Source organism: Trachypithecus francoisi, unplaced genomic scaffold, assembly GCF_009764315.1.
Source record: "Trachypithecus francoisi isolate TF-2019V2 unplaced genomic scaffold, Tfra_2.0 Lachesis_group3, whole genome shotgun sequence".
Taxonomy (NCBI): Eukaryota; Metazoa; Chordata; class Mammalia; order Primates; family Cercopithecidae; genus Trachypithecus; species Trachypithecus francoisi.
Window position 1 is genome coordinate 35,540,402 of NW_022681468.1, and position 127,306 is coordinate 35,667,707.

At 48.1% G+C, this 127,306-nt stretch overlaps 1 protein-coding gene across 2 annotated transcripts; it reads right to left on the reverse strand.

The window, feature by feature from the left end:
• Positions 1-14,745: 14,745 nt before the first annotated feature.
• On the reverse strand, positions 14,746-110,262 carry GALNT16 (polypeptide N-acetylgalactosaminyltransferase 16). Of its 2 annotated transcripts, XM_033187615.1 has the most exons (16): positions 109,564-110,262; positions 48,905-49,062; positions 45,016-45,114; positions 44,402-44,469; positions 43,781-43,846; positions 41,247-41,368; positions 38,264-38,351; positions 36,659-36,743; positions 36,234-36,337; positions 31,038-31,164; positions 30,200-30,292; positions 27,981-28,064; positions 22,002-22,143; positions 21,189-21,314; positions 20,779-20,820; positions 17,081-17,140 (listed from the first exon to the last, which is right to left on the reverse strand). In XM_033187615.1, the coding sequence occupies exons 1-15, from the start codon at positions 109,738-109,740 to the stop codon at positions 20,779-20,781; spliced, it is 1,581 nt and encodes a 526-aa protein (XP_033043506.1). In that variant the 5' UTR covers positions 109,741-110,262; the 3' UTR covers positions 17,081-17,140. The 2 variants fall into 2 exon arrangements, with proteins under 2 accessions (XP_033043505.1, XP_033043506.1); XM_033187614.1 differs by lacking the exon at positions 20,779-20,820 and having other exon boundaries at positions 14,746-17,140.
• Between the last annotated feature and the right edge of the window lie 17,044 nt (positions 110,263-127,306).

Below are 127,306 nucleotides of genomic sequence, written 5' to 3' on the forward strand. Positions count from 1 at the left end.
GAGTCTGAGTCAGAACCCTCAGCTAAGCCACTCCTGGATTCCTGACCCATGGAAACTGTGAGATAATAAATGTTCATTGTTTCCAGCCACTAAATTGTGGGGTAATTTGTTACACAGCAATAGGTAGCTAATAGAGTCTATAATAAAATGGAAGCTTCTATTCAACCTACAAGAGAAAGAGCTTTTCTCAGAAAAAGGAGGCAGGCGGTTTTGGCTGTTAAAGAGTAGACATCCATTACTACCCTCTCATAGTCTGTCCTCTTCCGTGCTATGGAAGGGGACGTTTTTCGTAATGAAAACTGATTATGTCACTTTCTTGCCATTCTTCCTCTTTTCTTTTTCTTCTTCTTTTCTTTATTTAGAGATTGGATCCTGTTCTGTTGCCCAGGATGGAGGGCACTGGCACAATCACATCACTGTAGCCTCGAACTCCTGGGCTCAAGCGATCCTCACACCTCAGTCTCCCAAGTAGCTAGGACTAAAGCTGTGCACCACCATGCCTGGCTAATATTTGATTTTTTATTTGGTAGAAACAGGGTCTCCCTATGTTGCCCAAATTGGTCTGAAGCTCCCGGCCTCAAGCAATTCCCCCCACATCCTGCCCTGCCTCTGCTTCCCAAAGCACTAGGATTATAAGTGTGAGCTGCCATGCCTGGCCTTCCTGCATGGAATTATTTTTTCTTTTTTTTTTGCCCTGCACAGCCCCTGCTTGGAATTCTTGAAACTCTCTATCACTCTTAGTTTGTTCGTGCTGTTACAACAGAGTACCATAGACTGGGTGGCTTATAAACAACAGAAATGTATTGCTCCAGATCTGCAGGCTGTAAGTCCAAGATCAGGTGCCAGGATGGCTAGGCTCTGGTGAGGGGAGTCATCCTGGTTGCAGATGGCCACCTTCTTGTTGTACCCTCACAAGGAGGAAGGACAGTGAGAGAGTTCTCTAGGGTGTCTTTTATAAGGGCATTAATCCCATTCATGAGGGCTGTCACCCTCATGACTTAATCACCTCCCGGCCGGGCGCAGTGGCTCAAGCCTGTAATCCCAGCACTTTGGGAGGCCGAGACGGGCGGATCACGAGGTCGGAAGATCGAGACCATCCTGGCTAACACGGTGAAACCCCGTCTCTACTAAAAAATACAGAAAACTAGCCGGGCGAGGTGGCGGGCACCTGTAGTCCTAGCTACTCGGGAGGCTGAGGCAGGAGAATGGCGTGAACCCTGAAGGCGGAGCTTGCAGTGAGCTGAAATCTTGCCACTGCACTCCAGCCCGGGCGACAGAGCGAGACTCCGTCTCAAAAAAAAAAAAAAAAACCACCTCCTAAGAGCCCCCACTTTCTAATACCATCACTTTGGGGTTTAGGTTTCACATATGAGCTTGCAGGGGTGGAGCATAAACATTCAGTCCATTGCACATTCTTAAAATAAAATCCAAATTTCTTAGCTTGCCACCCAAGGCCCTTCATGATCAGCACCTGCCTACCAGTCAAAAATCAGCCTCCACAAATCCCACTCCCTGTTCCCTGTACAGACCGTACTTCTTGTGGTTCCACTAGTACACCCCACACTCTCTCCATGCCTCTTATATGTTCTCCCTTTTAGGGGCACATCTGATTCCTCAAAGCTCATACACTTTAATCCTTAATCATAGGTTAAGGATCCATTCAGGCATCACCACGTCCAGGAAGCCTTCCCTGATAACCTAATCCCTCCACCCCGCCATGTTCTGTCATGGCTTATATCGCACTGTGTGGGATTGTTGGTGTGATTGTCTGCTTCCCTCAATCATTTCTGCTCTTTGAAGAGTGAACCACATATTTCACATTGGAATCCCCAGTGCCTTCTAAATAATAGGTTCTCAACATATGTGTGTGATTAATCAATTAGCTAGTTAACTGATTTATGGTATCAGGGAATTACTCTCACTTGTGTCTGCCTATTCATACCGGTTCCATTATAAGGGAGTATGGGGCAGGGAGGGAGGTCAGCTTTCATTTTTATTAACTAAGGTTCATAAACAAATAAAGTACACATGACCCTTGATCCATGATGCCCTCAGAGAGCTTCACAGCAAAAACTATAAGCTAATTTGGTTGTTGTTATGAAGGAAATCATCAGGGTTTTATGAGAGAGAATAATATTTTGAGCTGCTTGAACACGGATGAGCAGAGGCCCCTGTAAGGCCCGACATTTAAGCTGAGACCTGAAAGATGAAAAGGAGCCCCCCAGGCAGAGTTGAGGAAGCACTCTACAGGCAGAGGATCTGCTGTGGGAAAGCACTAAGCAGAGAAGAGCTTGGTGCCTTTGAAGGATTCAAAGAACACTGGCACAGTGAATGAGAGGGAGGCTGGATAGGTAGGCAGGGGGCATCATGGGTTGAGGTGGCGGATAGCCAAGGGACTGGAGCTTACTACATGGGAAACCCCCATGGGCATGCATCCACTCTACCCATGCTGCTCATTCATTCATGTCATTCATTCATTCCTCTATGAGACCTTGCGTGCACTACTTTCTCTGCCCAGAAAGCTCTTCCTTAGTCTCTCTGACTCCTATTACCCAAGTCTTGCATCAAATGCCAACTCCTGCCCCATCTGAAGTTAGCCCTTACCCCTCCACACCATCTTCCTAGTGACTTTCCATTGTCCCATTTTATTTTGTACATAACATCTATTACTATCTTGGAATAAACTTGTGCATTTTTTGGTTTACTTTTTTCTCTGTCTCTCTAGACTGTATGTGCTACGGGGTCATGGACCTTACGTATATTGTCTGCTGCTGTGTCGCCTGTGCCTAAACGCTGCTTGGTATGTAGTAATGATAAGTATTTATTGCATTATTTCATTCAAATAGCCAGCAGTGTTTTCTTTTTCTTTCTTTTAAGCTTGGGGGTACCTGTGTAGGATGTGCAGGGTTGTTACATAAGTAAACGTGTAGCATGGTGGTTTGCTGCACAGATCATCCCATCGCCTAGGTATTAAGCTCTGCATTCATTAACTATTCTTCCTGATGCTCTCCCTCCTCTCCCTGAGCCCTCCAACAAGCTGCAGTGTGTGTTGTTCCCCACCAATGTGTCCATGTGTTCTCATAATTCAGTTCCACTTGTAAGTGAGAACATGTGGTATTCAGTTTTTTGTTCCTGCATTAGTTTGCTGAGAGTGATGACCTCCAGCTCAATCTATGTCCCTGCAAACGACATAATCTCGTTCCTTTATATCAATTAGCCAGTAGCTTTTAATGTCTACCATGTGCCAGACCCAATGCCAGGTACCAAGACAAAATAGACATATATTCCACCCAGAACCCTGACTCAGCGCCAGTTTCATTGGCATGCAACTTGCGCGCTTGTACAGGGCTCTGAGCTTAAAAGAGCCCCACACTTGGTTTAATACTCTGCTGTCATCATTTTGAAATTATTAATTATTTATTAATTAGATGACCCATATTTTCATTTTTCACTAAAGCCTCCAAAGTATGTAGCTGATCCTACCCCCACTTTAACTCCAAAAAGCTCCTAGTACATTCGCATTTGACAACAGTTTAGGGACAAGTCGGTAGACTTGGCATACTATTGTTAATAATTTTAATAGAATTGCCTAATATATTTAAAGAGACATAAAGAGTAAGTGGTTTACAGAAATAGCATAGGTTAAGACTCAATTCTGGGAATCAGACATCGTTGGATTCCAGGCTCTGCCATTCCTAGCTGTGTGACTTTGAGAGATTCACATAACATCTCTGAACCTTGATTTCCTCATTATAAATGAGTATCATGATAGTGTCTACCCCGAAGAGCTGGCTTGATAATTAAATGAAATAATACTTAAAACACTTAGGTTCTGGGTGTCCTGAAAAATGGGTTCCATCACTTAGCCACCCGCTCCCCTTCCTTTGGCTCCTTCCACTCTCCTGCACACTCCCAGGGTGGGAAATCTGGGTCAATGTGAGTGGCTCCTAAGTGCGAAGAATATTGAAGAGAAAAAGCAAGGAATTATGACCTTCAGGGAAGCAATAACATTTTGCTTAAAAATTGCTTGAGCAAAGAGTTTGTAGATATTTGCAATTTGTATGCAAATAAGCTGAAGACTCCTATATCCTGAGCTGAGACATGGCCCTGGGCAAAACCTTGCAGAAGACGACTGTTGGACCACAGAGAAGCCTGCATCAGTTTCTCTTTGCTGCCAGTTTAAATGAAAACCTTAGATAATTTCAAAGCTGCAGTTTCCACTGCCTTAGCCTCTCAACAAATCCATTAGTATGGAAGGCAGCTTTCTAACAAGATAGGTGCATCCCCATCCATATGTACTGCATCATCTCTGCTGTATAATCTTTATTCTCACATTCATTGTCTGTTTAATCAAGCACTGATTTGGCATCCACTTGCAAATGCTGCATCTCCTATGCCTCATGAAAAAGAATTTTCAGTGGGTCAAACCTCACCTAATTTCATGAAAACGCAAGTCAACAGCCAAATTAAAAGACAAAACCATGAACAAACTGACAAAGAACAAACCCCCAAGACTCTCAGAACTGAGGGAGAACAGTAGGTTTATTGTACTGATCGCCACTTGTTCATTCATTTAAGAAACACTTACTGCAAGCACCCACTATGCGCAGGGTACTATACTAAGTGCAACAGACAAGTCTTCGTCTTCATGAAGTCTGCAACCCAATTGGAGTACAGAAAAGCACAGGCCATTCCAATGCAACCCTGATTCAAGGTAAAAGCAGGAAGTACAGGCACTCAGGGAACCTCTAAGGGGCCCCTCGCCCAGTGGCTAGGGATATGGGTGGAGAATCTCAAGGAAGCTCCTGGCATTCTTTCCCTTGAATTGCATCCCTTTGTCCAATCCATCCCTGACAGGATTCCTCTATCTGCAAGGTTAACAAGCTCGTCATGCCTCTGTCTCGAATGTGTGCCCCCTTTTAGAGCCCGGGAACCAGGGCTAGGACTGGGGTTGGAGTCAGCGCCTTCCAGGAGAGGCTCATCTTGCCTCAACAGAGCCTCATTAATTAATTAATTCATTCATTCATTAGCAAACACTTACTGACCACGTCTTCTGTACCAAGCTCTGGCAGTCCAGCCGTGAGCAGGACAAATACTTCTTCCTCAAGGAGCTGGGGCACTCTTTTGGGCCCAGCCTCTTTTTCTTTATTTACTTCAGCTCATTGAAAAATGTTATTTAAATCTCACAGCACCCCTAAGAAGTAGTTATTATTATCGCTGCTTTGCTGGTGAGGGGACCAAGTTTCAGAAAGTTCAAGTAACTAGCTACAGGTTGCCCAACTAGGAAGAGAAAGGCTACAACTCTAGGTTAGACTCCCAGCCTCTTCTCTTTCTCCTCTGCTGGGCAGACAGAATCCTGGGCTGGGAAGGGGCCTTCTGACAGCAGCTTTCTCTGTGTTGTTGATAAATATCTGTGGGTCCTTCTCGGCAGCATGACTGCCATCCTCCCTCAGGCCTGGTGATGGCAGCAAGGCCATGCGCTGTATGGCCCCTACAAGCAGAGGGCACCGGCTGAGGACTGTCTCCACAGCCTGCATCTTTTCTGCTCCATGAGGCAGGCCCAGGGAGCCCTAAATCATGTCAGGCAGGGATGCAGACAAGGGTGGGACAACTGTGCTCTGAAGACCCCAAACAGAACCACTCTTCCTGCCTCATAACCTTCCTTCCCGGCCCCAATATTCAGAAGGTTTTCAAAGCCTTGTTGGAACATCAAGTCCCCTGTGGAACTCACTTTCCTTTCTTCACAAGGTAAAAGCAAGTGCCATGAAACAAGGTTTCAGAGCCAGACCAGCAGTCTTCCACTCAAGAACTAAGTGGGTGCCGGGACTCCCCAGCCTCCTCTCTCTGGTTAACTTCCCACCATTTTAGGCCACCATGTCTGAGCTGAAAAGTCTTGCCCTGATGGCTGGAGAAAGTCCTGACCAGCTGGAAAATTCAAAACTTTAGGGTCTAGCAACTCTGGCCTGCCCAGGGTGGCATAAACATATCCCGAGGATTCCCAGACTCTGTTTCCAGTGTACAAGGCCTGACGACGGGAGTTTTCCCTTTTGGTCTGCCCCCACATCATACCCATTTTTCAGCTGAGAACAGTGAGGCTCAGGATGCCTAAGTGGTTGGCTGAAAGTCTCCCAGCTCAGAAATAGCTGGGCCAGGCCGGGCGTGGTGGCTCAAGCCTGTAATCCCAGCACTTTGGGAGGCCGAGGCAGGCGGATCACGAAGTCAGGAGATCGAGACCATCCTGGCTAACACGGTGAAACCCCGTCTCTACTGAAAAATACAAAAAATTAGCCGGGCGTGGTGGCGGGCGCCTGTAGTCCCAGCTACTCGAGGCTGAGGCAAGAGAATGGCGTGAACCCGGGAGGCGGAGCTTGCAGTGAGCTGAGATCATGCCACTGCAGTCCAACCTGGGTGACAGAGCGAGACTCCGTCTCTAAAGAAAGAAAGAAAAGAAAAGAAAAGAAATAGCTGGGCCAGAGCTACAGCAATTGTTCTCTTATTGTAAGGCTGAACTCTCCTCTCCATCCCTGCTGTCCAACACAGAAAAGCAGCCAAGAAATAACTGAGATGGACACATGTGGTTATAATAATTTTAAATAAGCCTCACTGCTTAATGAGCATGCAGAGATCCAGGCACTTGGTGGAAGCTGTGGGGTTCCACAAAGCACCCTGGAGCCTCCACCTCAAGTGGACAAAGCCACAGGGCAGGGTACACATGGGTCTGAACAAGCACAAGAAGATGTCTGAGGACAAATAAGGCACAGCAGAGAACCTTGAGGCCAGGGGGACGTTGGGAACAAATAGTCCTGGCCAGGAGGCAGGGAGAAAACAGGCCATGCTGGCCATAGCCCTGGGCCCTGAGCCAGCTCAGTCAGGGGCTCACCCTCCCCAGCCCCAGAGAAGATGCCTGGCCCCAGGCAGACCATTCGCAATCGCCTCCAGAGCTGCGCCATGGGACATTGTATTCACGGCTCTACCATGTCCTGTACTCCCAATTTCCTGCCCTATGACTATTATTTATTTATTTATGTTGAGCTGGAGTCTCCTTCTGTCACCCAGGCTGGAGTGCAGTGGCGTGATTTCAGTTCACTGCAATCTCCGCCTCTCGGGTTCAAGTGATTTTCCTGCCTCAGCCTCCTGAGTAGCTGGGATTATAGGCATGCACCACCGTGCCTGGCTAATTATTGTTTTTTTAGTAGAGACAGGGTTTTGCCATCCATGCCAGGCTGGTCTTGAACTCCTGACCTCAGGTGATCCACCTGTCTCAGCCTCCCAAAGTGCTGGGATTACACGCATGAGCCACTGCACCACGCCCCCTGTGACTTTAGGTGCTTCGGCCTCTCATCCTGTTTCTACATCTGCAAAATGATGACTGTGGAAACAACCTTGGCCCACTCTACCTCTGTTCTCAGAATCAGCCATGTAAGGATATGGGATGTGGGGACAAGAGCTCTCAGCCTGTTAGAGCTTTGCACAGGGCCTCAGTGTCCTCAAGTGTAACATGGGGATAACAGCGCATACATGTCAATGTTCTATGAATATACAAACTGATGCATGAAAGGCAATAAGGAGCAGCAAGCAGCATGGACCCTGGATCAGACTTCATGATTTTAAATCCTGGCCCTCCATCCTGCTACATGGGCAATCTTGGGCAGACAGTTAACTTCTCTGGGCTTTAATATCTAGTCTGTAAATGGGGTGGTATTGAAAATACCTGTCTGATAGAGTTGTAAAGATCAAAGAAGATAAAATGTATGTCTCAGTGTTTGGTCAGTGACTGACAGGACCAGTTATACATGTCATTGAATGGAGTGCTCATAGAAAAGACTTTGCCATGTAACTCATGGTAAAATGTATGCCTGTCCTGCAGGCTGGAGGATGCAGCACCGATTCCTTGATTAATCGATCTTCTGAGGCAGATGCTCTTCTAGAATGAAGTCAGCCATATGTGGCTGGTATTGGGAAAGAAATTCATAAATCATGCAAAGCGAGGCTGGCATGTGGCAGCTGGTTCAGCGGCAACTCTCAGCCCAGCCCAGTGCCCACTCTCCCTCCACCTCAGAGGGATCCATCACTGTCCAGAGCTCTGTGGCAGGCATTTTTGCTTAGCAGAGGCAAGGCCCACAGCACCCAGCTCTCTAAGCCTTCTGCACCACGTGGTGACACGTGGCCCCCATCAGGGGACCAGAACCCATCTCAGTCACCAAAACAGTGGCTCTCAAACCTGAGCATGCATCGGAATCCCCGGGAGGCTTGTTAAACTCAGAGGGCTGGCCTCACCCCCAGAGTTTCTGATTCAGTAGGTCTGGGTGGGGCCCAACGGTTTGCATTTCATTTCTTTCCTTTTCTATTTTTTTCTTTTCTTTTTCTCTTCTCTCCTCTCCTCTCCTCCTCCTCCTCCTCCTCCTCCTCCTCCTTCTTCTCTTCTTCTTCTTCTTCTTCTTCTTCTTCTCTTCTTCTTCTTCTTTCTTCTTCTTCTTCTTGTTCTTCTTCTTCTTCTTCTTCTTCTTCTTCTTCTTCTTCTTCTTCTTCTTCCTTCTCCTTCTCCTTCTCCTTCCTCTTCCTCCTCCTCCTCCTCCTCTTCTTCTTCTTCCTTTTTTGAGACAGAGTCTCACTCTGTCACCCAGGCTGGAGTGCAGTGGCACAATCTCGGCTCACTGCAACCTCCACCTCCTGGGTTCAAGGGATTCTCCTGCCTCAACCTCCCAAATAGCTGGGACTACAGGCACTTGGCACCACGCCTGGCTAATTTGTGTATTTTTAGTAGAGACGTGGTTTCATCATGTTGGCCAGGCTGCTCTTGAACTCCTGGCCCCAAATGATCCACCTGCCTCAGTCTCCCAACCGGCCTCTTCTTTTTCTTTTCTTTTCGAGATAGGGTCTCGCTCTGCTGCCCAGGCTGGAAGTGCAGTGCTGTAATTAGAACTCACTGCAGCCTCAATCTTCTGGGATCAAGTGATCCTCTTGCCTCAGCCTTTTGAGTAGCTGGGACTACAGGCATGCACCACCACACCTGGCTAATTTTTAAATTTATAGTATAGATGAGGTCTCACTATTTTGCCCAGGCTGGTTTCAAACTTCTGAGCTCAAGTGGTCCTCCCACCTTGGCCTCCCAAAGTGCTGGATTATAGGCAGGAATCACTGTGCCTGCTGGCCAAGAGTTTGCACTTCTTTCTTTCTTTTCTCTTTTTTTTTTTTTTTTGAGACGGAGTCTCACTCTGTCGCCTGGGCTGGAGTGCAATGGCACAATCTCAGCTCACTGCAACCTCTGCCTCCTGGGTTCAACTGATTCTCCTGCCTCAGCCTCCTGAGTAGCTGGGACTACAGGTATGTGCCACTACACTCGGATAATTTTTTGTATTTTTAGTAGAGACGAGGTTTCACCGTGTTAGCCAGGAAGGTCTTGATCTCCTGACCTTGTGATTGCCTGCCTCGGCCTCCCAAAGTGCTGGGATTACAGGCGTGAGCCATCGCGCAAGGCCAAGAGTTTGCATTTCTCATAAGCTCCCAGCTGAAGAGGCTGGTCTGTGGGACCATTGACAGATGCTCCTGCGGGAGTGAGTTTAAACCTAGCTGTTTATCCTTGGGCAAATTTCTTCTCTCAACTGAGCCTCCCCTCCTCATCCATAAAGTGAGTGTATCAGAACCTACCTTGTTGGGGTGCCTATGGTAGCCTTACTAAGATTCTGGGTACCCAAAAAGTGCTCAATCTGTGTCAGTCCTCAGCACCACCAACACATTGTTGTTGAGACAACTAATGAATAGGGAGGGTGGAGTTGTGACGATATCAAACTTGTAAGAAGTGAGAGGAAAAATGGACAAATGTATATTGCGTGCTTTCTGTATGCAATGTACTAATTCCTAAATGCCAAAATGCTTTATCATTAAAAGACAAAACAAAAACAAACCCAGTTAGAATGCTTTATCTTTAATTAATTCATTCAGGAAACAAACATTTGCTGTAAGTCTGAGAAGCAGGCTCCGTGCTCTAGCAGTGGGAGGTATGAAGCTGGAGCAGGCATGGTTCCTATCAGCAAGGAGCTACAATCTAGCAGAAAAAAGAGGATGAGACTAGAGAAGACAGGAACATGCCACTGCATACGGAGGAAGGTGATGACAGGCTGGGAAGGAACACTCAGCACCCTGAAGAAGCAAGCTGGAGAGGTTCTTTGCAGACAGGTGGGGGATCAGGAAGGGTTTCCTTGCAGAAGCAGCATTTATTTGTCTGGGAAAATGGGTGGCATTAACCCATGGAGTTAACAAAGTATGAGGCAGAAGAAACAGCAAAAGCACAAACAAGAGAAAGCAGAAAGCAACTTCACACTACACGACTCAGGTCAGTTTGGCTGATTGTAGGGTGAGGAAGAGAGAGCGGGAGCTGAGGTTGGCCTGGCTGTCTGCTGCCAGGCATTGGATAGTTGTGACCATCAGTGGTTCACGGGCTCCTCTGAGAGCATTCCACGTCCTTGTGGGGCAGGTGTTCAGCACACCACTGTGGGCTTGATGATGGGCGTGATGATGATGCACAGGTGTGAGAGCTTGCATGGTCTAGGAGGGGGAACCCCCAGGAGCTCTAAGCACTGCCAAAGCCAGTTCACCTTCCCAGCATCCTTCAGAAGGAGAAGTCAGTCCCAAGCCCCCACCTGATGGCTGCAGGACCAAGGCCACACCGCACACCCAAGAGAAAGCCCCCAGTGCCACTCTGCTGCTCCACCTGCTGTCCCCACAACTTACTGTGACCTGATTTAACCTTAGCATCGCCCCACTCTCCCACCCCCATGGGGACCAAGGCTCTGCAAGGCAGAGTCATCCTGGGCGAGGGGCAGCCCCTGCCCTTGTGAGCAAAGAAACCTGGAGCTCTGCAGCTGCCGGACAGAGTTGTGGGACTTGAAGTCCACCCATGGGGAGAGCAGCAAGCCTCCTGCCATGCTGAGAGCGGTCTCTGACTCAAAATGTGGGGAGGGGCCCAGAGACCCCATTGAGGTGGCCCTACGGTAACTGTCTCCAGAGACTCTTACCTCCTGGTTCTCCTGCCAGAGAGTCCCTCAGACTCTATCGCCATCCCTGGTTTCCCATCCAATTGAGGGTCTCCCAGCTGGGGACTTTCTCCACCACTGCTGGGCTCAGACCTTCAGGTCCAAGATGTGGTCCCTACATTCTTCTGGCTCCTGGGGAATTACAGTAAGGAGTACAAGGGTAGCCTTCTTTCCTCTTGACTTCTCCCTCTTGTGGTGAGTCCAGTGCTGAGTGTCAGGGTACTCAATCCGGGCCCAGCTCATCTTGACTCTCTCCTGCAAAGCTGCCCCTCCCTGGGCCTCCAGCTCTCCTTCCTGGTGCATGGGAGTTGAAGACTTAAATGTGCAAATGCATCACTTGGGCTACTCAATACAAACACAGGAATTTTAAGCCTCCCAGTCTTGGTCACACCCAGGAGCATACAGGTCTACAATCCCTCCAGGGATACTGAGCAGGTTATCTGGACCACATCTTGAGACACATATTTGCAAGACAAATCGTTGAAAGACAGGCTTTGTTTTCAGATGGCTTGAGGGGATCAGAAGCAACCTGAGAGCATGGCAAAAACAAGTCTTTCCTGGAACACCTCCACTGTGAGTATCTTTCTCTTCAGACAAGGGTCACTCATTCCCATGACTAGTCCCACCTTCCTAAGGAAGAATACCAAGCCCTGGAGGAATGGTCCCTAGCTCAGGAAGCACAGGCTGTGTCTGTTGGGGTTGAAATGGCTTCCTTCTAGAATTCCTTCTAGAATTCTCCTGTTGTAAAGGCTGGTCTACATCACCACGATGCTGCCTGCAGGGTAAAAAGCCCAGGCCACCCAGCAAGGTGCCAGCTGAACTGCCAACTCTGCTAGTGTGGCCAGTGGACTTACCGGACCTTATCCAGCCCAACCTTTATCCAGCCCTGAGGCAGGTATTGCCTGGAATGTCATTTCAAGCTGCCTGGAAGCATTGTCTTCTGGGAAGAGAGCACCAGCTCACTGACACCCTGGGTGAGAGCTCCCTCTCCTTGCTCCCATAGCTCCTGCCTTCCCCTGTAGCTTTTATCATGTGCTATCACAGTTGCTGCTGATTAGTCCATCTCTTCTGCTAGAATATTCGTTCTCGAGGGCAGGGACCATTTCTGTCTTTACATTTGTGTCATCCCCCCTAGCAAAGTGTTGGCATGTAGCAGGCACTCAGAAAATGTTTATTGATAATAGTAATAACATATTGATTAAGCATTTGGAAAGGGCCAGAAGCTTTGCGATCAGGCTTCACAAAAAAAAAAAAAATCCTTTAGGGCTATGAGTACCCCATTTAACAGGTAAAGAAATCAAGGCTGAGAGATGAAATAACTTATTCAGGAGCTTGGCCGGGCGCGGTGGCTCACGCCTGTAATCCCAGCACTTTGGGAGGCCGAGGTGGGCGGATCACAAGGTCAGGAGATCGAGACCATCCTGGCTAACACGGTGAAACCCCGTCTCTACTAAAAATACAAAAAAATTAGCCAGATGTGGTGGTGGGTGCCTGTAGTCCCAGCTACTCGGGAGACTGAGGCAGGAGAATGGCGTGAACCTGGGAGGTGGAGCTTGCAGTGAGTGGAGATTGTGCCACTGCACTCCAGCCTGGCCGACAGAGCGAGACTCCCTCTCAAAAAAAAAAAAAAAAAAGAGCTCACAGCTGACAAATGGCAGAGTAGTGAGGGATCCAGCTGACTGGGTTTTTTTTAATTAATTGAATTTTTATTTATTTGTAGAGATAGAGTCTCACTATGTTGCCCAGGCTGGTCTTGAACTCCGGGGTTCAAAGGACTCTCCCAACTCAGCCTCCTGAATAGCTGGGACTATAGGTGTGAGCCTCTGCATCTGGCTTGAATGGGTCTTTAGAGTCCACGCCCCTAGTACACTCTTCTCCACGCTTCACAGGGCTGAATTCAGCAGGAGAAGGTGTCCTCAGATGACTCTGGAGCCTCGGTCCAGGTCAGCTACTCAGACAGCCCAGCTGCCAGGCCAGGAGAGAGTAGGCCCTCCCCTGCTCCATCTCCAGGTCTTTCCTAAGTGCCTGGCAGTGAAGACCTCTTCCCATTAGAGAAGCTGGCTGGGTCGCGCCCTCCTTCTGGAGGAGCACTGACTCAGACCATCACAGGGACACACAAATACCAAACACGCTGAGAACATTGTTGGCAATGAAATTACAGACGTTATAAACGCCGGCCTTTCCCTTCCAGGTTTCCTTTCCTGTTCCCTGGTGGGAGAGGACCACACCCCATGCAGTGCTGGGAGACACCCCCTGCAGGCCTTGGGGTGCTGGAACCCTGGGAGGACAGTCATATTGTCCAGGTTGTTTCTCCCAACTGCAAATGGAGACAGCCTTCCTGAGGGGCCAGGGGGAAGAGCCCTTATAAAAACTGCAGCCAAGTCACAGAGGCCCAGGGATCCAGGAACTGCTCCCTACTGTACAAATGGGGGTCTGGCCCCGGTGCAGAAGTCCCTCCTGCCACCCCGTCCATAGGCTCTCGGGGGACTCTCTTGCCAGTGACTCAACTGTTAATACCGAGCCTGGGGCTTTTGCTGATTCCTCCAGGGGCTGGCTAAAGGCTGACAGCCTTAGCTCCCAGGAAAATAACTGGGTGGCACAGAAAATGGGCTTTGGGATAGGTAGGTTTGGAGGAGAGAAAGCAAGAGGAGAGAGCCTGACTCAGGAGGAACAGGAACCAGAGCCCTCCAAGGCTGAGAGTGAAAATAGATGGAGAGTGGAAATGGGGCTCAGTGCGCCAGGAGGGAGCCCTGAGTAAGCGGTGGGTGGTGGGCTGTGCTCCCTGAGAAGATGGAGGGATGGATGGGGGGATGGAGACTGCAGCCAGGGTCTTTTACAGTGACTTGCCTCCCAAGCCCAGACCAAGCTGGACATTGTAGCCAAGGTGTATTCTTTGCAGCCAGCGAGGGCTTTGCTCCAGGCTCTTCAGGCCCAGGGGTCAGAAGTTCTGGGTAACTCCAGATCAGCAGCCCTACGGCAAAGTGGGGCTGAGGGCAGAAATGGCTGTGTCCAGGAGAAGCTAGTGGTGTGCTGGCCTGCCGACCGCAGTTCACATGTGTGTTGAAGCAGCGTTTATTTTTACCTGGGTAGGTTCAGCTTCTGATCACAGACATGGTGGGGGTTTTCCATTGGTTTCCATGGGAACATTAGGCAGAGCATCTGCTACCCAATCAAGCAAAGCTGGTCTGGTAAGACTCTATTCAGAATTATTTTGCTGTTTTTACCCAGGAAGTGTGTCCTGCCTGAATTTGTCCACTGCCTTCTTGTGTGGTAGAGCAGAGGAGGGCAGCTCCAAGGGGACAGGGCTGGCTCTCAGGGAAGGAGAGAGGGCTGGCTAAAGGCAAGCATGGCGGCAGGCCATACCTATTTGGAGAAGCAATTTGCTTTCCATTTCTAAGCCCCAAACAGGATCCTGTGATGAGGCCACAGGAGCCTGGACTCCGCCCGACCTGAGCTGGTTCCTGGTTTTGGTCCAAGGCCTGCCCTTGCAGTACGGCCACCTGTTGGCCCCCACCAACAGGAGCAGTCAGGAGTTCCTGGGGCACCACAGGGCATGGAGGCCAACGAGCAAGCTGCCAGGTGCAGCAGAGGGCTAGACTTGAGCATGTACAGTTTCACTTTTACAGAAAGGAGGTCCTGACTTCCCCCACGAGGCGGGGGAGGGTGGTGCCAAAGGGCTAGGCCTGGAGGCAGAAAGGAAGGCACTGGTGCGTGTGGACATGTAAGAAGTGGTTTTATTCCAGGGGTGTGTTTCATAAAGACGAGGTCCTCAAGGACAGCTAGTGGCACATGCTTTGGTCAAGAAGAGGAAAAGCAAAAACAGAATAGGGCTGAGTCGCCACGAAGGACTGGCTGATAAGTGCAGAGCCTGATCTGACCACAGCAAAGGAGAGACCCTTTTGAAGGCCCCCTGGCCAGCAGTCCTCTTACATTCAAGAGGAGAAGCCCCCGCTCCCCAGCCCCAAAGGTCCATGCCCGAGTGTGGCCCAGGCCTTCTAGTCCATCCTCTGGGGAGAGGCCTTTGTCCTGGGCCCGGTTCTGTCCTAAGCTGTGGCTGGAGGCTTCCCAGATGAACAGGGGATCTGAGGCTGCACCTGGCTGTGGAAGAAACACCACGACAGAAGACGGGCAAAGTGTGGCCCTGGGGGCAAAGGGCCCTGTGCTGGCAAGTCCAGGGGTGTGCACTCGGGCATGGGAGCGCTGCCGAGAGGACGCTGGTGAGAGTCAGGAGGCGAAACTGCTGGAGGGCCCTCCAGAGCAGGTGCTGTGGACCACAGACACTCGGCTGCCGATCCCAAGGGCCGTGTGGAGGGAGCAGGCGATGGCAGTTTGAGCACACCAGGGAGGAAGATTAGGGGGTGGGTGGCAGCTTGGGCAGGCAGTGGCTTCAATCCAGAGCAGAGGTTCAGGCCCTTTGGGGATCAGGGACCTCTTTTAGAAGCCATGGACTCTTTCCCCAGGAAAATGCATGTATGCACACACATGCAGTATTTTAGGGACAATTTCAGGAGATTCCTAGACCTTCTGGAATCCATGAACTCTACAGGTGTGTGGATCCTTGGCCTATGAAAGACAGGGGGCTCCTGTGGTAGGTATATCTGCCCCAGGCTGGTCTGCTTTGTAGGGGAGACCCCCAGGGTCCTGGTACCAACAATCCTTTGCCCAAGAGCCAGTGGGGCAAGGGAAGCAGGGCGCAGGGATAGCAGGAGCAGTTCCAAGACTAGGCCATGGGGTAGATGTGCGAATGTGTTCTCAGCAGCTGTGAAAAGGAACTGGGAGTTCTCTACACAAACAGGAGCCACAGCCAGCCTCCCAGCCCAGTGCAATAGCTGACACTTCAAGAAAATCCCTCCTGTAGTGGGGAGGGGAATAAGGGTGACGTTGAGCCCTAATGACTTAGGGGCTGTTCATGGTCCAGAAAGGAGGTTCCCTTCTTTCCAGCCACCCTGACCCATGATGCTGTATTGACAGAGGCCAAAACCTTTGAGAAAGTAGGAGTTAAAAATGACAAACAAGGCTGGGGGTACTCGGGGGTGTGTGTGGCTACCCGTCCTTTCAGTGGGTCCTGGCCGCAGGGACAGGGCACTAGCTATTCATTAATGCCCGAGAGAGAGGTCTCAGCCTGACACATGGCCAAACAGAAGTGAGTCTGTTTAATAAACTATGCCCGAATCTTCCCCTAGAGATCCCTCTGCAGCCTTTTGCTAAGAATGTGGGCACCCTCAGGCACAGGACTAGAGGCACAGTGTCGGGCTCAGACCCTGGGGCTGGTAAAGTGTGGAAGGGACTGCGTCCTGGGTAAGAGACCTTGTTCTTTTGGTGCTTTGCTGCTCTTCTATCCACGTTCATTTGCAAATTACCCATCCTTTGCTGCCAAGATACCATCCGTCCCCACCCAACCCAGTGCCACCCTGGGCTTGGCATCTCTGACAGGTCACCAGACTTCTCACCTCCTTCCTGTTCTTTACCTGCTCCTGCAGGCTGCCCCTCTCCCTTTCTTCCCTCTTTTCCCAGCCTTCAGCCTCTCCATCCACACTGCCCAATTCCCCCGGCCCTGCCTGCCCACACAGCTGGGCCTCATGACCCAACAGACCCCTGTGTGGGCTTCTGTCCTTGCTCTCTCCAGGCAACAAGGGGAGAGACCACACACTACTGTCCCGGCCCCAAGAAGCGCCAAGGGAGAGGACAAAGAGCCAGGGGCACCTACTCAGTCTCTACCCAGCAACAGTCCAGCACCCTGACCATCTCCTCTCCCAGGGCAAGGCCAGGACAGCGCTGAGGGCATTGGGGCGTGCCCGCCTGCACCCTCCTGGAACAAGCTTTGGAGAACGTGTGTTGTGGTGGGTATTTGCTGATGGTCCTGGCGGAAATGTGGGAGATGGGAACAGCCCGCTTTGCACTCCCCCACCCTAACCCCCTTCCGGTCCCAAAGTCTCATGCAAAAGGTACAGGAGGCCCCGGGGCTACCGTCATGTGTGTGGCAACAGCTGCCACTGCTGGGCCTGGGCGTCAGCCTGACACTTGCTGGTCACCAGCTGGGCAGGCTTCGTCTCCAGGCAGAGGCCACTGACTGAATGCTGGATGAAAGATCCTTTTCTCCTCCATTTCTAGGAGGAACGGAGATGGGTTAAGAGAGGAAGGAAAAAACAATGATTTAAAAAAATAATGTTGTATTTTCATTTCACATGCATGTACTCAACCCTTGTATATAACTAGGACACATCCCCCTCCTTTTTTTTTTAGGCATGATCTTGTTCTTGCAGTGGTGCCACCATAGCTCACTGCAGCCTCGAACTCCTGGGCTCAAGCAATCCTCTTGCCTCAGCCTCTGAGTAGCTAGGACGATACATGCACACCACCATACCCAGCTAATTTTTAATTTTTTGCAGAGACCGGGTCTCGCTATGTTGCCCAGGCTGGTCTAGATAGAACTTCTCACCTCAAGCGATCCACCTGTCTTGGCCTTCCAAAGCACTGGGATTACAGGCATGAGCTACCATGCCCAGTCATGCCCCTCATTTAAATCAGGCTGTGTATTCCTACGTAAGAGGCTGCCCCCATCCTATCCTAACACCAGCTTTAAGCCCTGCCCTTCCCAGCAGGGGTCTTGCTTCTGTAGTTTGCAGAAGTTCCTGTCCAGATCAGAGGAGGCAAAGCAGAAGTCCCCTGGGTTTATTTACAATTTAGCTTGGTTGCCACGTGCAAATCTGCATTTCTAGCTTCTGTTTAGTTATTGGGCCCAGTTTCTTACATGGCATCACTTGCTGGGGCTGAGGATTTGCCCTCTGCTTTAGATAGGCTCTTGTTCTTCAGGTCACCATAGATCCAGTCAGATCCTGCCACCATGGTCCTGACTTTTCTCCTATTGGGGTTTTCCCACCAGCTCCCTGTAGGCATTCGAGCTTGTCAGTCCTGGCCTAGGTAAATCTTTTACTTCTGCAAACATGATTTCTTCTTCCTACAGTCCTAAGCTTCTGACCTGTGAGGCCAGTTATCTACACCCCTTAGTGGGAAGCTGCCTTCTTTGTAGGGATGAAGTGTGGGGCCAGCAGGGTGGTGGGAGACTGGAGGTCTCGCATCAGAGTCATGCAGGGGCTCCTGGTCAGTGCCTTCACCTCCTGGTGCCTCCCCGTCCCCGGGTTTGACAAGGGGAAGAAGAGTTGCTTCTGTAGAACATTAGGGAAGTGCCTGGGTGGAGGACGGAGTGTTGCTTGGAACATTTGTGAGAAGGGATGAGAGGCAGAGACCTAGGTTTCAAGGCTCAGGGAAAAATAATAGTAAGATAGGTCTATTTTGGGTTTCTCTCCTATTTGCCTCCCATGCAACCACCTCCCCTCTTCCTTCTCCTCTCATTCACCGTGTCTTTGATTAGAGGCAGGAGTGCTCGTGACCATGTGGAGGGAGCCCAGAGGGCTCTGAGGGCAGTGGGTGGACAGGGAGCAGCTCGGGGGAGAGAGATGAGCCCACCTGGCTGCAGGGATAGGGCTAGGGCTGCAGGGGGTTGTGCACACACGGTGGAAGGCAGGTGCGGAGCCTGGGGTCCCAGTGGGAATGAAGGGATGTGAAGGGTAGGGCCAAGACTCAGCCTCTCTGGGCCCACATGGTCCCCACAGGAAGCCTAAAGGTCAAGGGCCTTTGGGCCCCCCTCCTATTTCTTCATGCTCTTCTAGTCCTTGACATTTACCTCACGTAGGCCAAACCTCCAGCAACGCCCAGCTGGAGAGAGTATGGCCATCCTCACCCCAGGGAGTCTTGGTGCTTAGTGCCACCTCAGCATCTAGCCCTCTGTAATATAGTGGCTCACTCCCTTCTTTCTCTTCCACTAAAGTGCAAATTCCCTGGGGGTCAAGGACCATGTCCTTTCATCCTTGTGGCCAACATGATCTGTACATTCTCTGGTACAAGGTAGGCACCCAACGTCATTTTGGTTTTGTTTGTTTGTTTGAGACCAAGTCTCGCTCTGTCGCCCAGGCTGGAGTGCAGTGGCACGATCTCGGCTCACTGCAAGCTCCACCTCCTGGGTTCAAGCGATTCTCCTGCCTCAGCCTCCTGAGTAGCTGGGATTACAGATGCGTGCTACCACGCCCCGCTAATTTTTGTGTTTTTAGTAGAGACGGGGTTTCACCATTTTGGTCAGGCTGGTCTAGAACTCCTGACCTCATGATCTGCCCACCTCAGCCTTCCAAAGTGCTGGGATTACAGGTGTGAGCCACCGTGCCTGGCTGTCATTTTGTTTTAAGATGAATGAATGACTGAATCACCCAGTCATTGGGAAGTGCTCCCTAAACAGCAGGATTCTCGTTCTCACTCACTATCAGTGCTATTAGGTACAATCTCAGGGTTTCCTGACTCTCCAGGCCACTCAATTCTGGGCTTGTCTGAGAAACAGTATCACATCGCCCACTGGCCCATCTCCACTTCTTGGTTCTTGTGGATTCCTTGTGAGGTAGGCAGCGGAGGGAGCCTCTTATTTTGTAAGTGAGGAGACTGAGTGAAGGGAGGGGGAGGGAAGACTGAGCTGGGGCCTGCTGACTCCATCACACCAGGTCTGAGGTACAGGAGCCTCTCGGATACAGGAAACCCAGCTAGCCTTGGAAACAGGACCAGCAGGGGACCAAGAAGGACAGCTGGATTCCAGAAGGCATTGGCAGTGGGATAGCTGCTCATCCTGTCCTCCTGGGAGAAGAGGGGCACAGGCACCCAGAGTGCCATCAGGAGCCTAGCAGGACTTGCAGGGGCAGAATGAATGGGGCCAGGGAGATTCCTACACACCCCGTAGGCTGCGTCAGCACAAAGGGGGAAATGGGTGATTCAGCCCCAGAGGGGCAAGTGAGTGGAGGTTTGCTCGGAGATAATTCCTCAGTGGGAGAGGGTGGGCTTGGGCTCAAGGATTTGCCCTCAGAGAGGTGGGTGCTCTAGATGCAGGGGACACTGCAACAGCCCCACTGCAGGGCAGGGCCGAGGGTGGACTGCATCCCCCTACCATCCAAATGTGCTTAAAGTGTCCCACAGGTCCAGCAAGTGGGCTAGGCACACAGATCCCTCAGACACACACAGGCTGGAGGGAGAGGATGTGGCTGCTTTCCAGAATGGCACAGCAAACTGCTGTTCATCCTTTAAAAAACGTGCCGACTCAAGCAAAGAACAGGGGGGTAGGTGGAAAACCGTACAGGCCAAATCAGAGAGGGAGCACCCTCCTCGCTGCTTGCACCGACGGAGGCAGGCACAGGGAAGGCTTCCGAGGAGGGTGAGCAGGGGAAGCGCTGGAGCGGCCTCTGAGCCTTAGGTCCCATTCCCTGGGCGGCAAGGGAGCCCTCCAAGACAGGAAGGGAGCAGCACAGAAGGGAGCTGGCTGGCTCTGGAAATCCAGCCTTTGGTTCCACTGTCACTGGTTGCTGTGTACCCTAAGCAAGTGACTTCACCTCTCTGTACATCAGTTTCTTCCCTGACCCTGACCTGTCTCCCAGGATTAGTGGTGACAGTGTGGGTGAGAGTGTCGGACGAATGGAAAAGGCAGTGCTCATGTGAGGCTGGTTATGCCAGCTTGGACATCACTGTGTCTGGATCTCAGTTTCCCTAATCTGCCAGCAGTCAAGAAATACTTATTTGAACATCTACTATGTGCTGGGTTAAGACTGTGTGCCTAGAAGTCACACTGACCTGGGTTTGAATCCCAGCTCCACCCCTTCTCAGCTATGTGATCTGACTTATATTCTTTAGATTCAGTGAGCCTCAGCTTACTCACCTATAAAATGGAGGTAGTACTAGAATCCACGTCACTGGGTGGCTGGGAGGATTAGATGAGATGATCTATTTCAAATTTCTAGCATATGCTGTCAGTAAAAGCTAACACTTATTTGAACTGTGGTGGTTGTCAGGAGCCAAGCATACAGTGTTAACAAGACAAGTGGTCCCTGCCTTCATGGAGCTCACAGCCTGACAGGATGGCATTAAACGAATAATTACCCAAAGAAGTATTTCCTCATGGGCAGAATAATTGGCTTGACCTAGATGCTGACTTTGCTCCCCTCCCCCCAGATCCTCCTCTGAAGGGCTTATTTGAGTCAACCAGGGGCTCCCCTGCCAAGGTCTGCCACCCTGAAGCACGGTCCCCTGGGGCTGCTGGGCCTCTGTGCTGGAGGCAAGGAGACTCACCTGCTTGCCTTCTCTAGGGTTGCACATCTGCAGTATGACCGGGGATCCGGGGGAAGACATTAAGGTGGAGGTGGCAGCCAGGCACTTCCCCTGCTGCTGGATGAGGTGGTCACTGAACAGCCATGCCTGCAAGGCAGGGAGCAGAAAGGCCAAGTCAAAAAGTACAGCGATGGGTGGGGAGATGGGTAGATAGGGAATAAATCAAACACATGGCATATTTTTGTAAGATTTCTACAAATAATTGTAGGAGCTAGGGTGGTTGTATGGGTATTCACTGTACAATTCTTATTATTTTTCTATATGTTTGAATTTTTTGATAAAATATTGGGTTGAGCTTAGCTGGAGCTGGCCAGAGGGCAATCAGGGCTGTGCCAAGGGACTGTGGGGAATGAGAGAGAATGACAAGACATGGAACCAGGGCAGCCGAGAGCTGCTCCTCACTGGAGTCTCCATGACCTGCTTTAGTTTCGATGTGGGTGCAATATTCATATGTTGGACCCATGTGTGCACCGGAGTCTTGAACATTGCCTGTCTCATGAGCTTAACCCAGCTGGATCTCAGGAGAGAACTGGGCACTATCTGGGCAGCACTTCTCCCTCGGCAAGCACAAAGCAGGTGGTGCACATGAGTGACAGGCTGGAAAGGGGATACGAATGTGTAGGACCAGAGTCTAGGGGCGCCTGGCAAAGTGGGTTTGTGTAAGGTGTAGACAGAGGAGGAGAATGAGTAGGGGGAAGTCCCTCACCCCACTCCTGAGCAATGTCCCCAGCTCTCTCCCACTCCCATTCCTACCTGAGGTCCTAAGCAGCTTACCTGGGCGGGCTGGGGGTTCTTGGCAGACCCTCTGCAGATCCCCATTCCAAGCAGGAAGTCACCAGCTGTGTTCTGGCCCTGAGATTCTAAGCAGTTCACCCCCTGCTTAATGATGCCAGGGAGTACTTCCTTCACAGGGATCCTGAGAGAAAAGAGAGCAGTCAGGCTTGTTCTCTGCCCCCCAGAGGCTTACCTACACCCTCTGCCAGACATCAGCATCCCATCAGCTCTGGGAGCGCCGAGGTGTCTGTGGGAAGGGGCCTGGGAGCAGCCTGGCCAGCAGGGGAGGTGAGGAGCAGGAGAGGCCTCTGGGAAGACTGGGCCTGGGCCCCAGGAAATCTTCCAAGTGGCTCTGGGAGCCTCTGCCCTGGAGGCTGGGCCTGAGACATAGAGGATAGGGGAGCCAGGGTGGAGCTCAGGCTAGAAAAACAGAGCCCCTCAGTCCAGAAAGAGGAAAGCCTCAGGAGAGCCTGGGGCCAAAATGTATGCTCAATAATCAATCCCAAAATGACAGGGAAGGGGGCGCTTTGAAGAGGCAAATTAAACACAAATATGAAAATGTGTTTAATCTCAGTAATGATTAAAGAGCTACATATCAGAGTCACTGATGTTTATTTACCATGCATGTACATTTGTACACGCGCACACACACACACACACACACACACACACACACACTCTTAATGACAATGCCCAGTGTTGGAAACAGCTGTGAGACTGAATCTTCTCACACCTTCCTGGTGAGAGCATTGATTAGCACAGCTTCTCAGGAGGGCAGAGTGCTATTACGTCTCAAAGCCCTTAAAAATGCAAAGACCTTTGACCAATATTGCCCCTTGTAGAAACATATCCTACAGAAATAATTATAAATGTTGTAAAAGATATTCATCTCAGAGTGGTTGATAGTATTGAAAACACAAGAAATTTCTCGATATCTAACAACAGGAGCTGGGCTAAATAAATTTGGATTCATCCATAGGATGAAAAACCCTGTAGCCATCAAAAATGACTTATGGCTGGGCATGGTGGCTCACACCCATAATCCCAGCACTTTGGAAGGCCAAAGCAGGAGGATCACTTGAGGCCAGGAGTTCAAGACCAACCTGGGCAACACAGAAAGACCCCATCTCTACAAAAGTAAAAAAAACAGTATCCAGGCACAGTGGCACATGCCTGTAGTCCCAAGTACTTGTGAGGCTAAGGTTGGAGGATCACTTGAGCACAGGTGGTTGACGCTGCAGTGAGCCATAATGCCACCACTGCACTTCAGTCTGGGCTTCAGAGTGAGACCCTGTCTCAAAGTACATAAATAAAATAAAATTGTAAAAAATGACTTTGTGAAATAATACTTGCTAGTATGGAAAAATGTTCACAGCACACTATTAAGTAAAACAGGCAAGTTTGAAAATATTATATTATTATTATTATTTTATTTATATATTTTTTAGACGGAGTCTTGCTCTGTCGCCCAGGCTGGAGTGCAGTGGTGCGATCTCAGCTCACTGCAAGCTCCGCCTTCTGGGTTCACACCATTCTCCTGCCTCAGCCTCCTGAGTAGCTGGGACTACAGGTGCCCACCAACATGCCTGGCTAATTTTTTTTTGTATTTTTAGTAGAGACGGGGTTTCACTGTGTTAGCTGGGATGGTCTCAATCTCCTGACCTTGTGATCCACCCGCCTCCGCCTCCCAAAGTGCTGGGATTACAGGCATGAGCCACTGCACCTGGCCAAAATATTATATTACTAAAACACTGGTTTTAATAATATAAATCCGGCTGTCCTTCTTGGTCCCCTGCTGGTCCTGTTTCCAAGGCAAGCTGAGTTTCCTGTATCCAAGAGGCTCCTGTGTCTCAGACCTGGTGTGATGGAGTCAGCAGGCCCCAGCTCAGTCTTTCCTCCCTCTCCCTTCACTCAGTCTCCTCACTTATAAAATAAGGGGCTCCCTCCCCTGCCTACCTCACATATGCACAGGAAAATATGCTTACACACACACACACACCCCTTATAGGTAATAAACCTGAGGAAGCTGCTGGCCCCAGCTGCTGCAGGCTTGCATACCTGAGTTCAGGTTATGTTCATTCTTGGATTAAGGACTCACCAGGCCCGGGAGTTACGGGGAAGAAGGAGGGGTTACAGTCTAACTGTATGCCTTCTCTGCCTCCTGTTACCTCTGTCGGTGAAATAATCTGGGCCTGGGGGGTTGGGCCATTATAATATGTTTGGCATTCTTTGATGTGGACATCTGTAGGATCTAGACCGAACCAGGTCTTCCTTCCTCAGGGCTGGCTAGAAGCCACAAAGTTCCAGAACTGATCTGCTCACAAGAGGCTTAGAGAGACCCTTTCAATTCCTCTCCCACACCCCTGGCAGCAGCCTGTGCCTCTCCAGACTCCCTTTGGGAGGCCGTGCAAGTTTCTAGCAGAGGTGGCAAACCACCGAGTGTCAAGCTGAACCTGGACCCTGGACATGGTCTGGCCTGCATAGCGTGGTGGTTGTTGCTTTTAATTAGTTGGCAATATTGAATGATTTTAAGGTTACATAGAAACCTTCAAATCTGAATCTAGCTTCTCTTGAAAAAACCGGAAGATCGGGCCACAAGGAGCTTGCATTCCAGCATGGCACTAATCTGCCGCAGTGAGTAGCCGCTGCCCCTCTGAGTGGGGCTTTTGCATCACAGTTTGTCATAGTCCCCACAACTCTCTATTGTCTCATCCTTACCCATTTGACTTATTGACATCACCTGTAAGAATTTGAGTTCGCAAACCCTGCCACGTACAAGCATGTTGAAGGGCAGGAGCTCCACACTCTCGGCCTCATCTAGCAGCAATGTGTTACATTTCCCTTCTCTGTAGAGACAAGATGGGTACTGAGACCTCTTTTATAACTGCTCAGGGGGAATACAGCACAAGGGCCAGGGGTTGTTCCAGACCCTGCTACTCCCCTGTTGCTTAGGGTGTTGTGCAAGCTGATCAGCTTACAGAGGTGAGGTGGACACTGACCAAGGTTGGTAATGCCCAGTGATGCTTACGGAAGAAACCCTAGGCTTGGGAACAATCTCAAGATCAGACGCAGCTCCTAAGCTGTCACTGTGGCAGCAGTTGTGGAACAGCTGGGACAGCAGTCATCGCCACCCTTCCCCAGCTCCCCGGCAGTGCCAGGCTAAGCTGTCCTGTTTGTCAGCAGCCCTCTAAAGTCTGCATCCACTTTCTTCTCTATGGGTCTCTTCCGTGTACACAGGCTGCCATTAGGTCCATTCCCCAAGACACTACTTCTTTCTGTTAGAAAATTGACATACTGGTTTTGTTAGAAGAAGAATGCTTACTGCCATTTGCTTGGAATTACTGTCATGGACGTGCCATGTCTACTATGCAACTAGCACCCTCACGAACATGATGTGCTTGTGCAATGCACAGCCTGAACAACAGTTCCTGACAGTCCTAATGCAAGTAATAAATTAGCAGTTGCTGAGGCCAGCTGCAGAGCTCTAACCTGGAGAAGGGGCAGAGCCATGGCAGGCGTTGGAGAGCAGAAGCCTCTTCTTTCAGCCTCCTCAGTCTCCCCACTGACCATTTGCAAGTGTAGGCAACTATTTAGGGACCCCTTGTTTGGAGGAAAATTGGTATCACTCAGGCCTATGGGTCCCGTTTCTAATCAACAAGTTGATCCACTCCTGGCCCCTCATCCTGGGAACTGGGGGTGAGTAATCCAGATAGGAATGAGGTCTGGGGTTTCCATTTTAGCGACAAAAATTTATTTTAACTTTCACACAGTGGCAGAACAAACAGAAGAAGACTTCTGCTCCTCATCGGCGTAGCTGGTTCATCTACTCTCCTGCCTTGTGATTGAGCCAGGTTTCTGATAGTTATGAGACATTTCTTCCCCTTGGTCCTTGGAGGTGTCATCAGACCCTGTGGCAGGGCACTGGGGATGGAGAGGAACGGCATTCCTAGGCCTCCCCCACTCTTCCCACAGGCTGCTCAGCTCGCGCCTTAGGACTGGAACTAGTGGGTTTCACCCAACTGTATGAACGCTGACACAGCATAAAGAAGTGACTGCTCTTTTTTCTTCAGCGCCTCAGAAATGATGCATCTGAATGAGCACTGTCCCCTACAAGTGATCACTTCAGGAAGTTGCATTTTCATAAATTAATGTTCTTCCCATCACAGCTAGTGTCCAAGGAACTGGGGTTATTTAGGCCACTGACCTTCTCCCAGTGACACTGCCGTTGCTCACATTGTTCTGGAACTTCTTGGAAATTGCTCTCAGGGTCAGTTTAATCTCGTTCCTTTACAGTCATGCTGTGTTTGGGACCTGGGATTATAATTATCTGGGTTAATCATCTAGCTTATTCACTGCACTTGGCTACAACTTAATGGTGGCTGTTGGCCAAAAATCAAACCTGTCCTCAAAGGGACAAAGATTTGCCTCTTTCAAGGATATGCAAGCTCCGAGGGGTGAAGTGTTCCGGAAAGCCATGGCAGCGTCCTTGAGAGAAAGCTGGCAATGGTGGGAAACGTGTTCCCCAAGGTGACAGCTATAGAGGGAGCATGTGGCTTTTATACATGATTGAGGTGTACAGACTATGCAATTTATTCCATTAAAAATATTTACTGAGTGCCCATTTTATGACAGGCACCGTTCCAGGTGCTGGAGATAAAGCAGTGAACAAGCAGATCAAAGCCTCCACCCTCACGGAACTTACAGTCAAGTTCAGGGAGATACAACAAAATTAATTGACCAGATAATGCCGATGATAATAACGGCTACAAGGAACATGAAGAAGATGATGCTGGGGAGGGAGGTGGAGCTGCAAACTCAGAGTGTTCAGGGAAAGTCTCCCTGGGAAGAGGACACTTGAGTCAAGACCTGAGGAAGGTGAGAAAATGAACCACGTGGATGTAACCAAGACACTGAAAAGGCCATTGTAGCTTATTGCCCACAGTCCTGTGAGAGTGGACACATATTCCTGGGTAAGTACAGCCTGAGTGCACATACCATTTGCATTTTGTTTTCTCATTTGCCAGAGCAACCATTTCCCTGTGTTTTCTTCACAGTTTCTATGATTATGATATGAATGGGTGCATAACATTTGTTTAAATCTATGTACGGTGACTCACGGAACCCATCCCCTATTGTTGATTCTCTCTTTCTTTTCTTTTCCCTTCCCTTCCCTTCCCTTCCCTCCCCTCCTCTCTCTTTCCCTCTCCTCCTCTCTCCTTCCTTCCTTCCTTCCTTCCTTCCTTCTTCCTTCCTTCCTTCTTCCTTCCTTCCTTCCTTCTTCCCTCCCTCCCTCCCCTCACCTCCCCTCACCTCCCTGCACCTTTCCTCTTCCTCACTCTAACACAGGCTGGAGTGCAGTGGCATAATCAGGGTTCACTGCAGCCCTACCTTTCGGGCTCAAGTGATCCTCCCAGTCACAAGTGTGTCCCACCATGCCTAGCTAATTTTTTTATTTTTAGTAGAGACAAAGTCTCATTATGTTGCCCAGGCTGGTCTCAAACTCCTGGACTCAAGCAATCCTCCTGCCTTGGCCTCCAAAAGTGCTGGAATTACAGGTATAACCCACTGTGTCTGGCGATTTCTCATTTTTTCGCTGCAGCTGTTGATCTACTGGTCAACAGCTTCTGCTTTGGTTGCTTTATTTCCTTAGGATAAACTCCCAGAAGGGAGAGAACAGGGCTAAAGGGGACGAATGTCCTGCAGCCTTTGCTATGTAATGCAATGTTGTTTCCTAAGGGGATAATGTCCATTTCTAGGTCTGAGACCATTAAAAATTTGGTTCCCACCACACCTAATTTATAACTCCTAGTAATGCCCTCTCAGTTCCCCCAGAGCCTTCACATGAAGATAAAACCTGGCAACTAGAAAGAGCCAGATCACCGGTGTTGAGGAGATCTAAGAGTGGGGTGGGGCCCAGGCTGCTGGCCCCAACCACCCGCTATCCGCCTGGGGGATGCACAAGATGAGGGCTGCACTTACGTGAGCTCTGGGTAGACGTTCTCCAGGTACCAGCGGAAGGACTTGCAGTTCATCTTCTTCCTCTGCTCTATTCGCGTCGCTACACTGTAGGAGGAGGCAGGTCTTGGGATTTGGCCTGCCAGTGTGGAAGGCAGCCCCAGCGAGGACACCAGAGGCCCGTCTCCCAACCCCAGGAGTCAGCCCCCTCTTCCCATCTGTCTCAGGCAGGCAAGGACGAGGAGCCTTCCAGCCCGCCATGTCCAGCCTGCCATGTCCAGCCTGCCATGTCCAGCCTGCCATGTCCAGCCCTCGCCGCTTGTCTGATGTCATTCTCTGACCTGCAAGCTCAAGTCAGGTCTCCTGGCTATTCCTCACTCCTTAAATTCCTGCCTGGAGCTCACCTTTCAGCGTGAGCACAGACCATACGGGACTACATCTTTCTTTCAGCTTCTCACTCCTTGAGACCTCAGTTAGCAGACCAAGAACTGGTCTTTATCTTTGCAGAGTTAACGAGAAGTACAGGAGAAAGGTCTAACAGCAGGAAGAGCAAGCTTTAAACATCTTTCAGGTGTGCTGGCACATAAAACCATTAGATGTGTCCTTGGGACACCGCCATCCTCACCTTCCTCAGGTACACCCACCACAATGGCCACTGGTTGACGCCCTCATCACCAGCTATCTGAGCCTCAGTGTCCTCTACATTCATCTGGGGACACAGTCACTCGTCTGAGAAGGCTTTTGTGAGAATCAAGCAAATTAAGGGGACATGAAGCACTTAGCACAGGCCAGGTGCTAAGTAAATGTTAGTTCCCCATTACAAGAAAGATTTAATGACATAACTTTTTTTTTCAAAAAAAGGTAGATAGATATGAATAAATAGGGGGATGATTCCTTGATGATCATTAATTGTGTTTTCAAACTGTTCTGACCACAAGTTTAAGTAGGAGATAAATACCTTACATTGTAATCTAATACGCCCCATGCACAGTCAGCCCTCGGTATCTGTGGGTTCCGCATCCATGGATTCAACCAAACTTGGATGAAAATTACTCAGGAAAAAATTCCAGGCCAGGTACAGTGGCTCACACCTGTAATTGCAGTACTTTGGGAGGCCAAGGTAGGCAGATTGCTTGAGATCAGGAGTTCAAGACCAGCCTGGCCAACATGGTGAAACCCCATCTCTATTAAAAACACAAAAAATCAGCTGGGCATGGTGGTACATGCCTGTAATCCCAGCTACTCTAGAGGATGAGGCAGGAGAATTGCTTGAACCCAGGAGGTGGAGGCTGCAGTGAGCCTAGATTGTGCCACTGCACTCTAGCCTGGGTGACAGAATGAGACTCCATCTAAAAAAAAAAAAAAAAAAAAAAAAAAATTCCACAAGGTTCCAAAGTCAAACTTGAATTCACCATGCATCGAGTAGTACATTGAATCCACGCAAATGAGGTGATGTGTAGGCATTGTATTAGGTACTATAAGTAATCTAGAGATGATTTAAAATATTCAGGAGGTTGTGCATAGGGTATCCAAATACTACACTATTTTATATCAGGGACTTGAGCATCTGTGGATTCTGGTATCCGTGGGGGGGTCCCGGAACCAATCCCTTGTGGATGCAGAGGGGCGACTGTACATGTGTAGGCACATGCATGCACACACATGCACCCACAACTGAAATAAGAGTTTCATAAGGACAATACTAACCCTTAATTGCAATCAACTCTCATTTTCTATCCTGCTCTGTACTAATCTAATCTATAATGTTCTACTTCTCTCTCTCTCTTTTTAAATGCTGGTCACAACCCACTAAATTGATTTCACAACCCAGCTGCATTTTGAAAATGCTTAACTAGACTGTAGTCATAACAGTCCATGACAGGAAAATAGGCTAACAGATCTCAATTTTGAACAGGGGGTGGAGGCAGAACACCAAATGCTTTCTGCAGGCAGCTCCTTCCTAAGCACTCCCACAGATGCCTGTTTTCCTGCAGGCAGCTGTGGACAGGCAGCTCTTTTTCATAAGTGAGCCTTCTCTCCCCATGCGATTTCATGCTCCTCAAAGCCTAAGTCTTGTCTCTGCATTGCATTCCCTCCCAGGACCCAAAGAAGCCCATTAGAGTGGGAGCTCAGTGGCTGGGGAGGTTGTGGGCGGTTCCCTGGCGTACACACCACTTTGTATTTTGCTGGGGGTGTGCTAATGTGGGTAGAGAGAGTCAGACAGTGGAGTTGGAGGGGCCTACCTGCCGAAAGCCTTCCCGATGGCCGAGGGCCGGGCCTCATAGTAGTATTGCTTGTATTCATCCATCCACACTTCTGCAGTGCGCTTGGTGTTCCTAAAAGGAGAGGAAAGAGCAAAATAAGGTCACCAGGGAAGCCACAGCATTAGCCGTCAGGGTCAAGATGAATTGATCCATGAATACAGGGCAATGAGAATCTCAGGAGCAAGGTGATACTTGGATGGTATAGATTAGCACAATCCTTTTGGAAGACAGTCTGTCAATACCCATCGACTTTGTAGGTATGCAGCTAGACTTGGGCAGCTGCTGCTCCAAACCCTGTACAAATAAGCATGAGCTCGACAAGGTGAAGAACCATCCACATGTAAGAGGGTGCTCATGACAAGCCCTTCATCCTCCCCTGCCAACCTCCTCAGGACAGCAGACCATGGAGTGGTCTTCTAGGACACTATCCACTCTCCCTTGAGACTAGTGCACCCTGTAGCTGAGGATAGGGATGGACAGATGGTTGATCAAGTCAGGGTTGGGACACTGGCATCCAAGACCAGCACCGGGGCTCAATGAGTGGAGAGCATGGCTTAGTTGGGGATTTGGCCAATTTTCCGAGACTCATATGGACAAAGGAAGTCAAGGTAAGAGAGACCTGGTGGCAACTCCCATAACTTCATCCCTCCACTCCAGAAGGTACCTGCAATCCCAGGAGGTTACCAGAGGGTGCAAATGGGGAAACAGGCCCAAGAAGTGAGGTGGCTGCCCAGTCACATAGCGATAACTGGCAGGGCTGGGGGCTTGGGCTTCGGTGTCCTGCGCCGAGTCCCGTGCTCCTTCCTTGGTGACCTACCTGATGTAGGTGAGGGCATTACCCTCAGGGAAGTTGTAGGGGTGCCGTTTCCTGAAGACATGGCCCACCCGGCTGCAGGGGACGATCTCCAGACTGCCACCACACATCCACACCCTGAAGGAGAGCTCTGCAGGAAATGGTAGCAGTCAGGAGGAGGAAGGGGCTCCTTGGCAAGTGAGGGTGGGAAGGGGCTGACTTCCCTTCCCTTTGGTGTCTCACTGGAGGTACATGCTGGGGTCGGGGCTCCTGGGCCTGCTCAAATGGAGTGCTTCCACTTCTTGCCAATGTTCCTGACTGCCCACTCTACGTGTGTACGTGCACACGCACACACACATATACACAGGATCCCTGTGGCCCATTCCGGGAAGAGCAGTGGAAAAAGCTTGAAGGAACAGCAAGAACATCAATAGGAGGAAAACAACCGAACAGCAGCATCATTTCCAGGCTCTGTCTAGAAAGCCCCGGCCAGACATGAGCTAAGGAAAAACACATCTGCTCATCAGCCAGCTCTGTGCACCCGCGAGGTCGGAAAACCAGCCGCCAACCAAACCACAGGCTGCTCCAGCTGGCACCTCTTGGGCTGGCCCCAACCTCCCTCTTGGCCCAGCTGGTCTCCTTGTACAGGCTCTCACTGGCCCTCTTGAGCCATGCCTCCTTTTGATGGTGGCGGTGGAGCTGAACCAGCTTTTGTGGATGACTGTGGTCCCCAGTGGTGTTGGGAGAGCAGTGGCCATCCTGCTGCCCAGAAGGGGACCTCAAAAATTACCACTCTGATCTCCACTCACCAGCTGCCATTTATGGTAAGGACCCACCTTGACAGCTGGCTGAATCTCACATAATCTCTTGATTTCCTACCTTCCTTCATAGTAACCCTATAGTCTCTTCCCACTCCTCAGTTGGCTGTAAGGATACTCATGGTCTCCAGCCAGGCCTAGGGGCTCTCACCTGGTGTAGCTGGTCAGGACCCTCCCAGTGACTAGCAAAGAGCAGATTGGAGGAAGCAGGACTAAAGCCCACCTCTGGCCAGCCTATGTGCACCAAGCAACATCCAGATGTGGTTCAGGGCCAGAACTGGACACTTGGTATACCTGGACCCGCATGTAAGGATGGCTGTATCAATGGGCTTCCCTAGGTCTGCCTATAAACTGCCAGGCATCCGTCCCTTCTCCTGGTCAGAGCTCTGTGTTGGCCTCAGCAACTAAGGTTTAGAACTGGGGACAGTCCTGGGGGACAGAAGATCTGCATTCTGGTTCCATTTCTGCCATCCCAACTTTGTTATGCTAGTTAAGTCACTTCATCCCACTCAGCCCATATTGTCTATAATACTATTAACTGTTGTTATTATTATCAACAATGGCCATAACAATAGCAGTAACCATCCATTTATTGAGTACTTACTACACACCATGCTCTTTCTATCCAATGTCTAATTCTCACTGCAACCATGTGAAGTCAGGACTACTACCCTTATTGTTTTAAATGAGAACTTTGAAGCTCAAAGATGTTAAATAACCTCTCCAAGGTCGCTCAAATATTCAGTTGCAGAAATGCAGCATCAAGTTCACACTGTGTCCAGCAAGCCACACGGCCAGATTCTTTAGTTCACTCAGTAAATTTTCATTATATGTCAGACACTGCTCTAGATTCCCTTGTACTCTAGCAGTGAAGCAGGGAGAAAGGAACTCCGTAAAATAAGGAGCAAAAAAATACAAGTAAACAAGAAAATGCATAAAAATGTAGCATATCGGCTAGATGCCGTAGTTCACGTCTGTAATCTTAGCACTTTGGGAGGCTGAGGGCGGTGGATTGCCCAAGCTCAGGAGTTCGAGACCAGCCTGGGCAACATGGTGAAATCCCGTCTCTACTAAAATACAAAAGAAACTATCCAGGTGTGGCAGCATGCGCCTATAGTTCCAGCCACTCGGGAGGCTGAGGCAGGAGAATTGTTTGGACCCAGGAAGCAGAGGTTTCAGTAAGCTGAGATCACGCCACTGCACTCCAGCCTGGGCGACAGAGCGAGACTCCGTCTCTAAAAATAAATAAATAATAAATAAATAAAATGAAAAAATAAAATAAAATAAATAGAGCATATCAGATGGTAGTTAGGGCCATGGAGAAAAGTGACCCAGGCTGGGAACTGAAGAGGGCCAGTGGATGGTGCTGGGGGAGGACTATGATTGCATTTTAAATTCGGCTGATAAGGAGAGTTGTCACTGTAAAAGGGACATTTGAGCAAAGACCTGAAACAGGTGAGGGAGCAAGTCCTGTGGCTGGCAGGAGAAGAGCACTCCAGGCAGAGGAGCCGGCAAGGGCAGGTCCCTAGTGGTAAGAGCATAGCTGGCAGGTTCAAGGAGGCCATGCTGGGCGGGGGAGGGGGGCGGTTGCTCACACCTATAACCCCAGCACTTTGGGAGGCCGAGGCGGGCGGATCACTTGAGAGGTCAGGGGTTCGAGAGAAGCCTGGCCAACATGATGAAACCCTGTCTCTACTACTAATACAAAAATTAGCCAGGCCTGGTGGTGTGTGCCTGTAATCCCAGCTACTCAGGAGGCTGAGGCAGGAGAACCGCTTGATTCTGGGAGGCAGAGAGTGCAATGAGCTGAGATTGAGCCACTGCACTCCAGCCTGGGGAACAAGAGCAAGACTCCATCTAAAAAACAAAAAAAGATAGGAGGCTGTGCCGCCCACGTGGAGTGAGGCAGGTGGGATAAGTGGGAAGTGAGGGCAGGTGTGTGGCTGCAGGGACAGGCAGATACCTTAGGGCCTCGTAGCCAGTAAGGAGTTTGGGTTTTCCTCTGAGTGACATGAGAATCCTTGCAAGGTTTTGAGCAAAAGAGCAACATAATTTATGTTTGAAAAGGATCCGCAACATGAATCCCAAAGTTTGCACATCTGCCAGCCACACTCAAGGTGGCCTCTGGGCTCCCGAGTTGGAATTCTTTGGAGACGAAAAAACACATCTTGGTGTGGGAATCTCCCTTCCTTCAATAAGGGAATAAAAGAAAAGGCTCAAACTCGCCAGCGACAGGAGTCTCACAGCTCAAAACCCGTCCCAGCGGCTGAGCGTCTGAGCACTGCAGCTGGCCTAGACATTTCTTTGAATTTCTTCTAAGAAACAAAACCCTCGCCAGAACCACTCTGTGGTTCACCTTTCAAGTTCTCCAACCACGGAGCCCTTGCCTCAGGCAGAGTTTGAAGTGAGCTATTTGATCATTCACTTGTTTCTCTGTCTCTAGCCTCAAAAGAAAAAGAAAAAGAAAAAGAAAAAAAGCCTCTGGAGGCAGAGCAAGGAGCCTGTGGGTTTCCCAGCTTTCCAAGTCTTCACAGGAAACTGGTTTTGCCAAAGCCCTTCAGGCCGAGATTGAGGACACAAAGCAGGTCTCTTGGACCCAAAACACATGAAAGGGGTCAGAATGGAGGGGTCACTGCACCCCAGTTCCCAGAATTTACTCCTCCAAACCCTGCCTGGAAACAGCCTCCAAAAGCAAGTTACAAAGCAGGGGGAGTCCCATGCCCATTCCCACTCCAGCTGGTTTTGATTCGGGATCAGGCCTATTGCAAGCCCCCTCACTGCTATTTTCCTGATCAGGGAGAAAGACTTAAAGAATCCCTGCTTCTTATATCTCAGAGACATAGACTGTGCCTTTGCCAACATCCCACAAACACATAAGTGGCTCTGGTAAAGGAGCTACATATGCCCGTTACACGTGGAGTTTCTGGACTGCAATGTGGAAGGCAGCATCCACCTCAGTCTTTCTACCTCTCAGATGGGTGAGATACCACCAGCCCTAGTTACCACACAGAACACCTGGTCAGGAAGAAGGACGCAGTGGGACGGGGCTCTGTGAAGGGCTGGGTCCACCAAGAGGGCAAGAATAGGCCACCAAGTACATGCCCCTGCTCCTGGAGACCCCAGAATGGTGCTCCCTACCGCCCCCATCTCCACATCGCTGTTTGTGAGACTGCCCCTGAGGGCTGCACCACGGAGTTCCCTTCCTCAGGCAGACAGGGAGGCACCAGCAGGAGATGACGGGGTTGGGGTAGAGTGAGGGTGAGTGTTTAGCCCTGACACTCTCCACCAGGTGCCATGGGCTGGCTGCATGTGCTCCATGACCAGAGCTCCATTGTGGGGTGCTCCCTTACCCTGTCTTTCAGACATCGGGGTGGTTACAGCTCCCAGAATTCACAGCCCTGCCCAGTGCTGTGCTGTCCCTGCGGTTCCCTCTATCCTGCCTGCACTGTGTAAATAAGGCCTTTAATAAACACTCACGTTGGGTGCGCCCTCCGTATTCTGCCAGGACCCTAACTGATGATGCTCACCCTTATCTAACTTCCATCTCACATGCAGCCCTGTTTTGCAAATGAAGGAACTGAGATTCAAAGAGGTGACTGGCTTGCCAGCCCACACAGAATGGAGTCCAGAGTTTGGGCTCCGATCCCACTTGGTAACCCTTCCCTGGTGCTCTGTGGTCCCAACACCATGGTCTGAGAAGCAAGTGTATGAGGGCCCAGCCCCTCCAGCTCCCTACTGGAACAGTTTCCCCCACTTCTGTCTCCTTCGCTGCTGCTTCAGGGCAGGGAGGGGCAGCTTCCTGTGCCTTCTGAGTCTAGAGACTGCCTCATGACAGTGACCACCAGCACTGTGACCTGCCTTTAACGCATCACCTCATTTAGTACTCATAACAACCTCTTGAGGAAACTCAGACTTTAAAGAGCTTTAACTTGCCCAGGGCCAAACAGCATGCAGGTGGTAGGGCCAGGGTTTGCACCCAGGCCATCTGACTCCATTACTTAGCATCTCACCGCCACCCTCTCCCACACACCTCCCAGCCTTGCTGGTAGGGAAGCAGCCACATGTGTAAGCTGTGGTCTGTGATACAGTTGTGTGTTCTTCCACACACATGTCCAGTCATCTGACCATGGGCTCCCCCTGAACAGAACCTCTTTGTTTACTAGCTGTGTGGCTTAGGACAAATTGCTTAACTTCTCTGTGCCTTGGATTTTAAAATCAGTAAAATGGAAAATGTAAAAATGGAAAGTAAAATGATACTTACCTCAGAGGGTCCTTGAGAGAATTAAAAGACCTCATGTGTGTGAAGTCCTTAGATCAGGTCCTCACGCATAGAAAGTGCTCTGTCAGGGTTAGCTATGGTTCTTACTGCTTCGGTTTTCACTGTCACTATTTCCCAACTCACCAAAATTCTCTCCTCCCCAGATGTCCATCTGGGCATCATACTTTCCCAGGTGGTTAAACCAGGACTTGTCAATCACGAAGATTCCTCCAGCTATGACAGGCGTCCTGGGAGCAAGGAGAGGGAAGAGGCAACTCATGAGCTGGAGAAGCAAGGAGGCCCTTTAGATGGCCCCGACCTGGGACCCAAGACCATCAGCCTCTAGATCCCTCCCTGCAGAGTCACTGGCCAGCTCCCTGGCCCCCCACATCTGTTCCCGTGGCCTCTGTCTGCCCTGTCCCTGCAGACAGGCTCTGAGGGCCCAGAACAGAGTCGGCACTTGACAGCGCACCTCAATAGCCCAAGCGACCGATGTAGCCTCTGAAGAGCCTCCCAGGCCCCTGACCCAGGGAAGGAAGAGGTCCCCCAGAGCCCACAGCAGCCCTGACCTTATGGGCCTGGTGGGGTCTGTCCGGGTCATCTTCTGCTCAAGAGGGATCTGCTCCCACTTGAAATGCAGGCTCCAGTCGAATCCTAAGGGACAGAGCAAGGTGAGGACAGAGCTCAGGGCAGAGCTGCGGGCTGCTGAGCCCCTTCACTCCACCACCCCTCGGAGTCTCCCCTGATCAGAGCCCTGGGTTATTCGTGCAGTCCCTCCTTCATGTGGAATGAGCCAAGCCCCTCCTCTCAGGAAGTGTACCATCTACTGGGTAAGACAGAAACTACAAAGATAAATAAATCAATGGAGGCTATCTCTGCTGGGATGAAAGCACTAAAAAAAAAAAAAAAAAAGAGGAGTGCCCATACTATTAATATTATAGTTAGAATAGTCAGGAAAGGCTCTCTGGTGACTTTGGAGTAGAGACCTGAATGAAGGATAGATCTATGCAGATACCTGGAAAAAGGGAATTCCAGGCAGGGGCAGCTGCCAGTGCCAAAGCCCTGAGGTGATTTCCCAAAGGGGAAATGCCTGGCTCCCTTCAGAATCCCACCCAGACTCGCGATCTAACTAATGGCTGGGTCCATATACTGGGAGCCCAGATCCCAAATGGGAAATCCACTGTGCCCACTAGCTCCCAGCACCAGACTCTCTAGAGCAGCACAGTTCCATAGAACTCTCTGCAACGGTGAAATGTTCTATATCTGCATTGTCGAATATGGTAGCCACTAACTTCATGTGGCTACTGAGCCTTGAAATGTGGCTAGAACAGTTAAGGAACTGCCTTTTAAGTTTTATTTGATTTGAATTAATGTAAGTTTAAGTAGCCAAAGGTGGCTATTATCTACTGTACTGAACAACCTGGCATAGTCCAAAAGAAATATAATACAAGCCACAAATGTAAGCCAAATACATAATTCAAATGTTCTAGTAATCACATCAGAAAAAGAATATATGAAATTAATTTGGATGAAATATTTTTAATGTAATATGTCAAAAATATTGTCATTTCAACATGTAATCAATACAAAAAATTACTAATGAGGTATCTTACATTCTTTCACATTAAGTCTGGGAAACCTGGTGAGTTTTCTATGCCCACAGCGCTCTCAGTTCCAACTAGTCACTTTTCAAGACTAGTCACATTTCAAGAGCTCAACAGCCAAATGTGGCTGATAGTTGCCATACACAGCACAGGTCTTGACCATCTCTGGGGCACACGTGTTAGGAAGTCATGCAAGGCCGAGGGATCCCCACTCCCCATCCTCAAGACAGCTGTCACATCACGGTCTTCTGCCAGGACTTGTGACCATGATCCCTAGGCTTGAAGCATTTAGGTAGAAAGTGTCAATATTTGGAAGGAGGGAAAGATGAGAGACTAGTCTGGCTCTGATATTGATTGAACCAGAAGCCTGCAACTGCCAGTGCTGCTCCTTTGTCCCCAGTCCCAGGGCTGCACCTAATCCCTCTTCATTTTCTCTTTGGAGGTGGTGGAAGGAGTGTGCATGAGGCTCTCTGGCACAGCTGGAAAGAGCAGCAAGCAAGGGTTTTTGCCTGCCTAGCCTCACTTACCTCCTTTCATGTCTACAGCTCCATCCCTGGGAGTAGAACTCACCTCCACGAAGGTCAGCGGATGCTGCAAGGTAGGCAAAATTATCCAGACTGATGACATCAATGATGGGACTCACCACGCGGGTGTGGTCCTAGGAGAGAGATGGTGTGAGGCCTGGGACTCCTCTGTAGAAAAAGGCCTAGCTGCCTGCTCTGGGGAGAAGGCCTCTCTGAGACATGGGGCACTTAGCACTTCCTGCAGGGTATGCCCAGGGCTGCCCCTCAACCCTGGTAGGCTCCTGGCAGCTGTCCTGCATCACCACACGCAAGCTCCTGGATGTTCCTATTTGGCTCCCATGTACTCTCCCAGCCTCTTCCTCACACATCATTTTGAGCCCTGCTAGAATCTCACCTACTCCATGAAGTCTTCCCTGACTGCTGCAGGCTGAAGGATTTTTTCCTCTTTTAAACTGCTCTTACAATGACAGCCTAGATGATTCCTGGGACAGTGACTCACTGTGCTGCCTGAGGTGGCTTTTCTATTTCTGGTCTGAACTGTTGTTTTATTAATATCGTTTACCTTTGTATAAAAGTTGTTTGAGTCTTCCCAACAGGACTACTAGCGGCTGGAGGGCAGGGGCTCCGTGGTCCCCACGTAATCTGAGTGCTATCCCTCTCACACCACATCCACTGTTACAAGGTCAGACTCACCACTCCCCGCATCACCTCCCAGAACACAAATCCAAATCCAAAACCTTGAGGAATAATGTTGATTTTGCTGGCCTCTTTTTTTGGGTGGTAGATTACGTCATATACCACATGCAAAACTTCATCACCCTTCATGAGCCTTCTCGTCTTTCGCCCTCCATAGGGGACAGGGAACGGAGCCTCTTCTTTCTTCTCTTTCTCCACTCTGCTTTCGCCCCCCAAATCCTCTTGTCTGGAACTTGGAATCCAGCTGTACCCCTCAGTTCCCACCCTAGATCAAGATAAGGGAAGCCTGAGATGGGGCTGAACGGTGGAGACCTTTGACGGTTTTTCAGTGCTCTGTGGAAGGCCTCACTTCATCCTTTTTATAGACTTTTTTTGTGCTGAGATATAAAATCACAGGTTTAAAGTGCACAATTGATGGTTTTTAGTATATTCACAAGATTATACAACTATCACCACTATCTTGTTCCAGAACATTCTCACCACCCCAATAAGAAACCCAATCTACTTGCTATTTCTATAGATTTGCTTATTCTGGACATTTCCTATGAATGGAATCATATAATGTATGGCTTTTCATGATTGGCTTTCACTTCACATAGGTTTTCAAAGTTCATCCATGTTGCAGCATGAATCAGTTCTTCATTTTTTTAATGACTGGATAATTCTGTTGTATGGATACATTACATTTTATTTACCCATTCGTCAGTTGACAGGCATTTGAATTTTTCCTACCTTTCAGTTATTCTGAATAGTGCTGCTCTGAAGTTACTGTGTGAGCATATGTTTTCATTTCTCTAGGGTATACACCTAGCAGCTCCACTGCTGGGTCGTATGGTAACTAACTTATGTTCAAACTTTCGCAGAACTGCCAGACTGCCTTCCAACGTGGCTGCCCTACTTTATTTTCCTGCCGGCAATATATGAAGGCTCCTGATATGGTTTGGGTATTTATCCCACCCAAATCTCATGTTGAAATGTAATCCCCAAGGTTGGAGATGGGGCCTAGTTGGGGGTATCTGGGTCATGGATCCAGTTGGGTGGATCGCTCATGGCTTGGTGGTGTCTTCGTGATAGTGAGTGACTTCTCATGAGATCTGGTTAGTTTAGAAGTATGTAGTACCTCCAGCCAACTCTCTCTTGCCCTCACTCTTGCCATGTGAGGTACCTACTCCCCCTTCGTCTTCTGCCATGAATAAAGCTCCCTGAGACCTCTTCAGAAGCCAAGCAGATGCCAGTGCCATGCTTGTACAATGTGAGCCACTGAAACCTCTTTTCTTTATAAGTTATCCAGTCTCAGGTATTTCCTTACAGCAGTGCAAGAATGGCCTGATACAGCTCCTATTTCTCCATGTCCTTGCCAGCACATGTTATTGTCCATCTTTTTGATTCTAGCCATCCTGGTAGGTGTGAAGTGGCATCTCATTATGGGTTTGAGTTGCATTTCCCTAATGACTAATGACGCTGAGCATATTTTCCTAGGATTATTGGCCATTTCTATATCTTCCTTGGAAAAATGTCTACTCAAATCCTTTGCCAACTTTTCTTTCTTGAGATGGAGTCTCGCTCAGTTGCCCAGGCTGGAGTCAGTGTATGATCTTGGCTCACTGCAACTTCTGCCTCTCAGGACCAGGTGATTCTCCCGCCTCAGCCTCCCAAGTAGGTGGGAGCACAGGCACCCACCGTCATGCCCGGCTACTTTTTGTATTTTTGTAGAGATGGAGTTTCACCATGTTGAGCAGGCTAGTCTTGAACTCCCGACCTCAGGTGATCTGCCCGCATTGGCGTCCCAAAGTGCTGGGATTACAGGGGTAAGCCACCGCTCCAGGTCCCTTTGCCAAGTTTTAAATTGGGTTATTTGTCTTTTTATGGTCGGGTTGTAATCATCTCATCCTTTTCTGCCATCTGTCCAAAATCCTCCCCGTTCTGGAGAGCAGTAGGTATGTGGCAGGGGCCCTCCTACCCTCCCCTCTCTTTGAGAACAGCATCCTCTCCTCCCTCCTGCAAGGGCTTCCCAGCCTGAACAAAGGCTCTCCCAGCACAGGACCCTCACTCTCTCAGGAGAAAAACAACACCCATTTATAGTAGGAGCTTTGTAGCTCACCCAGGCTTTCATCCAATTTCATTCTCACAATAACCCAATGGGATAATTATTACAATTATCCCCATTTTCAGATGAGAAAACTCAATAAGGTGAAGTCACTGAGGGGGAAGTAGACTATTTGGGCTTCCTACGATGCCTGCCCAGCTTCAAAGACTGTCCCATAGGCCTCGGTGCTAGGAATGTAGCGGCTGAGTCCCCAAGGACGCCCACCTCCCCAGAGACAGTGGCTCACCTCCTTCACCCGCTGCAGCATGGGCGGCAGCCACTCGGTGTTCACTTCGCAGTGACTATCCAGAAATGTGAGGACGGTAGCTGCAGCCACATCCGCCCCACGCACTCGGGACCGGATCAGCCCTGCAAGGGGAGTAGACAGGGCTCGGTGCTGGGACTGGGCCAACTGGCTTCCCACCTGTTCCCCAAAGTCCCAGGGCTCTCCTCCCCTTCAGGCGCTGAGGTTTCGGGAGTTATTGTGATTAGATTTGTCTTTGTACTTCTGCTTGTTTCCTGCCTCCCTCCCTTGCTTCTTCTTATCCACTCATCAACCACCATCACTCCAGGGTCACACCCTGAGTGCCCTCTATGTGCCAGTCACTGTCTGGGCTCTAGGGACACATTGATGAACAGTCACAGTTTAGAGCATGGAAAGGGCAATAAAGTGTAGTTTGATCCTAAAGGAGAACCGGAAAACAAAACTTTTTCCCATGAGAACCTGTGGGTGGTCCCCTCCAGCCATACCCCTATGTGTAGCATGGAGATAATCTTCGAGACTAAGATAGGCTGAAGTCTGTATGGTAGCCCCTTCCCTTACCTTCAGCATGTTATTTAACCACTCTGAGACTCAGTTTTCTTATCTATAAGATGCAGAGAGCTGATAATCCCTGACTGTCAGGATCAAACAAGACAACAGGGATAGAGCTTGTGCCTGGGGGACCCACACACGTCAGATTCTGTTCTTCTGTGCCTGTCCCCCAACAGCCTCACCAGCCTCATTTTGGGCAGCACTCTGCTCCGGGCTGGGACCCGCCTGGTCAGGAGGCAGGAGGCCCAGCTTCTCCTGCTCCTGCCAGAGTGGCCATGCAGCCCTGTGAGCTGTGGGAGGGAAGGGCCTTACTCTTAGAGCTCTGAGTATAAGCAGCTCCTTGGAGACATTTCCCTAGTCATGCCTCTGCCCCACACTCTGCCTCTAGCTGCCTACCAGCCTGCCCTCCAGCCAAAAGCCCATCAGTCTCCACCCCAAAAGTGTCTACAAAGCCTCTAGTCATAAATTTACATTTACTGTTGTCAAATCCAGGGACAGCATATTCCCAGACCTGATGGGACCTACAGCCCAGTGGCTTGGGAAGCATTTAACTTTGGCCACTTCCATTCCGGTTTGAAGGTCTCCATCACTGATATCCTTGTGGCTTGGCCTGACTGGTCTTTCTTTCTCTCTCTTTTTTTTTTTTTTCGAGACTGAGTGTCGCTCTGTCACCCAGGCTGGAGTGCAGTGGCGTAATCTTGACTCACTGCAATCTCTGCCTCCCTGGTTCAAGCGTTGAAGTGATTCTCCTGCCTCAGCCTCCTGAGTAGTTGGGGCTACAGGCATGCACCACCACACCCAGATATTTTCATATGTTTAGTAGAGACGGGGTTTTAGCACATTGGTCAGGCTGGTCTTGAACTCCTGACCTCAAGTGGCCTGCTCACCTGGGCCTCCCAAAGTGCTGGGATTATCTTAAACATATCTATCACATCCCTCTCTCACTCTAAAACCTTCAGTGGCTCCCTGCTACCTCTGCCTTATGAAGTCAATGCTTTCTTCTGGCTTCCAAGGTCTTCTATCATCTCAATTCACTCCACCCATTGCCCCTGCTGACCAGGCCTGGGGTCTCGCAGGAAGGGAGTATGAGTAGAAGGAGGTGAGGAGGCTGGCCTTTGGGTTGGGCCCCACAGATTGGAACCAAGGCTGCTCTATTCATCACCCTGGGCAAATCGCTGAAGCTCCTTAAACCCCAGTTCCCTTGTCTGTACAACGGGCACAATGGGCTGAGTACAAGGACTGAAAGTAACAAGGTGGATGCCCGCAGGGGAGGAGCCCTCAGGAAAGGGGCTGTTAGTATTGCACATGCCCATACCCCGACTGATGTCTTTGCTTGCAGAGTACACAAGCCGGCATGCCCTCCCTTGCTACCATGACGCCCCCACACCCCGTTGAGGCCCATTCCTCCATGGAAGCCTTCCCTGCTCACTCCAGCTCTCCTCCGATCTCCATGCTATTCATACACAACCACAAGCAACCTGTGGCTGCAGTGGATTCTGACCCCTTGGCTATGTAGTAGCCCTCCGAGGGCAGGGACCACACTTTGTATTTCCTTCGTGTCCCCTAGAGTGCCATGCTATAGTTGCTACTCCAAAACACGTCTGGATTGGAAGTGAGGTCACATCTGCTTTATGCTTCTGGATTTTTCTGGATTTTTCTCAAAGCCTTTCCACACAGCCTGTCTCATGTAATCCTTACAATCACCTTGCAAGGCTGAAAGGGACTGTCTTATCCCATTTCTCAGGAGAGACAGCTAAGGCAGTCAGAGATGGAGCAACTTGCCTACAGTTGTGCCTTGATGGGGCTGATCTGGGAAGCAGGAGAGTTTTCTGCAGAGCCTGGTCCCAGCCATCAGGAATGCAGCAGGGCCATGTTGGCTTGGTGTGCCACAGCACCGAGAGAGTGGGGAGGTGCAGAGGATGACACCAAGATGGGCCCTCGGTAGGAACCAGGGTGCAAGGACTCACCTTCTCGCCGGTCATTGCGCAGGCACTTGACCTTGGGGATCCTGGTCAGGAGTAGACAGTCTTCCGCTGAGGACGTAGAGAGGAAGGCAAGCTCATTTAGACATGGGCATCAGGCCACTAGTGGTTTGACTGCCATGAAAATTGCCCCTTACTAAGCCCAGGAAAGGGCTGGGGATGGGAATGGGGAAGGGGTATGGTCATCATTACTGGCCGAAGAGTTGCCCTGCCCCACTCTCAGGCCAGAATGAAGAGTGCCTGTACCTACGGCAGTACTCCACTCCACCTCAGGGAGCACCAGAGAGCACGCTTGGGGGTGGTTACCAGCCCAGCTAGCATCTGCATTTGGCAGTTGAAATAATGAAGGATGCTGTTGATTTTCTTTACTTAAAAAAAAAATCATCTCACAAGTGCCCCATCCAAAGCAACACCCACCATTCTTTCCCCTCCTTTGACACCAGGAAACAGGACCAGGGAAGGGTCCTAGAAAAGACAGGATCCCTGCCGGGGACAGAAAGGTGTCTGCGATGGTCAGGACAACCTCAGGGGTGCTTGCCTTGGTGTTCTGGGAAAAAGGGGACGAGGGTGGAATGGAGAGCTGCAAAAAGGAAGGTGACTACTCACGATCTGAACTGAAGTCATCCACTAAAATGATCTCCTGGATCAAGTTGGCAGGAGTTCGGTTCAGGACACTAGAGTAGCAGTGGAAACAGAAAGAGCCTGGATTTAGGAACCACCTCCCATTTTTACCCCTCCCTGGGCCGTGGGACTCCCCAGCTGCCCAGCTCCAGGGTCAGCACCATGGGCGCTCCTACTTGAATCCCATTCTTGTCTAAGTTCATTAAGGAAATGGGGAGATGGGAGTTCAACTTAACCACAAGCCCAGGCTTAGCAGGAAGAATCCACCTCCAATCCGCCACTCTCTGACACTGACAGACACTGCTGGGCTTCCATCACCCTCCTGAGGCCTCCTGTCTAGCCTGGCCTCCCTCAGCTCCTTACACCCGCATTTCTGCCCTTGTCCTGGACACCTGACCTGGTGTTTGACTATCACATTCCTCTTACAGTTGGACTTCTGGGGTCTTCCTGGCCCTGATTCACCAGTTTCACCTTCTCAGAAGTACAGGACTCAGCCTCCAGCACCTGCTGGCTTCATGCTGTCTGGCCACAGCGCATGACGATCCCAATGTCCTCCCCTGCCAGCGCCACTGAGATGACAGTCCCATGGCTGGACTTACCTCTTCACTGTGCGCAGCAGGGTGGAGCGGGCCTCATTGTGGAAGGTGATGATGACACTGGTGGCCGGCAGGTCCGAGGAGTAGGACACAGACGGGCAGCTGAGCAGGGAGCAGAGGTCAGAGCCAGCCATGAGGGCATCCTCAGGGCAGGCCAAAGTTTTTCTTTGTCCAGTCTATTGCACCCGAGAATACTTCTGCGAGGCAGAGAAGGCACACCCAAAGCCAGGCCAGAGGCCCCGCCCCTCTACCCCCATGCTGTAGCCCACACTGGCCCAGAGCCCAGATGCCACCCATCCTGGGGTCCTGGGAGGGAAGCAGCAGGTTGGGAGACCTTCCAAGGCCTGAGGGCTCTTTACCAGGGATCCAGAGCCCCCAGAGGGTATAGCACCAGGCCCCAGGATACAGCCCTGACCACATAGACAGAACTCTCTGTCCTATGGTAGGGGGACATGCGAAAGGGAAAACCACCTCTTTGTTTGTCCTGATACCCTGGAGCTTCTTCCTTCTCTCCTCCCACCTCAGGACATTTGGTGCCTCTGCAGAGGAATCACCCCTACCCTGGCTGCCAGGGAATTCCTCCCTCTCACTGCCCAACACTGACAGCCCTGCTGCAGACAATGGACTGGGGAGCAGTCTCGCTTCTCTGGGGGTCCTGGGTCCCCCGGAAGAAACAAGCCTCTGATAAGACGCCAAAGGCCTATCCCGCCACCCCCTCCCTCCCCAGCCATCCATATACACCACATTTTCTGGCCTACTGGCTCCCTCTCCTCTAGAAAGGGAGTGAAAACAATTCATTCCTGCCAGACTTCATCCCTGTTGTTTCTGTGCATGCATTTATTTGCGCTCCTGGGGCGCTGGAAGGCGGCCTCCATTGCTGGTTTTCATAGCAATCTTCTTTATTACAATTGCTCTCTGACTATTCCAGCAGTGACCATTTTTTCATTAGGGCATTCATTCTACTGACAGCAGCTTACAGCCCGAATTCCCAGGCCCGTTTCCTGCCCTGCAGAGCAGATCGGGTCAGACAGGCGGGAGTCCCACTAGCCTGGGACCCCTGGGGGAAATCTTGAGAGGCTGTGCAATAATTCTCCTTGAGAGGGGGTGTGGGGTAGTGGTGGCTGAGGGAAATTTGCCTTCTGCCCCTTAAGAAACCATGCTGCTCAAGGGCCTATGAATTTTGGGGGTGGGCGTGAGCTTGGCCAGCTGAGCTGGGGTGTGCTGGGAGCAGCAAATACCTCCTAAGTGTGTACCCTGCCGGTGCTAACCTCCAGGGCCCCAGTCCTCTGTCCTGATCCCCCAACCATCCAGTGCCCAGGAAAAAGGGAATCGGGACAGCGACGTCTCCCTGGAGGGGGCAAACCCACCCACACCCCATCTGAAGGGTGACCTTGACCTCCCCACTGGCCCCCTCCAACCCTTTCCACCATGTATGCCTCTGGGATTGATGTATTGATATCCCTGAGGATGGGGGTTTATCTGGCTCCCAGGAGCCAGGAGTCTCTAAAGGGGTTTGTCCCAGCCCTGAGTTTTGAGTTTGGAGCTGGTGGGGTTTTCTCTGTGATCCTCCTTGGGCTGTCTTACGTGGTTTATGTCCCTTTGCTCCCCTGGAGGGGGCTCCCTAGATTGAGGACTGGACCAGAAATGAACCTGACAATGTGGAGTCCAGCGGACACTACAGCCTGCAGGGCTGCAAGGAAGAGCAGCTCCTACCAGTGAATTGGCCCCATCATGGTGGGAGGCCTGCCCACCACAACCAGCGCGTCCTTTGCTTCCCTACACATGTGCACACACATGCACACACACACTCACACACACACACCCCGTGAGCCACCTCAGCTTTTTTTTTTTTTTTTTTTCTTTTTTGAGACAGAGTCTCACTGTGGCACCCAGGCTGGAGTGCAGTACTGTGATCTTGGCTCACTGCAACCTCTGCCTCCCGGGTTCAAGAGATTCTCCTGCCTTAGCCTCCTGAGTAGCTGAGATTACAGGTGCCCACAACCACATCCCGCTAATTTTTGTATTTTTAGTAGAGATGGGGTTTCACTATGATGGCCAGGCTGGTCTTGAACTCCTGACCTCAAATGATCCACCCGCCTCGGCCTCCCAAATTGCTGGGATTACAGGCATGAACCACCGTGCCCGGCCCACCTCAGCTTTCTGAGAGGGCCCAGCAGCAGCATATGGCACCTCATCAACCCACCACTACCTTGGATTTAAAGCGTCTCATTTAAAAATCTACGTAGCCCCCAGGGCAATTCCCCCTTTAAATTTCTCAGTGAGCACCTGAGAAGGTTCAGAGTCAGGTAAGCTGGAGGGTGAAGAGAGATTACCCAGGACAAGCCCTCAATTTACAGATCGGGGCCAGCAGATCCTCCAGACCCTGGGACTAGGTGGGACATGGCTAGGGCTGCCCACGAAAGGCCTCCAAGTGGAGCTACGTGGATGTAACCTCTTCTGTGGCACAGGCAGAGAGGAGGGGACACTGCCCAGGACTAGGTGAGAAAGAACTTCTGAGGCCCAGAAATGGCCAGCAGACCTGGTGTTGGCCTTGCTGCGTATCAGGAGTACTGCCTCACTTGGCTGCATGAGTGGTTTCTGGAGGCTGACAGTGCTGGTGTTACAGGACAACAAGGCTGAGGTCTGGGGCTCCTCCAGCCCTGTGTTCATCTCACCTTGCACAGGCTACCAAGCACCCTGGACTTCAGGCATGCGTCTGTGAGTGACAAGGAAGGTGCTAGAACCAGGTCCTCTCGCACCCTCACCTCACCTATACCCTTTGTGCTGTGGAGTAGCTGCTTCAGAAGTAAAAGCAACCTTGATCCAAGTCATTGTTGCTACCCTCAAACCAGGACCAGATGGAGGCCCAGCCTAGCTCTGAGCACATAGCTGCAGGCACAGCGGTGGGTCAGCTCCAACAGCGCCCTGGTCATTCTGTGAGATGTCTGCACAGAGCGCAGAAGAGGGGCCCAACCTAGCCAGGGCTGGGAAGGAGCCTTCCATGGAAGACAGGACAGTGAGCCAAGTGTCCTTGAAGTGAGCCAAGTAGCTCAAAGGGTAGGTGGGGCAGAGGAGGTGCGTTTGGGCAGAGGGAACAGCACATGTGAAAACAAGGAAGGAAGGAGGGAGGAGTCCGGGACTGCAGGACCATCAAGTGCTGGGGGAAAGGTGGGTAACGCCAGGTCACGGGGAGGGGAGGGTGGTGCTTCAGCATGAGGAACTCAGACTGTTCCTGCAGGTGACAGCAGGAAGAGGAAAGACTGCAGATGGTGACTTTCATACTCTAGACAGTACACACAAGGGCCTAGACCTGGAGAGGGACTAATGCCTTGCTTAAGGCCGGTCACTCACACTGAGCTGGGATGAGAGTGGAGGCTTCCTTGGTCCTGGTCTAAGGCCTCTCCCACCTCACCACACAGGGAGAACTAAGAACAAGACTGGGAAGCATTTCTGGGAGTTGCTGAGGAGGTGGGGCTGTGGTGCAGGAGGAAAGGTAGGTCAATGGGGTGGGGCACAGCACCCCACTGTTTGCAATGGGCAGGGCTGTGACTCTTTCCACATTAGGCACCACCAGTAAGGCCCCAAGAGCGCCTGGCTCACCCACCCGCACGGACCTCCTTTGGTTCCCTCCCAGGTCACTTTTGCTGGGACGCCAGACTGAAGTGCCTCGGGGCCTCCTTGGCCCCAGCTGAGCAGTTTCCTTGGTCTTGGCAGGGCCTCAGTAGGTCAGATAAAAAAACAACAGAGCGTGAGGGTTTTTGAATGTCTAAATCACTGGACACAGTCTGAGGAAATCATCCTTATTTCTTAGATACATGTAAAATAAGACAAACTAAACAATGTTGGCCTTTTCTCACCCTTTCTTCCTCCACCGACACAATGAAGGCTGTACCTGTAATGGCGGGTGTCCCGGATGGGCCGGTCCGGGCTCAACTTGTCACTCTCCAGCTGGTTGAAGGCGTGCTGCCTGTAGGGGTCCTCTCCGGCCTTCAGCTGCTTGGCCGACAGGTAGGCCTTCTCATCAAAGCCTTTCGAGGGAGTTCCTGTCACCTGAGATGAAGGTCAGCGTCAGAGAGGACCACGGGCAGGAGGACCCCACTGCATGGCGAGCACTCAGCACACACCAGGCGGGAGCCAGCCGCGTGGCCTCATTTGCGCCTTAGGCCAACTCTATGAGGAGGAGACCGTTATCTTCCCCATTGTACAGATGAGAAAACTGAGGCTCAAGAGGCTTTTTTTCCTTTCTTTCTTTTTTTTTTTTTTTTTTTTTGTTGACACAGGGTCTCATTCTGTCACCCAGGCTAGAGTGCAGATCTTGGCTCACTGCAACCTCCGCCTCCCAAGTTCAAGTGATTCTTCTGTCTCAGCTCCTGAGTAGCTGAGATTACAGGTGCGCACCACCATGCCTAGCTAATTTTCATAATTTTGGTAGAGATGGAGTTTCGTGGTGTTGACTAGGTTGGCCTTGAACTCCTGACCTCAAATGATCCACCCGCCTCGGCCTCCCAAAGTGCTGGGATTACAGGCATGCGCCACTGCACCCATTCATCAAGAGGCTTCTTAAAAAGCATCCAGGGTCAGAGCTAGTAAGTCACAAGGTCTGGATTTAAACTGGTTATTCTGACTCCAAAGCCCATGCTCTTAACCAATGCTCTTGGCAGGATACGGGGAGGGGGAGTCCTGGAGTGCACTAGACCTCTAAGTCAAGGTGTCCTGAGGGGACTACAAACCAGAATGGACACTTCTAAACACCTGCAGATTGACAGTCTCCTAGGGAGAAACCTGAGCCTAGCCTTGGGCTAGGCATTATATGAGGCACCGATCAGTAAAACACCAGGGCTTAGACAAGCTGCTACAGAAAGAACTATAAGGACAGCAAACCCCTGCAGGCTGATGCAAGAGCTACCAGAACTCAAGTGCTCAGACAGTGGTGCATCTTCTCTGGGACTTTTGCTTGCTCCTGAAATGGCCCCCTGTGAGATCCACTGGTCCCCAGGCACTAAGTACTGGGCAGTGATGGATGGCAGATGCCATCGCCCATCCCCTTTCTTCATGGCCACACCCTACCCTGTGCTCCCTGAGTCCCCAGCAACAGACACTGGGGAAGAACACATCTGAAATGCACGGATGGATGCACGCACCCTGACATCTCATTACTTGAACCAAACTGCTGGCTGGATATTCTCCAGAGTGCCATGAAATATCACCAACTGGGGGTACATCCCAACTCCAACTTTCCACCCAACCATCAGCCCTGGGCTGAAGCTGTAGCCCCAGAGGAAGCAGACAGGAGGGTGAGAATTGCCCGCTCACAAAACTCTTGCATGAGGATGCTATCACAGGCTAGTCCTAGAGGGATGCTCCCAGCAAGGCAGCTGGACCTGTGGGGAGTGGACCGCTGTGTGGTATGACACTGGGACTATCACCAGCAGCTCAGGGTCTCTATGTTCCCCTGAGAGCCTAGCCCCCAACCTCACTGGACAGGCATGCCCAGGGTCCAGGGAGCTCTGATCTCTGGAACTGCTGCCACTCTGTAGCGATGCTACCTTCTCAGGTTGCCTCCCGTCCTAGGAGCCAGTTGGAGGCTCCCTGAGGGCAGAACAGTGAGGGAGATGTCCTCGTGTCCGCTGGGCCCACCCCATGCTAGACACAGATGCTCATGATGGTAACACGGCTGTGGCGGCTGTGCTGGAACGTTGAGGTGGTGCCATGCCAGAGACTGAACAGATGTGGCAGAGCCCCCAGTGAACTCAAAATCCATTTCAGGAAAGACAGAAGGATGGAAGGAAGGAAGGAGGGAGAGAGGAAGAAAAGGATTGTTTTGGCTTGAGCCTTGGATCGCCAGAAGGATCCAAGCCATCCAACTCTGAAAGTGAGAGTGAAAGGGAGAGTGATTCTTTGTGTCCTTCCCACCTGGGAGAGCAATGGAGGCCCTCTTCGCTCTGGGTCAGGGAAATGAAATGGGGCCTCCAGTGGCACAGGAGCTATAATTAAAGAAAAACTGCAGAGGGATGATTTGCTGAGGCTCCCAAAGGGAGAGTGTGCACTTCATTACCCTCTAGGTCAGCGGTGGGAAACAGCCATGTTTGTTTATTTAGGACTTACGGTCGCTCTGTGGGCTCAGGAAAGCTCTGAGTTCTCATCCCACACTCATTCATTGTCCAGTGAACACTGACAGTCACCCACCTACCAGGCACTGGGGCACCCTTCTGCATCACCTAAACATGCATTCATTTGTTTATGAATGCTTGCATTCACCCATCCATTCATTTGCATTCATTCAACAAAGCTCCACCGAGCACTTCCTATGTGCCAGGAAGCAGAAGTAAGGTTTCTGAGATGGTTCCCCCTGCCCCAGCCTGCTGCCTTCCCGACCTCATTCAAGGCTTCCTCAGGCCATGGAGACTGTTGTGGAAGAATGTCTGCTCAGGCCCAGGCTTCTCTAGAGAAGTTCCTCCCAAACCCTTGAAATTGAGTTACACATCCTCAAAGATGCTATTGGGGAAAGTCTGCTGCTCCCTTCCACAAGCCATACTCTCTGGGTGGTCCAACCCCACTCCGGGTGGTATCAGGGTTTGGGGTTTGACTCTTCACCTGTGAGACAGCTTGTGAGACAGGTGTCATGGAAACAGTAGGCCCAGAGGCCTTAGCTCTCCTTTCAGGATGACCCTGCTGTCCCTTGGGGTTGGAGCTGAAATGTCAGTGGCCCTGAGCCAGTGAAGTGGAGGGGATCCTGAGGAAGGGTGGGTTGTGGCTCCTGGCAATTCCATGACCTCTGAAGGGCTTTCATTTCCTCTCTCCTCAGCTCTCTCCGGCCTCACCCAGGTCACCACCCAGAGCTGTTCTACTTCTAATATGTAACCCCAGTTCCCATGCCCAGACCATAATCACTTCCTCCCAGCTCTTGAACTCCTCCTTTTGCCTTTAGTCCCATTCTTTGATCTTGAGACTTCAGGCCTTTGAATGTCCCATGGGTGCCCCTAACTTGGCATCTCAAAACAAATTCCCCACTTATCCCAAAGTTGCTGCTTCTCCTGCATTCCCTGTTGCAGGGATGGGCAGTTCCACCCGTCATGAATTCACCAAGTCATCCTTGATGCCCTCCCATGCTCCATAGCCTGATTCAATGTCTGCCCTGTGTATTCATAGGCAGTGTACTTCACACCACTGGTATTAACTCAGAAAACACTGATTGAAAACCTACTGTGTACATACACTGGGTAAAAGGCTGGGAATGTGGAAATAAACAAAAGGCAACATGACCCCTAGAATAGGAATCCAAGCATCTGGTCCCTTTCATGCCCCATCCCATGCCAGGCTTGGCCATGTCGGATCAGGAAGAAGAAACCTCCAACCCCAACCTCAGAGTGGGGGCAGCTGGAGAACTGACCACAGAACCTCACCCCCCCCCCCGACTCCCACTGGAGCAGGAGTCTGCAGATGTCGTGTGACCAGTGGATGCTGTTTCCCTCCTCCCCTCTTCTAAAGGGGAACTGTGCTGCTGCTAGCCTGCATTCCATCCACATTGCTCACTAAGCGTGTATTGGCGAGGGAGTAAATGCATCATTTGGCACTTGGCTGCAGGACCATGAGGAGCTATATCTGGACCAGTTCAAGAGACTGGAGATCCTGGGCTTGGAGCCACTGGATGGGACTGGCTTGGCTGCCCTCTCTGGTGGGGGTGGTGAGAGTATTTTGGGTTGTTGGTGGAATTCTTATGTCAGGCAGGGGCACATGTCACACGACACTGACATCTGTGCTTTACTTCTCTTTCTTTTCCACTAGATGGTGAGCTCTTCCTCACGGGGCTCCCCGCACCTGGCACATAGTAGGTACTCAATATGTGTTTGCTGAATCAAGGAATAGATGAGTAAATGAATGAATACCTAAATATTGTCCCTGCTCTCAAAGGACCTATAATCAATTGGAGAGAAAACAACAGCAAACAAATGGGACCCTGTGATACATCACGTGACCTTCAGGCCCCCCCCTACCCGCTGTCTCACAGACTATGAGCCCCCAAATTCACAATGGCCTGAGGCACTCTCTGGGCGGGTGTCACCTTGCTGAGCTTGCTTTCACTACTGCCCCTTATGTGCTTCTGCTCCAGCCACACTTTCTTTCTGTGAAAGGCTCTTCTGTGTGGCTTTCTCCTTCACCTCCTGCAGAGCCCTGCTCAAACCTCGCCTCCTCTGTGGGCCTTCCCCCACCACCATATGTAACTCTGTGATCCCAACCCGACCCTCACATTCCCTGCCCTCCTGCACTGTTTCACTTCTCCTATGGCACTCATCGCAATCTCACAGTCTATATGTGCTTGACTTATTTATTTTAGGTTTTTGGCTACTTCTCCCGATAAGATTATAAGCTTCACCAGGGCAGGGGTTTTCTGTTTTGTCCAATGCTGAATCCCAAAGCCCAGAGCAGAACCTTGGTGATTGTAGGCACTCAAAAACAATAGCTACTGAATACATGTGTGATCTCAAGCCTCTCCTTCCTCCTTTCCCCACCTGCACCCTTGGCCAAACACAACACTTGAAACTGAGGTGGGCCAAGCTGACATAGGGTAGTTTTTGCCCGTCTTAGAGATCTTCTTCCCCACTCATAGGCTCCTGGAAGGACTGTCATTCACTGTCCCCTGCCCCACCAACACCCCAAGCACCACCACAAGGGTGAGCACAAGACCCTGGCTAGGCCAATCTTATTGCTGCACCTCTAGACACAGTGATTGGTTCAGGAGTGGTCATTTGATTTGATCTGGGCCAATCAGAATCTTCCCTGAGACTTTTCTATACAATGAACTTTTTTTTGCCAGCACTGCCAAGCTTGCAAAACGAGAATCTTCTTGTCCATCACATGGAGAAACCTTGTCTGAAAAATTAACCAAGAAGAAACAATCAGAACCAGGAGATGTAAAGTATCTATCTACTTACCTACCTACATATTTTTTTTAAAAAAACTAATTTGAGTTGGGTGTTCTTCTCTAGTGACCAAAAGTTCAGAGATATCAGTCCTTCAGTTATTTCAATAAATAGAAAATCATTCTCCACAAGTAAAAAGCAAAATCAAACCCAAAACCCAACAAATGAGTCACTGACAACAATCACAGTCATTGGTGGCAACGCTCCATTCCAAAATATCAGGCCCGTCTCTGGCATTTGGCCAGTGGCTTAAGTCCAGAGTTGGGTGGGGCATTCCCAGCCTTCCCCAGCAGGCAGGGCTGTGTTCAGGCTTTGAGACTGGGGGTTCCATCTGGACCATGGCTCCAGAAGCCCCGGTGTTGCCATGGTGAGGAAGGTTGGGGAGATGGTGAGTGACAGGCTGATGAGCCTCCCACATCCTTCCAGCCTCCCGCTGAGAGTTCTTGGCTGATGTTTAGACAGTTGCCTCCCTCCTCAGTCTTTGTACTTTTAGGGAGTGCCAAATCCAGCCCTTCCGTGTCCAGTAGGTCAATCACATCTGAAATGGTTTAAGTTGAAATAATGACCTTTTTCTATAAAATGGGAAGAATTACTGTCTCACCTTGGACAGCTTTATTTTCAGCCTATCATTTCAATTAGACCTTGAAACTTCCCTGACTTGTTTCAGTTTTTTTTCCAGCTTATTTTTTTGCTTATTGCTTCCTGCTAAATTTAGGAAACAAACAGCAAAGAAGAAGGTTTAAAATAAGAAAGGAAAATATTTTCCATGTCATTTTCATCAAAAACAGTTCAGTCCAAATCTCCAAGCCCTGTAAACTTTCTTTTAAAACATACACATACCCCTAAGTTTGAGATTTAAACAACTCTGACTCATTTAAAATAATTGTTGCCCAATGTTCTTTTACTGCCAGTAAAACAGGTACCTGCTGGGTTTGCCTTTCACTAAATTTCAATGAAACTGCAAGTGAAAAGGATCTGGCCCTATTTTATGGATGGCCCCTGACTTTTTTCCTGAGTCTACTATAAACCAAAAACACCTGGTGAATAAAATGTGATTTCCAACCACTCCCCTCTCCCCTGGGAGTAAAATCTTACCTGATTCTCTGTACCAAGTTGAAAGACTGCCATTCATTATGAGAGCTGGGAAGCTAAACACATAATTCGACAACTCTGAGCTCAAGGTCTCAGGTTCCAGCTCTTCCAAATGAAAAGGAGGGTTCCACAGGGCCTCCCTGAGCCTGCCTCAGGAAGTAGCCAACCCCTCTGGGCTGCCAGTGGTCTCATCCAACCAGACAAGGTGCTGCGGGCTGAGTGGGGTATCAGGGGTCCCTCAGGAGTCTGCTCCAGACATGTCCCCATCTTCGGCTGCACATTGCCTCAAAAGTGGCAATTATTGTAGTGACTGGCCAGGGCTTTGAACTCTCATGGCCCTGGAGTAGCATGGCAGTTCTTACTACTCTCTGGCCTTGGAAAGTCACTTACCCTTTCTGAACATGTTTCTTCTTCATCTGGAGAATGGAAATTACCAAGAATGCAATGTATATAATGTGCTTTGCACAGTGCCTGGCACATGAATTATGATTAATTATTATTATTAACTAATGAATTATTATTAACTATTATTATAATATCATGTTATCTGCCTTTTTATCAGTAGTTCTCAACCTTGGCCACACATTAGAATCACGTGGGAAGATGGCAAAAAGCCTGATGTCCAGGTCATACCCAAGACCAGCTAAACCAGAATCTCTGGAGGTGGGACGAAAGCAGCAGATGTTTCTAAAGCCCTCCAGGTAGTTCCAATGTGATACCAAGTTGAGAGCCGCTGCTTTATACAAACTCATGATGGGGAGGGGCTAATCATGGGCTGGTGAAATCATAGGATCTTGGAACTACAAGGGACCTTAAAGGCTGTCTCCTCTGACCCCGTTCCCAGGAAGGCTAACCGTGAGTCTGGTTTTTGGCCTCTGTATTGACCAGAAACTTCACCATCAGCAGAGCCAACTGAAACTCAGCTAGAGCCACTATGGTTACTATGGAAATCCAGTACCTCGCAACACTTCTGTCCCACAGGCCTGGGAGGCCCTAGTTTAGTTACATATCCAGAACACGAGATGGGAGCTGCCTGGGGAAACCCACCTAAGGCCTCCAGTTAGATTTCCCAACACATCCTAAGACGACTCCTCCAGGGGTACTAAGGACTGCAAAGCTTTCCAACACTAATGGTTTCACTGAGAAAGAGTTCCTGTGACCTTATGAGTGCTTGTGGTTCCAGTGATCTCACCAAGAAAGTGGAGGGAGGCCCATTGCTTATTCCCCTAGGGATCTGAGCCAACCAGGGTCCTCTACCTAAGGCTGGGCCAAGGCAGCAGGCCCGCCATTCCAGGCAGTCTCTGCTCAGACCCCAGGGTCCCCTCCAGGTCCACCAGGCTCCCCATGTCTCCATTTTCCACACTCTGCCCAGCTCAGAGGCCATCTGGGAATGGAGGGAGTGTGAGGCTGGTCCATGCCAGAGATTTATGATGCTCAGCTCACACCTGCTAATCAGTTTCGCCAGTGCAAGTCGAGCATCCCTGGGTCTGTGAGGGGTACAAAAGCCTTGCCTGATCCTTCCAGCCACAGCTGCTGTAGCCCAGGGTGTGAGGGAAGACTGGGCGTCTTCAACAGGAATCAGCTGATGCTGACGGCTCATTGAAGCTCTACTGTGCAGTGGGTGCTATGCCAAGGGCTTATTTCTATCTCCAAATGCTCCTCTTTTCCTTATTTTACAGAGGTGGAAACTGAGGCCTAAAGAGGTACAATAGTATGCCCAAGGTCAAATAGCTGCTGAGTGGCTTAGCCGGGACCAAAATTGAGGCTGTCTGGCCACAGAGCCTAAGCACAAAGCCTTCTCTGTGTGTCTTCAGACCAGCTCGTGGCTCAGATGTCCTTGGCATCCCCCCTTGCCAATACTGAGTCCTGAGCTCCAAAGCAGGCTGGCCTCTGGTGCCCGGCACACAGCTGAGTCCTGACAAGCTCAGGCTGGAGGTTGCTTCCCTCCTCGGCTCAAGGATCAGGGCACCAGCTCGTGGCTCAGATAGGGACTTGCCCAATGCTGTCACTTCTTGGCCTGGACATGCGCTTCTCGACTATGGCTCAAAAGAACATGGAAAAACAGAAAAATACAAGAGTTTGTGTACTCAGACCAAATCAGCACACCACCAGATTTCCTGGGTCCTCTCAGCCAGCGACACTCTCAAGGTCCTGATGACCCTCAGCAGCAGTCACATCTAATGGGAGACAGTCATTCTTGCTCAGGGTACCAGTCCCCTAAACAACCTGGTCCTGCTCTGTGGCTGAGGAAAAGGACATAAGCAGGATGAATTGCTAAGACAGGACAACCTCAAGGCAACTGAGGCCCCCATAAACACCCTCTGGGCCAACATGGGGTTCAGGTCGGTGCCACTTCGGCTGTAGTCACAAGCGTAAAGCATCAAGGTCTGCATGCCATCATTGTACTTCAGCTATTTCATAGTCAGTATCTATTGAACACGGACTGATCACACTTGAAGTTAAAAAAATTTTTTTTTAGAGATAGGGTCTTGCTCTGTTGCCCAGACCGGAGTGCAGTGGCGTGATTCTAGCTCATTGCAACCTCAAACTCCTAGGTTCAAGTGATCCTCCCACCTCAGTCTCCCGTAGTAGCAGGACTATATATATTATAGACAGATAGATAGATAGATAGATAGATAGGTAGATAGATAGATAGATAATTTTATTTTTATTTTTTATTTTTAGAAACAGGATCTTGCTATGTTACCCCAGGTGGGTCTCAAATTCCTGGCCTCAAGCCATCTTCCTGCCTTGGCCTTCCAAAGTGCTGGGATTACAGGCATGAGCCACCCCAACATATTAAGGGGGGAAAAAGTAATAATGGGCCAAAAAACATATAGAACACTTACAGTGTGACTATTGCAAAGATGGTGACAGCCTTCTGCACCACTGACAGAGGTCGGGACCAGTGGGGCCAGGGTTCAATTCAACACATTAGAACTCAGCAAGGCTTTGATTGCCAGCTGAGCGTCTCGGTTTATAACACTTTTCAGAAGAGAGAGCCAAAAACAGAGTAGTGGCCGATGTGGCACATTATTGGCACTGTGGGTCAAATTTAGAAACACGTTACCTGTGGTTTGTGACTTCTAATTAATTGGTTAGGCTATACTCTCACAATAATGTCCACCAATAGGACAGAGCATGACAAAGGCAGATTTTTTGAGTCAGATTAAACATAAGGAAAAGGGAGAGGGGAAGGAGAACTTGGGAAAAATCAGCCTGCCTCTCATGTGACTTTCTTTGAGGCTCTGCTGTGGTTCGAATACATCCCCTCCAAAATTCCTGTTGAAACTTAATCCCCATTGTCGTGGTATTAAGAAGTAAGGCCTTTTGGGAAGTGATTAAGTCAGAAAGGCTCCGCCTTCATGAATGGATTAAAGCCTTTATAAAAGAGGCTTCAGAGAGAGTTCACACCTTTACACCCTGTCACCTTCTGCCATGTGAGGACACAGCATTTGTCCCCTCTGGAATACACAGCAACAAGGTACCATCTTCGAAACAGAGAGAACAGCCCTCAACAGACACCAAACCTGCTGGTGCCTTGATCTTGGGTTTCCAGCCTCTGAAACTGAGAAATCAATTTCTGTTGTTTATAAGCCACCCCGTCTATGATATTCTGTTACAGCAGCACAAAGACAGGACCGCTGCTGGAGCAGGTGTGACCTGTCCCCTCAATAGGACCATGCCCCTGGACTGCCTCTACCCCTGTAGCCCAGTATTTTATCAACGCACAAAGTACCCATAAATTTTGGAAAGAGGGATAATACTATTTATTAAAATTTTATTTATTTATTGAGCTAGGGTCTCATTCTGTCACCCAGGCTGGAGTGCAGGGGTGCCATCATAGCTCACCGCAGCCTCAACTTCCTGGGCTCAAGTGATCCTCCTGCCTCAGCCTCCCAAAGTCTTGAGGTTACAGGTGTGAGCCACCACATCCAGCCCTAATTTTTTTTAGACAGAAAAAACCCTTTTGATTACTTCTGGGATACCACAAGGGCAGTTTTATTCCATTAGAAAACAGACACAAATGTTCCGATCATAGCACATTTTAGATGCATGTGCAGGGATCAATAGAAATGGGGCATTTATTGCAATTTTGCACAGTACACTGAACCATACGTTGTTAGTAAAAACAACAGTTTCATGTATTGTAATGTGATAGAAATAAACCACTGATTAGGTATGTTTGTCCATGTTTCCCTTTATGGCCATCCATCCTGTAGTTAAACAGACCTTAAAGGGAAGACACAGCTCATGCTTGAAAAAGATTCAGTGATGTAAAGACATACATTCTCCTTGACTTAATCTGTGAATTTAATGCAACTCGGATAAAATAACAACTGTGTTGGGGGAAGGGAGATTCAGTTGGAAGAGTTTAAACATGAGAGAACAATTAGAGAAAATCTGAAAAAAACTACCTACCAGGTTTTAAGACATACCATAAGACTACAGATGCTATTCATATAATAGTATCCTATATATATAGGATATAGATATATATCCTATATATCAGCATATAGTAGAATACTACTATACTAGTAGTACCAGCAGTCTTATAGCATGTCTAACTAGTATAAGGCCAAACAGATCAATAGAGGAGAGATCAGAAATAGACCCAAATACACGTGGAGGATTGGTGTAAGATACATTTGTACTTCAAATGGCAGTGGGGAGGGACAGCTTTGCCATTCAGTGAATGACGTTAGGAAAAGTGACTAGGCAATGTGGAAATCAGTAAAGCTGGACTAATTTCTTCAACCAAAATAAATTTCAGGTAGCTCAAATATTTAAATTGAAAAAGAAACTTAAAAATATATAGAAAAAAATTGGTCACTTTTCATTTATTTTCAATCTTGGCCATAAAGCCCGTATGTCATAAAATGAAGCACTATACAAAGACTCAACATTTTTATGTGTCAAAAATGTCATAAAATCAAAATACAAACATTACATTGGGAAAAAATACTAAATAAAAATATGACAAAGAACTAACTTCTTTAATACATAAAGAGCTCTTATTAATCAATAAGAAATGAACCAATACTTAAAAAGGAATATAAGCTTAAAGGATATGAAGAAGTTCATAGAAAAATGAAATGTGTGGCTGGGTAGTGGCTCATGCCCATAATCCCAGCACTTTAGGAGGCCAAGGCAGGAGGATCACTTGAGGCCAGGAGTTTAAGACCAGTCTGGGCAACATAGCAAGACCTCATCTCTATAAACACAAAAAAAAATAAAAATAATCCAGGTACGATGATGCGTGCTATAGTCCCAGCTACTCAGGACGTTGAAGCAGGAGGATCACTGGAGCTCAGGAATTCAAGGTTGCAATGAGCTATGATCATGCCACTGCACTCCAGCTTGGGTAACAGAGTGAGACCCTGTCTCAAAAAAAATAAAGAAAGAAAAGAAAGAAAGGAAAAAGAAAGAAAAATGAAATGTAGGTGGCACATCTCAAGAGGTCAAAAAAGCTTTGTGCCCCTTTCCCCATATCTTGCCTTATGCATTTCTTCCATCTGGCTTTTCCTGATTTATATCCTTTTATAATAAACATAAGTAGATGTCAAAAAAGGAACCATTAATAAATGAAAAGATGTTCAACTTCATTAATGACTAAATAAAAATGCAAATTAAAGCAAGACATATCTGGTTGATTCTGGTTGAATACAGAAAACAAAAGTCAAAAACTAAAATGAGACATAATGTCTTGCTAATTCATCTGGCAAAGTTCAAGAATAATTATTAATTCTCAGTATTTTGACAGTTTGAACAAATAGAAGCTTTTATACATTGGTGAATGATACATTGGTATAACCATGATGGAAGGCTATTTGTCAACATCAGCGTTTAAAAATCTTACTCTTTGACTCAGCAGAAGTTTCATTTTTAGGCAAAAATACACTTGGTTTCCTGAGACAATTCCAGTGTAGATTCCTATGCTCTCTGTGGAGCCCTTCTGAATGAGCACTTGTCTTGGTTTAGGCAATGGATTATATGATCACCTTATATTTCTAGGCATTAACCCTACAATTAAACTCCGTCTCAAAAATAAATAAATAAATAAATAAGAAAACTGAAGAATTTTACCGTTTCCTTCATATATGTCAGGTTTTTCTATATAAATAAGGATTTTTGTTTGTTTGTTTTTGAGACGGAGGCTCGCTCAGTCGCCCAAGCTGGAGTGCAGTGGCACGATCTCGGCTCACTGCAAGCTCCGCCTCCCGGGTTCATGCCATTCTCCTGCCTCAGCCTCCCAAGTAGCTGGGACTACAGCCACCTGCCACCACGCCCGGTTAATTTTTTGTATTTTTAGTAGAGACGGGGTTTCACCGTGTTAGCCAGGATGGTCTCGATCTCCTGACCTCGTGATCTGCCCGCCTAGGCCTCCAAAAGTGCTGAGATTACAGGCGTGAGCCACCGCGCCCGGCCAGGATTTATTTTTTATAATAAAATTTTTAAGAAACAGGTGAACCTTAATTCTTCTCTACCTAAGATAAAGGATTGAGCTAATTACTGTCATCATTACCATCATCATCCTCAGAGTGAAACTCAGGGATAAATACACTGATGAAAAGTAAGCCCCTCCTCAGCTGTAACATCTGAGGGCCGAGGTACGTCCGTCCGGAGTAGCTTAGTCCCGATGGACAGGAAAGAGGAAAGTGGAGGAGGGAGGGGAGCAGGACATGGAGGCTGAACTGCAGTGTCGGGGCGGGAGGTGCTTTTGCAGGTGAATTCATCATTCATGTGATGGTTGGCAACCCAACTTGACTTTGCCTGATTTCTCCCCAAAGCACAAGCCTAACAAGTGAAAACAGGGTGGACTGGGGGTGGGGGCCGAGAAGCCAAGCCGTTCTTCACCTGTACTGCAGACATCAACCACAGAACACTCCCAAGAGGCTGGTACTTAGGTACTTAGGCACATGGGCAATTGGTGCCATTTCCTTTTCCGTCTTGACCATTAAAAGCACTTTGGGAGGCCCAGGCGGGCGGATCACGAGCTCAGGAGATGGAGACCATGCTGGCTAACACGGTGAAACTCCGTCTCTACTAAAAAATACAAAAAATTAGCCGGGCGCGGTGGCGGGCGCCTATAGTCCCAGCTACTGGGGAGGCTGAGGCAGGAGAATGCCGTGAACCCGGGAGGCGGAGCTTGCAGTGAGCTGAGATCGCGCCACCGCACTCCAGCCTGGGAGACAGGGAGACTCCGTCTCAAACAAACAAACAAACAAACAACAAACAAAAAAACCCATCTTTTTCTAAAGTGCCTGGTGTTGAGTGCTTAACTTAGTCACTTAGTTGAAGGGGGGCAGGCAGGGCAAGGAGAGCTGAAAAGGGATGTCAGTCAAGTTCCTCCAGCTAGACCACAGCCACTCCACAGCAGCAGTCGAGTTAACCTCTGAGTGAAGCAGTTTCCATAGCTGCGAAAAGAAGGTAATGGTACTTCCTCGGGGTGTCAAGCACCTCGGGTCATGGGAGGCCGTCACTAAAGGACTGTATAAAAGGAGGGGGCTCAGCAAGATGATCTCTGAGTCTTCTTCCACCTCAAATATCAAATGAGCCAGAACAATATCCACTCATCCTATCACTGTTCAATACATATTTATTGCAGATCATGGAGCAAATGCCGAAACAGTGAGGACTAGGTCTCTAGACAAGCCAGCTGAAGAGCTGAGAGCTTCTTTGTGACCTGTCGCTTTGCTTGGCACACAGTAGCTGCTTGAGGTATGTTTGTCACATGAAAAAGTGTGTTCACTGTGCCCCAGAGACCTAGGCTCCACAGGAGCTGAAGGAGTTTCAGCAGTTCTGATTAGGTGTCACTAAAATGGGACTTACTCCCTTGGGGATCTTGAGCTTTGGACAGGAGATAAAAATACAAAGGATTCTAAAACGGAGGAGCCCCAGGAGATGAGCTACCCTGTGAGTTCCACAGGTGGTTCCTGCCAAGTGCATGAGCTAGGCAGATGTGCAGGCTAGCTGTAGGTCCGGGAGGGACAGAGATGTGTGTTGTATTGAGGTCGAAGGGTCCTCTGTGAGGAATGACATTATTGCAGGTTAATGGTGGATAGTGCTTTTCTTCCTTACTTAATATCTTTGAATACTGCATTAAATTGTTTTTAAGCCACCAGAATGGTTATTAAATTAGTACCCTTTTGGAAAACAGTCTGGCAGTACATTTCTAGTGCTTTATCCTTTGGCACATGGCCTCTTCTATTTCATTCTGTCCATTACCTTCCCCTAGGCATGGCAGGGTGCCCCAAATCTCCCATCTACCCAGAAGATTTCAATTTAACCTTTGGAAAGTACAAGCGACATGTGTAAATAGGCCCTCTCACCCAGGATTCCTATTTTAATAATGATTCAACTTATAGACAAATATTAGGCAGAAAGATGTTCACGATGGTCTTACAAGAATGAAAATTTGAAAATAATCTAAATGTTAACAGCAGGAAAAAGAGTAAATAAATTACGTTCTCTCAACTGAATAGAATATTTAGCAATGATTTATAATATTTGATATAGGCTGTAGGGAAGTAGGTACTCTTTAATATATTATTAGTGGGAGTATAAACTGGTACAAATCTTTTAGAGCTAAATTTAACAGTATGATCAAAAGTAAAAAAAAAAAGTGTGCACGTGATTCAATTATAGGGATTTTTCCTAAGGAAATGATTAAAATTTGGTTTCACTTATAATAGCAAAAGATTGTAGGAAAAAACCCTAGTTCCAACTGGAGGGAATTGGCTCAGTAAGTTATTATGTAACAACAAACAGCCAAATTAATTTTGAAAAGGAAAAACAAAGCTGGAGGCATCACACTTCCTGATTTTCAAAATCTATTACAAAGCTACCGTCATCAAACAACAGTATGGAATTGGCATAGACACAAAGAGACCACTGGAACAGAATAGATACCCCAATAAACCCATGCATATATGGTCAACTGATGTCCAACAAGGGTGCCAAGAATACACACTGATGAAAGGATAGTCTCTTCTACAAATAGTGCTGAGAAAACATGATATCCATATGCAAAATAATGGAATTGGACCCCTATCTTATGTCATACACAAAAATCAACTAAAAATGGATTAAAGACAAATATAAGACTGGAAATTGTAAAACTCCTAGAAGAAAACATACGGGAAAACCTTCATGCCATTGGTCTTGCAATGATTTCATGGACATGGCATCAAAAACACAGGCAACAGAAACAAAAATAAACAAAGCCGGACTGAATCAAACTGAAAAAGCTTCTGCACAGCAAGGTACACAATCAACAGAGTGAAAAGACTGAGAGAAAATATTTGCAAATCATATTTCTTATAAGAGGTTAATTTCCAAAAAAAATAAGGAACTCCTACAACTCAACAGTAAAAAACAAAAACAAACAAAACAAAAAACTAGTAATCTGATTTAAAAATTGGGCTCAGAACTTGAATAGACATTTCTCCAAAGAATATACACAAACAGCCAACAGGTATATGAAAAAATGCTCAGTATCACTAATCATCAAGAAATGCATATCAAAACCACAATAAAATACTTCTCAGGGCTGGGTGCAGTGGCTCACACCTGTAATCCCAGCACTTTGAGAGGCCGAGGCAGGTGGATCACCTGAGGTCAGGAGTTCAAGACCAGCCTGGCCAACATGGTGAAATCTCATCTCTACTAAAAATACAAAATCAGCCAGGCATGGTGGCACATGTCTGTAATCACAGCGACTTGGGAGGCTGAGGCAGGAGAATCACTTGAACCAGGGAGGCAGAGGTTTCAGTGAGCCGAGATTATACCACTGCACTCCAGTCTAGGCAAGAGCATGAGACTTTGTCTCAAAAAAAAAAAAAAAAAAAAATACTTGTCAGGTTGGTTATTATTAAAACAAAAACAAAAACAAGAAAGACAAGTATTGGTGAGGATGTGGAGAAACTGGAACTCCTACATGCTGTTGGTGGGAATGTGAAACGGCGCAGCTGCTACAGAAAACAGTATGGATGGAAGCTCTTAAAAAAAAAATAAGAATAGAACTTCTATAACATCCAGCAAGACCACTCTGGGTATTTATCCAAAAGAATTGAAATCAAGACTTTGAAGGGATATTAGCACTCCTGTGTTCAATGCAGCATTGTTCACAATAGCCAAGATGCGGGAACAATCCAAATGTCCATGACAGATGAACAGATAAAGAAAATGTGGTAGATGCATACAATGAAACTATTCAGCCTTCAGAAAGAAGGAAATCCTGCCATTTGCAACAATGCGGATGAACCTTGGGGACATTATGCCAAGTGAAATAAGCCAGTCCCAGAAAAACAAATACTGCATGATTCCACTTATGTGAAGTATCTAAAATATGACGTCAAATTCATAGACATCAAAATGTCAGATTCATGGTTGCCAGGGGCTATTGGGAAAAGGTATAGAGGAAACACGGAATTACTAATCAACAGCTATGAAATTTCAGCCAAGCAAAATGAATGAGCTCTAGAGTCTGGTGTACAACATTGTCTCTATAGTCAATGATATTGGATGGTACACTTCAAAATTTGCTAAGAAGGTAGGTCTCATGTTATGTGTTCTTACTGCAATAATACAAAAGAAAAAAACTACATATGGAATTAAAAGGCCTACATTTCTCACTCATTGACATGTGATCTATTAGAAGTTATTTACATTTTCTGAATCTCCATCTCTTCATTTATAAAATTAAACCATAATAGAACCTGGACTGAACTCTCCAACTCTGTCAAGAGGGCAGAAATTTACTGTTGGTCTTTACTGGTCTGTTTTATATTCCAAAAGAATATTGGGTGTTGCAAATTGGAACCGAAGGGGTAAACTTATTAAGCCTGTGATTGGTTGGTGTTTTCCTGTCATTTTAAGAGACTAACTTTGTAGTGGGCAAATGGGAAAATGGTTGTACAATTTTAAAATGTCATCATTAAATATGAGCTGATCCCTCACCCCCACCCCCAAAAAGAGCCTGGAAAAAAAGTGATGGAAGACTCCTTAAATAGAACATACTGCAGTTATAAAAATGATGCAGAAATCAACATTTTTTAACATGGAAAGATGTTCACTAGACATAGTTAAATGGGAAAAAATAAGCTACAAATTAATATGTGCATTTTGATCCCATTTTTGTTTATCTGGATGTTCTCATTTATCTTGCTGAATAATTATACCTCTGAAATCAAGAAAAAATAACAATAATAATATTAGCTATAAAAGCTCTGTAGCAGTACAAAAAAATGCTTGCATAATAAAGGGAGGAAAGGGCAGGATAAAATTGTATACACTGTGTGATTGCAGTTATGTAAAAATTACGGACCTTGACAAGAAGGGTATACTGAAAACTAAAAACTGTGATTTGTTAGGATGGGAAGATTATGGGTGATTTTCCATCCTTTTGGTTGTTACTATGTTTATGTAATTGTTATTTTTTTTTTCAGATCTTTTCAGACTTTTTCCTCTGTAGCCTCTCCTCTCCTTGGAATGGTTGTCTTTATGGTAAGTAAGGCTGCTTACTAAATATAACGCATTACATGGGCCTAGTGTACAGCTTACTGTTACTTTAATGGAGAAAGGATGGTCTCTGCAACACATGGTTGGAGCTGACTTTCCCTGGGTGAAGTCTCTGCCATCTCTACCCTATTTCTTATCAGCCCTGATCCCTGACCCCAAGCAGCAGATGCTGTTGGGCTAACCAGCCCCTCCCTTTGGGTTCTTCAGCACCTTCAGGCCCCCACCCATTTTGGCTATCTTGGATCCCACCTGAAGGCTCAGGACCTTGCTGGGGCAGGATGGCGAGCAAATGTGAACCACTAACAACGGGTCAGGGTGCCCTCACACACAGCTGTGGAAGGTACATTTCTTTGTAGAAAACAACTTGGCAAATGCCTCTAAAGCCTTTAAAATGTTCACAACCTCTGGTCTAGTAATTTTGATTCTAGGGTGTTATAAAATAATAAGTAATGAAGATGTAGGTACAAAGACACAGGTTTAATATTTTTTATAATAGTAAGATATTAGAAATAATCTAAATGTCCAATAATGGGAGAGTGGTTACATTATGGCATATCATAAGGTTGCCATGTAAAATACAGGATACCCAATTAAACTAAAATTTCAGATAAGCAACAAGTAATTTTTTTGGTATAAGTATGTCTCAAATATTGCTATAAGATACATTTATTCTAAAAAACTATTCGTTTTTATAGTATTTGTTTATCTAAAATTCAAATTGGGATATAGTTATACTAAAAATTTATTCATTTTTATCTGAAACTCTAATTTATCTGGATGTCTTGTATTTTCATGTGCTAAATCTGGTCACCCTATACATCCATATGATGGAATATAATATTAAAATTCATATTTTTAGCGCCGTAGCTTTCAAATTGTGTTTCTTCTCTTCCTGCGCTTTAACTAGAATGTCTCACCTCTCATCTCTTTTATATTTTAGACTTCTGTGCGAGATTTGGTTTAAAAATAACAGTTCCATTACTAAACAAAGTTTGAAAAACACTGTTTTAGAAAACTAACAACAGGAAATAGTGCTCATAAAATAGATACTACATAGATAAAAATCATGTTAAAATCAGTATGATTCTAGGTTTGTGTGTACACGCACATACACACCCAGAGAAAGAGAATGAGAGACAGACAGACATCAGACACACTGGAAAAATCTTTTTTTTTTTTTTAAAGTTATTATTTCTGGGTGTTGGAATTATAGGTGATTTTTGGAAGATTTCCAGAATTTTTTTTTTCAAGTTTTCTTCAATGAATAAATGCATTTACATTTTGAAAAAGAATCACTATTAAAAATATCTACCTTCTCAGATGACATTAATACTTTAACATTATTAATTCTCTGTATCTGTGATTATTAAATCAGGGAGTTATGAACTCTCTGGGGATCTAATGAAATCTGTATCCTATTCTCAGAAGGCAGATTCACACAAAACTTTGCATACAGCCCCCCAACCTAAATTTCTTGTTAAGAATCTGTCTTGAGATTCTGTTTTCTTTTTGTTTGTTTGTTTTAGATGAGGTCTCACTGTCACCCAAGCTGGCACCATCTCGGCTCACTGCAACCTCTGCCTCCTGGGTTCAAGCGATTCTCCTGCCTCAGCCTCCCGAGTAGCTGGGACTACAGGCGCCCACCACCATGTCCAGCTAATTTTTTTGTACTTTTTGGAGAGATCGGGTTTCACCATGTTGCCCAGGCTGGTCTCAAACTCCTGAGCTCAAATCATCCACCTACCTTTGCCTCCCAAAGTCCTGGAATTACAGGAGTGAGCCACCACGCCTGGCGCCTCCCTAGATTCTTGATTCTAGAATGCAATTACTTAACTCTGCCTGTTTATAAAGCTACATACTCTGGGCTAGGTGCAGTAGTTCACGCCTGTAATCCCAGCACTTGGGAGGCTGAGGCAGGCGAGTCTCTGAGATCACCCCAGCCAGCATGGTGAAAGCCCGTCTCTACTGAAAATACAAAAATTAGCCAGGTGTGGTGGCGGGCACCTGTAATCCCAGCTATTAGGGAGGCTGAGGCAGGAGAATCACTTGAACCCAGGAGGTGGAGGTTGCAGTGAGCAGAGATGGCACCACTGCAACACTCTGTCCCTGAGGCAACGGTTCTTAAGCTTTTCTGGGGGATGTGGGGAACGGTGATCGCACACCTGCTGAGACCATGCTAAAAGCTATGGACTCTTTCCTCAGGAAAAAGCACACATAAACACATAAACGCGCACGCAGCTGCAGGTGGTTTCGGAGGCTCACAAACCCCTGAGGTCCGTTCTTGGAGTCCAGATTCAGAATCCCTGGTGCAATCCCAAGCCTTTGGCACTCCCTGGAGCCCTGAAATGCCCAACTTCCTTTTGGGCCAAACTGGTTAAACGTGAATTTTGAAAAAAGAAACAAAGCCAGGGATAGAATTAGCTCAGCACTCCCAGGGGGCTGCCTCACAGCAAGCACTTTTAAAGTGTGTGTGAGAGAATACGATGCAAAGGAAGAATTTCTTGTACTCTGAGTGCTGCTGAAAAGCATTCAACTTGGGAGGGCTCCACGGACAGGAAGCAGAACCAGAAGGTAAATCCCAAGTTGGTACCTCTTACTTCCTATGTCCCATGCCTTTGGGATGGGGCGGGGAGGGGAGTGTGGGGGTAGGAACAGCAGTCTTGCTTTAATTCTGAGTTGGATGTCCTCTTGCTTTGAAAGATCTCTCAAGCAGCTGTACCCAGAACCAAACCCCAAGACCTCTACCAACTGTCATGGCAAAGGGGACTGCTAGGACCTGGGAGGAGGGCCTGCAGGAGGGTGGGCGATTTGGCAGTAGCTCTCCAGAGGTTAAATGGACACACCCCAAGTGAAATGGAAGATTCTGCAGAGGACTCAAATCAACATTTAAAACCATTCCTGCAGGCTTCAAACATCACCCCAGACCCTGATAGGCAAGAGCAAGCAAGGTTTTCTGAGATCAGAGAATGCTGCCTGGGCTTCCTAGGGGGTAGCAGCCCTTAGAGGTGGCCCTTGGAGCAGCAGAAGCATCACCAGCCACAGCCCCAGTGACAGCAAGGACAGGAGTGGCATCACCCCAGTGCTGATGTTGCTCAGTGTTTCCATTTCTGGGTCTGCATATTTGTGTGAATATGTGAGTGTGCTTACGTGTGTACACAGGCACAAGCTTTGCTGTGGACAGGGATGTGTGTGTATCAGAGCATATGCGTGTGTGCGGGTGTAGCACACACATACTTTCAATACGAAAGTTCTTCAAGGGGGCACAGAAGGGTTCACCCAGTGGTTAGAGATTTGCTTATTTTGGAATTGACTTTTTTTTTCAAGTTTCAGAGCCATTTGTGGGGAAAGGAGGCAGCACCCTAGGAAACATCCCTCCCTAAAATGTGCATACACATGTGCCAAATGCAGCCGCTGAGGGGCTAGGCCTGGCTCTCTGGGGCCTCATCCCTTCACCCTGCTTCTGAGGCTGCTCGAACTCTTGCAACATCTCAGAGTCGCTCCATCAGACCCTGTAACACGGAAGCCTTGGTGTCTTAGAAGGAGATCGGGACAGAATCTGTGGGAAGCCTCCACTGTAGCCTGACAGTTCCATGGTGAAGACGGGGTTCCCAGCAGCCAGCCCAGGGGAGTGACAGTCACAGGCCTCCCAGAGACCTGGCCCAGGAGTTTCCTCAACATGCTTTTTCCAGGCTTTATGAAACAGAAGCGTAGCTAGGGCTCTGGGAGGCAGGAAGACTGGGTCTGAGTCTCAGCTCCCCACAATGGGCAAGATGTATCATTCACTCAGCCTCCACCTCTGCACCTGCAAAATGGGGACAATGACAGAACCTCTTCCTTAAGGACATTAGGAAGACTCAAGGTAATGCCTCCACAGCACACTGCTCAGCACTCCCCACCCTACCTTACGGATGAGGCTGCCCTGGCTCTGGAGCACCCCTGGAGGTCAGCCACAGTCTTTGCTGCAACACCATCGCAGGGGAGAATCTCCCTCTGCGCCATCCCGTGCGCCTTGTAAGTATGCATTCCGGAGTGCTGCCGAGCAAACCTGCTGCATGTAAACCTCCATCTCAGAGTCAGCTTCCTGGGAACCTAAGACTTGAGGTGAGATCCCTTAGGGAGCAAATGAAGTGAGAACAGCCTTGACAAGCAATTTTGGAGGAACAGTAGGGACAAAAACCTCCCTGGAGTGGATTCAAGAAAGAACGAAAGGAGAGAAACAGCACAGCAAGTGTAGGCAACTCTTTCCAGGAGTTTTGCTGTTTTACTAGGAGCACAGAGATGCAGAAATAGCAAGCCATTTCCCCAGGGCTACTGCACGTGCTGAATTCGGGCCCTAGATATGGACACCTGTCCCGTCTGCCTCAGTCTCAACTGCACACAGATGTTTCTTAGCAGTTTTCAGCAGAAGAACTGCTCCGATACAAGCTAGTTCATTCCAGCTGGGAGCAGAAGTGCAAGGCCTCGGCCTTGGGTGATGTCCAGAGCTGAGTGTCGGGACCTCTGAAGACACAGGAGGCAGCTCCCTCTTGGCTGGGCCTACCTCTGCAGAACAAAAGCCTTCAGCCCTCGGGTAAAGGCAGATGCCTGGCCTCCCCCGACTCCAACTCTCTTCAGTTACACACCCCTACCTACAGCTCCAGCACCACAGAAGATACCCAGTAAAGCCACTAGCAACCTTCCCACTAGGCCCCCAGATCTGGCTTATTAAATTGTCTCCTGTCACAAGGACCACTCTCTTACAACAGCTGTTGCTGTGGCAACCAGGCAGTCAGCCTTCCGCTCCAGCTAACAGCCATGAACCTCCTGCTGACTACTTGGCTTAGGCAACTGCAGAAGATGCCCCCAGAGTGTCTGTGAGGCTGGAACACGGTGGAGGACGTGGGAAGTGTGGGACAGGGAACGGGAGGCTGATTGTGCAGTGCAGAGATTTGGAATTGTTCTGTCATTCCCTACCAACAGGTTGGAAGAGCTATGAGATGACTCCTGCCAGAGGGGTTCCCACACCTTGCGATGTAGGCCACTTCTCCAGCAACACCTCCTTACCCACTCCACTCCCTATCTACAAGCTGAAGGAGGGAGGGCCCTCCAGGGACAGAGAAAGGGCCACACACAGCTAGGACAGAATCCTGCCAATGCAGGTGAAGGGCGCTGGGCACTCACCAGCCCGGAGAAAGAGGGGGGCATCAGGAACTGGCATTGGCAGGCCCCAACGTTGCTGTTGAGAGGCTGTAACTCCTCTGCCCTCCTGACTCTTCCTGAGAGAGGGGCTGCTTTCTTTAACCAGTCCTGAATGTCTCTAATCTGAATTTGCAGCTGAGTGACTAGAGATTTTGAAGTTGCATAGATGAGTGTTCAAACCTTAGTTCTTTCACTTGCTACCTGTTTAACACAAGGCAAATTACTTAACCTCTCTGAGCCTCAGTTTTTGTAGCTGTAAAATAGGGATGAGTACACTACTGACCAACAAACAGTTTCAAGGATTAATTGAGGTAGAGCACATAAAGTATGTAAGATACAGTGCCTGGCACATCATAAGCTCTCAGTAAGTCGGTACTATTATTGCTACTACTGCTATTGTTATCGTCACTGATGATTATGTCACTAGAAGACCTACAGGCTGAACACATAATTGAGAGACAGAAGAACTGAGAATGATAAAAGCAAACCTCAGCATATGATCTACAATATGGTATTATTTTTGTTTTAAAAAAATGTTAACAGTGGATATCTCTAAGTGACAGTGTTATGTTTTTCTTTGTAGTTTGTTTTTTCAGCTTTTCTGAACACATAATACTAACGTAATTAGAAAAAAATACTCTTAAAGGTTGAGGATGAGCATTAAAAGTGAGTTAAGTACTGAAAACCACGAACTGGTACACTTTAATGGGTGAATTGTATAGTATGTGAATCATGCTTCATTAAAGCTGTTATTTTAAAAAGCCTTAAAACATGAGTCAAGGTGTACAAGAATAGCCCATTCAAAAGTTCTTAACATAAAAATGTATAAACTAAAGCAAAGAAAGTAAAAGAAAGAAAGAAAATGAGGCAAAAGCTGAAAAACAGAACTATTATGTAACAGTTAAAAGCTTCGATAACTCTATTGGCGTGGCAATAGGAAATCAAGAACTTGCAAGTGTATACAGCTGCTGGGAGTGTCAACTGATACAACTGCCAAAGAGGGCAAATCAGTGAAAATTACAAATGCTACAAATGGACATGCTCTCTCACCCAGCAATTCCTTTTTAGGAAATGTATCCTAGAGATGTTTTGCATGATAAATGACGTATGTACAAGGCAATGAACCACAGCATTGCCTGTTAAGAGTAAAAGACTGGAAATAGTCCAAATGTCCATCAGTAGGTGGCTGATTGAATAAGTTATGGTATAGCTACACAATGAAATAATATGTAGCTGTAAAATGTAAATAAAAGAATGAGAAAGCTGTCTTCTGACATGGAAATATTTCCAAGCTATACTATTAAGTGAAAAAGAAATCAAGGTGCAAAACAGTATATGTAATATGCTATCTTTTGTATAAAAGGTGAGAAAAGACATCTCTCTATCTATCATCTATCTATCTATCTATCTATCTATCTAGTTTTATTTTGTGTTGAGACAGGGTCTGGCTCTGCCACACAGGCTGGAGTGCAGTGGTGTGATCTTGGCTCACTGCAACCTCTGCCTCCCAGGTCCAAGCAATCCTCTCATCTCAGCCTCCTGAGTAGCTAGGACTACAGGTGTGTGCCACCATGCCAGGCTAATTTTTATATTTTTTGTAGAGATGTGGTTTTGCCATGTTACCCAGGCTGGTCTTGAACTCCTGAACTTAAGTAATCTGCCCACCTCGGCTTCCCAAAGTGCTGGGATTACAGGCATGAGCCAACACACCTGACCAAGACTAGGTATTTATATTTTCTTGCATATGTGATATGGTTTGGCTCTGTGTTCCCACCCAAATCTCATGTTGAATTGTAATCCCCAGCGTTGGAGATGGGGCCTGGAGGGAGGTGATCGGATCATGGGGGAGATTTCTTACAAATAGTTTAACACCATCCCCTTTTGTGCTGTTCTCATAATAGTGAGTTCTCATGAGATCTGGTTGTTTAAAAGTGTGTAACACCTCCTCCCTCTTCTCTCTTCCTCCTATGCTGGCCATGTGAAGTGGCACACACCACCTTTATCTTTTCCCATGAGTGGAAGTTTCCTGAGGCCACTCCAGAAGCAGAAGGCTTTATGCTTCCTGTACAGCCTGGAGAACTGAGAGCCAGTGAAACCTCTTTTCTTTATATATTACCTAACATCAGGTATTTCCTTACAGCAATTCAAGAATGGACTGGTAATGATATGCATAAAGAAACTCTGGAAGTTTCCATGAATGAAACGGTGGTTGGAGGGAACTGAGAACTGAGCAGATGGGGGATAGGACTTTCCAGAGTGAAAGGAATACCTTCTTATACTCCTTGGACTTAGAACCTGATTAATATATTACCTATGAGAAATTAAATACTCCAGAAAAAAATATGAGTGGTTTCAACGAAAGAACAAGAGCAAAATGTTAATGTTAATTTTTTTTTTTTTTTTTTTTTTTAGAGACGGAGTCTTGCTCTGACGCCCAGGCTGGAGTGCAGTGGTGCAGTCTTGGCTCACTGCAACCTCCCACTCCTGTGTTCAAGCAATTCTCCTGCTTCAGTCTCCCATGTAGCTGGGACTACAGGCACGTGTCACCATACCTGGCTAATTTTGTACTAAAAGTAGAGACAGGGTTTTGCCATGTTGGCCAGGCTGGTCTTGAACTCCTGACCTCAGATGATCTGCCCACCTTAGCCTCCCAGAGTGCAAGGATTACAGGCGTTAGCCATCGTGCCCAGCCTAATTTTTTTTTTTTTTTTTTTTGAGACAGAGTCTCAATTTCACTTTGCCCCTCAGGCTGAAGTGCAGGGGCACAGTCTCAGCTCACTGCAGCCTCAACCACCCTGGCTCAAGTGATCCTCCTGCCTCAGCCTCCCAAGTAGCTGGTGTTACAGGCATGCACCACCACACCCAGCTAATTTTTGTATTTTTGGTAGAGGTGGGGTTTCACCATGTTGCCCAGGCTGGTCTCAAACTCCTGAGCTCAAGCAATCAACCCGCCTCAGCCTCCCAAAGTGCTAGGATTACAGGCGTGAGCCATGGCACCCGGCCAATGTTAAATGTTGAGGTGGTTGATGGGCCCGTGGGGGTTCATTGTATGTTTAAATTTTTTCATAATAGATTATTAAAATTTTAAAAGGTATTCATAAAGATCAAAAGGTGGAAAAAAATCCAAATGTCTATCATCTGGTGAATGAAAAAATATGAGGCATATCCATACCATGGAATATTATTCATCAATAAAAATGAACAGACTACTAATATAAACTACAACACGGGTGAACCTCAATATCATGTGAGCCAGCGTGCTGTCCTGTGCCTGAAATCCCAGCTCCTTGGAAAGCTGAAGCAGGAGGATCCCTTGAGCCGAGGAGTTCAAATTCAGTCTGGGCAACAAGATGAGAGCCCCCTCTTTAAAAGTAAATAAACATTTAAAAAATCAGGTAATGTGAAAGAAGCTAGTCACAAAAGACTGCATATTGTAGGTTCCATTTATATAAAATGTCTCCCCTAAAAAGCAAATCCATAGAGACAGAGAGTAAATTAGTAGTTCCCTAGGGCTGGAGGTGGGAAGGGGAAGTGACTGTATATGGGCATGCGGGATCCTTTTGGGATAACAGAAACGTTCCAAACTTGATTATGGTGATAGTTGCACAAGTGTAAATTTAGTACAAGTCCTTGAATTGCAGTTAGAACTAGTGAATTTTTTGGTATATAAATTGTACCTCAGTAAAGTGGCTTTTTAAAAAGGTAAAAGAGGGCTGGGTGTGGTGGGTCATGCCTGTAATCCAGCACTTTGGGAGGCTGAAGCGGATGGATCATTTGAGGTCAGGAGTTCAAGACCAGCCTGACCAACATGGTGAAACCCTATCTCTACTAAAAATACAAAAATTGGCCAGGCACAGTGGCATGCGCCTGTAATCCCAGCTACTTGGGAGGCTGAGGCAGGAGAATTGCTTGAACCCAGGGGGTGGAGGCTGCAGTGAGCCGAGATCATGCCATTGCACTCCAGCCTAGGTAACAGAGTGAGATGGGAGGCCAAGGGGGTGGATCACAAGGTCAGGAGTTCGAGACCATACTGGCCAACGTGGTGAAACCGTCTCTACTAAAAATACAAAAATTAGCCAGGAATGGTGGTGCACGCCTGTAGCCCCAAGTACTCAGGAGGCTGCGGCAGGAGAATCGCTTGAACCTGGGAGACAGAGGTTGCAGTGAGCTGAGATCATGCCACTGCACTCCTGCCTGGTGACAGAGCAAGACGCCGTCTCAAAAAAAAAAAAAAAGTGTGGGTTCTGGCATTGGCCTCACTGGGTGAAAATGCCAGCTCTCCCAGTGTAGCTGCTCCTTTATCTTCCTGTTCCCTTATCAGTAACGTGGTCCTGGGAATAACTAATGCTTACTATAAAGCCAGGCATTGGTTCCAGCACTTTATATATATTAATGCGCTTAAGCCTCATAACTTTCCTATGATCATCATCATTTTATAAATAAGAAAACTGGGCACGGAGCGGTTAAGTGACTTGCCCGCGGTCACACAGCTAGCAGGCAGTAGGGCAAGCAGTAGCCAGATTTTAAGGGCCAAATGCTTAACCACCATACTGCACCACCTCTCAATGACATCACCTATTTCAGGTTGTTATGAGAATTAAATAAAAACAATGAATACAAAGTACTTGACATACAATAAGTGCTCAATAAACGCTAGTCAGGGAAGAAACTACTACTTAACTGACTCAAATGGCTTGAATTTGTCCAGTTGTATTTTGAAGTGATTGGGGAGAAAAAAGCCAAGCCTGTTTAAGGAGTAGTCTGTCTGAAAGAAAAATGCTTAAATCTACAGAACCTCTGTAAAGAAATCCCTTTTCTATCTGGTTTAGACGTTAAGGGGTGGAGTAAGAAGTCAATGCAGTTCCTACCACACCTGGGTTTCTTTGCCGCCGTGAGGCAGTGTGCTGAGGAGTTTAAAGCCCAGGCTTTGGAGCAGGACAGAACAGTTTGGTCCTGGCCCCTCTACCAACTGGCCATCTGATCAGTGACAAGATACTTAACTTCTGTTCAGTCTCAGCCTCCTTGTCTGTAAAATGGGTTGGAAAAAAAAAACCGCTTGGAGGTTGCAAGGATGACATATTGTAATATGTGCAGAGTGCTCAGCGTAGGCCATGACACATATTGAGGGATTAACAAGTTCAGTCAATGATCTTCCACCTAATTTTCTTGTCACCACAGATACATCTCTCATTACGGCTCATTAAGGAAGTGTAGCACTTTGTCGAGGAAGGTTAACAAAAGGTCTTGTGCTCTCAGCACTGTGATCCGACTCTCCACACTGGGAAAAGGCTGCCCAATGGGCCAACCCTGTCATCACCCTGGAGGGACGACGGGAACTTTAGCCACTGAGTACTGCAAATCAAACTGGTAGGGGGAAGCCACCATCACTAGACTAATGAGAAAAGGATGAGGTGCTTTAAGTAGATCTGTGAGTTTGGTATAAGAAAGGTTATTGTGGGTAGAAGGGAATGATTCTCCATCTCCCCAGAGAACAGAGAAGAGCCACTGGGTCTAGACTGGGGCAGGAGGCTGGCTAGGTTAGCCTTAAAGGACTTTCCATGGGCCGTTAAACCGGCCAAGGGTATGGAAGGAGACCCGCTTTGGTGTCATTAGGACGGAGATGCGCTCAGGAGCGTCAGCTGTGTTCCTTCCCCGGGGCTCTGGGATGGCACTCCCATTCCCTGCCCTGCCTGTGTTGGCCTCAGGCTCCTCTCCTAGAAGGAGCAGGGCCCAGCAGGGGCAGCAGCATTAAGCAGCTGACTCACCTTTTCCCCTCTGTCTCAGGGCAGAGTTCATAATGGGAAACAAAGATGTGATCCAGCATGCTAGCTAAGAGCACTAAATCAGGAATGAGGGGACCTGGACGGGAGTCCCGGCTCTGCCACTCACCAGCTGTGTGACCTTGTACAAAGTACTTCACCTCTCTGTGCCCATTTCCTCTGTGCCCCAGGTCCTACCCCACATGGATATGGGGAGAGGAAAATGGCTTAGCATGCCTGGGGACAGAGTTAATGCTCCATAATTAGCAACTACTGTTAAGCTTGTGTTGAAATTAAGACAAAGCCACCCACAGGTCCCCTTTCTCACCTGAGGTTCTTATCTTGAGGAAGGACTCAGGATGCCATCAGGCATGTGCCCAGAAGGGGTATGTGAACCCCTCCCAAGTTAGCAGTGCCTGTGGGGTCACACCCATAACAGGGCTTGGGGTGCCTACTATAGTAATGACCGTGGGTCCTTCTGCTTTTATGGCACTGAACAGTTTGCAAAGCAATTTCACACGCTTGCTCAGTTGAGCTCTTATCTAATAAGCCTGTGAGCATTCTCATGGTAGCCATTTTACAGATGAAGAAATGGGGCAGTCAAGGGAGGCGACACAGCCAGTGAAGAAGGACTGAAGTCCAGGGGGTAGAACTCCTGTTCCACATGACTTCGAGCCCTTCCTGGCAGAGGTGAGGATTGTCTTTCTCCACCCCACTCACTCTCCTCCTGAGTGCCTGTGCCTGGTGGTCGGTGAGTACAGCAGACAGGCCTGGCAGGCTGGCTCAAGGTCAGGGCTTGGTGCATGTCTGTGGAAGAAGGTGCCTTTCCCACTGTTCTGACCAAGAGCAGGGTGGGTGGGGACAGACCCTGGCCTCACTGGGTTGTGTCCTTGTCAAGTCAGCTCTATGAATAGCTGGTCTACTGGGAGCCACCCAGCCTAGAGACTTGGAAAGTCAGAGCCGAGTCTCCCTCTTATCTAATAAGCCGGGGAGGGGCGCTTATTAGATAAGAGTTTTGGGGATAAACTTCAAATGTTCCCACAAAAAAATTTATTTTACTTTATTTTTTGAGATAGGGTTTTATTCTATTACGCAGGTTGGAGTGCAGTGGCGTGATCTCGGCTCACTGCAACCTCTGCCTCCTAGGCTCAAGCAATCCTCCTGCTTCAGTCTCCCAAGTTAGCTGGAACTACAGGCATATGCCACTATGCCCAGTTAACTTTTTAAAATTTGTCATAGAAACGGGGTTTTACTATGTTGCCCAGGCTGGTTTTGAACTCCTGGCCTCAAGCAATTCTCCTGCCTTGGCCTCCCAAACTGCTGGGATTATAAGCGTAAACCACCACGCCCAGCCTGGAAGAAGCGTACTTGACACTTGAGCTTCAAACCCTGTCTCCTGGCCAGTGGGCTGCCGCACCCCAGAACCATGTCTCTCAAGGGAGCTCTGTGGGTCCTGAAGCTTCAGGGAACCTTCCCTGGTGATGTTACCCTCTTCTAACACAGTTTAACTCTTGTCAGTCATGGAACCTGGATGGAAGGTTTTGGCACTTAATTCTTCCCATTTAAGGCTGAAATAGCATTTCCATTCCCCACCCTCATTTTCGAGGGCTGGTAATTTTCTGAGGCCATTATCATTTGGGCTGAGATGGTTCCAAGCCCGGAGGTGAAGTACACGAGTTATTTTCCTAAGCCAGTCTGAATTCTGGGAGGCACTTTCAAGAGTCACATTATTAACGTGAATCTTTCAATCACTCTCTGCCATAGCATCTTGGGGTCAATGAGAGCCTTACTATTTTTCCCACCTTTTCAACTGCTTTTGTCAGTTTAAAACCATCAACAGTGAAACCGAAGGGCAAAACCCCTGCCAACATCTTGCCTCAGCTCCTCTGCAGAGGCACCAAACACAGATGATTCTGGGAGTCTGTCCCTGCTGTGCTGTTCCCAGCCGCAGGCAGCCGGGGTTCAATTCTGATGTCTTGGGATAGCTTTTTCTTCCCCCGCCTTCCTGTTTGCTTGCAAGGCCATCCAAGATGTTGGTTTCCTGAGGCAAAGGGTCCTTCTCCTGGGAACACCATATTTGGTAAAACAACAGCTGCCTCCTAGGAACCTTGCAAAGATCTGGCAAGATTGTGTGGGTCAAAGTGCAAACTTGAGAGCATCTCCAAATTGCAGTTCTGGTGAGAAAGATGAATACGTGGCGTGTGACAATAACTACCACCGTGGCACTGTCTCTTGCTTTTTAAAACCTTACACATTAGATCATTGATATTGACCAACAAAGCATAGTTCATATGAAATTCATTAATAAAAATAACACAGAACAGGCCGGGCGTGGTGGCTCATGCCTATAATCCTAGCACTTTGGGAGGCTGAGGAGAGTGGATCGCCTGAGCTCAGGAGTATGAGGCTACCCTGGGTAACACAGTGAAACCCCGTCTCTATTAAAATACAAAAAAAAAAAAAGTAGCCGGGCCTGGTGGTGGGCGCCTGTAGTCCCAGCTATTCAGAAAGTTGAGGCATGAGAATTGTGAGAACTGCTTGAACCTGGGAGGTGGAGGTTGCAGTGAGACCGTGCCACTGCACTCCAGCCTGGGTGACAGAGTGAGACTCTGTCTCCAAATAAATAAATAACTCAGAACAACGTCTACAATGGGTTCTGGGGACAGCATTTGTTTTGGGAAGCCTAGTACCCATTTCCTCTTCCTAAGAGCACCCGGCTTTCATTCCAGGGAACTGCCTCTTGTTTCTGAGGGTAACCTCACCAGGAGGGTGAATCCAGGAGTCTGGCCCACTACCACTATCACCACCATGGAAGCTGGGGCCGTCCTTGCAGGCCCCTGTGGAGACTGCCCACTTCTTCCCACCAAAGGGCAACCACAGGACGTAGGCCGAGCCAACAAGACCCTCTCAAGCCTTAGGCCTGAGACAAGCAACTGAGATTTGTAGAGTCTTGAACCTTCCAGTGAGCTGAAGCCTTCAGAAGTTTTGACCACAGAGACCTTCTGAAGCACCCTGGTTTCCAGTCTCCCCTGCACCACATTCCCTGATGACTTGTTAGTTGTGTAAACTTAAAACCAGAGACTTCAAAATGGATTCACTGAGCCTCATACAAGTTCAAGTGTTACATGATGACTTCCACATAGATCTGCCACTCTCAAGACTCTCCAGCACCTCAGCATCCCTCAGAGGCTCCAGAAGGGAAAACAATGAGATTTCTATTTGACTGAGTGTGGTGACCCATGTCTATAATCCTAGCACTTTGGGAGGCGAGGTAGGAGGATGGCTTCAGGACAGGTGTTTGAGACCAGCCTGGGCAACAGGGCAAGACCCTGTCTCTACAAAAAATTAAAAAATTAGCCAGGCATGGGGGTGTGTGCCTATAGTCCTAGCTACTCAGGAGGCTGAGGCAGGAGGATCACTTGAGCTCAGGTGATTGAGGAGGTTGAGGCTGCAGTGAGCTGTGATCACACAACTGCACTCCAGCCTGGGTGGCAGAGTGAGACCTTGTCTCTAAAAAAAAGAAGAAAAAAACCTCTATCCACTCGCTAGGATGACAGACCATGCCAACATCAGACCCAAATATGGCCCTGGTCCACATGTGGCTTCTCTCATTCTCCAGGCGTTGGCTTTTCCAGACCTCATATTGAGTTTTGAAGTTTCTGACGCTGTGGAAACTATTTTCCAATCTACAGAGTTCTGGGTTGATTGAAACCGACTGGAAGTTCTGATCCTTGAAGAGATAGCCTAGGAAGGGCCCATTAATTTCATTTTCTCTGAGTAATTCCAGGTGGTAAACTAGTGAGGTCTGGGGATGCAACTCACCAGGACTGGCTAGGTGCTCAGTCAATGCAAAATGAATGAAGGAAACGTGGCCAGCCTGCCGGGTGTTGGGGAAGCATGGGGCCAGGGTTACTGGTGGGAGAGCCGCTGTTTCACATGGGCCTCCTGTGTCAATGGGCGTCAGATTTGGTAGCATCCCCACTAAAATTCATTCACCACCAATTGCATCAGAGGTTTCTTTGCTGTGGGCTGTCAGCGTGTTCCAGCTGCCTTCTGGTTTGCCTTAATGCAGAACAAGTGCCCTGTGGCTTTTTAAAGAGGCAGCAGAGGGTAGTGGGAAGAGTCCTGCCGGGATGCCGGAAGCCAGGAGGCCTGGATTCTAGCCCTAGTCTGTCCAAACAAGCTGTGCAACTTTAAACAAATGATACTCTCTCCTGACCTTCACTTCCTCCCCTGTAAATGAGGCCACTAGGCCGCTGTCCAGGTCACTTCCTAGATTTGACTGGCCCTTCTTTCAGTCCCTGCTGGAAAGCAGTGCACAAAGAATTAAGCTAGGCAGTGGCAGACACTGTTAGTTTGCTTTGGACTTGGAGGGTCACTGATCCCAAGAAACACTTTCAGTTCTTAGCACTTCGGTTTTTGAGGACTTGAGAAGCTTGAGGGAGAATTCAGAGCTCCTGGTGCTATGGAGGGTTTTCTCTGAGTCCTCAGAATTAGTCACCAAACACCCAGACGAGGATCAAGAGGAGAATTTTCTACAGGATTTAAGTCCTGCAGTTAGGATTTTTGGTTAGCGTATCTCACTCAGAGGCAGCTGCATCATTTCCAAGCTGTGTTTTCACCTCAAATCTGAACACAAGAGGCAGTGTGGTCCAGGAGAAAGAAGTGCAGGTAGGAAAGGTGGGCTCTGTGTTGGCTGTGCTGGCCAGCAGATGGCTGTTTGCCTTTGGACAAGTCACTTAACCTCTCTGGAGGTTGGACTTGATTTCTGTTCACTTATTTATTATGTATTCCCTGGAGCATTAGTCACAGGGAGACAAAAAACTCAGAGACGTGTAAGGGAGGGAGCAGGTACCCCTCCCACTTCCAGTGAGGGAGCTCAGGCTACCGGAGCAGTTGTAATTGCTATATTGCACGAAAAGGGAAACGCTGTGTGCTGCTCGGTTCTGTTTGCTAAAAAGGAAGATTACCCATCCGCCAGGAGAGAAACGCTTCTTTCTTGCACTGAATTCTACAATTCACTCATCCTTGCATTTAGCCAGTAAACACTTACTGAGCATCTGGCTAGGCCACTGTGCTGGGCCTGCAACAACAACCAGACCTGAGGCTCCTGTGCCCAGGGAACCAACAGGGATTTTATCTCTGGGATGTATTTCACACAGTGGAGATACAATGATGTCAATGGCAATTGTACAAAAGATGCTCAGAGGGGCCCTATGAAAGTGACGGTTGTGATGCAGAGTTGTAATCGCACAAAGACAGACCAACAGTGGGCAGAGCCACAAACCATGGTGAGGTGTGTGGGGACTTGATCTGGAAAACCAGGAATGGTGAGTGACTCATATGTCCTGGAAAGTCTCTTCATTCACTGATGGGAGCTACACTGGTCAAGAAGATGCAGAGTGTTCTGTGGCAGGCCTGGGGCAGAAGGGTCCTATGTTTTTGACTGGAAAGAGGACAAATTGTGTGGAAATGCCAATCAAGACCTGTCTGCTCACACTCCCTTTCATTTTTATTCAAACATTTATATTTTATTATAAAATTTTTCAAACATTCTGAGAGGTTGAAAGAGTTGTATAGTGAACATCCATCTGGATTCCACTGTTAACATTTTGCTCTATTTGCTTGATCATACAGCTCTCCTCTATCCACCTTTTCATCTGTCAATCAATCCATCTTGATTTTTTGGTGCACTTCAAAGGAAGCCGTAGATCTCAGTATATTTCACTTAAACACTTCACATGCATATTATTAAGTAGGAGTTATAATATGTGTGTGTAAAATGAACAAATCTTAAGAGTGCCTTTGGCCAGGCACGGTGGCTCATGCCTGTAATCCCAGCCCTTTGGGAGGCCGAGGCAGGCGGATTGCCTGATGTCAGGAGTTTGAGACCAGCCTGGTCAACATGGTGAAACCCCATCTCTACTAAAAATACAAAAACTAGCTGGGCGTGGTGGCAGGCGCCTGTAATCCCAGTTACTCCAGAGGCTGAGGCAGGAGAATCACTTGAAACCTGGGAGCCAGAGGTTGCAGTGAGCTGAGATCACGCCATTGCACTCCAGCCTGAGCTACAAGAGTGAGACTTTGTCTCAAAAAAAAAAAAAAAAAAAAGAGTGCCTTTGGATGAATTTTGGTAGGTGTACACACCTGTGTAGTCCAAATCCTACCAAGAATGGAGCAGTAATATCACTCCATAAAGTTCCCTCATCTATCCTTTCTTAAAGGATTCTGCACTTGTCTCCCATGCCCTACTCTTTGCTGTCCTACCCTATGAGTTCTGTGCCCTGTGGTTCTGAGTACCTGGCCACAGCGAGTTGCCCAGGCTGGGCACCTGACCCAAAGGCAACCCAGCCAGATGCTGGTTAAAGAGCGATCTTTAACCTCTTTGGCCTGGCTCAGCCGGGTAGGCCACAGCCAACAGAGGCTCTTTTGAGACGTGGGAAACTGGTTGCACTGGGGCAGGTGGGGGAGTCAGACCAGGAAGCTGAGCTGAAGGGCCATGAGGCAGATCTGGGTTGGGGTCACTATGATTGCATGCCATGTGCCAGCAGAAGTGTGGAAAAGCCAGGGCTAGCGAGGGGTAGGGGGTGTGTACCCAGAAGACGAAGAGACTCTGTGTGAGAGATGGCACCATCCCTGAGGGACAGATGGAGATAGGGGCTCAGCTTCCTCCCCTTTCAACTGCAGTTCCAGTTCTCCGGTGTCCTCACAAAACCCTCTTTCTCTGAGGGCCAAACAGGCCCTTCCTCCATGTGACTGGCACAGCCCCAGCTACAGTGGTGCCTACAATGGAAATGTAGACGATGGTACATTGTGCAGGTGCAAAATTGACAGTGTGGCATGAAAATTAAAGTATCTTTCTTAAATGGAAGTCATCCTACTTCCATGTGTGGTTTATCAGCACGACCTCACTGCTCCTGGAAGATGACAATAATGACAACAGTAATGATGAGACAGGCACACACGATACTACACATTTCAGAGGTGTAATCTCATTTGATACTCCCAACAATCCTATTCCCACAGCAGGCACTTTTATAGTCCCTGTATCAGTCCATTCTCATGCTGCTATAAAGAATTGCCCAAGACTGGGTAACACAAAGGAAAGAAGTTTAATTGACTCACAGTTGTGCATGGCTGGGGAGGCCTCAGGAAACTTACAATCATGGCAGAAGGGGAAGCAAACACGTCCTTCACATGGCGGCAGGAGAGAGAAGTGCCAAGCGAAGGGGGTCAAAAGCCCCTTACAAAACCATTGGATCTCATGAGAACTCACTCGCCATCAAGAGAACAGCATGGGGGAACCACCACCATGATTCAATTACCTCCCAGCTGGCCCCTCCCATGACGCATGGGATTATGGGAACTACAATTCAAGAAGAGATTTGGGTGAGGACACAGCCAAACCATATCAGTCCCCATTTTGCGACTGAGGAAACAGAACAGAGGTATACTTTGCCCAAGTTCACACAGCTAGTAAGTTGTGGAACCAGAATTCACCATATTATGAAGCTGCAAGTCACAGCATTTTGCTGAATGAGAGGCTCCTGTACCTAAGCGGGTGCTCAGTGGAGGCCTCAGAGTCCTGCCAAGGGTGGGTGGCAAGTTTTCCACCCAGGAGCATTATTTGTCATGAGTGAGCAGCCATGTGTAAAAGCCTCCTGGCTCTGGCTCCCCAATGTCACCTTTGTCTGCACACGCCACACGGGGTGACTTAACTGGAAGTTACAGCCCCGAAGCTGACCCGCTGCTGGGAGCTCCTGTGTGCAGCTCCTGAGACAGGTGCATTGATCTCTCTCTCCTTGCTGCTGCTGATGGGCCCACTTGCCTCTGGAGTCTGGAGGGTGGCAGGATGGCCTGGCTGCTGGCATTGAGGTGGTGCCTCTGCTTCCTTGTCCCTGAAGAGCAGGCATCCCCTTCTCAAGGAACTGCAGCAGGTGTTTGGGGGAAGATAAGGAGGCGGTCCAGCCCTGAGAAGTCGAGTCTAGTCTCAGGAGAGGGTCAAAGATTGTATAGCAGGGCAAGTGTGAGCACCAAAAGGCAGGAATCCATTTTTCCAAATCAGGATGGGTAAGGATGTGCCAAATCATTCTCAAGCACACCCTCTCCTGGTATTTATCCGCACCTCTGTTATCACCAATTCCCACCTTACTGTAAGCAACTTGAAGACAGGAGTCAGAATGTTGTTCTTGTTCACCTTTGATTTGCCAGTCCCTTGTACAGTTCGTGACACATAGTAGGTGCATAATGAATATATCTTAAATGAATGAATACATGACACAGGGAAGCTGAGAAAGAAGAGGGATAATAATACAAACAAAATGAATGCAGCACTTACTAAGTATTGGGCACCATTCTAACAGCACCACTTAGAGTAAATAATCAAATCTTCTTAACTACCCTGTGATGTAGGTATGAGGCATAGAGAGGTTAAGTAACTTGCCTGAGGTCACACAGCTAGTAAGTGGTAGAGCTAAATTTGAACCCAGACAGCTAGATTCCAGCATTGGTGGTCTTCATCCTTGTGATGACTACCCTCCTATCTTTCCTACCTTGGAAAAGCTCCCTGGCACATTACGCAAAGCTCCTCACCAGCCTGAGCCCAAGAGTCAGGACTTGTAATAGGCCAAGTGTGACCATGGCAGACAAACCAACATCCTAGCAACCACGACATGGGTGATGCAGACTATGAAGGGCCAAGTAAGCAAAGAAACTGCAGCCATATCAATACTGGCCAGCCTCCCTCCAATTCAGGCAACATTTACTGTGTGCCCACCAAGTGCCAGGCACTGTCCAGGCCCTGATGCAGCTAAAGAGGTGCACTCCCTGATATGCTCAAGGAACTCAAGTGAATGACATTAATGATCCATCATTTGTGATGTGCTTGTTCTGTTCCAAGATGTACTAACGTGTGCACAGTGTCTCTTTTCATGTAATTCTGTGACCATAATCATGCTCATTTTATTGATGAAGAAACCAAGTCTGAGAAAGGTGAGATCACTTGCTCCATGGTAAATGCACAAATTTACAGGTGTCTGCATGGCAGGGGCTGATCTGGTGGTACAGAAGTGAACACCACAGATGGCCTTGCCCCTCATGGGCTGTAATGCTAGTGGAAGAGGTGGGATGGAGAGGAGTAAAGAACGCATAAAAAATCATTTTGGTCAGGCGCAGTGGCTCATGCCTATAATCCCAGTACTTTGGGAGACAAAGGTGGGAGAATCACCTGAAGTCAGGAGTTTGAGACCAGCCTGGCCAACATGGTGAAGCCCCATCTCTACCGAAAATACAAAAATTAGCCAGGTGTGGTGGTGTGCACCTGTAATCCTAGCTACTCAGGAGGCTGAGGCAGGAGTATTGCTTGAACCCGGGAGGCACAGGTTGCAGTGAGCCAAGATAGCACCACTGCACTCCAGCCTGGGCAACAGAGTGAGACTCTGTCTCAAATAAATAAATAAGACAAATTCTTAAGCCTGCACTTAGAGCAGATACAGGGCTCACGTTCACATTATCTTTATAAAAGGGAACCCTAAAAAAATCATTTCCGAGGGTGATCACCGTGGGGAAGGCAACACAGCAAGGTACAGGCTGGAGAGGATTGGGGAGAGGAGCCAACCTTGGTCAGATCTGAGGAGCTGGGGGTGTTGTAGGCAGAGAGGATGGCCTGTGCAAAGGGCCCAGGGCAGGACAACTTGAGGTCCTGTTGGTCCTGTTGGAAAGAAAGGAGGGCAATGTGGAAGGAGCACAGTGAGTGGAGGGAACAATAGGAGATGAGGAAAGTCGGGGACTCGAATCCAGATCTGGTTGACTCCAGGCCTGTGCACTCCAGTGCCACTCAACACGGTGTCCACGCGGGCAGCGTGCAAGGGAACCATGCAAGGAATCACCTCCAGGGGACGCGGGTGGTCCCAGGTTACAAGCCCCTCTGAAAGTGATGAAACCTCACCATGCAACTTGAGTTGTCTTCACATAAAGAAAACAAAGTCCAGCTAGTGCAGACATCCTCTTCATCAAGTCTGACGTTTCTCATAGGTTCTTTGGGACAAACCCCACAATGAAACATGAAAATTCATAATCCTAACACTTAGTCTTTGAAGTGCTCTGTGTATGCAAATACCAGCAGGAGGCAATTTCAAAATGAGTGTTGCTTCTTTAATGACCATCATGGTTACTTGGGGTTTAGACAGGCCCTGGGGACAGTCTCAGCTCCTACCTAGCGCCCACCCTCGGGCAGAGGACTGTGTCTGGAGTAATGGGAGACTGTATTGGGTCCTTCAATACAGGCTTGTAAAATATCAGGTCTCAGAAATGGCACATGCCTGCGTGCTGGGATGGAGAAAGGCTGACGTCAGAGTTCTTTAACAAGCCACTTCTTGGGGTCACATGAACACATGAAACCCAGGATTGGAGGGTTCGGCTGGTGTCATGACTACACAGGGATGCAGCCTCCAGCCCTGCTGACAACAAAGGAGAGAGATTTCCACCACCAGGCTCACAGAACATTGAAAGCGGGGAGGGCAGACAAGCAGAGCACTGGGTCCACCAGCTTTGCAACTGTCCCTCTTTTCCTCTCATCCTTTTCCTCCATCCCAATCCAGGGTTCTTTGGGGGCTTTGAGTGGGACCCTGCACACCTAACAAGGTCTGGAGCTGAATGAGGTCCTCCTCCTGTTTAATATGCCTGTGTGGTTAGGAACCCAGAAACCTGCTCTATATCCTAGCACTGTGACTGATTAGCTGTCACACCCTCTCTGAGTCTCAGTTTTTTCATCTGTAAAATGGAGATACTGACAGTTCCTAGTTCACTGCATTAAATCAGAGAATGTGTCAAGCTTTTTGCTCTGGGTGTGACACACAGTAGGCCCTGTAGGTTCAATCATTGCAGAGTCCCCAAGGGCTCACCATGGACCAGGCACTGTGGAGGTCAAGTACAATCACGGACTCTGTCCACTGGGTATACAAGGAACAGCTAACGAAAAGCAATCTGCAGCACAGTTGGGTTGGTGCACAGCAGCTGCTGCCCTGGTCTTGGGCGTTGCTGTGGGCATGTGGTGAAGACTCCGTGTTTTTATTAGCCATGAGCAGTTTGGCCACCTTTGCAACTCATTGCAGTGAAGGCAGTGGGGGCTCCTCTAAGGGTTGTAACCTCAGCTTCTTCCCCAAGGGGAGGAAAGGGAAGAGAAGACATCATGAAACTGATGGAGCCAGGCCCTCTCAGGGAGCTGTACAACCTGCAGGTAAAGAGCCTTTGGGCCCTAGAGTTGCCCTCTGGATTCTAATCTGGCTGTTCCCCAAATCTGACACCAACTCTGGGACCTTGGGCAAGTGATTCAACTTCCATGAGCCTCATCCAGTCAACAATGTTCATTGTACACTTTCTAGGCGTGGGCACTGTGCTGGATGCCTCAGCTCCCTTATCCAGCAAAAAATGGTAAGAAAAAGGTACGGTGATTCTTCAACAAATTAAAAATAGAATTACCATACGATCCAGGAATTCCACTTCTGCATATACACCCAAAAGAACCTAAAGCAGTGTCTTGCACAGATATTTGTACACCGTGTTTGCAGCACCATTATTTACATTAGCCAAAAGGTTGAAGCACCCCGGGAGGTTCACTGATGGATGAATGGATAAACAAAATATAGTATAGACATACATAGGAGTATTTATTATTCAGCCTTAAAAAAAGGAAATTCTGACACACACTACAACATGGATGAACACTGAGGACACTACACTAAATGAAACGAGCCATCACAAAAGACATCACTTACAGGATTCCACTTATTACAGGATTCCACTTATATGAGGTACCTAGAGTAGTCACGGTCACAGAGACAGAAAGTAGGATAGTGGCCTCCAAGGGCTAGGGAGAGGGGAAATGGGGAGTTAGTGTTTAATGGGCATGGAGTTTGAGTTTGGGAAGATGAAAGAGCTCTGTAGATGAATGGTAGTGATGGTCACACAACAATGTGAATGTCTTTAATGCCACTGAATTGTACATTTAACAATGGTTAAGATGGTAAAGTTTATCTTATATGTATTTTACTACAATACAAAATTTTAAAAATAAGAAAAATAAATCAATACTAGGCACCATTATTTCTGTTGCATAGGGAGGGGGGGCGCCCCTGGGAACATGACTAAGTTATTCTAGGCTGGACTCTCCTGTAGTCTGTGTGGCTTGGGAACAGAATAAATACCAGCTTCGGGTGAAGCTGCAGTCTCTTCCCCCAACAGCCCAGTCTTATTTCTCGGCCTAGTCCCCCTCCATTCAGGCTATGACCCCATGAGATGACCCTATGAGATGACCTTACAAGATGTAATTGGGGTTACTACGCCAAGCCTTTGCTTAGGCCACACCCCTTACCTGATGTTCCTTTCTGTGTCCACCAAGCATGTGCTCATCTTCAAAGATTCAGCCCTCAGTGAAGCTGACCAAGACTGTGCTATACTCAGCATACGCCTTGCCATGGTCCCCCGCAGCCCTTCCCACACTCACTCGGTCCCTTACAGGGCTGAGCAACTTGAGGGCAGGAACTGGATCTTACTCATCCTTGTAAACCAGCTTCTAGCTTAGTGTTTGTTGCACACAAGAAAATCAATGCTGTTTTAGTGGAGATGTACGTAACATTTATTGAACACACTTACTATGGACAGTGTTCTGAGATTTACAAAAGATTGATTCATCTTAACGACTCTAAAAGGTAGTGCGATTATTACCTTCAGGGTAATGCAAGTGAGGCATTCACCTCAGGTGCAAATGTAAAGGGACCCCCAAAAACTCAGTAATTAAGTACATAATATTTTAATGAAGTATTTTTAAAAATCAAAATTAATGCAAAAAATTCTTAATTAACAAAATGTTAAAATTTAAGATAAATGGCCAGGCGTGGTGGCTCATGCTTGTAATCTCAGCACTTTGGGAGGCCAAGGTGGGCGGATCACCTGAGGTCAGGGGTTCAAGACCAGCCTGGCCAACATGGTGAAACCCCATCTCTACTAAAAATACAAAAATTAGCCGGGCATGGTGGTGGGCGCCTGTAATCCCAGGTACTCGGGAGGCTGAGGCAGGAGAATCACTTGAACCCGGGAAGTGGAGGTTGCAGTGAGCCGAGATCACGCCATTGTACTCCAGCCTGGGCGACAAGAGCAAGACTTTGTCTCAAAAAAAAAAAAAAAAAGAAATTAAGATAAAGACAGGATTTGGCTCTGTGCATAGATAGTTTGCCTCACCCTAATTCCAATCCTGTCAGATCCTGTCTTTATTTGAAATTTGATATTTTGTTCAACAATTCATTTCGATGTATATATCTAAGGAATTAATCAAGGCTATGTGCAAAGATTTGCCTTTAGGATTTCTCATTGTGTTGTTTATAACAGTGAAACACTGGACAACATATTTGGTTAGACCATATGAAACTGCCAATTTGACAATTTTTTTACCTAAAATACAACGTCATATAATCCAACCTAATCTAAATATTCATCATTTATGAACTGTGATTATATAGTCTATGGAACAGTAGACAACAATGAAATCCCAGACAGCCATTTAAAAATATTTGAAAGAAGAGTATGATACAGAAGAGTATTCATGATATAGTGCTAAATAAAAAGAACAAGTTACAAACAGTATGGAACCTATAATTTCCTTTTTAAAAAAATCAATCAAAAAAGATCTGAATCAATTATTTGCCAAAACATTAATAGCAGTAACCCTGAATGATAGGATTTGGGGTGATTTTTATTTCCTTCCTTTTGATTTCCTGTCTTGTATATTAAACACATATTATGTCTAACGGGACAGAACATGACCAGTGTGGTGGCTCACACCCATAATCCTAGCACTTTGGGGGGCCAAAGTGGAAGGCCTGCTTGAGCCCAGGAGTTCAAGACCAGCCTGGGTAACATAGTGAGACCCCATGTTTCCAAAAAATTTAAAAATTAGTCGGGCATGGTGGTGTGCACCTGTAGTCCTAGCTACAGGCTAAGGGTGAGGTGGGTGGATTGCTTGAGCCCAGGAGTTGGAGGTTAGTGAGCTTTGATAGCACCATAGCACTCCAGCCTGGGTGACAGAGGGAGGCCTTGTCTCTTAAAAAAAAAAAAAGGAGAAAATATAATAATAAAGGCTTTTTGTCTTTGACCTCATACCTTTCTATCAAAAGGATCTGTCATTTGTCCTTTGTGAAGACACACCCAATTTTGACTATTCAACCCTTTTACAGATTGGCCTTCAGGTCCTGGGATCTCGTCTCTCTTGCCTTGGCTCTCAGCAGGGAAGTCCTTTCTCCATGACCAGTGCCTTCAGAGACAGTCCATCAGGGTTGATCTTCAGGTTCAGAAGAATCAAGAATCACTTTGATTGTCCTCCAGGCAGGTGACCACAGTGCCACATGGGTGACAGGCTTGGGGGAACAGGAATTTTGCCTTCAGTCCTCCACTGCATCCTCCTTCTCAACCTTCATACAGCTGAGATCCAGCAACCTTAAGTCACAAACTCTTTCTTTCCTTTTACTTTAAACATGTTTTAAAATTAGAGTTTTTTTTATTCCAGAAAGGACAAAGACAAAGAATACAATTACTTGCACTGCCACCAGAATTAACAACTGTTTCTATTTTGTTAGATTTGTTTCAAGCTTCTTTCTTTTTTTTCTTTTTTGAGACGGAGTCACTCTGTCGCTCAGGCTGGAGTGCAGTGGTGCGATCTTGGCTCACTGCAACCTCCACCTCCTAGGTACAAGCGATTCTCCTGCCTCAGCCTACTGAGTAGCTAGGATTACAGGCACCCGCCACCACAACCCAGCTAATTTTTGTATTTTTGGCAGATACAGGGTTTCACCATGTTGGCCAGGATGGTCTCGATCTCTTGACCTTGTGATCCACCCACCTCGGACTCCCAAAGTGCTGGGATTACAGGCGTGAGCCACCGTGCTCGGCCTTCAAGCTTCTTTCTTATTAAAAAAACCACAGCAAACAAACAAAACTACAGAAACAACAGAAACAAAACATTACAGATAAAGTCCTACTCTCTTTTGATCCTCTCTCCCGTTTCTCTCCAGGACACTCACTGTCATAAGTGTGCTGTGTATCTTCTTTGGTCCTCTTTTTTTTTCTCTTTTTGGAAACAGGTGATATGGTTTGGCTGTGTCCCCACCCAAATCTCACCTTCAATGGTATCTCCCAGAATTCCCACGTGTTGTGGGAGGGACCCAATGGGAGGTTCCTGAATCAGTGTGGGTAACTGAATCATCTTTCCTGTGCTATTCTTGTGATAGTGAATAAGTCTCACTTCTTATGGATTTATCTGATGGATTTATCAGGGGTCTCCACTTCTGCTTCCTCCTCATTCTCTTTTGCCACCGCCTTTCATCCTCTGCGATGACTGTGAGGCTTCCCCAGCCATGTAGAACTGTAAGTCCAAATAAATCTCTTTCTTTTGTAAACTGCCCAGTCTCGGGTATATCTTTATCAGCAATGTGAAAACAGACTAATACAACATGTCTCACTTTATAGCCCAGTCTGGAGTGCAGTGGTATGATCGTAGCTCACTGCAGCCTCATGACCTCCCAGACTCAAGCAATCTTCCCACTTCAGCCTCCAGAGTAGCTGGGACTACTCTGGTGCATGCCTCCATGCCTGGTTAATGAAAAACAAATTTTTGTAGAGACTGAGGCTTACTATGATACCCAAGCTGGTCTCAAACTCCTGAGCTCAAGCAATCCTCCTGCCTCAGGCTCCCCAAGTGCTGGGATTACAGGCATGAGCAACTGTGCCTGGCCAGTTCCACTTTTATACTTTGAGATGTTTATGTGCGTGCGCGCGCACACACACACACACACACACACACAGACACCAAGGACTATATACGGAACTGTTTTGTATTATTTTAATTTACATAAATGGTATCATACTATCATACTAAATAATCAATTCTGCAGTGCAGTTCTTTTCCCCCCTAACATCATATTTTTTAGCTCCATTCATACTGACATATATACTGATCAATTTCATTTATTTTACTCCTGCAAGGTACTCCAGCCCAAGTGGGTGGTCCCACTTCCTTTGCATGGAGCTCTCTAGGGTATAATAAATAACACCAAGAATTTCCCTGACCTCAGAGGTTCTAATTTGGAGAGTCTAAGCCAATTGCAGGGGCTCTCCCCAGGCTGCATCCTTCTACTCCCTAACACCTTCCAAACTCTGCCCCAGTCCCTCTATCTTCCCACAGCTATGGCAGCTGCTACGGTCACCCCTTCCTCACTGCAATCCTTTATCTGACCCATGAGTACCTCTCTGCCCTCTGAGGCTCCCCATCCAGACTTGAAGGTATAAGGGAACTAAGATCCTTCGCAGAATCTGTTTTCCCCCTTGTAAGCTGTGGGTGGTGGGTATCCTGACAAGTAGGTGTGTCCACGGCTTTGAAGCCGGGCAGTCCTGGTAGAATCCTGGCTCTGATGGCAAGTAACCTGCCATCTCTGAGTCAGGTTCTGATGCGTAAAATGAGGACAGTAATAATCAGCTCGAGGCCTGCTGTGCTGGTCAAGGGGGAAAGTACCAGAACAAACCGGACAGTCAAAAAGTGCTTCTATCCCTGCTGTCTTCTGATCTATTATCAAACCAGCAGCCGCAGCAATCTCTCAAAATCATATTACTCTTCTGTTTATGAGATTTCCAAGACTACATTCACACATATACAAGGCTCTGCAATATTTGCCTTGGTCTCCCAGATTGCTTACTCAGGAGGAAGCCAACCACCATACTATGAAGACACACAAGACACACAAGGAGGCCTGTGGAGACCCACGTGGAGAACTGAGGTCTTCTGCCAACAGTGAACGCCAACTTGCCAATCATATGAGAGAAACACCTTCAATCCTTTAGATAACGACAGCCCTGGCTGACATCTGTTTGCAACCACGTGAGAAAACCCAGAACCATTTAGCCAAGCCACTCCCAAATTCCTTGACCCAATGAGAGAGAATAAATAATTATTGTTCTAAGTCATTAAGTTTTGGGGTGATTTGTTACATAGAATTAGGTAACTAATACACAAATTAACAAATAATAACTTACAGTACAAATTTGTATATTCATTTGTACAATAATTTGTATTTGTATACTCCATCTCCAAAAAAAAAAAAATGCTTGTACAGCATATACTACGAGTTAGGCACAATTCCAAACTCTAGATGGGAATTAACTCAATCTTCAGAGCAACCCTCTAAAATGAGGATTACTGGTATCCCCATTTTACAGACGAGAAGCCAGAGGCACAGAATGCTTAAGTAACTTGCTAGTAAGTGGCAGAACTAGAACCCCGACACTTTGGCTCCAATGTCTATGGCTCCAATGTCCACTATGCTATGCTGCATCCTGAACAAAGTCATCATCAGAAATTTAGCAACAAGAAGCAGGACATGTTCTCAAATCTACAGCTCCTGTTTTTAGGCGAAGAAGAGGAAAGACACAGAAAAAGAGCCAACCCCTCCCATTTCTCCCAGACCCTGCAGATTCCTACTCTTCTTGGGTTTATGGCTCTAACAATGTCCTATGTTGCCAGTAAGCTGACCCTGGACCAGAGCCAAGATCACCTCCACCAAGTAGATGAAGGGGGTATTGAGATTTTCCTGACAGGAATGCTTACTAAAATGTCACACATCTCCTTAGCTAGGATTCTGGCCCAAGGAGATGAGAATGTCTCTTCTGCACATGTTCTGGCTCAATGTAAGCCTCATCCCTGCTTCTTCAAAGTGGCCGATGTCTTAAAGAGTAGCAGATCTCTAAAGTGGAGAAAAATCACTCCAAGAAGACAACCTCACCTAATGCAGGATTAGTAAATACAAGGTGCATGACCTAGGGTCCCTTTCCAAGCCCTTTACAGACATGGCTAATCGATCATAGCCTCTTTCCCGCTCAGCCTGGAGGCAGCTCCAGAATCCTCATCACGGTGCTCCAGGCTGCCACTTCCACAGGTTCTGAGTTGGCATTAGAGCTGAGACCTACTTGTCATTCTGGCTCTAACAGGACAAAGACAAAACACCAAAAGCAACAGACTGGAACTAATCCCTCTACCTTCCAGGGGAGTAAAAGGCTTCTCGCCTCCACTGCTCCTACCCCTCCTCCAAAACCCATTTTTATCACAGCAAGAGCTTAGAAGGGATTTCTAAAAGAGAAGACACTGCAAAAAATATTGACCTTGTTTTTAATGATGATATGAGGACTAGGGCCCATGCTGGGAGGTATCCCATGCTCACGGATAATGGTGAATTAGGAACCAATAGCTCAGCAGCAGCTGGACTGGAAAGATCTAATCCTGAAGTCAAGGTAAACTAGGATGCACAGCCAGATTCTTCACTTTATATACGGTCATGCATTCCTTATCCATTCTGAGAAATGCGTAATTAGGCAAGTTCATCACTGTGCAAACGTCAGAGTGCACTTACACAAACCTAGATGGTATATATAACCTCCAGCACAACTAGGCTATATGGGATACACTGTTGCTCCTAGGCTACAAACCTGGATAGCATGTTACTGTCCTGAATGGTAGGCAACGGTAACACAATAAGTATTTGCATATCTGTAGGTATCTAAACCTAGAAAAAGTAGAGTAAAAATACAGTACAGAAGACAAAAAATGGTAGACTTGTACAGGCCACATACCATGAATGGAGCTTGCAGGACTGGGAACTGCTGTGGGTGAGTCAGTGAGTCCGTGATGAGTGAATGGGAAGGCCTAGGATGTTACACGACTGTAGACTTTATAAACACTGTATATGTAGTCTACACTAAATTGATTTTTTAAAATAAAGTTAATCGTGCTGCAACATTACAATGGCTATAGGGTCAGTAGGTGAGGAATATTGCAGTTCCATTATAATCTCATGGGACCATTGTCGTGTATGTAGTCCATGGTTGACTAAAACATCGTTGCAGCACATGACTGTATAACCTTCCTTGGACAATCTCCTAGCACTTTTTGATTATTTATTTATTTATTTTGGAGTCTCACTCTGTTGCCCAGGTTGGAATGTAGTGGTGCGAGCTTGGCTCACTGCAAACTCCACCTCCCAGGTTCAAGCAATTCTTGTGACTCCCCTTCCTGAGCAGCTGGGATTACAAGTGCATGCCACCAGGCCTGGTTAATATTTTTGTAGAGATGGGGCTTCACCATGTTAGCCAGCCTGGTCTTGAACTCCTGACCTCAGATGATCTGCCCTCCTCGGCCTCCCAAAGTGCTGGGATTACAGGCATGAGCCACAGCACCTGGTCTCTCCTAGCACTTAAGAGAGGGCATATGCATGAATGTGAGCCCCAGCACTGCCCAGTGGAAACAGACTGCAAGCTGTGTATGCAAGTTAAAATTTTCTAGTAGCCACATACCATACAAAGAAACAGATGAAATTAACTTGAATAATATGTTCTTTCACTTAATATATCCAATTATCATTTCAATATGTAAAAAATACTAGCAAGGCATTTTAGTTCTTTTTCTAAGTCTTTGAAATCTGGTATCTATTTTACAGCAGATTTCAATTCAGATACTAAGTTTTCAGTACAGATACTTGATCTGTATTGAGATTTCACAAAAATTTACAGTTGAAAATACAGATCCCACATACCGAAGTTCGAAACATTCCCAAATAGTTTCCCACAGCTAAAATGAGAGTTGTTTCAAAACTTAAATCAATGAGAATCAAAATGAAAAGTTCAGTTCCTCAGTTGCATTAACCACATTCCAAGCACTCGGTGGCCACCTGTGGCTGGCGACCACTGCATTGGTGAGCACAGTCTGGACCCTGTGTCGGGGAGGGCTCTCCCCAGCCTTGGGCAGATGCCAGCCTCCCATCGGAGCTCCTGTGACTTGGCTTGGTTTCGGGGATCCCAGGGACTGGCTCCTCTGAGCACTCTTTCAGATCTGTCACCTTATGCCCAGTTTTCCTCTCTGCCAGGGACTTTTCTTGGGATCTCTGGTTGGCCTGCCCTCAGCTTTGCCCCAGCACTGGCCTTCGGATCTCCCAGCTCCATAGGCCTTGAGCTAGCCCATCCTTACCTTGCTGTGAGTCCCAGCCCCAGAGCCCTGGCCCCGGTGTGGTTCAGGCACCCTGCATTGTCTGGAAGAGGTAGTTGGGTGATGCTGTGTTCTCTGGTATAAAAAAAAAAAAAAACCAAAAAACTGGAGTCGGCAATCTTGGGGTACATCCAGCGATGAGCCATTTCCCATTGTTGTTTTGGGAGAAGGCCCTTGCCGTGTTCATGCCCCCACAAGGCACCACCAAGACTGCACTCACACATCACCGTGGGTAGCCTCTGCTTTCCACTTGGAGAAGCGCTTTGGCCTGCTGCTCCCTTGCCTTCCCTGGTCCTTGTGGTGTGTTTACCCTGACCTTTGGTTCTCCTTCTTCATCCGGCCTCCAGGTTGGTGCAGTATTTGTGGGGGCTGTGCTCAGTCCTGACTGCTTCGCCCCTTCAAACCACCAGATCCCCAGCAAGCCATCACTAGGCGATCACATGTTCTTTCTCCCTGAGCCCCAGGCTGCGCTTCCCCCCATCCCTGGGATAATACCCCAAGCCTCCCACACTCCCTGCATTTCCCTATCCAGTGAGAACTTCCACAGGGAGGGGAAAAGATGACTTCCAAGCAAATAATCAGGTCACAGACGTGTGAGGCATCAGAAGCGGAGCCCCCTGGAGCGGACCGCTCACCTGGCAACTTTGGAAGGCAACTCGGGTTGCCTCAGTGGGCTGTGGCAGCCCAAGGCCAGCTTCCCTTACTTGACATGAAAGATCTTGAAGTAACAGAAGACCTCCCCTACAGTTTGTTTAAAGAAGCTGCAGGCAGAGCTGCTGTGAGAAGATGAAGGGATGAAAATCTGAACTTTGACAAGCAGCATCTCACAGGGTGTGACTGCCAGGGGATTGGAACTGTGTGTGACACAAACCACAGAAAAAAGGTGCCTGCAGCTTGCCAGAGACACATGACGCTGTGTCATACCAGTCACCTGGGCACTGGGGGAGCCACTGAACCTCAGAGGACATACCTCAGACGGGCCCGGCAGAGCTGTCTGCCTCCTGAGGGCAGCCCCTTTTATCCACTGCCTGCCCCAAAAACAGCTGCACAGTGCCCACTCCCGCCCAGCAGTGACTACCTGCCCCACACGAGTGCCTGCTCTGTGTCTCAGGAAAGGCCCTGGAAAAATTCAGCCTGCAGGGGGTCTGCTTGAACAGAGGAAAAGCTGTGGGGAGGGGCAGGGATTCCAAGTTCTTGCATTGCCAGAAAACAATTTCCAGAGTCCCAACTGTACCAGAAGAGAACACCACAAACCAGACAAGGAGACAAAGGCGGGTTTGATCAGGTACCACCATTCAGAGGAATTCTCCATCCCACACAAAACTCTCCCTCCAGACAGAGTCCTCCCCAGCCTGCCCCACTCCAATATTTCAACAAGGGCTCCATTATCTTTTCCCTTTCACATCGCTTAGGGCACCAGCACCCTCCACCAGCCTCACATCACACACTACGCCCCCCACGCATACATCATACACACACACACACACACACACACACACACACACACATACACACTCTACATACACAGAAACCCCACATCTCACACATCACACATATACACAAACCTCACACATCACACACACACTACATACACACAAACTCTACATCACACACACCACATACACACAAACCCCACACACTATATACACACCACACATACCATACACCCCCCACAAACATATAACACACATACATACAAACCCCACAAATCACACACACACACTACATACACACAAACCTCACCTCACACACACCACACACACACAAACCCCACACACCACACACACTACATACACACAAACCTCACCTCACACACACCACACACACACAAACCCCACACACCACACACACACTACATACACACAAACCTCACATCACACACACCACACACACACAAACCCCACACACCACACACACACTACATACACACAAACCTCACATCACACACACCACACACACACAAACCCCACACACCACACACTACATACACACAAACCTCACATCACACACACCACACACACACAAACCCCACACCACACACACATACATACACACAAACCTCACATCACACACACCACACACACACAAACCCCACAAATCACACACACACACTACATACACACAAACTCACATCACACACACCACACACACACAAACCCCACACACCACCACACACTACATACACACAAACCTCACATCACACACACCACACACACACAAACCCCACACCACACACACACTACATACACACAAACCTCACATCACACACACCACACACACACAAACCCCACAAATCACACACACACACTACATACACACAAACCTCACATCACACACACCAACACACACAAACCCCACACACCACCACACACTACATACACACAAACCTCACATCACACACACCACACACACACACACCACACACACACACACACCACACACACACACAAACCCCACACCACACACACACACACACACACAAACCCCACAAATCACACACACACACTACATACACACAAACCTCACATCACACACACCACACACACACAAACCCCACACACCACACACACACTACATACACACAAACCTCACATCAAACACACAAACCCCACACATCATATATACACCACACATACCACACACACAACCCACACCCCACACACAGCATATAACACACATACATACAAACCTCACAAATCACACACACTACATACACACAAACCTCACATCACACACACCACACACACACAAACCCCACACATCACACAAATACCACACACAACCACATACTACATACACAAACACAAACCCCACACATCATACACACCAGACACACAACACATACACATACCACACACACACACTACACCACACCCACACACAAGCCCCATATATCACACACACATCACACGTTCCACACATACCCATACAACACAACATACACACTACACATACACATACCACAAACGCCACACACCACACATACCACACACAACACACATTGATCCCACATTATAAGGAAATGAAGTGTTCCAAGACACAGAACATTTTCCAACGAACCTACACTTACCTCCTTAAGAACCAACACTTTTATACATACACATATCCTGGAAGGGAAAAAAGTCTTAAAAAAAGAAAAAAAGAACCAACACTAACAACTAAATTTGAGCATCTTGCTGGAAAATTTTCTGAAATGAATGACACAGTCCCCTGATTTACCAAGCCTGTGCACCCAGTGGAATGTATCACTTCCTGATGATTCAGGGATGGATTTCTGAGCCTATCTTTACCACAGTCTGCAAGGCCTAACGGTCTGGCCTCTACCGTGGGCAGTTTTCCTCCTGCTCCAGCTGCCCCTCTCAGCACACACTCTCCGGGGATGGTGCCCTGGCCTAGGCTGTCTGGAACGCTATCTCCCTAGAGGTCCGCATGGCTCACTCTCTCCTTGCATGCCAATGCCATCTCCAATGAAGTCTTACCAGAGGCCTTTCCTGGCCATCCTTTTGCCATCTTTCTGCCCCCTTATGCTGCTTTACTTTCGTAGTATTTGCCACCACCTAATATATCTTTCTCTGTTTATTTTCTGCCTCTCCCCACTAGAATATGAGCCCCTTGAGAGCTCGGATTTTACCTGGTTTGTTATTTCCAGGACTGTAACAGTCCTAGAACATAGTACGTGCTCAGTAAATAATTGTCAAGAGAATGAAAAGATGCTGCCTTCAGCATTCTGATCTTGTGTGTATGTGGAGGCAGGAGGGGCCACTCCTACCTCACACAGCCCTTCCTGGCTAGGCCTTTGCTGTCAGCTGTCACTTCTCAGTGTGTCAGCAGCTCCTAGCAATTCCCTCATCTTGCTTCATCCAATCTACTATATTTGTAACCTAGGAAAACTGAAAGTTGCCAGGAGACGACCAACCCCCTGAACTACTGAAATCAATTATTATAAACAATGTTAATTTCCAGACTGTGGCCTATGGGCAATTCCATGCCTGTCTTCTGAGTAAAGTCCACGGGTGTTGTGGCTATTTATGCTCTGCAAAGGGGTCTTTGTAGCTTCCTTCTGGTCTTCCGAGATTGTTGAGATATCTGAAGTCTACTTGTAGACACTTCTGCATACATGCCTGTGTGCATTCTCAGACACACTCACAAATATCTTAGGCTTCTAGTACAGCAGGCAGGGAGCTGCGTAGCTCCATCAGACAGTGTTTCAAGGGAAGAGAAAGGGGAAGGAGGAGGGCCAGTTTATTCCTTACGAGAATTTAAAGGTTACAGCCCTTCTCAACACATGTGGTCGAGGTCTCTGTACACCTCACCCTCTGGTCTTAGTCTCCTTAATTCAAGCACTATCAAGACTTAAGCCCTGGCTGAAGGCCACCTCACTTTTGTGTGAGAAGTTCAACAAAGTCCAAGATGATTTCAGCTGATAGGGACCTCCGACATCCTGTAGTTCAACCCTCACCTGATGAGGAAACTACGGTCCACAGAGTCGAAGTGACTCACCTAAGGAAACACAGTCCCTTGAGGGCAGGGCTGAGCCTAGAAGTGGGATCCCTTGGACTTCATTCACATCCTCTCTCCATTCCCTCTCTCCATCCCCTGCTGACAGCCAACATCTGTTTCCATCCTGAGCCACTCCATTCTGCCTGGCCCATCTAGGGGCCTAGGAAAATCCTGCAACAGCACAATTCACATGAAGGCATGTCACCTGCCTCTGAACTCTGAGACAATGTTGTCCCTGCTCTACACAGAGCCACACCTCACTTTGTGAAACAGCAAGAAAGAGGAGCTGGTGCTCTTCAGTGAAACGCGAAGTTATTCCTAATGGGTCTGGAAAAGTGGGAAGGCGGTACCTGGGCAGACCTGCCTCAATGCTGCCTCAAATTTTGCCTGAGCCTTATCTTCCCTACATAATATGATCGACAAGCTTCTTCCAGTTGCCCCCACTTTCCCAAAGTACCTCTGGCCTGCCACTCCTGTCTGGTGTGAAATGTTCACAAAAGTCCCCTGGGTGACCATACTGTCTCTAGCCAGATACAGTTCAAGGGTGCAGCTGAAGTTTAGGGGTGTGGGGAGACAGGCAGGCCAGGGCTGTGGCTTCTCCATAAGTATACAGTTCAAGGGCACTGCCAGCCAGCACCGCCCCAGGCAGCAACAGTCAGGGCCCTGGGAGACAGGACAGGTAACCTGGAAATCACACCTGGGTTGGATTGGGAAAATAGAAGTGGAATATGGGAAGGTCAGACTCAAGGTGCCTCCACCAGGCAGAAACACGTATGTAGGCCTCAGTCCTGGGAGAGGAAAGATGCTAAAGACCAGTGCCTCCAACTTTGCAGCTTTGCCTCTGACCAGCCTTGGCTTCCTCTCTCTGTCCTTGCTTGGCAGCTCCAAAGGAACAGGGCAGAGAGGAGTACAGCAGAAGTTATGGATTTCTGTCCTGGGCTGGCCTCAGTGCATGGGGCCCGCCTATTTCCCAGGGTGCAGGGCTCTTGCTGTGCAATAATTGGGCCCTATTTCATGACAGAGAGTCTTTTTTCTCCCTTTCCCACTGCTGTTGGGTGCACTTAAGGGCCAACGGGGAGTGTGGAGAGAAACCCTGGCCAGCCTTTGGACTGCTCCAGTGTTGGATGGTTCTGTGAGAATGTTTTCCTTCTGCTGCAAAGAAATTTGTCTCCCTGTATCTTTCACCTCCTGGCTCCAGTTCTATTCCTTGGAACACTACAGAATAATTCAAATAAGTCTCTTGCCTTTTCTGAAAGTTGGCTCAATGCTAAGTTTTGATGGGGAGTCAGAAGTGTGAGATGCAGTTAAGAAGGTTATACTTTGATTTTGGAGTCAAGAGTGATCTTAAACAGTCATCAAATATATTTTTAAAACAATTATCTTTATTGGTTTGAACACTGTCATGTCAATGGGTGCTTATTACAGAAAATGTGGGGGTAAAAACCCAAAAGATGGAAGGAGGGATTGCCCATAATCCTGCCTCCCGACTGCCAACATTTTGTTCTGTATAGTTTTTGCATTTTTTTCCCCAACAAATGTTTGTGGAGTGAATATAAAGCAAGGTGCTGATTCAGGTGCCCCAGAAAAGATGCACTGATAGACCAGGCTTGGATCTTGCCCAGAAGATGCTCCAGGGGAAGGAAGACATGAGCCCGGGCTTTGGAGTCAGAAACACCTAGTGTCAGGTACACTTACTAGTTGTCAGAGCATGAGTAAGCGTGTTTACTCGTATGAGAACTTAACAATGGCACCTATCTCATTAGGTTGTTGAGGGGATTCAGAGAGGTAAGCTTGTAAAACACACAGCATCCAGGTCTCCAATGAATGTTGTCATCATCAACATAACAGAGTATACAGTGATTATGGAGGCTAGACAGGTAAGCTTTCAGAGAAGAGGGACTAAACCACTTGACCATATTTTCAGAGTGGGCTACGCATAGTCGGTGACCGTACCAGGCAAGCACACTGATTAACTGAACCGAATTTACTGCCCAAGTATAATCAGCGTTGACTCATGTCTGAAAGCTTGGCTCCTCTGCTTCTCTCCACATCTGTTTAGCCTCCTGTGTCTTTGCTTTACTGTTCATGGGGAAGGTGCTTAAGGTCTCCTCAAGAAGCAGACAGGGTATAAATCTTCAATCTTGTAACTGTAATGAAGACTTGGCTATAGGCTCCCCTCTGACCTCAGGGAAGCTTCCTCCACTACAGTGAGACAGTCCTGTGGGCAACTCAGTCTGGTCCTGGTCTACCAGCGTCCCCCTACCTCTACCTTAAATGGCATTTCCAGGCCTAAGGGTTTCCTCTGCCTGCAGAGAGGACAAACACAGCCACCAGGGAAGGAAGCCATGCTCCCAAAGCTCTTGGAGCAGCTGGTGGGGGGGAAACACTGTTACAGCACAGAAGTGAAAGACCTGCAGAAGAATGAGCAGCACCCTAAAACTAGTCCTGTGCTCTTGGATCTCTGGCCTTCCAGCAAGGTAACTCTTGGGCTGGCAGCCGACAGTTACCAACAAAGACCTCCCCACCCCCAGTCTTTGTTGCCTCTGGGCTGACCCCATGTCCCAGAGGCAGGTCTCGAAATGGCCCAGGAACAGACCCCATCGACAGGAAATCAGGCCCTTTATATCTGAACATTTTTGGCTGGGCACAGTGGCTCACTCCTGTAATCCCAGCACTTTGGGAGGCCAAGGTGGGAGGATCCCCTTGAGTCCAGGAGTTCAAGACCAGCCTGAACAACATGGAAAGATGCTGTCTCTACAAAAATTATAAAAATTAGCCAGGTGTGGTGGCACACACTTGTAGTCCTAGCTATTTAGGATGCTGAGCAGGGGAATCGCTTGAGCCCAGAAGGTTTCAGTGAATCATGACTGTGCCACGGCACTCCGGCCTGGGTGACAGAGTGAGACCCTGTGTCCAAAAAAAAAAAAAAAAAAAAAAAAGAAAGAAAAGAAAAGAAAAAAAAGAAAAGAAAAAAATCCAAACATTTTGGCAAAGGAATTGTGGGTGTTTGTGTTTCTTCCTCCTCACTGTCTTTCTCGAGTGTAGTACCTAAACCAATTAAATACAAAATCACTTTCTGTTATTATATTTAGGCAAATCATATTCCCACAGTTCCAAAATGCACACATTATAAATAAAATATAAATTCTTCCAGATCTTATTAAAGCATCTGCTCTCTGAGAACACTACCAGAAAAGCCATCATTTGCATCCCCTTCTGCTAGGTAAGTGGAGGCTTCCTGCAAGGCCCCAAGAGTTCCTGTGGGACCTTCTCCTGACAGGAGCATGTCCCTCCATAAGCAGAAACTTCACAACATCCTTCAGGAGAACTTCCTTAAAGCCATGTATTTACATCTAGAAATGGAGCTATCTTCTGCTTATCTCAGGATCAACAAACCCTGCAAATGATTGAACTCATCTTCAGCAGACAAAATAACCAAGGTCCAGAGATGTTAAGTATTGTGTCCATGGTCATTCAGCAGTAACCCAATTTCAGGCTAAGAAACTCCGGTTTAAGAAAAGTCTTGGCCGGGCGCGGTGGCTCAAGCCTGTAATCCCAGCACTTTGGGAGGCCGAGACGGGCGGATCACGAGGTCAGGAGATCGAGACCATCCTGGCTAACACAGTGAAACCCCGTCTCTACTAAAACTACAAAAAACTAGCCGGGCGAGATGGCGGGCGCCTGTAGTCCCAGCTACTTGGGAGGCTGAGGCAGGAGAATGGCGTAAACCCGGGAGGCGGAGCTTGCAGTGAGCTGAGATCCGGCCACTGCACTCCAGCCCGGGCGACAGAGCGAGACTCCGCCTCAAAAAAAAAAAAAAAAAAAAAGAAAAGTCTTGCCTAAATCTTTCACAATTCTAAATAGGAGACTATTGACGCAAATGAATGCACCTGTACCGAAAATGAATAGTCTTTTTAAAAAGTGTAAAGTGAAATTCCATGTAACACCTTAGCCTCCCACCCATGCTTGTTAGCGAACTGGCATATGGAAAACCTAAGTCCCAAACCAAAACAACCACAAATGTTCTTCCCAACTGTGAGGACTGAAGACTCAGGGCCAGCTGTGTCTGCCCTGCCTCCCAGTTTGGCTGCGGTCCTGTCCCAGCGTGCATCAGTGTAGATTCAAGGGGATGTCCCCAGATCTACTGCCTCGCCCATCAAGTACAGCATAGAAAAATCACAAACCTTGCCACATCGTAAGCAGCCATATAGGGATGGAATCAGTATCTCCCTTTAGCTTTACAGATTCCATAGCCAAATTTTTCACATCAAAATTGGTGACACATGGGCTGACAGCAGGACAGAATATTAAAAATCAAGACCTCCTTGAGAAATCTGGCCATACGGTTGCCATGCCGACACCCTATAATGCCAAACAGGCATCGCCAAGGTCCAGAAGCAATTTGGCTGGCTTCGAATAGTCCAGACATTGTGAAAGCAGAGCTGCCTCCAGGTCCAGGCGCTTCTGCAGACCCTCCCTTTCCCAGCTCAGCTCTCTGATTCCCCAAGGGAGTGCTGATGACGCCTGTCTGAATTCGCCAGCCTCTGACAGCAGGGCTAGCCACATCATTCTCTAAGAATCTGAAAATCCACATGCAGCGTCCTGGCCCAACTAGACAGAGAAATGTTTCTGAATAAGTAGTTACCACAAACTGCAGGGAGAAAGTACATCCTCAGCTGCACCTGCCCCTTTTAAGTTGAACAAAGGGTTCTATGCCTGCAGAAGCTTGAACATACATCCCCCTACCTCCTTACTTAGAGCCAGGTTACAGTTGATCAATACAATATTAAGGTGATATGACTACAATATAATAATATTAAGGGGATCTGAAGCATTGACTGCTCCCAGAAATGGGTGAGAATCCTATTTTACTCCTTTAAGAAGCCTTGCTGTGCAGTTTGGGAGGCTGAGGCGAATGGATCACATGAGGTCAGGAGTTCGAGACCAGCCTGGGCAACATGATAAAACTCTGTCTCTACTAAAACTACAAAAATTAGCTGAGAGTGGTGGCGCATGCCTGTAGTCCCAACTGCTCAAGAGGCTGAGGCATGAGAATCGCTTGAACCCGGGAGGTGGAGGTTACAGTGAGCAAAGATCATGCCACCTCACTCCAGCCTGGGTGACAGAGTGAGACTCCATTTCAAAAAATAAAAGAAGTCTTGCTGTGTGCATCAATGTGGAGATGCAAGGAGCTTCCAGCATAGTTCCTGCCTGCGTTATTTACATTCAGCTGTGAATCACATGGAAGTGAAATAACTGGAAGAGAGGAGTACAATGACAATGCAAGGCAGTTGTCAAAAGTGGTGCATGACTGGGGGGTCAGTGCTGGTGGAACAGGCATCTAAAGCTTAAGAACAAAGAGGGAGCTGGCTGTGCCCCTAAGTGGCCACAGAAGGCTCTGCCACTCCCAGGGACTTCCATCCTCCCTTTCTTCCTGCACCTTCACTTCCCAGCTCCCAGGTATCTCCCTGATACTCCTTCATACTTTAAACTTAGCTTCCCGCTCTGAGACCTTTTCTTACCTGCAGCAAGTCAAACCCTGTGGGAATAAGCATGGACAAGAGGATGTTTACTGGTGATTCTCATGACCTCCAATTCCCATCCCTCAAAATCAGTGCTGAATCCTTCCAGCAGGTCCCCTACACCATTCTGGGACTCTTGAAAAATGTGAGCGGCCCTCCCAATGGATCTTGCAGGACTCTGGAAGGAGCAGGAGAGAGGTGCATGGGCCAGGTCAGGGTTCAGGTTCCGGGTTCTGAAGCAGAGGCTCTGAGCAGCAGTCCCCTGTGCTCTCTTCCTTCTTCTCCTCCCTGCCCAGCCTCTTTCTCCTCCCCTTCCAACTCAGACCCTCCTCCCATCACCTCACCAGAAAGAGGGACACAGCACTAGGGCTGTTCCTGTCACAGAGTATGAATGTGGCAGCTTGGGCTCCTGGGGAGGAAGCTCCCTGGGGTCTGGAGGCCACTGCTGGTTTGGACAGTTCCGGCTCCAACCTGTCCCTCTGCTCAGATCACAACACTCTGAGGTCTCAGCACAGGAGGCTTTTCCTCATCAGCTTTTAGTCCTGGGAGGACAGCCCAGAAGGGAACAGTGCACCTCATCAGGCTTGCCCCCAGAGAATTCACCCAGACTGGTAACTAGGACAAAACCCACAACCTCACCCCCCACCCCCCAAGTCTCCTCAGGCAAAGCCCTGAAATAATGGTTCCTTTGCAGGGGACTCGGAATCTGGGGCAGGATGGGAATATGAGGGGACACTCTCCAATGAACTTCCCGATATTCCTGGGGTTCAGATCTGCGTCTGGATGCGTTTCTCGGATTCGGCTCCACACAAGCCTCAGCCCTCCGGACCTTGCACCTCCGCTGCAGAGCTCCTCACCCCCCTACCCCCAGGCCCAGATCTTTCCTTGTCGGAATCGCCAAGCTCTCTCACTCCCTTACCCCCGCCCCACTCGGCTCTCCTCTTCCTGGTCCTCATCCGGCCAGGCTGCCCCGCCCTGGTAGGTCTCGAGGGTCGCCCGAGGCTCCCGTCCATCAACCGCCCCTGTCTGGAAGAACGCGCCCGCTCGAGCGCACTCTCGGCGGGTGCCAAAGCCTCCCGCCTCAACAGGTGCCCCTGCCTGACCACACACAGCTGTCACCTGGGGCTCGGACGGAGACAGCGACAGGATCGCCCCCTGCAGGGCGGCTGTGGCTCCGCACGCCCCCGCCCGGGTCCCCAGAGCGCCAAGGGCCCCCGCAGCCCCGCCGCCGCCCCCGCTGTGCCACACCGCCTTTGTTTCCCCGCCCGCTTAGATGTCGCGAGGCTGACTTCCTGCAAGGGTATCGCCAAGCTCGGGCGCTGACACTGCCCGCCCACCTGTGGTGGCAGACCCTAATGTTGGGAGTGAGGGACGCGTACAGTGAGAGACCTCTCCCCAACCCAGAGAACTCTAGGGGAGCTGAGTGTCCGCGCCGAAGAAGCGGGTTCAAGTTGACCCGGGCTCAGAAGGGGACTCGAAGCCAGGCGCAGCGCCTAGAGAGCCTTCCCTACGCACGCCCCCACGCGATGTCCTTTGCCCCCAGAAGGCTGGAGAGGGGCTGCGCACTGCCACCTACGCGCTCGGCTGCGAGTGGCTCCCACAGCCCGCTGGCTGCGCGCTGGGCCCGGCAGCCTTCCGGGGCACACGAGGCTCCTGCAGCCCCCAGGCCCCCGGCCCCGGCAGCGCAGAGCCGGGAAAGCCGCCACGTTCCCAGCCGCGCGCGCACGCTGGGCCCACCAAACTTGCAGCACTTTCTCCCAGCCCCCACCCTCTGTCACCCTCCCTTAGTCGGTGCGCCCCAGCCCAGCCGCCCGGCAGAGGTTGCCATAACAACGGGCAGGAATGCTCCAACATATACAAAGCCGGCCCGGCGCAGGGGGCACTCAGCCCCTGGCCGGGCCCCGCGCCCCCGGCCGCCGCGCAGGGGCTGGACGCACGCCGCGGCTCCCTAGCCGGCCGCCCGACGCTCGGGGCGTACTCACAATGAGCGGGATGGTGCGGTCCTCGCGGAGCTGCTCCGGCCTCCCGCCGGCCCTCTGCGCGCCCCGGCCGCCTGAGGATGCTGCGTGGGCTCGGTTGTCCTGCCATAAGTAGTAGAAAGTGCCCAGGATCCAGGCTACGGTCAGGATGGCGATGGCATTGGCGCGGATCTTCCTCATGGTGGGCAGACGGGCGCCCCGGGTGGGGGCCGGGGCCGGCGTGCTTTTGGGGCCGGGGCGGGGGCGCTGGCAGCCCCAGCTGTTTGTTTTCGCTCGCGCCTAGCTGCTCAGTCCTGCAGAGCAGAAAAAGGAGAGAGGTGGCGGGGGGGCGGGGGGGTGATAGGGAGAGACAGGATCGCCGAGCGATCCTCACGGTCCTAATGCCCTTCAGCCCCGAGCGCGCGCGTCCCCCGGGCGCCCATTCATTCGCGCGCAGGGCCGGCCCCGCGCTCCAGCCGCCGCCGGCTGACCCACCCGGCCACTGCGCACTGGGAGAGGAGCGCGCCGGATGGGAAGCGGCGCGGGCCTTCCTCCCGCGCCCGGGAACCCGGCGAGACAGACGCCCGCGGCGGAATGGCGACTGGCCAGAGCCAACCTCGGCTCCCACCGCTAGATGACCGAACGCCCGGCAGCTGCCCCCGCGCGGCCCTGGTCGGTCCTGCCTACCCACACCCACCCCCGGACCGAGCGGCCCTGAGTCACCGACTGGAGACGCGCGACCCCCGACCTGGGCCCGCGCCGCGGAGCTGCAGTTCCGGGCTGCGCTCTGGCGCGGGATTCAAGGTGTGTTCCGCGAGTCCTTGGGTAGGGGCGGCTGGGCAGGGGAGAGTCCTGAGTTTGTACTGGAATCTGCAGCCAAGATTAGCCAGACAGGGCCCGCCCAGAGGAGGGATTGGAAGCTGGTGCACTTGACATTCGAGGAGAGCGAAGGGGAAACGACGCTGCCTCACACCCAGTGCTAGGAGAGTAGGGGTACAGCCATTCCACATTTTCCACTGGCCTGGGGCTCCCGGATTTCACGATGCTTCCCCCACCCCGCCTCATTGACCCCTGGACAACCCTGAAATATCATCGTCAGCATTATTTCATCGGAAAGAAGGGAAGCAAGAGAGGCCGGATGATTCTCCCAAGGCCACACGGCTAATTAGTGGGCAGAGCCCACTCTGGAAGCCATCTCTCCATCTGACACCTTTCGACAAAGTGCAAAACGTGGTGGTGAGAGACGAGGACACAGACACTGAGATTCCGCTCCAGCCCTAGAGGCACTGAGCATCAGGCGTGAACTACTTTTCAGGCAGAAAGCACGTGACTTAGATGAGTTTTAGGAGACTAGCACAGTGTCGGGCACAGAGCACTCAATGAATAGATGTGTAACAACAAAGTAGGGATCCAACAGAGGAAGAAATAATTTATTGTAAGGTGGTCTTTGGGAAAGCTCCCAGAAAGGTGGATGAATCACTTAAGAGGCAAGGAAGGGGGAAGTGAGGAAAGGGGAGGGAATGCAGGAATAGGCCTTGCAAAGATCCAGAGAATGGAAGAGCTTGATGTGTTCAAGAGAGAGAGAGCTGCAGGGCGTTGCAGGGGGCCTAGGATTTGATGGGAGTTGAGGTTGGCCAGGCTGGGTGAGTCTGAACTCAGGAGGTCCTTGAATGCCGGGGCAGAGTTGGTGAGGAGTCTGCTTCCTGCTGGCACTGCTGGACACCATGGCTTCTCCGAAGACCCACATAGGGTCCAGCCTCTAAATGAAGCCACCTGGGGAATCAGGCAAACTGAGGTCACAGCATCATGCCCCCCACAAGCATCCCATGAGCACCACCCTGACAGATAGAAGTAAAATCAGGTGGCTTTTCTCCATTTCTCCAGCACTTGAGACTAAACTGCACACATAATAGATGCTCAATACATTTCTGTTGAGGTGAAGAAACCCCTAGTTGGGTTTTTGCTGCGGAAAACCCAGGGTCATCACTGCAATACGATATCCTCACTCAGAAGGCTAGTTACGAGGACACTTAGATAAGTCCAAAAGTGACCCAAGCGGGAATGGGCCTAGAAAGAAGAGAAGGCACAAAAGAGGGCCCCAAAAGGCTCTACACAAGTAGCAGGGAGTTTCAGGCATAAGGTGTGGCAGTCACAAGCAACAGGGGCAGGGGTGTGGAGACACCAGATGCTCTCCCAGGTGGTGTGTCTCTCCCCTGGGGAGTTTAATAAGACTGCGCCAGAGGCCAGGGCTCATTTGCATAGATGGAGAAAACCACTGCCAAACCACTACCTGGTTTCTGCAGGAATCATGGGGCAGATCCAGTGGTCATGCCATCTGTGGGAGGCCAGGAAAGACCTTGCTCCTTGGTAATTAGGCTCCACAGGCCTCTCAGATCAACTAAGAAAATGTAAGGGAACTGCCTACTCTTCTGGTGCCCCCATTTTCACACAGCTCTCAGGTGAGCCAGGTAAAAGACTTGGGGAGTAGCCCTGTTGTCATAGGCTGCTCCCCTCATCCCAGCTGCTGTGTGCATATCTAGTTGCCTTTGGATGTGGGATCTGAAGACATCATATCACCTATCACCTCCTGGTGAAAGGCGCCAAACTCACCCCTCGGCATGGGGATGAAGCTGGACCATGCTGACTGAAACCAGGCGGATGGGGCTTCTAGTGACTCCAAAAGGAAGGCTCCATGGGGAGAAGGAGGGAGGGGAAGGATGGGCTAGAATGTGGCAGGGTTTCTCACATCTCACCACTTACTGCCCAGGGCTCAGTGGTGAGGATGCTATATTTCTGCCCCAAATGGTCACTCCTGGTAGTTCTGTCCCTGACAGAAGGTTTCCTTGGCCCCCACCACCAGAAAGACTGCACAGAAGTGAAGTGTAGCCTCTCTAGATGACTTTACCACAGCTCTTCCTTAGTTGGGCACTTCCCTGGGGGATGACAGGGGTGGGGTGGGGGTAAGACAGCAAGTAATTACCGTGCTCATTTGACTTACAGGAATTCCACATAGACAGAGGTGGAGTAATGTGCCTGAAGCCATAGGCACTCTGGCAGAGCTAGAGACCAGGAATTGTCACCTTGGCTACAGTCTGTGGTCTTTGTTTCAGATTCTAATCCCAAGTGGGTGCAGAACTGGCCCTCCCTGGGGTAGGTTTCAATGCTCAGAAATGACCATAAGTGTTGTTTCCTTTCTGATACTAGAAATGGATTCCAGCAGCATCATAGAATCAAAGCAACAGCTAAGGAATTCACTGTTTCTTCACAGACTTTGAACTTTGAAAACAAGAGTCATCATAATAGCTACAGTTTACTCAGTACCTACCAGATGCCAGTCACTGTGCCACCACTTCACCTATACTGTCTCTAACGCCCATACAACCCTGAGCTAAGGAGGATCATATCCCCAACTGCAGACGATGACACTGAAGCCCAAAGGCTACTCAACTTGCCTGGAATTCTACAGCAAATAAGTAGTGAAGCTCAGTTTAAGTCCCGTGCCATTTTCAACGTTTGTGTCTGGGTACGAGTGCAGGGCTTCTGACGCCACTGGGAAATCTGCAGTATGGTCTGAATTTCTGTATGCAGGAGCCTCACTTTCCCTGCCCACAGTTCTCCGTTTTCTCATCCACAAAAGGAGGGATACGAGATGTCCTGTGAGGAGCGGGGCTCCCACCAACTGTGCCACTTAGAACTTGCATTTCCTCCCTTTCAGGATTTCTCTTAGGCACAGGATTTCTCTTAGGTGCATTGTTTTAAAGCTGTCAAAGCCAGCACTCAGGGTAAGCTGGGCAAAGTTCCACAAGCCCCTGGGGCTCCCAGATGCCCCAGGGAGCTCTCCGCCTCCGCCTCCGCCTCCGTGCCTTTGGTGTGGGGGTTGTAGAGGAGTGGATAACCGAGGGGCAAAGGGTACAGGTCAGTGTAAGGCCCTGGCTCTGGAGCTGGACAACCTGAACTTGAATGCTGATCCTGTCACAAATTAAGAGAGTGGCTTAGGCAAATTCTTAACCTCAGTTTCCTCAACTTCAAAATGGGGCACTGACAGCTCTTACCTCACAACTTTGTTGGGAAAGATAGGATGAAATAAAGTCATATAAAATCCAGTGCCTAGTAAGCACCCCAGTCCCCTGGGGCTCTTTCCCGCAGGCTGTTGCTGGCTGCTGGAGGTGAAAGGGGCCTCCTGAAAGGGATTGCTCACTATTGCTGCCAAGAACAGATCTGACGTGAGCCTCTTTGGCCATGGCTAATGTCCAGCATTCATAGACTGTCCTGCCCGTGGGTGGGTGGCTGCCTCTTCCAGAGCCTCTGCTGAGCAGGCTGGAGGCAAGGCAGGGGAGAGGCACAGAGCAGGGCCCCAGCCTCCCATTCATTACCTTTGAGATGCTGGGCCAGCTCAGAAGCTCTTGCTCTGTCTGCAGCAGTAGGGCCCAGAAGGTAGGGAAGGGACCTGACTGGATACCCTCATGGGCCCATATCTGCTCTAAGCAGGAAAGAAGGCAGGGATGGTGGACAGAATGTATGTTACCATGCAACAGGCAGTGTGCTGATACAGGATCTCAGAATACTCACAACGACCCTGTGAAGAAGGCGCAATCATCCCCTTTCCACAGGGGAGGATACTGATGCCCACGGAGGTGCCAGCATAAAGTGGAGCATGTGCTGCCCACTGCCAGCTGAGCGCACTAAATGCACCAATCGTCTCTAAGGAAAAGATATTTATAAGGTGAGTTTCTACAAACCATTATACATGGAGGAAAGGACTGAGCTCTTTGAAAGGAACTTGGCAGCTTTCTTATTGTCAGTCTTCCTCCTCCTATTTGTCTGATAACCCTGGTTTATTACTTATTCGTTTCTGCCACTGGAGTATATGTTCCAAAAGGACTGGGGTTCTTGTGTATTTTGTTTACCACTGTTTCCCCGGTGCTTCTAGTAGTGGCAAATAGTACATACTTGTTAATGTGCAGTATTTGGTTTTTTGTTTGTTTGTCTAAAGCCCTTGGAATGCGATCTCATAGGTATTGCTGATGGAAGGAAGGGACAGGAAGAGGGAGGGAGGAAAAAGGCAGGGTAGCTTTATGAAAAATGCACTTCTATCTTAAGCCAAGCACTTGAGAAATGAGTACAGGACTAGAGCACAGACAAAGCAGGTGACTCGTCTAGGATCAGGACGGACCAGTGTAGTGAGTCCCCTGCCAGTGCTTCCTCCCCAAGTCATGGAGCCAGGGCCAAACCCTCCTGCCCCAGGATGAGTGGGGAGAGAAAGTCCTTTGTGGTCCCATCAGAAGTAGCAGAAGGAATGACCCCAATTCTGGTGGACAACTGCAAGAACCATAAATGTTACTAGGGATCATGAAATAACCCAGGTGTTGCATTTGAGAATAGCATTGCAGAGGCTGCAGGCTAATTAGAAATGTGTCAAATGATTTTCATTAACAAGCAAGGAATTTGTACAAAGGAGAAATACATAAATAAAACCACTCCTCAGCAGAACTGATCCCAGAGGCAGAGCCCTTTCCAAGGCCTCTCTGACCTTCCCGTCTCCACTACCTTCTCTTGAGCCCCTTCCCCTTCTCCGTAGCCTCTGCAGAGCTGAGTGGCCAAGGTCCTCAGATCAGACTACATGACCCAAGAGGCCAGGTTAGTGCCTACCACATGCCTGTCTCTCCCTTGAATGGGAGCTCCTCTGAGCAGAGCCTGGCAGCCTCCTTTTATGTATCATGAGTTTCTAGCACAGTGTTGGGCATCTTGGCAGCACTCACTAAATATCTAGGCAGAGTAAATGAATGAATGAATATTGAGGGTGGCAGCTGCTGCTACTCCCCATTCTGTCCCATGAAAATGCCAAATAGCCCACTCAGACTGTAAAGCCAGTGCCTGATTGCCCATTGGCGTGGAATTTTCACTCCCTTCCTTTCCTTTCCTTCTTGAACACCTACCATGCCAGGCAATTCTAGGTACTGGGGGTACAAAAATTAATAGAATCTGGTTGTAGCCTCTGAAGAGTCTAGTAATTGACAATGGGGAAATAAATACAGATAATCACAAGATGAGTCCGGGTGTGGTGGCTCGTGCCTGTAATCCCAGCACTTTGGGAGGCCAAGGCAGGAGGACTGCTTGAGACCAGGAGTTCGAGACCAGCCTGGGTGACATAGTGAACCCTCATCTCCACTAAAAATTTAAAAATTATCTGGGCATGGTGGTGCATGCCTGTAGTCTTAGCTATTCACGAGGGTTAGTGGGGAGGATAGCTTGAACCTAGGAGTTTGAGGTTGCTGTGAGCTATGATCATGCCACTGCACTCCAGCCTGGGTGACAGAGCAAGACCCTGCCTCAGAAGAAAAAAAAAATATCACAAGATGATATAATAGAGCTCCACAGAAGCACAGATTAGAGCGGTAACACTGAAGCAGAAGAGAAAGAGGGTAAGATTTGGTGGTCAGTTGGAGGTGGATTGAGAGAAAGGATTTGAGAATAGCATGTAAGTTTCTTGCTTAGGAGACTAGTGCTTTGGTGTAATGTAACCATTAACTGAAATGGGGAATATAGGATGAGGAGCCAATTGGGGAGGTGTGTTCAGTGAACTTGAGCTCTCTGTGGTCGGTCCAGGAAGGCATCTATAAATCCAGATCTGGAGCTCAGGGAGAGTGGATGGCGCCAGTCAGGTAGAGATGAGAAAGCCAGAAACACAACTGGGGCGAATATGTTGCTGGGTGGCTGCTTATGTACCCAGCACCTAGGCATGGCAGAAAGGCCATGTTGTCAGAGATGAGGGCTTCTGGATGCCTCGTGTGAAGATGGAGAGACAGAAAACTGGCATTTTTTTTCTGCCTGTCAGATGCCTTAATTCAAGTCCCTGGACCCAGGCTCTTAGGAATACTCATTGCTTTATCGGGAATCTCATCTGGTACATATCAGGATGGACCCCTTGACCTAAGGTTTGAATAAAATTTGGCTCAATATCAAAAAGGTCAGGTGACAAGACCAAAGAGAATTTGAAGAGAGATCCATAGTCCTGGTCCTGCATTTCCCTCAGTCTAATGGTGCTTATAATTGATATCTCCATTTTCCTTGTGAAACTGGGAAGTAGAAATTAAAGCAATGTTCCCGGGATTGGTACATATTTTGAAGCTCTCAGCAAGGCTGAAAATATCCATCGATATATTTTGAAGTGTAATTTCTACTCCCTTACCCGTCAAAATAATTGAACGGGAAGAAAAAGCTGTTAATGCAGGAGGCTATAACATCAGATCCACATTGCCTGGAAATTTACCATTTCAAAGCAATTGAAGGCTTTTACAGCCAATGTTTACAGTCCTACATGTCCCCTTCTCACTGAAGCCACCCTCTGAAGCCATCAAAAGGCCCATCAGTCTGGCTTGGACACTGAAATTGCTCACAGTGTCTGGAGCTGATGCCAAAACAGGGAGGATTTTAAAATATCATCCTGCCATTTTATCAGCATGTAAATCTATGGCGTTTCCTCCTGGTAGGTGGTAGGAAACAGCTGGGGCTGTCTGTCAGTGCTCATGGAGCCAGTGGTGGCAGAGCTCCATGGTGGCATGGCCAGGCACATCCTCCCCACGCACAGCTTGTCTTCTTAGTTGTCTAGTCTAAGTTGACATTTCTCCCTTTCGCCCAACAAGAAAATACCTGCCCAGTGACAGTAAGCCAGAGGGCTGCAGGTTTTTTGGCAGAGGGATGGCGCTATGCTGCCTCTCACAGCCTCTGCCTGGACCCTGAATCTCAGCCTGGAGCCCAGCAGGATAGACAGACAATAGACTTTGCCGGCAGTCATCTTCTGTCTTCTGCCAGTACTCGTGTATGGGTGGGTGGGTGGGTGCATGTGTGCGCATGCTCTGTTTTCAATTGGAATTTGACTTTGGGCTTTTCCTGGAATTACTAATTTCTTTCCTTCTATTTGTGTCCACCAGAGGAAATTTCTAAATCCATGTCTGATCATTTGTCTTTCCTTCCACCTCTGAATCACTTATCTTTACAAAGACCACTACCTAAAGATGGAGCACTCAGTATTTTCTTGGGCAACTGGGACAATTGGGAGTTGGGAAACCTGGGTTTTAGAAATTATACTTCAGAATATATCGATGAATATCTTCAGCCTTGCTGAGAGCTTGAAAATATATACCAATCCCAGGAACATTGCTTTAATGTCCACTTTAGTAGCTGATGTGCTGTCAGCTAGCATGGTGACCCTGAAAAAGTCACTTATATGGGCCTCTTTCTCATGTTTATAGGGAGGGCTTTGGGGAAAAAAAAAAAAAACAGAAGAAAGAAGAGAGGAGAGGAGGGGAGGGGAGGGGAGGAAAGGGAAGAGGAAGGGAGGGGAAGGCAGGGGAGGGGAGGGGAAGGCAGGGGAGGGGAGGGGAGAGGAGAGGAGAGGTACTTGGAAGGTCCTTTCAAGTGCTAGCATTTTAGAATTCTATTTACTTGTTTTAATGTTTTAAACCATCCCCTGCCTCAGCAAGAATAATGGGCAATCAACTAGGATACAATTTTCTTTATTATCATTTGATTCCCCCCTCTATATCTTACGCGCACACACACACACAACACACACACACGTCCCAACAACTTAAAATAGTCCATTTGATCAAGAATCTGGAAACTTCTGGATTACAGCAGACTAAAAAAGGAGAAATTGGAAGAATGTACAAGAAATTGGTACATCTGGGGATGCCTCTGAGGAGGGGAATTTGAGGGGAACAGGAGTAGGAGAGAGACCTTCATTGTATACCCTTTTGTACCTTTTCAATTTTTTTACCTCTTTACCTAAAATTCTTTCCAGCAAGAAAAAAGTTTTCTATCCTCTTTCTTCTACCACATGTCTCTCTGCAGCTCAGTGCCTAGGGGAAGAGGAGCCCAGTGACTGAGCTGGACTCACACACTGGAGGCTGCCTTCAGACCAGGCCCTCCCTAAGGCAAACACCCCCCTCTAGCCAGGCTGGCCAACAGCCTTGCTTCCCTGGCTGCCCCATGGGCCTGGAGGAGTTCTGTGGGTGCACACCTGCTGCTGGCTACTCCTGCCACCAGCACTTATCTGAGCTTCAAGCTGTGTAGGGACTCCATTCAGAGTGCTCCAGTAAGGGGCCGGCCCCATAGCTCCAGCACCAGATGGGCAAAGAGGCCTAAGAATTCAGCAAAGGGGGAAATACATCCAGCCTTAAATTCTCCAGGCTGTGCCATCCCCTTTCAAAGGCAGACTGCCTTTGTTTGTTTTCTACTACTAATATAACATGAGGACAGGCTCATAAAAAAGAATAAAAGGGCGAGAGATGAGTAGGAGACAGGGTCCTCACAGATCCCTTTGCTCCTGGCCTCATCCCCAAACTGCTTGCCTCCATGTGGCAGAGCTGGGCTGCAGGGTCTCTGGCAGCGTCCCACTGCCCTGATCTCCCCAGTGCCAGCTCCTCATCAGCTTTCCCTCATGACATCCAGCCTCCAACTGACTTTCCTTTTCTGATTCTAACCTTGAATGGGTGCTGGCCCATCACTTGTGTGTCCTACTTCCCTATGCCCCTCCTCAGATTTCTGATTCCCCCATTACCTGTTTGGCCAACTTATGGCACTGCCACACTGCCAAGAAATAGCCGTCATCACTGAGGTCTGCTTCCCAGTCTGGAGCTCTCGCTTTCCCCACAACCGAGATTGTTCGAGGTAGGAGCCTCTACCCTCCATTCACTTTCCCCACACCCTACCTCTTTCCAGAATCAACACAGCCAATCTCCCCTTAGTAAGTAAAAAATATTCATGTCCTTCCTTTGTATGACCCCTTACTGGGAATCCAGAGATCATGATGCTTAGGTCTTGTAAGTTGTCTCTGTGATAGGATGGGAAGAGGCCACATTGGTCCTCTGAAGTCCTAACTCTCTCTGCTAAAAGACACTCTTCTGAAAACGGCTTTACGTGCTGCCTACGTTCAATCTGGGGTGTCCTGGCTGTACTTTAGCACTGATTGCTGACCTCACATCGCAGGCCCCAATGTTTGTCACTGCAATGAGCAGACTCTCCTGCCTGTCCAACTGCACACAGGCCCAGATGGGGCTGGGCTGTCCCCTAGCAGGCCACGGGAAGGTGGAGGCAAGAAGATAATCGAGAAGCCATGAGAGTCAGACAAGCAGCAGCAGATGGGGATGTGCACTGGGTGGAGTGAACAAATAGCATGAGGAAAATCAGCTTTGCGGACAGAAAAAGCCAAGTGGAAAGTGTAATAAATACTAAAACCAGAAAAGCCTGAAGAGAGTCCATCTAGGGAGCAGCAGGAGGATGGCTAACATCACTGGAGTTTAGGTCGGAGGGGAGGACGGCAGGAGGGGCCAGGGTGGTCAGTATTCCGGGGGCTAGGGGCAAGAGAAATGGCACAATGTAAGTCTCGGGAAGGGTCACTCACCTTCCAAGCTGTTGGATTTATTGGCTGCCGCAAGCAGAATCTATTTAAAACACACCAGGCATTTTGCCTCGTTCTGTTTCCCTGCCCAGAAAAGGCTGGAGCCAAAGGCTGAGGGAAGGATTCCAGCATCAGGACCCTGAATGGATGACATGGCTGAGACCATGAAGATCCCTGCCCCATCCTGAATGACCCACACTTACATCCCCAACCCTACCCAAGCTGCCAGGCCACTAAACTCCTCACATATTGAACACGGTCCCAAAGGCAGCTTGTGGTATCCATCTCCACTGGGAAAGACTCAATGGCTTCCTTCATCCTGTCTTCAAACTTGTCAGAAAGCAGATACTGCTCAAATCTGATAGCTGCTCTTAAGGGCACACTCAAAGGGCACTCCCTGACCAGTGGGAATATTCTTAATGATGACTGAGAGGCCTTGGGTGTTAAGACTATAGCAAGACGAAGGAGCGAGCATGAAAGGGCACCAAGGGTAAAATGGCCCTAGGGAAACTATACAGGACTTGAATTGGAAAACACCAAGAGCCTCGCTCCTTTCTCTGAACTGTGTATCTTCGGGAAGTTCTAATTTGGAGAAGATCCGACTCCTTATCCACCTGCCACAGAGAAAGTATTAATAAAATATAAGGCTAGGGTCTAGGAGAAGTGGCCCAGGAAAGCCATCTATGCAAATTTTGTTTCCTTCCTACTTGAGAGGGTTGGGGATGAGAGGTCCGCCCTTCCCTGGCTCATAAGCCCATGAGTTGTGTAAAACCTGTTCAAGAAGGCAGAATATAAGCGAATATAAGCCCTCTTCTGCATGAGATTCATATTCTTGAAAGAATTAGTGTATAAATCAAATTTTACCTGCCAGAGAAGCTGGCTTTTCAAACTAAATTCGGAGTCAATCCTATGTTTAAACAGAAGGATGGCTTGTGAAGGTGAATAATCATCCTATGTCACATTTGCAAACTGGGAACTCTGAATGTCTGACTTGGATGGTGGGGCAGGGGGTTCTGTCTAGAGATTAATCTATAGTTTGCTTCTAGGTTGCAACTAAGCATTATTTTAAAACAAACAGAAGACTGAGTTTAAAAAAAAAACATTTTTAATGGAAAATTTCAAATATATATATATAGAGAGAGAGAGAGAGAGTGCTCAATAGACACAGCTTCAATGATTCTTAACCCATGGCCAATCCTGTGAGAAACATGGACTTTTGAACCAGCTGACAGATACAGAGGATGAACTTCATGGTACAGAACAAAAAGAATTAGTCCTACTGAGGCTGCAGTATCCAAAACGTTTCTGCATAAATGCCCTAAAGTATGAAACAAAGGGGTGGAGAATATTATTCATTCGCGACCAAATAAGATACCTGGGAATTAAAACACAAAACCAAACTGCACACACATACAATCTCTCTGAAGGATACAAATTAATAGTAACACTGGTTGCTTTCAAGGAGGGCAGAAACACTGGAGTGATTTTCCTTTCATTATATGTTTTTTTAAAATTTCATACTATGTGTACGTTTTACCTATTTTAAAAAATCAATGTATTCAAATCAAACATGAAGCTTTGCAATAACCAAATCCACTAGATGTGACAAAAGTGAAAACTGCCTGGACTCAATATATAAGAGCACTTACATTCTGCCTTATTGAACAGTGTTTTACACAACTCATGGGCTTATGAGCCAGGGAAGGGCGGACCTCTCATCCCCAACCCTCTCAAGTAGGAAGGAAACAAAATTTGAATGGATGGCTTTCCTGGGCCACTTCTCCTAGACCCTAGCCTTATATTCTATTAATACTTTCTCTGTGGCAGGTGGATCTTCATCACATTTTGATCTGGATTTACTGTTTCATAGTAATTTTCTCAGCTGGATGAATGCACAACCTTCCAATCCCAAAATGTACATCATTAGAATAGGTGTTTCACATAATATTACCACCACCAGCCCCTGGTGGTTATACAGATATATGCATTGTCAAAATTCATTGAGTTGTGTTCTTCAGAGTTGTGCACTTTATCATATGTTACTTATACTGCACTTTAATAAAGTATTGCTAAAAAAAAAAAAAAAAATCCCAGTCCTTGTGGACAAATAAGCCAAAAACTCACCACTTAAGAGGTTTGTTGGTTGGTGGTTCAGAGAAAGCTGCTGTTATGAGGAAACATTATGTGGACTTTTTGCAAAAACTTACTCTTTGGAAACCACCACTACAGCATGTGCTTTTGGTTAAGCATTCCATGACTGAAATGCAACTCTCTGCTGAAATGCCGAGAGGATGAGGCAAAATCTTGGCCAAGGTCAAGCTCTGCTGATGGTCTGAGAGGGGGATGGCAGCCAAGTGCTCTGCACTTGTACAACATTGAAAAAAGGAAAACTAACCTAAGTCATCTTATGTTCCTTTTCGTAGCCAACTTTTGTCCTACTCATTGTGTCCAAGAACTCAGAGGGAGCCATATGTGCAACAGCTCAGGCTTACTAAACCTCCAGGGCCAAACATACATATCTTGATTAAAAAGAAATGAAGCCAGCCAACAGGGCTTTAGTTGATTCCATGGCATATAAGGAGAAATTTCAGAATTTTAGATAAAGTTAGGGTCCATCGAGGAGAGGGCAGAGAAATGTAGTTGAGCTTCCTGTTTGGCTAGCTGCCTACTTTTTCTGAAACAAACAACAAAAGGACCCCAATTTGGTAGAAAGCAGGGGCTCATGTCTAGATCTAGGTGACTATTGTGAAAAGAGCTCCAAGATGAACACACTTGGTACAAATTTGTGTTACACAATGAAAAGCCAATCCACTTTGGGACTGAAACTAAGCACAAGGATGGACTAGAAATTCTATTTTCTGTCAGGTCATAGGGGATGGATATATAGAGATAAATGTCTTCAGCAGCTTATAAAATGCAAACTTTAGATTTTGCACATGTCTGTCTAGCTGATGCCCAGGCAAAGGCAAAGGCAAGCAGGACAAAGTCCAAGGCAAGTCAGGGTTATACAAGACAGGATCCAGAGATGCTTTCCTGTCTCCCTGTGAGTTCTTCATGTCTTAGGACTCACGGATGGATAAGAACGTGTTAATACTATGGATGCCTCCAATGTTCTTGGGCTGTCACAACACCGCACACAAAACACAGAAAGAGTGTTTTTACTTATTGGTTTAAAGTTTTTTTTTTTAAAGTACTCAATTCAATTCTCCATTACATACATATATGTGTGTACATATGTATATATATGTAATGGAGTATGTATGTGTATATATGTAATGTGTTATATGTATGTATGTGTGTATATATACATGTGTATGTATATATGTGTATATATGTATGTTATATATGTATGTATACATATGTGTATATACATATATATAATCTTAATTTATTTACCCTTAAAATGAGAAACAGTCTTTCCCCACTCAATATCCTCCCATCTACAACACCTGCCACACTTGCCTCATTTCCCTTTTACACTTAATCTCCTATTAAATCCTACAGCACTGGCAATGTGGTTAAACATACAGATTTCCCTTCTCTCTTTCTGATTATTCAGTCGACTGGGCCATACAGAAATGTGAGTTCCCTAGAGCCACACATCTCCGGTGAGACAGGTATTCTGACACCAGATGGAGAGAGCAGGCTTCTCCCTAGCCAATGAGGCCATGGTGTGGCATCCTGCTTCCCTTATTACCCTTCTTTCCATGCAGTCTCCATTCCCAGTGCTGGGGGTAGGACGAGAGTGTGCAACAAAGCAGAAAGTACACAGTACTCTAGGGAAAGGGCCACATAAGGAAACAGTGGGGTGGATTACAGAATGCTACAGCTAGGAGGGCCCTTACGGCACATCTAATTCAAACCTCTATAGATACAGAAAGGAGCCCAGAAAAGTGATCTGTCCAAAGGCACACAGCTGGTGGCTGGAACCAGAACCTCAGTCACCAGCACACTTTTCTCTGATCCTCCAGTACATGACAGAACTAGGTACAGGAAGAGCAAAATTTGAAGTTCAGTTCATGAACAAGCTCCCAGCCCACTCCATCCCCACTAAACAAATAAATGTACCTCCTTTAAAATTATCCATGTTTCAATCTCATTCCTTTTCAGCCGCCTGTAGCTTACTAAGCTCAAAATTCTGTTTCTTATCTAGGACTTAATAGATACCCTGGTGGCCTGAGTAGCCAGAATCTTAACTCCACCTTGGCATGCTGCAGCCTGAGAAGGGAGATCTTTAGGAAGCAGAAGTAGGGGCCAGGCGCTATGGCTCACACCTGTTATCCCAGCACTTTGGGAGGCCGAGGCGGGTGGATCACCTAAGGTCAGGAGTTCAACACCAGCCTGACCAACATGGCGAAACCCCATCTCTACTAAAAATACAAAAATTATCTGGGCGTGGTAGCATACGCCTGTAATCCCAGCTACTTGGGAGGTTGAGGCAGGAGAATCACTTGAATCCAGGAGGCAGAGGTTGCAGGGAGCCAAGATCGTGCCACTGCACTCTAGCCTGGGTGACAGGAGCAAAATTCCATCTCCAAAAAAAAAAGGCAGCAGCAGCAGCAGTAGATTCTAAGTAGCCATTTCAACTCAGGAATATTCTGAACCCAAACATCACGCTTATAATAATGCTGCCTATAAATTCGGCAGCTTTTGAAGCTTATGCTGAGAGAAAGGCAACAGGCTACCCATCCAGCAAGAGAGAAAAATCTGAGAATAACAAATAGCAAAAAGCAAATGCTTTGAGTTCAGTCTGGAGGGTATGACATTATCTCCATTCAGTCACAACACAAAATGACCTTTGAGGCAGCCTGCACCATATCAGAAGGGGGTACAACCCAGGATGCATGAACTCGGTCCTTTGACAACTCTATTCCTCTGCAAAGGCAGTTCTTGATTCTCTCTCAAATGATTAACCATTTGGTCCAGTTATCCAGTTTCTAAGGCCCCCCAACCAGAATTGGCCACAGATAAAGCTGGTTAGACAAAAAAAAAACAATGATCTAATGTACTTCCCACCTTTCCAAATAACATGTTAGCATTTAAGCAAGGCCTTGCTTCCTCAAGCAAAGAGAGTGACTGACACACCTTCTAGCAGGCTGGTGGAATAGGTACTTTTGAACACACAGGCTGTGTGGCTGCACGTCATCCCTGCTCCATCACCTGATGCAAAACTACTCCAAGACTGGGACAGGCAGAAGTTGCTGGGCTCCTGCACAAGGGACATCTTGGTGAATGCCTGAAAATTATATCTGAATTCCCAAACAAAAGTATTTGGGGGCTGGGCACAGTGGCTCATACCTGTAATCCCAGTACTTTGGGAGGCTAAGGTGAGAGGACAGCTTGAGGCCAGGAGCTTGAGACCAGCTTGTGCAACAAAGCAAGACCCTCTCTCTACAAAAAAAAAAAAAAAATTAGCCAGGCATGGTGCCACAGGCTGTAGTCCCAACTACTTGGGAAGCTGAGATGGGAGGACTGCCTGAGCTCTGGAGGTTGAAGCAGCAGTGAGCCATAATTGCACCACTGCACTCCAGTGTGGAGTGAGACCCTGTCAAAAAAAAAGTATTGAGGAGATTATGTATTATTTTTATGTTATTCAGATCAATCAACAGTTAATCAAAAGAATCATTCTTATGCCCTCTTTTAGTTTATCTCTTCCGACAAAAACTGATTCTCAGTGTACTCCTGAGGGGATTAGGTACGCTCGAAAAATGACCATCTTATAATAGAAAACATAAAAGACCAGAAAAAAAGATTCATTTAAAATACATAATAATTAGTAAACTAGCAAACTGAGAAAACATCTCCTTTAAAAGAAAAAAATGATACTTCTTATAAGGCTGAGACATAAGGAAGGGGAAAAAAGGAAGAAAGGATAAATGAATGAATGAAAAATTGGCCGGATCTCAGCTCACTGCAAGCTCCGCCTCCCGAGCTTCTCCGCCATTCTCCTGCCTCAGCCTCCCGAGTAGCTGGGACTACAGGCGCCCGCCACCTCGCCCGGCTAGTTTTTGTATTTTTAGTAGAGACGGGGTTTCACCGTGTTAGCCAGGATGGTCTCGATCTCCTGACCTCGTGATCCGCCCGTCTCGGCCTCCCACAGTGCTGGGATTACAGGCTTGAGCCACCGCGCCCGGCCTAAGAACTTAACTCACAGTCAAATGTTAGGGCCCCAACTAACAGGCAGAATAGGAAGGTGAACAAAACCTCTTTCTGCCTGCTGGATTCTTGAGAGTCTAAAATCCAGGATTAAAGTGGCTTTATTTCAACAGAACACATTTTGTCATCTGATCTCTATCCGTGACATGGATAAGAATAAGTAACTTATGGCTGTGCTCTTAAGTGGTAACAAAAAAAAAAACTAATTGTTTACGTAGCAGGAAAAAAACATCTGCCTATAGCCTTTATTTTAAAATTTAATATTTTATTTTTTTACTTTTTTACATTTTTATTTTAAAATAAATATAAACAGTGTTTCCAAAAAACATTGACTACAAGGGGGAAATGAGGCAATAAGGTTGGAAGACGGGAAGGACTCAGGAAGAGATGCTGAACCAGCAAACACAAGATCAGGGAGCATGCAGAGAGGCCCTTGCTGTGACACCATCCTCTCACTGCTACTCATATGAAGCTCAGTGACTACGCTGGGACACTGGAGCTAAAGGGTCAAAGAGAAGCTTTTCATTCCTAAAAGGTGATGTCAATTTGTACTCAACCCTGGCAATGTAAGTTCCCCTCTTCACAATCCAATTCTAAGATTCTAGTTTTAAGAAATTACCAAAGATAGAGCCAAAGAGATATACACAAGAAACTTTATCACATCATCACTGATAATAAAAGTATCTGAAACAACCAAAATTTTCAACAGTGTGGGGATGGATAAGGTAGAACCACTAGAAATCTATTTTCAAAGATTTAAAAACATAGGAAGTTACTTGTGATACCATGTTAATCAGTGAGAGGTTAAAGTTAGGATACCAACCTGTATATATGTATGACCTTCAATTTTGTTTAAATATTATACACCTTATATGCACTTTTTAATACTGAAAGGAAATTCATAAACATATCAGCAAAGTTTAGCTCTGCTCTAGATGGAGAGAAGATAGCTAATTTTTATTCTTTGTTTAGACTCTTCTGTAATGAGCATTGTTACTTTTATATCAGAAAAATAGACATTTACCATAAAATAAGTCTACCCTCAAATCCCTCATTTACGATGACAATTGTCAGTCTTAGGAAAAGCCTGCTAAAGTTCAAAGCAGACTCAAAGAAAAAAGATTCAAATCTACACAGTAACTCGCTCCTGAAAAGGATGAGAAATCTTGTGTGACGCAGTCTGGCTTTTTCCTCTACTTTGCTGCTGGC

Bases quoted from the DNA above. Each gene is read 5' to 3' on its own strand.
- GALNT16 (XM_033187614.1), bottom strand. From the start codon at position 109,740: ATGAGGAAGATCCGCGCCAATGCCATCGCCATCCTGACCGTAGCCTGG. The intron at 43,847-44,401 runs GTGAGTAGTCAC...CTACGTCCTCAG, and splicing joins GGATGACTTCAGTTCAGATC to CGGAAGACTGTCTACTCCTG. The intron at 36,744-38,263 runs GTGAGTTCTACT...TCTGTCCCTTAG, and splicing joins ATCCGCTGACCTTCGTGGAG to GATTCGACTGGAGCCTGCAT.